Source organism: Manis javanica, chromosome 7 (assembly GCF_040802235.1).
Source record: "Manis javanica isolate MJ-LG chromosome 7, MJ_LKY, whole genome shotgun sequence".
Classification (NCBI taxonomy): domain Eukaryota; kingdom Metazoa; phylum Chordata; class Mammalia; order Pholidota; family Manidae; genus Manis; species Manis javanica.
Window position 1 is genome coordinate 46,781,904 of NC_133162.1, and position 138,432 is coordinate 46,920,335.

The following is a 138,432-nucleotide window of genomic DNA, read 5'->3' on the forward strand; positions in this document are numbered from 1 at the left end:
TCACTGTCCATCAGCATAGCAAAATGTTGTAGAATCACTACTTGTCTTCTCTGTGTTGTACAGCCCTCCCCTTTCTCCCTCCCCCCCTATGCATGCTAATCTTAATACCCCCTTTCTTCATCCCCGCCCTTATCCCTCCCTGCCCACCCATCCTCCCCAGTCCCTTTCCCTTTGGTACCTGTTAGTCCATTTTTGGGTTCTGTAATTCCGCTGCTGTTTTGTTCCTTCAGTTTTTTCTTCGTTCTTACACTCCTCAGATGAGTGAAATCATTTGGTATTTCTTTCTCTGCTTGGCTTATTTCACTGAGCATAATACCCTCCAGCTCCATCCATGTTGCTGCAAATGGTAGGATTTTCCCTCTTCTTATGGCTGAGTAGTATTCCATTGTGTATATGTACCACATCTTCTTCATCCATTCATCTACCGATGGACATTTAGGTTGCTTCCAATTCTTGGCTATTGTAAATAGTGCTGCGATAAACATAGGGGTGCATCTGTCTTTCTCAAACTTGCACAATGGTTTCTTAATAAGTGGTTAAGGAAGAAAATCATAAAAAAATAAAGATACAGATATTTTAATGTGACAAAATTTAGCACAGCAGAGCACCTCTGTTGGTTTTCTTGTTCTTTCCTTTATATTTATACATGTTTAAATAAGTTCACTCTCAATTTCCTTTCTTTCTACTGCATCTAATATGTACTGGAAGTTATTCAATCACTCACCACTTAGTTCATCAAATGAACAAAAACAAAGAATGAATTGGGACAAAAGTAGAAAGGAATGGACAGCTTCTAGACATAGAGCTGTTGATGGCGACAGTGAAACTTACCTCATTTGAAAACACCAAGCATATTTATGGTTGAAAAGTAGCTCCTTTATTTTGGGTGGGAGCACTGTGGGAAGCCTAAGTGTAGGAAGAAAAGGAATGTAAGGCAGCCCAAGAGAAAGGTTCCATGAGCATCAGGTGTTTTGGGCACTGTTCATCCATGGCACATTACTAGAAGATCCAAATTTGCTTTGTGGTAATTATTTTTCTCCTATTGTATGCTTGGGAATCAGGTCACCCTGCTCTCCCTCATGGAATCCAGGGTTGTTCCTATAGTATCCTGCTCAGTATCACTGGAGTATAGCCAAGAGCTTGCCTCATGATCCACTTTTGTAGGACTGGACACCTTCTCTCAAGGGGAATGGCAAGCGAATGGAGGAAACTACTGGAGATTATTATTTATTTCATTATATAATCAAATCAAAGTGAGTTTTTAAGAAAATATTCTTAATGTAGATACTCTCTGAAGATCCCTGATTCTTTTAAGTCCCAAGACTGATGATTCATTGAGCCCTCTTTTAAAAGCTTGTAACCATCCCTTCATCTCATATCTTCTTATTAATTTTCTTCTTAAAGTTTGTGTGATATTTACAATAAAATTACTGTAATTTGCATTTGAACATAATTTCAAATCTTTGTTTGCTATTTATATTATTTTGTGAGTTACTTCATCATAATCTTTGCTTATTTTTCTAATATCCCATTTTACCTTGTTTCAGACTAGTTCTTTACATATTCATGGCACTGAAACTTATCTTTCTAATTTGTAATAAATATATTATCTTCATTTCCTGATTTAAAAAAATTATGGTACAGTTTTACTTCAGAAATTGTAAGTTTACATTGTTTTATAAATATGTATGTACACATATTTATTACATTGTTTTACAAATATGTATATACACATATTTTATAAACATGTGCATATTATACATATTTTATAATTAATATATAATGTATAACATAATATACAATTTATAAGTAAATTTTAAATTACATATAATATTTATAAACATATATCCATATGTATGTTTTCTATCGTATTTTTTGGCTTTTCCAACTTATAAGGAAAAATAATATTTTCTAATTTTGTTTTTATACTTAGCACTTCATGTGGAATTTGTACATAATTTGAAGGCAGACATTAAACCTTTATTTAAATGGATGGCAAATTTTCTCAGTACCAGTTTTGAGTAGGTGATGCTTTCCCAGCTGACAGGGGATTCCACATTTTTATCATCTCTATTATTTATTTTTAAAATAGGACATTATCATAATCTTACTTATTTACTTATTATTTTTGTAGCCCATCTGGAATTCAAGCTTCATGAGGGCAGTGAACTCATCTGTGTTCTTTATTTATAAAGCCTAAAAATCACTGGCATGTAGTAGGTGACAAAAATATTTGTAGAATAAATTTTTTAAAGTAAATGGCTGATTAAATTATTTGAGTAAAGTGTGAGTATGTGTCTACAGACTCATACACATCCATCCAGACATATTTGTTTATGTATTTGCATCTTATTTAGGTACTTGCTAAACTGAGGTTTATTTGATCTATTGAGAAAAGCAAATTAAAAGCTCTTAGTGCTGTTTCGTTTCTCACAATGTCCTAGTTTTTTGTTATTCTTTAAGAATATTTTGTTATTAGTTGCTTAAGAAATAGTAACAGCTATTTACTTTCAATAATATCTATAGCATTAAAATTCCTTTGTCTCATCAAATACTTTTGTCTTAGGTTTATTCTTGGTGTTTTACTTTGGTTTCTGTAGTTTTTCTATTTTCTCAAGCCTTCGTTTTCAGTACTTTGGCACTTTGCTATAAGGTGGTTTTCCCGTACAGTATTGAGTCCACTGCCTGAAATAGGGCTGGTATAGAATGCTGAATAATTGAGTACACACAATATAACTATTTCTTGTGTAGATCTATTTATTTAAAATTAATTGTGATTTAGTTTTTTTAAATGAACTTCCAACAATCCTCTGACATATGATGAATGAGAAATAGCTTAAACAGGAAGAGCTATGTAATATTTGTGTGTACCACCTTGGGGACTGACCTGGGAGGAAAGGTAGGCTGCATTCAGGATGCTTTATTATTGTTAGTGGGCACACATATATTTGTTCCTTCAGCACAACATTCAATCACAAGAACTTCTAGCCTCTCATTGGCTGCTGACAAACTTGACATGAATATTTGAGAAAAGGTGCAACATAATAAAGAGCTCATGTGTTTGAACACAACATGTGATCTCCATCCTGAAATAGTCTCAATTACTGACTTAAAGATCTGATACTTTGATCATATTTGGTACTCAAGGTGATATTTTTAGACACTTGCTGTAAGTCAACTAAACGATGTGTACTGTGTTTTGCATGGGCATTCAATTTCAATTCTAAATCACTTTTTCAGTGACTTTTCCTTGAAGTATTAAATTTTGTTTACTATTCAAAGGGAAAGTGCAAAGAAAAAAGAAAAAAATTTGTCATTTGGGAATACAAAACTTGAACCTGGAGACCTGGTTTTGGGTGAACGAAATACTTTATTTTGTAATATTTTCCAAGAAAATATTCACCTTTTGTTCCTCATTTTTATAATTGAATTTTGTCAAGGAATGTTCCCTTTACTATTCTTTTTGTGAGAAGAGCCAAAAATATTTTTCTTAAGAGAGGTCATTTTCAGTTAAAAGCAGGAGCTACATTCATTGTTTTGTGGAATGAATAGTCTCATAAAATATGGTGGGGATTAGTATTTGCTTTGAGCAATTTAATTAAAAGCTCAAACAACTAAAGACCATGGGGAATTTCTACCCGAGGCTAATTTATTGCTAAATGCTATTCTGAGTAGTACAGCATGGAAAATAGAATGTTTGGTGCATGTTGCCTAATTTATGAAAGGAATTAATAAATTTAGTAGTTCTTGGAAGGTATACCTTTCTATGTTGCACATTCTCTCATATATTCATGTCAGGTTTCTCTTCAGCTAATGAGAATAGAAATTCTTGTGATTAAATGTTGTGCTTAAGGACAAGTGAGGGTGGTGGACCCATTAACAACTTTAACTGAGTCTTAGAAAGATCACTGCAGCATTCTCTCATACCAGAAGGGGAGTGGGGAAGCACATAATAAGATTAGTGAATTGCATGAGCACGGACCAATCATTATGATTCTTCTGGTGTGAAGTGAGTTCCTTGATCAGAAGTAAAGCTTTGTGGGATATCACGACAGTGGATGAGGCATTCTTTAAGTTCACAAATGGTAGTTTTGGCAGAAGCACTGCATGCAGGGAAAGTAAATCCAAATACAGGTAGGTGTTTATTCCTATAAAAACAAAATGCAGTGGTCCAGTTTAATCCATCTTCCACCAGAGAGCTGGTGATCACATAGGGAACGGCGCCAGAGTTAGTCTCCTGTGCTGAGAGATTAGCACTCAACAGAGGCCATGGACAGGTCAGACTTGGAAATTGGAAACCCATGTTGCTGAGTCTGGACATAACTTCCATCTCTGCCACTTTGTTCAGGAGCCCATTGGGTAAAGACAGAAGTAGCTGGGGAAAGAGGCTGACTCGTATCCACAGGATATTTCATCCTTTATTTAATTATTAAAATCTTCCTCAGCCAAGGTCATCTTATGTTGAACATTCACATGGAACCTAAATAGCTTCACGTTTTTGCCCATTCAGAGAAGCTATCCACTTTTGGTGGATTTATTGACAAGGATGGAGAAAAAGGCATATGTCAAATCAATGACAGCATACCAGACACCATGGGATGTATTCATTTACTCAAGCAATGAAATCACGTCTCAGACAGCAGCTGCAATTGGAGTCATCACCTGGTAAAGTTTACTATAACCTACTGTCATTTTCCAAGACCCACTCCGTTCTGAACAGTCCAGACAGGCGAGCTGAGCAGGGAAGTGGTCGGGATCACCAACTGTGCATCTTTCAAGTCCTTGATGGTGGCACTAATCTGAAATTTGTTGAAGTTCTCACTGTGTTCATCCATTTTTTTCCTGAGTTCAGTGAGCAACTTTATGTCCATTACTTTGAATTCTTTATTGAGTAGATTACTCATCTCTATATCCTCAGATTATTTTTCTGAGGTTTTGTCTTGTTCTTTCATTTAGAACACATATCTCTGTTTCCTCTTTTTGCTTGATTCTGTTTCTTTCTATATATTAGGTGAAACAACTACCTCTCTCAGTATTGAAGGAATGGCTTGGCTTTGTGTAGGTGGTAGTCCTTGTTTAATCTTTCCCTAGCTCTTGGTTGTCTCTTGAACCTCTGTGATTGTCTAAACCAGCTGATTAATTTCTTTATATCCCCCTGTCGTTGAGGGTGTGCCAAGACCTGTCAGCGATCCAAGTGGAGGAATCTCATTTAGCATCTACTCTTAGGCTAAACAGAAGCCAAATCCACAGGCTGCAGGTTTTAAAATATGTATATATACAGTCCTATGGGGCTGCAAACATAATTCTTGTTGGCCTTCAGATCAGTTGTCCTCTGGATAACATTTGCAAACATCAGAGCTCCAGACAAATGTGTAAGTTCCTTTCTGGAAAGTTTTATTGAACTGTGGTGAGGCTGAGAGGGTATTTTCCCCATTTACATTCCCTGGAAGTGCCTCTTTAGTTTCTAGATATGTGGGAGACCTAAAACCTGTCCCTTAGGCTAAAGCTCCAGGCTAGGTAAATTGGCCTTTTTCATAGGAAGATTGGGGATGTGTTTCAGTCACTGTCTGTGTGGTTTCCTGGGGGTGGTAGCCTGCCAAGAACTGTCTTTCCAATTGTTAGATTCCCATGGAGCTTTGGAAATTCAGCCTTCTTGGCCAGCAGGGCCAGGTGGTCCAGGGGTGTGCTCTGTGTGGATGGTGTGTGCCTACTGGTTTTAGTCAGGAGTGCACAGAAAATGTCTTTGCTGCTTGGGCTGGTGGGCTTCAGGAATGTAGCAGGAGAGGGTGCAGTCTGTACACAGGCAGCAGCATTAGGCTGGGAGTGGGAGAATGTCACAATCACTCATGCTCACCAGCACTTGCCAGGGAACAGGGTAATGCTGCTAACGGTCACTCTCCAGTCTCATCAGGTGCTACGACTGCTCACCATGTCCGTCTAAGCAAGATGGTGAGGGTGGGGTAGGGGGTGGGCGTGGGTGTGGTATCCAAGCTCTCCTACTTGTGCTAACAGGCTATGTGGAGAGTGCAATGCCGCAGTGACATCCACCAGCTTTTCCATCTCCAGGGAGCATCTCAACTGTCCCTCCCCTTCCAGCTGATGCCCCCAGATCAGCAAATGAGTCTTCTAATATATATTCTGGGCCCTTTCAAACAGCTATTTTTTCACTGGGTCACATGGTGAGTGAGACCACATGGCTATGCCAAGAGGGAAGTCTCAGTTTACTATGGTACTTTGGGATACCTGGACATCAGCCCTGTTGGTTTCCCAAACCAGGTGTTCTGTGGACTCATCTCTCCAGTGCAGATCCCGTGGTCTGGGGTGCCTGATGTGGGGCACCAATCCCTCATTCCTCTGAGAGAAGCACCTCTCTATGAGATCCCTTCCCATTGTGTGTGGCCAGGCCGACATGGGGTTTCTGCAAGACCATGTGTCTGTAAGAATGGGAATAAGTTAGCGTCAGAGTAGCCATCTTAAGGGGTGAGAGCCATTTTCTGAGTATGTGGCTTAGAAAGAAGAACTGGAACTGGGTAAGGCTTGAAAAACAAGTTAATCATGAACACCAGGTGGTGGGCAGCTGCGGCCTTTAGTCAGCTAACCTTGGTCAGCTAATCATACATACCAAGCTTATCGTGCGGAACCGCCCTAACAATTGAGGAGTGGTCTTATCTTGCTCTTGCTTAACCCCAGGATGTATGACTTGCAAAAATAATGTGTAGCTGTGGAAAATTACTATGAGTTAAGTGCTTTGAAAATGCTATATAAACCCTTGGCTTTGAGTGCTCGGGGTCCTTGCTGAAACCCACTGTGTCGGGTGGACACTTGGACCCCAGCTAGCTGGAACAATAAACCTCTTGCTTGTTGCATCGATCTGCCGTGGCCCTCGTCTCCTCACTGGGGGGGAAGCGCAACCCGGAATAAGGCCAGTAGGTCTTACATGCCTGCCTTTCCTACTCAACTTAGTGTGGACCTTTTATCCTTTGTTGAGGAGAGCAGTTCATCTAGTTTCCAGAAGGAGATGATCCATATGTAGCTTTTGATATGGTGTGTCTGTGGGAGGAGGTAAATGCAGGGACTTCCTATGCTCCCCATCTTGGACTTCCTTCTGGTGAGTGGTCTTAAATGATAAGTCCAGTCTAACATTCCTATTTCCCTAACCTTTGAATTCCTTCCTCTGCATTAAAACAGAGCTTAACAGGCATTTCAAATTTGCTCCTTGTGGATCAATTTTTGGACCATGTCTTAGCTAGCCAACCAATCAAATAAACTGTTAGAGCCCTTTCTAACTCCCTGAACTGCAACATTAATTCAGAATCTCTGCTTAGTTAACCCCTATCAATAAATTTGCTCAAAATAACTTACATTCCTCCCACCATTATCCCATACTCTTAGTATTCATTCTTAAACATATTCCCCAGTTTTTGTCTGAACAAATTAGAAAATTCAAGTAGTTCTTTTGCACTTTGTGCCTCACCTTTAGGAGCCTGCTGGGGCTTCAATCTAGTTACAGGTCTAGAAGCAAAGGGGGTTAGTGAGGATGGGTCTTAAGGAAAATCTGCATTTTCTTGCATAGCAACTGGAGGCCATTGCTGTTTGCTCAGTAGAGGCATTACCTTTTCCTCTGGAAATTCACTGGTAATCCTCTCAAATGGCCCTAGAGAGGCTGCTACCACTGAGGCTGGGGAAACTCCTTCTTCTACTAAGAGTGGGTGGGCCACTTCTTCTGGGGGTAAGGAGATTGCTTCCACTGGAGTGAGGTGGCCTCTTCCATGGCAGAGAAGCCTCATCAGAATTTTGGGACTCAATGTCCTCAGTTTCTTCAGGGTCTTCCCACATGTGCTCATTCAAATTTATTGGATCTGATTCTTTCCCAATCTTTACTTTAGCGGCAGACATGCTGCAAGGTTGTGAGGTCAACTAACACTGTAACTCAGTCACAGGCTGAAATTATGAGTTTGATATTCAGTAATCTCAGCCCAGTGGCTACATAAAATATAAAGATCTCCTTCAGGGCTCATATAGAAACATTCACACCATTTATTTGTTACTTGAACTGGAAATTCAAATATCCAAGATCATATTTTTCACATGTATCATGTATCATATATATATATATATATATATATATATAGATAGATAGATAGATATCATGTATTATGTCTGTGTGTATGTATATATACATATAGAGAGAGAAAGAGTAGGGAATTGATTCACACAATTATGGAGGCTGAGAAGTCCCAAGATCTGAGATCTGAAGGCCTTAAAGCAAGAGAGCTAATGGTGTAAGTTCCAGTCTGAGTCTGAAGGCATGAGAAGACCAATGTCACAGCTCGAAGACCATCAGGCAGAGAGAACAGATTCTCCTTTTGTCCCTCTTTTTGTTCTTTTCAGGCCTTCAGTAGATTTGATTGTGACCCCCACACTGGGGAAAGCAATCTGCTATACTCATTCCACTGATTTAAGGGCTAATCTCATCTAGAAATACACCCAGGAATAATCTTTAAATACCAGGACACCCTATGTATGGTACAGATTAGTTAATACATAAAATCAACAATCAAAGGACCTAAACTGTGAATTTATACTGCAGGTCCTAATGCCAAACAAAATACTCATGACTAGAGAAGGAGAACTTAATGTCAGAATTGCCTCAGTGTGAATAGTGTACAGGTTTGCCAGTTATAGACTGGTGACTACGATAAAACTATCTACACAAGTTTCCTGTCTATAAAATAATTTTGATCATATTTACATAATAATATTTAGAGGATTAAATGGGACAAAAACGTAATGTGTTCAACATGACATCTCTCATGGTATTCAATGTCTGAAGTATAGCTACATACAAGCTTAAATATAGATGTTATATTATTCTTTATACTCTCTCACGAATTATTCCAGATATTTTCATATCTCATTGAAATGCCTTCTAAATGTAATTCTAATAATTGGACAATATTTCATGATATGGATTAAATATGATTGCCTTAATTATTCCCCTGCACTGTTGAATATTTAATTTCATTCCCCAATTTTTTAGTATGTAAATGCACTATCATAAATTTTTGTCTGGGTTTTGGATTGTTTTCCCTAGAAGAAAGTTATTCAACTATAATTACTGGTCCAAAAAATAAACATTTTAGAGTCCCATGGCACACATTTGTAAATTGTTTCATGCAAAGGTTGAATAATAAACTTATATCCCAGCAAATAGTGGATGACAGTCTCACCCCCAGGTTGCCAACATTGAATGTTACCATGTTTTGTTTTTGTTAATTTTATAGTAAAGGTTTCATTTATTACTAATGAAATTGATTATATTTATGAATTATCAGATTATGTATTTTCTCTTTTGTGTCCTTTCCCAGATTTTAATTATTGGAATCTGTGTGTACTGAATGACTAAATTAGGGGCTTTCCATGCCTGGTTCAGAGTGAAGGATAACGAGAAATGTATTCTTGTCTACTTCTAAGGAATCGATTCAGAGACTTGGACACTGATGGAAAGATTTGGGAGAAAGAGGTAGGACCCAAATGTAAATATTTTCTTGAGCTTGTGGGAATGTTGAAGATCCTAGTCCCTAGAATTTTCCCTATCTGAGGGTTACCATATACTTTTCCAAGGGAAGTTTTATCAATAGCTTCTCAACAGAGTAGGGAGAAGAAACATTTTACTCTAACATTAGGAAGAATGTCCTGGAGAATGTCAAGGTTTAAAAAAAAATAAACCGAGAAACTGACCCAAAGCAGAGGAGACTGGAGACATCATTAATAAATGCAACGTGGTACCCTGAATTAGACAGTGTGAAAGAAAGACATTAATAGAAAGACCAGTGAAATCTAAATAAAGTCTGGAGTTCAGTTAATAGTCATTATCAACGTTGGTTTATTAGTTTTGACAAAACTTAATTTGTACCACAATAATATAAGGTGCAGGTAATTGCAAAAACTGAATCATGTATACATATGTACCCTGTACTGCCTTTGCAACTTTTCTGTAAATCTAAAATTTTCCCTAAAAAAAATAATTTGTAAGAATATATTAATATGATAATAATAGTGATTGGTTTCCTTTTTAAGTTTCACTTTAAACCAATCCAAGAAATGAATCAGAATATGTGTAATTTAATGAGAATGTTTTGTCAAGACTTTGTAGCTGTGACTGAAAAAGAACCCAGGATAATAAGTGACAGAAATTATTAGTACCTACAACTGAATAGATATGAGGCATCTCACTGAAGTGAAATGCACCATCAAAGTTTAAGTATCTTACTCCATTTCTTTGTCCTGTAATTAGCTATAATTAGTAATGTGTTACAGATAGTGGCTGGTAAGCTACAAAAGTTATTTCAATATGTTACAGAAATCTAATTTTAAAAAATTTTTTATTAAGGTATGATTGATATACACTCTTACGAAGGTTTCACATGAAAAAATAATGTGGTTACTATATTTACCCATATTATCAAGTCCCCACCCATACCCCAATGCAGTCACTGCCCATCAGTGCAGCAAGTTGCCAGAGATCCACTATGTCCCTTCTGTCACAGAAATCTTTCAAACAACATTCAAGTGCTGTCAATCCAACAAACTTTAAAAATGAAACACAACTACCCCAAATTTCTACCTGTGTATATGCTAGCCTAGAAAAGAATATAGTGCCTTTTAATTAATTTTTCTTATTTTACATATATTTAAAAATAGGTTAAAACAAAATTAGCACATAATGGAAAGTTTGGATGGCATAGTTTCTTGCACTTGTTTATGCTGTGTATATATATAATATATATATGTGTGTGTGTGTATATATATATATATGTTTTACATGTACACATTTTAAACACAAGGTTCCTTCTTTCTTAACTTCAAACAATCATTTAAAGGTACTATAAGTACCTTGTGAGCATTCTTCAGAGGCATCACTATCCAGATTGTTGAGACTCACAAAGGACTATCTACCAATCTTTGGCCTGCCCAACTCTACTGACACTTTCCAGTTTAGTTCACTTAATTGCTAAAATCATAACTCAGACCAGACCTCATCATCACACTGTTTTCTCTTGGACCACAGCAAATTGATGTAAATGATCCTCAAATCATGACTTTTCTTTTTTGCATAGTGTAATTTTGGCAACACATTTTTCTGTCTCTCTAAGCTCTGCTTACTCACTGGGAAAAAAAGGAGAAATGGATAAAACATGTTTTATCCTTAACATGCTTTGTGAATATTACATAAAGGTAAAAATATGTATGTGTAGAGTAGAGAGGTATAGTAGATAACTGATAAATGGTAATTTCCTCTCTTTAAATCCTCTGGTGTCACCACTAGCATGAATCTCAAGGTCAACCATGACAACCATTACTGGTGCTAACTAGAAATTATTCTTTAAGCAAGAAATTGATGAGCTCCTATGTTTCTCAACTATGCTGTGCTCTGATAATTGGCACATGAGAAAATACTTTCCCTTATTGAACCTACCATTTAATAAGGAAGCCTGTCAAAAAAATGAGTAAACACATGAGAGCAGAATTGCATTAAATATAAGGGATTTGAAGAAAACAACCCAGTGTTAGAATAATGGAATAAAATCAGTGACTCAGTAGAAGGAGGCACCTCTCTCCCTGTCTCTCTCTCTTGTCCCTCTCTATCTTCCCAGTCCAATATTTGTGTCCTCACTGCTGCTTCTGATTGGTTAATTTTGCTGAAGGAAGTAAAAATATGTGGATGATCACTGTAATTATCATGCATTCTCTTTGAACCTTACTGTTGTTTATGAGCCCTCAATTACAGGGTTGGTAAGTAAGTTACAGAGAAATTTCTTCAGCAACACCTTAAATATCCTTCCATATTCAAACAATAAAGATTGGTGACCTGGGTTACTTGGTCCAAGTTCCTTACTTCGGAGAATGTAGGGGAAGAGCAGGTACTAGCCAGAGAAGTAGATTCTGGAATCCACCAGAGTCCCAGGGGCCGTGAGATTGCCCGTGATGACCGGTTTCCCTTTTGAGCCAGCAGTTGCTTCCTGCTCTTAAGCCCAACCTGCTCTCCTTCTGCTCATTTTACCTTCATGCTTGCTTGTGGTCCTTCAGGAACAACGAACTTTTGAAAGCTTGCTCACCCATCATTTCCAGCATCATTTTCAAGGTGTCTGTCATGTTACCTTGCACAAGGTAGGTATTTAAAAAGGTTTGAAAGAATGCATTTGGTAGAATTAATATTTATCCACAGTTGTTTACTTTCTAATCATCAGAAAGGACGTAATTTCTGCAGGTGTCATTAGGATGTTTCCAATATCAAAAATCACTAAACTTTCTCTAATAAAGATGTTTGTTAAGGTTGTGGCTCCAAGATTGACTAGATAATTTTTTAGATCTCAAATATGGGTACTTTGAGGTGAGCAATATTTCTAACAAAGGTAAGACTTGAGCTGAACAAAGGATTCCTTCACTGAAATAACTAAAAATGCATGAGAATCTTTGGCTGATAGAATTAAACTATTTCTGTCTGGGAACTACTCAGGTTTTCTCTAGTTAAATGGCATCTAAAATAATTGATATGTATCTCTGTGAACAGTGGTCCTCTGGGTACTTATTATTCAAAGAAACATAAATGTATCACTACCTCCAATGTTCCTACCTCTTTCCTTTCCTCTTTTCTTCCTTTTCACCCACTTTGTTCTTCCTGAAAGGAAAGGAGCGACACATAGCAGCAAATCACCGGAGAGTTCCGCTTTATTAGGGAAAGGTGCTGGGTTATATAGGAAGGGGCATGAATTGATTGAGGTGTCACTTCTACGGGGCTGGTGGCTGTTGGCTAGGTGCTGGGATTGGGAGGGGGGCGAGAGGTGATTGGGCTTCAGGTGGCGCCGGCGGGAACTGAGGACCCCGAAGAGAAGCCGGAAGTTTGCCATCTTACTGGTGGGGACCCTTCATTCCCCCCTTTCTCCTCTATGGGTTTGTGGACGTTGCTTTCTCTCTGGCTGCTTCTTGCTGAACAGGGGCGGAGAAGGGAGTGAGGGCTTGAGGATTGGAAGGAAAGGGTTGATAGGACTCTCCGCAGTAAGGACGAGTAGATGTGGACTTCTTCAGGTTTGGAAATCAATGAAGGTTCCCTGTAACTATAGGTTGAGGACCTGTTGATTCCAATGGTGCCAAGAGGATACGGGTGTCAGGAGCCAGGCGTCTGCGGCCATTGTTTCCAGGAACAGTTTTTAGTGAAGAGAGGGGTCCATCTCACCATGTGGTGAGGAGGTCACGTGAGGGTGAGGGATCTTCTGTGGCCAGAAGCTGGTAGTTCCTGAGTAAAAGCTGGTTGAAACCTTGATTAGAGATTTTTCCGACTTGGGATTTGATGAACTTTATTATACAGGGTAAGAAGAGACAGGCGAGAAGAATGATTATTATGGGGCCTGCAATGGGCCAGAGCCAGGTGAGGAGGGGGTTTGTTAGTATTGACGAGAATGGGTTGGAATTGGAAGCAGAGTGGAGACTGGAGGCAAGGTCGGTGAGTTTGGTAATGTCAGTTTCTACAATGCCAGATTCGTTGATGTAATAGCAGCACTCTTCCTGGAGGAAGACGCAGGTGCCGCCCTTCTCGGCTGTAAGCAGATCTAGGGCCCGCCTGTTTTGAAGGGTGACTTTAGCTAGCGAAGTGACCTGTCTTTGGAGAGAGGCTAGGGAATCGGCAGTGGATGTCAGGACTCCCTCAAGTTTGGCGTTGAGATCTCTAACTGCCTATAGAGAGTGACCCAAGGCTTCTCCCGAAAACCCTGCCCCAATGGCTGAGGTGATCAAAGAGCTACTGACCATGATGGGAAGGAAAGCAGCTCTTTTTGTGCGCAAGGGCAAGGGAGGTTGGAGCTCAAGGAATTCTGCCATGCTGTAAAGTGTTAACTGTGGGATTAGGGTGACGAGAATGCAGGGTGTATCGGAGCTGAGAGGCAGTGAGTTGAAAAGACTGCTATTACACTAAAAGAAGTGTCCCGGTTGCGTAAAAGTCTTAGAGCCGGAGGTAGGGGTGTAGATAGAGAGGCAGTGAAGTGCGCTGGAAGGGGGTGGAGTTGGGCTTACACAGTGGTGGATGGTGAGATTATCTGCGTATTCTGGTTCCCATAGGGGTATGTCTGCCAGGGGGCAGAGGGGTTGTCTTTCTGCATGGAAGTAGTTGGAAATATTAAGAGGCACGGCGGCCAGCAGTGGGCGCTGTAGTGATGCGCACAAGAAACAATTGGCTGTGTTAAGGGTGTGGTTGAGAAAGATGGTGGTGTCCTGAATGAGCTGTAATGAAGAGTAGGAGAAATGGGAAGAGGGGTGGGGATAAGAAGATGAAGAGGCACTATCAAGAGTTTGGATAATGACTTTTTCGGAATGTCTGCTATCTGATGCAACTTGAGAGATCTGGGAATGAGAGGGAACATACTTTCGAGAGATATGAAGGGTACTGTGGGGGGTCGAGGACCCCCCGTAGTAAACTGAGGCTGTGACTCTGGCAGCCCATCGAGAGTCCCAGGGATCTGGGATTGATAAGGAGAATGAGCCGTTGGGATATTTCATGAAACGGTTGGAGGAGTAATACTGTGGGTACTGGAAGTGGTTAGGGGGTATTGGGCCTGACAGATATACTGAGAGGGGTCACATAATTTGATAGAGGCAGGGGGACATAGGGCCACGGAGGGGCTTGTAATGTCCCAAACTTTGGGATTTACAGGGTGTATGAGGGCAGAACCAGAGCTTTCATTGGGTAGAGGGGGGTCGTCGGCTATGAGGGCCATCAGAAAGGGAGTACTGGGGGCTGTGGGAGTGGATATAGTTATGGAAATGTGGAGGAGGGAAAGGATGTCTCGTCTTAGTAAAGGGATGGGACACTGAGGCATAACCAGGAAGGAGTGGGAAAAAGGTATGGGATTGTCTTGGATTGTGCATAAAAGGGTGGGTGGGGGGTTTAATGGGAAAATCTGTTTACCTCCTACTCTGACTATAGGAGTAATGGCTGGTGTGGTAGGGCCCCGGTATTCTCACAAGACTGAGAAGGTGGCTCCTGTATCTAGGAGGAAGGAGATGGGGTGACCGTCTACTGTTAAAGTAACCCTGGGCTCCTGTTTGGTGATGGAAATGGTCGGGCGAGAAGCCCCCGGGCCCCATCAATCTTCTTCTGCCAGCCCCACTACGGCGGGCTTAGGATGGGGGTTGTTCGTCCAGCCTCCCCTTCGGGTGGTTGGGCAATCAGACCCCCAGTGGCCCTTTTCGTGGCATTTGGGGCATGGGGTGGTAGGAGATCTGGGGGAGGGGCATGCCCTTGACCAATGTCCCTCTTTTCTGCACTTGAAACAAGCTCTTGGGGGGGCTTGTTTGTAGAGGGGCGCCCAGGTTGTGGTTTTATCAGCTGGGCCAAAATCTGGAAATTGGCCTGATCAGCCTTTTGTTTATGGCATTCTTTCTCCTCCTCCTGCTTATGGAAGACTTTAAAGGCCACTGTTAGGATCTCAGTCTGTGGGGTAGCGGGGCCCTGTTCTAACTTCTTGAGTTTAGCTTTAATGTCGGGGTAGCCTTGAGCTAGGAAGTATGTCATAAGGACATGTCTTCCTTCAGGTGTTTCTGTGTCCAGGCTGGTATACTGTAATAGGGCTTGAGTGAGTCTGTCTAAGAACTCGGAGGGGATTTCATCTCTCTTTTGAATTATGTCTTGGAGCTTTTGAAAATTGACTACTTTACAAGCTGCCTTTTTCAGACCTGCTATTAAGCAGGAGGCAAAAATATCTCGAGAGCGGAGACTCATGGCGGTGTTATAATTTCAGTGTGGGTCTTGTTCGGGAACAGCAGTGGGGCCAGGGGGATAGTTGGGGTCAGTCCTGTGGGTTTCAGTAGCCTGCATTTGGGCGAGGTACTAAACTCGTCTACGCTCTTCAGGTAGGAGAGTATTGGCCAGGAGCATGAAAATGTCATGATGCGTGAGGCTGTAAGACTGCAGGGTCTATTGAAACTCCCTGATGTATGTCATGGGATCAGTGGAAAAGGAACTTAGGCGTTTCTCTAGTTAGGCTAAATCTCTTAAGGAGAAAGGGACGTGAATGCGCACGATGCCTTTGGATTTTGCTACCTCCCGGAAGGGGGCGATAATTTTGGGAGGCTCTCGGGACTGAGTCTGAGGGGGACTGAAGGGTTCTGGCTCAGTCTGTGGGGGAGTGACGCGGTCTAGCCGTGCCTAGTCGAGCAGGTCCTGAAGTGCAGAAGAGGGGCAAAGAAAATAAAGAAAGATAGAATCGGACCCACATGTCGCCAGCTAGCAGCTCGGCTGCTTACTTCTGCCGCTCTAGTTGGGCTTGAACTCATGACTCTGAATTAAGAGTCCCATGCTCTACTAACTGAGCTGCAGCAGGGCTCTAGTTAATTGCTTATGGAATGCGTAAACAGACTGTTCTTTGTTCTCCATTCCTGCCACATCTACAAGTCGGGGAAGGGCATATTTAGAAGCAGGGGCGGTGTTTCTACACATCTTCAAGGTCTCCCTATTTTCAGAGTGAGGAGTCTTGGCAAGATATGTTTTTATGGACAGATAACTTCTAAGGACTGCACCGGTTGTTCTCTAGCTTGTGCTTTCCCATGCTGCGTTCAGACATGGGGGGAGGTGCTTTCCCATTCTCTCTACAAACATGTGAGAAGACAAAGGCGGTCCCTAACAGGGGAGAAACAGGTGATGAGGGCAAAGACGGAGGAGGCCCCTGGGACCTAGTTAAAGGGGGGCTGAAAGGCTCAGGCTTAATCTGCAGGGAATGAAAGTGGAGGAGGTGAGATGGGGGAGGAGATGGTTGGGGAGGAAGGGAAAAGGGCTGTTGTAGGAGAAGAAGGGGAAGGGAGTGAACGGGAGGCTTCTGCGGGGCGGCGGCTTGCAGGCTAGGAGAACTTGGGAGGGGGCGGGGAGAGGAGGAGGCAGAAAGCTTCGATATAGGGAATCTCCTTCCATTTTTTCAGGCGCTGGCAGTAGTAAAAAAGATCGCGAGTGATGTTAGGATCAAGAGTTCCCCCTGCAGGCCATTGGTTTTTATTGTCTAGGGGGTATGTCGGCCAATTTTGGGAGCAATATTTACGGAGAAGTTTTGGTTTTATATCAGGCATCAGGGAGAGGGTAGCCAGATGCTTAAGCAGGCATTCAAGAGGTGAACTTTCAGGGAGGGATGAGGAGGCTCCCATGGCTAAAGGACAGAGAAGGAGACAAACAGGGGAAGACGAACGGAGATCCTCAGACTGGAAGCAGACCCCAAGGAGACAAAGGGCGTCCCCGATGATCCTTGGTGGTCTGCGGAAACTCGTATACGAGTCGGAATTTCTTGGGAAGTGTGGGTCGTCGTCACCCAGACTTCCCTAAGAAGGCAGAGTGCCGGAGTCACGAGGTACCTAGCGCTAGGCGTTTTCGCCGGACAGAGCAGAAGGAGGAGGGACGGAAAAGGGAGCGTTCTCATCCACAAAGGAGTCACCTCGTTTATGGCTGTTGGAGGAGGGTGCCTGAGAGTCAGCCGCAGCCGTGAAGGCCTGAGGCGGGGATTTATGACTTTCGGAGGAGGGGCCTGAGCATCCACCGCAGCCGTTAAGGCTTGAGACGGGGATTTATGGCTGTTGGAGGAGGGGCCTGAGGGTCCGCCGCAGCCGTGAAGGCCTGAGGCGGGGAGCGTTCCCTCCTCATCCCCGAGCGTCAGGGCCTTGCCGGATGATCACGGTCAATGGCACTGCGATAGCTCGGAGAAGAGTGGCCCACTCCGGGGGGAAAACTTACCTAAAGGCCAGAGAGGAGTGGTGAGTGTGATGAGCCAGCGCCGGAAAAAGAGGACGAGGGCAAGCTGCTGCTGGTGTCGGGGGAAGATGGGGCCCAGTTGGGGTGTCCCGTCTCCCGGGTTTCGGCACCAATGAAAGGAAAGGAGCGACACATAGCAGCAATTCACCGGAGAGTTCCGCTTTATTAGGGAAAGGTGCTAGGTTATATAGGAAGGGGCATGAATTGATTGAGGTGTCACTTCTACGGGGCTGGTGGCTGTTGGCTAGGTGCTGGGATTGGGAGGGGGGCGAGAGGTGATTGGGCTTCAGGTGGCGCCGGCGGGAACTGAGGACCCCGAAGAGAAGCCGGAAGTTTGCCATCTTACTGCTGGGGACCCTTCACTTCCTGTTAGTTTTATTCCTTCATACGTCTCAAACTTGCCACTGTCATGTGTGGGGACACATTGCTATGTAGGGGTAAACTGATTATGGACCTTCAATCTAATTTGCTTTAATCTGAGAATATACTTGGCGCTATATTTCTGATTCACAAAGGAGAATGATCAATAAGTCTCATTTATTTGTTCCTATATCTCCTGAAGTGTTGAGACAGCTCTGTCAACACCCTTGCTGTCCTCAGAGCCAACACCCAATACACTTCCCCTGAACATGGATGAAGAATGTACATCATCTGTCCATCTGTCTCTTTGTTCCAAGGTAGTGTTTTCCTTGTCACGGCAGTTGAAATTTTTGGGTCAGTGACTCTAGATAAATAACTCTCTCAATTTATCCTAGTGGAAAAAATTGGCAAACAAGTCATACTCTATCTTTGTTTTTCCAGATTGGTATGAGATTGCTAGTAGAAACATTTTAAGTAAATGATACATATTACCAGCGGAACTTGAAGAATAATAGCATTTCCCACAGATAAACAAGTCTCCACTTGGCACTTCATGAGTGATAATGATCCAGAACAGGTGTTAATTCTCAACTTGCAGGTTCATTATGGATCTGTTCAAGTTTAAAAGTTAAGCATTTCTCTCATATGATTCCAAATTTTGCTATTTTCATCTATATAGTGGGTTTATGTTGTCTTACTTCCAAAGAACATATGCTCTGCAATGGTAATATGGTCCATAGCATATTCACTACTACATAAACATTCTTTTTCTTTAAACATTTACCAAGAAATGTGACATATTCTTAAATCCCTTCCTCATTTTCAAAGTTCACATAGATGACAAACTGTGGATTTCTTTTAAATGTTTTACTTTTTTTCCAAGCACCTTTATAAAGTTTATACATGTTTTTTATGTTGTATTCTCAAGAGCACTTATTCCAACAACATGGGTAAATAGATTGTTGCCTTTGGAATATTTTGTGTTGTTTTCTGTGAGGGAGGGAGTAATCTGAAAACAGAATTATTCGTAAAGGCTTTATCAAAAATGGAAGTAAATAGTATATTAATAAATGCATTGTCCCACTTTGAAATGGCCAGCAATAAACACTAACCTTATTTAAACACAATAATTTTCTAAATGTGGTAAATACAGAGACTTTATAAGAGAGGCGATTTTTCAAGATAAATAATGGGTAGCATCATAAAGTTCCCTGGTGAATTATCAAAATGGTGGAAACAAGAAATCATACTGGAGTAATGAGGGAAATATCTGACCCAATATGGGATGCCCTGAGGTGTGAGGGATAAGTACTGGAAATACAGTATTCTGGAAATTGCATAATCAACATGGACTAGAAATAAAAATGGTCTAAAATATGACAAAGACAAGAATGTTCACATTGTTGCCTGGCAGCTGCTTCTGGGAGGTCTCTCCCTGCGCACTGCGTGAAACCTCAACCTAGACGAGGGAGGGTTCTTGACTCTGAATGAGAAGTAATTCTCGAGCAGGTGGGACAAGTGCAGGTAAGGGAGGAATTTATTAAAGCAGGAGTAGAAATGAATGGCAGTGGCCTTGCAGGCAGCTGAGAGCAGGAAAATGCAGAGGTGCAGAGGGAAAGTTTGCTAAACATTTTCTTGTTATAGGGCAGATTCCCTTCCCTCTCTCAAGGCCAGGGTCACTGGGAGTCCCATCATCCCATGTTCGCTTGAATCCGCACTGCACGGAGACTTGCCCTCACCACCCCATGATCTGGGGAGCTGTGGAGCACAGGATGGAGTGAGATTACGTTCTGAGAGCTTCCTAAAAAAAAAAAGGAGACTTTCAGGCAGGCTCCTGAAGCTGCAGTTCCGTCCGGGTCAGACGGAACTGGCAGGCCCAAATCTGAGCTCTCAGCAGGCCCTCCCTACTTATCAGGAGTAAAGCGGAGACTAAGTGAAGACTTGGAAATAGAATGAAATAGCAAAGAAAGATGCTACTGGAAAAGCGCAGAGAGACAAAACCCAATTAAGTTGAGCAGTGAGAAAGCTTTATTTAAAGGTATGCACTTATAGAGAGAAAAAGTGTGCGCGTCCTCAGAGGAGGCATTAAAGTCTGGGGGTTCCCTCTTTTAAGGATTTTTCAGAGGGTCAGGGGCTATAAAATTGTAAAATGGTCTCAAAATGCTTATCTCCAGTGTGAGAAATTAAGTCTCTTCTCTTCTGTTACCAATTCTCCAGGCAACTCTACAAAATTAACAACACAAGAAATTTACTGATCTGATTCCTCCCCAGGATATCAGCTTCCCTCTGGGAACATATTAATCAGGAGGGCCTGCCCTGCCCCGAAGGTGGGCTGACTTATTGTCTGTTTGCTAAGGAATGTGGTAGAAATCTTACTTCCTAACTTTGTGGTTTGCTAAAATGGAATCTTAGTCTTAAGATGGAATCCTTCCTGTTCTTACTATACTGTTTATATCTCAGCTTTTTTGGAAAATTAATCATTATGCTTCTCTCCTGCCTCTGTCCTCCATCCACATGGATATTAAGTCTACAATGTGTATAAGTAAAAACAAAAATGAAATAATTTGAGAAGCAATTTAAATATGGTTATTTTAGTTAACAATATAGTATTTGGGTACTTGAAATAGTCTCATATATTCTGCTACTTTAAACTCATTTTAAATATTTTTAAATCAAATGAGTTTACCCATTCAATTAAAGGTACATGGGAAATTATTTCAGAAATGCAAGAGAAACAAAAAAGAAATAAAACTAACATTTGTTTAGTGTCTACGGCATGCCAGATACTCCTAGAGAAATTTTCACACATTTTTCTAGTTAATCCTCACAACTAGCCTGACAGATTAAAATATTGGTACTTCATAGTGTTAGGGTCCAGGAACTCAGGGTTTTCCCCAGAGAACAAAGCACACAGGCATGGAGATGTAAGTACAGGCAAAGTCTTTATTCAGCCAGCAAGCTGGGGTCGACAGCACCGCCCCTGACACGCAGGCCGAGTCCGAGCTGCCGACCCCCAGGCAACTTTAGGTATTGCTTATATAGGATTTTCACAGCCGTTACACCGAAGCCCGCGCATTTCTACAACCAACAATTTTAAAACACATTCTATATTGTAACCTTTTAGGGAACACTCCAGTTGCCTGACCGCTTCAATTGTTATCTCTTGCTTACACAAGCATGTCTATGTGACTTATTACGGATCATGCCCCCAGGCTGTTGCCCACTTCTAGTTATCTAACTTAAAGCAGGCGCATTTCTAAGCTTAGCCTCGGGTTGTTTATTCAAAACTGGGTGGCCCATGCTTTAGGCAGTTAGGTTAAATGTTATTAGTCCTTTTTCCTGACTCTTGATGCCCTCTGCCCTCCTTTACAATAGATAAAGCAATTGAAAAGTCTGTTTAACATATCTGAGTGCACATAAGTGCTGAGTAGTGGAACCAAGATTCAAACTGATCTCTTAGTCTACATTCTTCTCAGAGGAAGCTTAGTGACCTCCAGTTGTACAGAAATATATTTGATTGCTTGTAGGAAGGATCTGAACTTGCATTAAGGAACAATCTATAACTATTTCAGTTGGAGCAGCCACGAGGCAGAGATATTAGACTTTTCATGGTCATTAATTATAGTGGGAGGAGAGCTACTATGTTATATTTAGTTCAATAAGAGCTGTTTATGGCAGAGAGAGCAGGAATGGTGCAGTAAGAGCTGAGCCACCAAGTGTGCTTTTCTCCTGGCACATTTGACTCCCAAATGAGGGCTCTCACTGAAAATATTGTAAGGAAAGGAGCGACACACAGCAGCAATTCACCAGAGAGTTCCGCTTTATTAGGGAAAGGTGCTGGGTTATATAGGAAGGGGCATAGGGTGATTGTGGTGTTACTTCTACGGGGCTGGTGGCTGTTGGCTAGGTGCTGGGATTGGGAGGGGGGCGAGAGGTGATTGGGCTTCAGGTGGCGCCGGCGGGAACTGAGGACCCTGAAGAGAAGCCGCAAGTTTGCCATCTTACTGGTGGGGACCCTTTTTCTATCCCTCTAGACCCCTCCTCCCAAGATTTCTTCGCCTTTACCTGGATGGACCCATACACCAGACATTCTGAACAACTTATTTGGACAGTTTTGCCACAAGGCTTCCGAGATAGTCCCCATATTTTTGGACAAGTCCTAGCTCAAGGCCTCAAACAGTTTCATCATGATCACCCCGAGTCCACTTTATTACAATATGTAGATGATCTTCTACTCTGCAGTCCCTCGTGGGAACAGTCTCAACTTGACACTGCATCTCTACTTAACCTTCTAGCTTCCAGAGGTTACCGGGTATCCCCCGTCAAAGCTCAAATCTCTTCCCCTTCTGTCACTTGCCTTGGATTCCTTCTGTCTCAACAAAGAAAGTCCATTACCTTAGACAGAAAACGACTCCTCTCTGACCTGCCCGTTCCCAAAACCAAGACAGAAATCCTTTCCTTTCTAGGCCTGGCTGGGTATTTTAGAGCGTGGATCCCTAACTTCTCCCTGTTGGCAAGACCCCTATACGACCTCAGCAAGGGCCCCCCTGAAGAACCATTATCCTCCTCACCCCGACACCCCTTCATTAAGCTCCGTCAAGCCCTGGTGGAAGCTCCAGCTCTCCATCTCCCTGATTTGTCAAAACCCTTCTCATTATACATTCATGAGAGGTCCAGTCAAGCTCTAAGAGTCCTAGGCCAATATTATGGCCTGTGGGGGCCCGGCCTACGGCTGAGGCTGAGCCCCACTCTAGCTGGACAATGCCCTAAAGATGGCGCCTGCTTCCCTGTTGGGGATTGGCCCAGCAGACTTCTGTACCCATGCACAGCTCGTGCTGCCCGCTTAGAGTGGCGCGTGACACCTATCCGCTTAAAGGTCACGCATGACACTGTCCCGGATTGGTTGGGTGACTGAATATAAGGGAGCCCGCCGGGAGGGAGAGGAGCTTCCCAACAACTGCTGTAACCACCGTGAGAGATTAGACAATAAAGCCTAGAGAAGAATCAAGACCTTGGGCGTGTTGCTTCGGTCCCTGAAGGGTCGCGACAAGTGGTGCCGAAACCCGGGAATCGCTAAACCTCGTCGCGACCTGATCCGCTGACCCTGGTGCCTGCCGATGAACGTCGCTGGACGCGGTTTGGTCGGCTGGCCAGACCGGGAGAGGGAACCGAGGAGGGTGAGTGAATCGGCGAGCAAACTGAAAGTATACGTGGCAGGGCAGATGGCAGGCAGTTGCGGTGGGTGTTTATGTGTAGTGTGTGTGTCCTGTGTTTGTGACACTGTTTATTATAATATATGGAATGAGGAGGCAGCAGTGAAGGTTCGCAGAGCAGCGACGAAATCAAAAGGTTCGCAGAGTGGTGACGAAATCAAAAGGTTCGCGGAATTAGCGACGTAGTACATCTAAATCATAACTAGGATACTTCCCCCTTTAGAGAGAGGATGGGGACGGAGGACCAGGATTGGGTTTTTCTTCGGGGCCACTGAGGGAAAACAGCCTAAAAAGGCCTGTGTGGGTACCTCAGTGGCCCCTCACCAAAGAAAAGAAGGAAGCAGCCCACACTTTAGTACAAGAACAGATAGCAGCTGGTCACCTCCAGCCCTCTACCTCGCCATGGAACACACCTATTTTTGTAATTAGGAAAAAGTCTGGCAAGTGGAGATTATCAAAGACTGTTTCTTCTCCATCCCGCTTCACCCCAGAGACTGTCAAAGGTTTACTGCCACAGGGCATGGCTAATAGCCCCACCATGTGTATGTAAAGAAGGCCTTACAAACTGTCAGGAAACAATTTCCCCTGATAATCATCTATCATTATATGGATGACATCCTTTTGTGTCATGAGAGCAGCAGGGAGCTAGAGACAACCCTCAGGGTCAGGGTATGGTGGAACGCACCCACCTCACCCTCAAGAATGCCTTATATAAACAAAAAGGGGGAATAGGAGAAGATTTTAGAACACTGGACAAAAATGGCCGCAGTGCAGCAGAGTGGCACGGCCAACAATCCAATCCAAAAAAATGGCCCATCCTTTGCCCCAGTAGCTTATCTCTCCAAGCAATTAGACCCCACAGTTCGGGGATGGGCCCCCTGCCTACGGGCATTAGCCGCTGGACAGCTCTTGCAGAAAGAAGCTCATAAACCAACATTTGGAGCGCCCCTTACCATTCTGTCCCCACATCACCTAAAAGATCTCTTAACCTACAAAAGTTTACAGACTCTCCCTCCCTCCAGACTCCTGACCTTACTATCCTCTTTCCTCCAAAATCCAAACATTTCTTTCCTCCCCTGCCAGCACCTGAATCCGGCCACTCTTCTTCTTCTACCCTACTCTCCTCATACTCCCTCGCATGATTGCCTGGAAGCCCTTCACAACTTCCTTCTGTACCACTCCATGATCTCCGAAGGAGCCCTCTCACACTCCGACCTCATCTGGTTTACTGATGGGTCCTCCTTTAAACATGAGGGCACCCACTACTCAGGATACGTAGTAGTGTCCCTCGAAGATGTCATTGAGGCATGAGCCCTACCCCCTGGTACAACCAATCAACAGGCCGAACTCATTGCAGCCACCAGAGCTTGCACTTTGGCCTGGGACACGTCTCTCACATTGTACACTGACTCCAAGTACATATACCACATTCTCTTGTCTCACGCGGCAGTATGGAAAGAACGAGGCCTCCTCACCACAAAAGGGAATTCCATAACTAATTCAGCCTTAATTACTAAACTTCTAGAGGCTTCACAACTCCCACACCGACTAGGCATAGTCCACTGCAAATCACATCAAAAGGATGACTCCCCATTGCAAGAGGTAACAACAAAGCCGACAGAGTAGCCCAGTCAGTTGCCCTATCAGAAGACACATGAGACAACAATCCATCTGCCCTTGCAGTTTTAGCCGTATCACAAGACACCCTCTGCTCCCAGGACAAAGAGTCTCTCTTCCGCCTCTTATATGATCTGTTCCATCCCAGCCCCCAATCCTTGATCCATTTTTTACAATCTTTTTTTCCTCTCTCTCCTGAAGACAAAACCCTACTTAACCAAATCACCTGCAAGTGCACCATCTGCCAACGCACTAACCCTAATACCCCCCTCAAGGCCCGACCCTTCCCGGCTCATCAAGCAAGGGGTAATGTCCCCGCTGCAGATTGGCAAATAGACTTCACTAACATGCCCCCTGTACGGCGTACCAGATACCTACTCGTGTTAGTAGATACATTTTCAGGATGGGTCGAAGCTTTCCCCACCACTAACAAACGAGCGTCCATGGTTGCCTCTATCCTCCTCACCCAGATCTTTCCTAGGTTCGGGATGCCCACTTCCCTCCAATCAGATAACGGCCCTGAGTTCACTGCCCAAATTATCCAGAACCTCTCCAAGTCGCTCTCGCTCCCCTGGCATTTACATTGTCCTTATCAACCACAAGCTTCGGGAAAAGTAGAAAGAGCCAATAGGACTCTAAAAGACATCCTGACCAAACTATCTCTAGAACTACACCTTGACTGGGTTTGCTTACTTCCCTTAGCTCTACTCCGCATTCGGGCCCTCCCAGAGAAACCTTCCTTCTTGTCGCCCTTTGAGATCATGTACGGCCGCCCGATTCTACCCCCGGGGCTCCCTTCCCAAAAAGGACCAATTCCTCCCAATATGGCCCTTCCACTACTCTCTCTCCTCCGCACTGAATTGTGGAAATATCAGGATTGGCTCCTTCCTGATCCATCCGCCTCCCAAAATCCTCCTGTCTTACAGCCCGGCCAACTAGTGTTTTATAAGCCACCAGAGGATCGGCCCTCTCTCACCCCAAAATGGGAAGGTCCACACCCAGTTATTCTCTGCACCCCCTCAGCTGCCAAGCTCTCACTGCCTGATAACTCTGTCACCCCTTGGATTCATATCTCCAGGTTGAAACTAAATACCCAAGACCCACCTCCTCTGGACACCCAAGACCCATCAGTCACAATCCAGAGTCCTTCGGATACAGCCCAAGACGCTGTCTACTCTACCACGCCTCATCCCTCTGATCCCTTGAAGCTCCGCATCTCCTGTGCACCCCCTTTGCCATCCATACCCGAATCATGACTTTTTCCTCCTTTACTGCTCTCTCGCTTTTTTCCCTCATTCCTATTGTCTTCCCCATCACCCCACCCTCTTTTGTATGGCGATTCAAAGTCAGGCAGACTTACACACAGCATCAAACAAAAGTTACTGCCCTCATTGCCACATCAGACTGCCCTCTGAAAGGCTGCTCTGAGCCTTTGTACCTCCACTTTCCTCCCTCCACCGAAGTGTTCACTTACAGCTACCTTTATTCTCCCTACCTCTGCTTCCTCTATGACCAAAGACAAGCCTATTGCAAACGATGGCAAGACACCTACAGGGGATGTCCCTACTGGTCTAGCGCCATTCACTACATGGGTGACTTCTAGTACCCACAGTATTACTCCTCCAACCATTTCATGAAATATCCCAACAGCTCATTCTCCTTATCAATCCCAGATCCCTGGGACTCTCGATGGGCTGCTGGAGTCACAGCCTTAGTTTACTACGGGGGGTCCTCGACCCCCCACAGTACCCTTCATATCTCTCGAGAGTATGTTCCCTCTCACTCCCAGATCTCTCAAGTTGCATCAGATATCAGACATTCCGAGAAAGTCATTATCCAAACTCTTGATGGCACCTCTTCATCTTCTTATTCCTCCTACTCTTGGTTACAGCTCATTCAAGACACCACCATCTTTCTCAACTACACCCTCAACACCGCCAATTGTTTCTTGTGCGCATCACTACAGCGCCCACTGCTGGCCGCCGTGCCCCTCAATATTTCCAACTACTCTTTGCATGCAGAAGGACAACCCCTCCAACCCCTGGCAGACATACCCCTATGGGAACCAGAATATGCAGATATCTCACCATCCACCACTGTGTAGGCCCAACTCCACCCCCCTCCAGCGCACTTCACTGCCTCTCTATCTACACCCCTACCTCCGGCTCTAAGACTTTTACACAACCAGAACACTTCTTTTGGTGTAATGGCAGTCTTTTCAACTCACTGCCTCTCAACTCCGATACACCCTGCATTCTCGTCACCCTAATCCCACAGTTAACACTTTACAGCATGGCAGAATTCCTTGAGCTCCAACCTCCCTTGCCCTCGTGCACAAAAAGGGCTGCCTTCCTTCCCATTATGGTCGGTATCTCTTTGATCACCTCAGCCATTGGAGCGGGGTTTTCGGGAGGAGCCTTGGGTCACTCTCTATGGGCAGTTAGAGATCTCGACGCCAAACTTGAGGGAGCCCTGACATCCACTGCCGATTCCCTAGCCTCTCTCCAAAGACAGGTCACTTCGCTAGCTAAAGTCACCCTTCAAAACCGGCGCGCCCTAGATCTGCTTACAGCCAAGAAGGGCGGCACCTGCGTCTTCCTCCAGGAAGAGTGCTGCTATTTCATCAACGAATCTGGCATTGTAGAAACTGACATCACCAAACTCACCGACCTTGCCTCCAGTCTCCACTCTGTTTCCAATTCCAACCCATTCTCTTCAATACTAATAAACCCCCTCCTCACCTGGGTCTGGCCCATTGCAGGCCCCATAATAGTCATTCTTCTCGTCTGTCTCTTCTTACCCTGTATAATGAAGTTCATCAAATCCCAAGTCGGAAAAATCTCTAATCAAGGTTTCAACCAGCTTTTACTCAGGAACTACCAGCTTCTGGCCACAGAAGATCCCTCACCCTCACGTGACCTCCTCACCACATGCTGAGATGGACCCCTCTCTCTGCTGGAAACTGTTCCTGGAAACAATGGCCACAGACGCCTGGCTCCTGACACCCATATCCTCTTGGCACCATTGGAATCAACAGGTCCTTGACCTATGGTTACAGGGAACCTTCATTGATTTCCAACCTGAAGAAGTCCACATCTACTCATCCTTACTGTGGGTAGTCCTATCAACCCTTTCCTCCCAATCCTCAAACCCTCACTCCCTTCTACGCCCCTGTTCAGCAAGAAACAGTCAGAGAGAAAGCAACGTCCACAAACCCATAGAGGAGAAAGGGGGGAATGAAGGGTCCCCACCAGTAAGATGGCAAACTTCCGGCTTCTTTTTGGGGTCCTCGGTTCCCGCTGGCGCCACCTGAAGCCCAATCACCTCTCGCCCCCCTCCCAATCCCAGCACCTAGCCAACAGCCACCAGCCCCGTAGAAGTAACACCACAATCACCCTATGCCCCTTCCTATATAACCCAGCACCTTTCCCTAATAAAGCGGAACTCTCCGGTGAATTGCTGCTGTGTGTCGCTCCTTTCCTTTCAGGTTTCAAGAAAGGGGTGGGGAGGTCACATGATCAGATTTATGTTTTGAAGACAGCACTCCAGCTGCAGTAGAGAGATCAGATTAGAGGTACTGAAGAGTCAAGGAAAATAGCTGGAAGTTGGTGGGAGATACAACCTAGAATAGGATTAGGGTGGTGAGTAAACAGTAATGCAGAGATCTGAAAGATAATAGTGAATTTGAACTTTTTCAGATACATTTCTTTCCCTTGAAGTTAATTATTTTGCCAATTTTCTATGACACATTCTCTTTAATTTTCATGAACTATTTTACAGTAATGACATTAGCTGTTTTGTCATACTGCTGTATTTCTTTTTTCTAATTGGTTGTCCAATTTTTTTCCTTTGGCATATTTTTCAGTTTTTCTGTAGATGTATCTGTATTTTTTTCCCTTTGTAGTTTTTCTTTCATTTATTTTCAATTTCAACACCTTCTCTCCTCTCCACTTTTTTCTCTTCCTCCCACCCCCTTCATACTAGAACATAAAAAATTTGCTTCAGTGTAGGATGTGTATAGTTCATTCAGACATCCAGCAAACATTTACAGAGTACCTACGTTGTAGGGGAGAGACATATACACAAAACAGAGAAACAGGTACAAGTGTTTCCAAAGTAGAAAGCACTCTGGCTGCACACAGAACAGACACCTTGCCCAGACTGAGGAGAATTAGTCAAGATTCCCTGAAGGTCAAATTTTAACTGTTCTGAATGGGCCTGGAAACTAAGTGCAAGAAGAAAAAGCCTTAAATGCAGAGTGGTAAATGACTATCACTCCTACTCTCGGAGTAATTTCAGAATTGAACGGGAAGCTCACTAGCATTTTTCATGAATTCCCAGAGATATCATTCCAGGTAAGGTCTCAGACTACCTCAGAGGTAATCTAATGGTAAAAGTCCCACAAATGTTTTCTGGAACTAGCACACAAGCTTAATGTATGCTTATGAATATATACTAAATGCCCCCACAGGTTCCCCTTTCAATATATTTAAAATGAAATCTAGGCTTAAAACCTAGCAGCAAAGCAATAACATATTTCAGTTTTATTTCCTACTTCACCCCACAAGTTCCCATCAATGGACAGCTATCTCCCCCTATACCTTCCAAGAGGCTTCCTACTGCCACCTCTTCCCTGCTTATTCCAGTCCCTCTTCCTGGAAGGCCCTCTTCCCCTTCCCTAATCACCAACTTCGATTCCTTAAAAACCACGAACAAATATCACTTACCTCATTTTGCTCTGGGCATTATTATATATCATAGGTGAATGTTTCTTATTCTTTCCTATCTGAGAGTAGCTTGCATGACTACTGAAAGTGTGTCATACACAACTACTGATATTGACACGTTATGGTGGAGGTGATGAGAGCAAATGCCTAATTCAGGGCTGGATTTACGAATGAGAAAGAGAACTGGATACAGCACGCGTAAACAGTTTTCTCTTAAAATTTCGGTGTGAATGGAGAGAAGACATGCGGCAATGAACACACAGTTATAAACGATACTGTCTCATGCAAGAGCAGCCGTGTGTCAGGAATACCCACGGGTCTCAATCCCGCCCTCCCCTTCAGGCGGCCAGGAAAGGCAGGTAACTGCGGAATGGCAGTTTATTAACTGTTCCACCGCGCGCCTCACGGACTCCAGTCAACACAGCTCTCACGACCTTGGGAGGAAAGCACCACGAGCTTCGTGTACAGACAAAGGCACCAGATGCAGATACTGAATCATCTCCCCAAAGTCCCACACACAGAAACCCACGGGGCCTCGGGGCCAGACACACGTCCCTCGCTGCGGCCGCCGGCAGACCGAGGGGGGTGTTCCCGCCGCCGCCCTGCGCACCCCGGGAAACCCGCCAGCAGCCTCGCTCCCCGCCATCGCTCCGCGCCAGACCGCGCACCCGCCGGAGGGACCCAGAGGGTCCTTCCGAGGCCCGAAAAGGCCCCCGGACGGCGGCACTTACCCCGTTACTGAGGCTCGGAGTCCCCGCCAGGACACGGCGGATCAGGAGGAGTCGCCGACGCTGCCACCGCCGGCACGTGAACCGCTTTGGCCGGACTGCGGCACGGTGGCCACGCCCCCGCACGGGAGGCCCTTCAGTCCAAAACTCGTCTGCAGGCGGCTTCGGCCGATGCCTGAGGAAAAGCGAGACCGGCTCCGACGCGAAGAGCTGTCCTGAGGAGAACCACTTCCGGAGCAGAGGGCCACGCGCCGGAACTGCGCGCTCCTGTGGAACCCGGGCTCCGGCCGGCGCCCCAGAGGGCACGGTGCCCGCAGTGCCTGCGCTCTGGAGGTGTTCAGGATGCTCACTTTATTATACTCGTTTGTAGACGTGGCCCGGTTTTGGAAGAACATTGGCTTTGTGTCCCAATGTGGGTGAAGGAGCTTTGATAGAAGGATTAATTGAGTGACCAATCTTTGTGCCGAGTTTTTAATCTAGTGTTTGTGATGATTCCTGCCCTTCTAACAACTACTCCTTATCGCCAGCCTTACATTATAGCTCAGCCTCGGACATACTCTTCTGCACACTGTATAAGATTTAAATGTAGATGGTAAATGCTTAAAGCAAGACCGGGATGTACATTTACTGCTGCCTGTGGAAATGTCTGTTTTGAAGGATTAGCCTGCGGGAGGGGAGGCATAAGGAAGTCAATCTGAATTAGAAAATTTATTAATAGTTAACACCTGGTTTTAAGTGAGCGTTGAAATGCATCAAGCGCAGGGGCAATCACTTTGCATGAATTATCTCCAAAATATTCATTGATATCCGGTGAGATAGGAACTATTACTATTATTTTACAGATGTGGAAACGGACTTCGCAGGAGCCAACTATTTTATTTAGCCAGAGTTGCCCAGCTGGGGCCAATCACTGCTGCAGGACGCCAGGCTGATTACATGCTCGGCGAGGCCCACTGCAAAATGAAAATACAGGAACCCTCATTCAAAAAGTAGGAAAAATGTCTTCTTTTTTCCGTGGTATCTTGGTGTATCATGTGTTTTTATTTGGCATTTAATCTGGAGCCCCTCAAGCACAGGAATACTAATGGGGCTCGTGTAGACTCTCACCTGTGCCTGGGACCCCTGCCGCAGGACTTAGAGACGCGGGTCCTGGAACAAGAGAACGGTAGTTTCTGGGCGAAGACCGGGAGGTGGGAAGTCCGAGAACCCAACTGGGAGGATGTGGGAGGCAGGACACCACGCGACCTGAAACCAAGACCTTGACAGGTTTTCCTTTGACCCCCTACAAAACTCAGAATTGAGATAAAATTATTAAGAGTTTCAAGACTGTGGTGAAAGTACATTTAAGCCAGTCCCTCTTATGACACTCTTAAGAAGACAGCCCTGTGCGGAGCCCATGTTCTTCATTTGTGATTCTGTTTTTAAATTATACGAACTCAGACTTTTATTTGGATTCTTTTAGTTTAATGTGTGATTTGGGTACAAATAGCTTAATGGCTTCTTCCTGTTTGACTAGTGTCACATAAAGGTAGTTTTTGCCATTAATAAGTCATACACTGAATTGTAACTGTCTCCTTATTCATCTACTTCCCATCATTAAAACTGAGCTCTTGGACTGTAGGGGCTTTTAACCCAGGTGGGTCATAGGCACAACATACAAAAATACATAGGAAAAGACATTTTAAAGACAAATGTTGAGCTTTATGGAAAATGTTTCTCCTGTTTGGGAGAGAGGTGTTAAAAAAATTGATTCCATGTTGCTTTGTGTACTCTTCATGTTCTGTCTACACATGCCACAGGCTCTGTAGTGCTTTCTCTTGAGCACTCCCCTCCTTCTCCAGCACCTCATTTCCCAGCCACCAGTGTGTCCTTGAGCTCAGCACAGTTGTTTTCTACCTTTCCACAGGCCAAGCTGTCTCCTTGGCCTGGGATGCCCCCTACCACATCTGGGTTCTCAAGGGCTACTTTTTAAGACCAGGTCAGGTTCCACCCATCCTTTTTAAGAATCTTATTCATAGCCCCAAAGCAAGTTAATTTATCTCATCAGCAGTTCATTCTTATATTGTTTACAATAGTCTAATTTGAAATTTCTTTTGTACTATTTTCTTTTACATTATAAGCTCTCAACAACCTTAGATAGTAATTTTTAAAACAACAAATAGTTTTTCACTGTCTCTTGTGTGTTATTTCCAGGTCAATCTATTTCCTCCTTTTGGTGCTACAATCTCAAAAATTATTTTCATTCCTTACAGAGATTATTCTACTAATCTGCTCTCATTAAGCTATGCACATTTCCTCTACTAATAATAACGTATTAATCAGGTTAAGTTTCTCTAGAAGGCAACACATCAGAGCCCACCTCTACATTTTATTCTTGAAGGACTGATCTGGATCAGTTAAATGCTGTCAGATATATCAGATAATGAAACTATTACCATTAAAAGCATCTAGTGTGAGACTGTTTCTCCTCTTTATTACAGTGTTCCAATAAGTGGAAGTAAGGATCCACCAGTATGTTCAGTGGGGGGTCAGGTTTTTTAATTTCAGTTTTCTCAAGAGTTTCTCAAATCTTACTTTATGTGTCTGCTTGGTTGCATAACAAAATATCATAGACTGGGTAGCTTAAACAACAGAAATTAATTTTCTTTCAGTTCTGGAGGCTAGAAGTCCAAGATCAAGGTGCTGTCAGGGTTGTTTCTGGTGAGAGCTCTCTTCCTGGCTTGCAGAGGCCGCCTTCTTGATTTGTCCTCACGTGGCCTTTCCAATGTGAGGGTAGAGACTCTAAGATAGAGTCTGAGATGCAGACTCCTCTGGGGACTCCTCTCCCACTTATACGGATACCCATCCCATTGGATTAGGGCTTTATATTTGTGAATTCATCCCACTTCCCTACCTCTCTAAAGACTTTTGTCTCCAACAGCTATCACATCAAGAGTTAGAACTTCAATGTGAATTTTGGGGGGGGATGCTTCAGTCCATAGCACCCACTTTCTTTAGGAAAAGAAAATTACCCCAAAAGTAATCTTTTCCTGACAACTTTTTTTGCACTATCATTATTCACTTTCAAAAATTGTAACCATACATTTCTGGATTACAAGTAAACTCATGGGTGTTTAGCAATCAGAATGAAATTGAGAAGTAGACCCACACATACATTGACAACTGATTTTCAACAAAGTTGCAAAGACATTTCAGTGGGTGAAGGTATTTTTCTTCAAAAATTGTTCTAGAACTATTGGACATCCACATGAAAAAAATTTGACATTGACTCATATCTCACACCAATACAGAAACAATTTAAAAAGGATCATACCCCTAAATGTAAAACTTAAAGCTACAATACTTCTAGAGGATAACATAGGACAAAATCATTGTGACCTAGGGTTCAGTAAAGATTTCCTGGATATCAGAACAAAAACAGAATATATATGTAAAGATACATTAATAAATTAGACTGAATCAACATTAAACTTCTACTCTTCAAAATACACTCTTACGAGAGTAAAAAGAGAGGCCACACATGGAAAGAAAAATTTTTCAAATAATGTTTTATAAAGGACTCTTATCTACAATATATAAAGAACTCTCCAATCTCAATAAGTAAAGAAATAACTCAATAAAAAAATATGCAAAATATCTGAACAGATACATCACTAAAAAAGATATGTAGACAGTGAACAAATTCATGGAAACATATTCAACATCATCATTAGGGGAGTGCAAATTAAAATCACAGAATGGTATAATTACACACCTATAAGAATAGTTAAAAAGTCTGATCGTATCAAGTGCTGGTGAGGATGTGGAGCAACTGAAACTCTCAAGCATCATTTGTGCACATGGAAAATGGTACAATCACTTTTTTAGAAAGAGTTCAGGAGTTTCTTAAAGTATGCATTCAACACCCATGTGATCTAGGCTGTCTCCTCTGAGAGCAAGACTTGTACATAAATGTTCAGAGGAGGTTCTTTTGTAATATTTCCAAAATTTAGAAAAAACTCATTTCCATTTAATAGAAAAGGAATAATCTGTGGTTTACACACAGACATACAACAAACCAACAATCAGAAATAAGAAACCATGATATATACTACAATATGGATATATTTCAAAATAATTATACCAAGAGAACCCAGACAAAAGCAGTACATACTGTATTATTCCATTTATGTAAAAGTCTAGAAAATGCAAACTAATGTATAGTGACAACAAATAGATCAATGGTTGCCTGAGGACAAGGGAAGGATTGAATGACTGCATACTAAAGCTATTAAATATACACACTTACCATTCAACTAGCAATTTTACTTCTAGAAAAATATGTAACAGTTATATTGGTTCAAATTAATGATTCATATGTATAAGGATATTCATTGAATAAGTATGTGTAATAACAAAAGATTGGAGGCAACCTGTCCATCAACACATAACTGATTAATGGATACATTAAGAAGAATAATCAGCTATTTATTTACTGGAATGGAAGGCTCTTCATAATGAATTGTTTAATGAATAATTCAAGTGGCATTGAACTATAGTATAATGAAGTACAGTAAAAAAGAAGATTCACAGGAGTGATCTTGAAATGACATGGAGTAATGTCTTAAATTACATGTTAAGTAAGGTAAGTAGGTGACATTGGAGGCTTTGAAGTAGGGTAAAATTTAATCAGTTATTGTCTCCCTAATTAACTATTTTCCTTAACAGTCTGATTTATGAAAAAAGTTTTGGTGGTTGAAAGATCTGAGCTCAGTATCCATCTGCCACTAAATAGCCTTAACACAAGAGTTAAATTTTGTAATATAACCTTTTTTATTTTAAATGTGGGAGTAACAATTCCTATCTCTTAGATGTTTGGGATAAAATATTTAAACAGTCTGCATTCAAGTTGCTCTACTGCAACTTGCTTCACTTAAAATGTTTATGATTCAATGGATGGTACAACCACACAGCTGGTTGCACAAGTCAGAAATTACACATCTCCTTGATGCACCCATTTGTCCAACTCACCAACGTTGTGCTTCTGCATTCTTTCAAATTCATTTATTCTCTCAGTCTTTACTATCAACCAAATGGTATAGGATACTATATTCTCTTACATGGACTATTACAATGATCTCCTAAGTATTTTGCATGTATCCATACAGCCTGCTTTATCCCAATATGTACTCTATGTGATATATAACCACAGGGACATTTTTTTTAAGGCAAATCTTATCGTAGCCTCTCTTTCTTAAAATACTTCTCATGCATCAAAGGCTCAAGGCAAATGACCACCATCCTTATCATGGCTTCAAATCCTGCATGTTTTGCTCTTCTTTACCTCTCACCCTATACATTGTTTCATGTGTCCCTTTATTTTCTGTTCTTGACCTTCATATTTCCTTATTTACATGGCATGCTACTTATGAACCCTGGGCAATGAACCCTATTAACTGCTGCACTCTAAAATACTCCACAATAGACCTATTCTTTTTTTTTTTTTTTTGAGAGGGCATCTCTCATATTTATTGATCAAATGGTTGTTAACAACAATAAAATTCTGTATAGGGGGGTCAATGCTCAATGCACAATCATTAATCCATCTCAAGCCTAATTCTCGTCAGTCTCCAATCTTCTGAAGCATAACGAACAAGTTCTTACATGGTGAACGAATTCTTACATAGTGAATAAATTCTTACATGGTGAACAGTACAAGGGCATTCATCACAGAAACTTTCGGTTTTGATAACGCATTATGAACTATAAACAATCAGGTCAAATATGAATATTTGATTTTTATACTTGATTTATATGTGGATCCCACATTTCTCCCTTTATTATTATTTTTTTATTTTTAATAAAATGCTGAAGTGGTAGGTAGATGCAAGATACAGGTAGAAAACATAGTTTAGTGCTGTAAGAGGGCAAATGTAGATGATCAGGTGTGTGCCTCTGGACTAAGTATTAATCCAAGCTAGACAAGGGCAGCAAAACATCCACGGATGCAGAAGATTTCTCTTAAAACGGGGGGTGAGGTTCTGAGCCTTACCTCTGTTGATCCCCAATTTCTTACCTGATGGCCCCCCTGTGACTGTGCCTGTCTTAGGTTGTTCCTCCCTTGAGGAATCTTACACAGTGGACCTATTCTTATACTAGAAAGGTACTCCTCTGATTGTTGACTTGTCTCATAAATTGCATGACAGCTTTCCAAAGCTCCTTTATAGTTCAGGTCATCCAACCTCTTGACCCTCACTCTTTCATGCTGAAGGAGTTTGTGGTCTAAGATTCTACAAGCCTCCTGTTTTTCTACCCAATTTTTCTTTCCCCACAAGTATTTGGTCCCTAAGGACTTCTTAGGTCTGGTCTGAAAACTGGGTAAGGATTGAGCGAGTAGGAAGTGTCCAGTGGCCCCAGAGTAGGTAGAAGACATATGCAAGGATAGTAAGCAGCTGGAGACCAGCTGCTTGAACAAATGCAGTACAGCCTTTCACTGTGCCTGAGCTCAAATATTTCTTATTGAGAAGCACTTTGTGCATTTCCTAAGGAGCTTGTATTCTTTTAAGTATTTATTTTTCTTTGTTTCTCATTCTTCCTCTATGGGAAAAATGATGGCATCTTTAACTTTTCTCATTGTGTAAATGACCAGTATTCAAAATTTGGTTGGGTTGTCAGCAAACCTCTGAAATAAATCTCAACAGCATCTTCCCCAAGATTAGGTCCCTCAGTGTAGATTGACATTTGGAAAGCAACAAAACCAGAATGGACAGCAATATCAAGATCAAGATGACAAGATACAAGACAGGAAACTCTCAGACTCCACGGAAATTAAATGGGCAATGAATGACTTGATCTTGAGGAATAGCAGGCTGGCTCTTACCCTTACACGTGCTCTTTCTTCAGGTCAAAAAAACAAGACAAATATATGCTGCTTCAAGAAAAACACCATAAATACAAAGATATGGATAGATTAAAAGTAAAAAGATGTGAAAAAATACACCATAATGAAAAAAAGCTAGAGTGACTGTATCAATGTAAGGCAAAACAGGTGCCATAGGAAATCATATCGCCAGAGACGAGGTAGGTCAGTTCATCAACAGTATTTAGTGAATATAAAATGTTTGTGGACCTAATAACAGAGCTTTTCCATAAATGCAAGAACAACTGACAGATCAGTGAAGAGAAAGAGAAAAATCCACTATTTTTGTTGGACGTATCATATCCTTATCTCAAAAATTAATAGAATGGGTAGAGAGAAAATCAGTAAGGATCTAGAAGACTCAAAGAACACCATCAACCAACTTAACTGAATCTACATTTATAGAACAAATAACCTAAGGACCTAACCGAATAATCATTCCTTTCAACTACACACAGAATGTGTGCCAGGATAGGCCATATGCTGACCATTAAAAGCAAGCTGCAAAATTTCAAAGTAGATTAAGCCATTCTAAGTTTATCTCTGTACTAATTAAGTTAAATTAGGAATCACTAATAGAAGATGTCTGAGAAGTCCCCAAATATTTGAAAACTAAACAAAACACTTAGGTCAAAGAAGTACTCTAAAAGAAAATTAGAATATATGTGCTAGGACTAGTCTGTGCCAAAGGACCTACCTTTACCTAGGTTAAGACAGAGTAGGGGAGGCAGATCTCAATCAATAATTCATACAATTACAAGTTATCTACGCCATGAAAGGAAAGTATATTGTGTATTTAAAGGGTGATATTTTATACCAAGAGGACAGTGGATATGGTCAGGGAAGTCGTCTATGAGTGACGTATTCTTTAAGTGCTAAACAAAGACTAAGTAAAGCTTAAATAGATAAGGTAGGGTGTCAAATAGTGTGTTGAATTTCTGAGAGGATGAAATGTATAAAGAATGTGCTCAAAGCAATAATGGAAACTTCTAGATTTGGGGGAAAAAAGTCACCACCATGCCTGGATTATAGCTTAAAAGGAGGAGTTTAGTACAAGAAATATTTTAATACGCTCAACGACATCAGGCATAGAATGTGGAGGTTGTCCCAAATATTAGGGGCCCAAGTATTGCAAGCTAAGATAGTGGAAGTGCTTTATAAGATTTGCATTTCAAACAGATCATCCTTGCTACTCTGTGAGGAATGGATTAGAAAGATGAAAAGTAAAGGTATCCAAACCATTTAGGGACATCTTCCACCGTTCGAGGAAGAGCTAATAAATGGCACCTTGCACAAACATGCAGGTCAGGAGGCAAGTGAACAGCACCTGTGTCCCTGGTACACTCCCGCATTAATCCCTCATTGATTTATTCATTAAAACAAGCTCTACCAAGTTCCTTCTGTGTACAAAAAAAGAGTAAAATTTTCCCCCTGAAAATGTTCACTGTATATTTGAAAGATGCCATCAATATCTTTTCTTGTGATTATAATCAAATGCCTCTCTATAGTGTATCATCACAGCCTAATTGTAGTGAACAGATTCGATTGTGGCTTGAACAACAAAATACTTTACTGAGATAATTATAATGGTAAAACATACAGAAATAGCTATTTTTACTGTGTGTATGCAAAAAAAAAACCCTCTGGTTTAAATATAGAACTTCATTTTTTATCCTTAAGTATTTAAGAAAAAGTTACAAATTCTGTCTCTGCAGTGGAATCTCTGTATCTGAAGGCTGAGGTCTGTTTAGTCAAAATTGTACTGCTTGCTAATAATTTGAATGAAATTAATTTATTAAATAATAATTAAGTTCTGAGGTATTTTGCAGCATTAAATTCTTTTCTTCCTATGAACATATATTAATTTCAAAATACTTATTTACTTCCTTCTATATGAGGCATTTTGCTCAGAGCTCATTTAATTAAACTCTGTTTTAATCTTCTATTAAATCATATCATATGAAAACATGTTGGGGTACTGGGACTAGACCAACATAGAGCAAAGTTTATCTAGAGTCTGTTGATTGAATGTGGGATTGAGTTGCCAGCTGAACCTTCATCTTCTCTGAGCCAAATGTATGAGGGGATTCCACATGTGATCTCTGAGTTTCATTCATTGCTAGTTAGATGTAGGATTGAATGCCCTTCATAATGCACCTTTTTAATGACTTACATTTTCCTTCAGCTATAGCCTTCTGCATCTTTTCTTCCTCGCTTTTCTAGACCTTGGCTCTCCATAATGTTTTGGGCTGCTATTATATTTCCTTTTCCTTTGATGTAACCACTTATCCTATCTGATCCTACAGCCTCTCTTTGCACTTTATCTGGACCATGTGTTCTGTTCCATGGTCTGCTTTTCTACTACATTTGTTGTGTTGGATCCATACAGTCCAAATATAAGTTGCTGTCTGAATTCCCTACTGCTAAATAAAACTCCCTTGGATATAAAAGAACTTTCATTTGTCACTGACCTCCAGCTCTTGCTCCACCTCTCTGAAATCATTTTCATTAAACTATTCTTTTTACCTGCTCTGGTCCTGTCATCATGTTGGATCTTGTTCGCTTCTTGAGACCCATGTTGCTAACCAATATGATAATGTCCTGGTGAAATCCTTCTAATCATCTGGGTTTTACACTATGCCAGACAGTAACTACAATGGTAAAATATGTTCCCAGCCTGGGCAAATAACCTTTAAAGCCAAAATCAGTCAAAGGGAGAAATAAAGTGGGAGAAACCCATTTATTACTAAAAGCAGTTATCTACTTCTGCTTGCCCATGTCTCTTGCAACCTGGCTGCAAAAAGGGCCCCACCAATCCTCTCTGGTCCAGATCTGCCTTTGTTCCCCTTGTAATCACTTACTGATATGGAGATGAACTACATCTCTCCACCCCTTGGAAACACATTGTTTTGGAGATGCACCAAGGCCAGGCAAGAGAATGTTGAAATATTGCAGATGGAGATTCTGGAAATATTACAATTTTACCCACACAGACTTAAAATACAACTCAGATAAATACATTAAATTTCCACATTTCAGTATCTTGTACGTCAATTGTTTTTAAATCTATCTGTGCCCATATAGGGTTATATATCCATTAAGAATCTAATGAGAATTTTGGACACTCTCAAAAAAAAAGTACATGGAGAATTTATTTTGCATTTGGTTCCATGTGTTAGGAAGGAAAGGACTCATCTTGGTGTCACAGGGAAGTCAGATATAGTGAGACGAGAGACCAAGGTCAAGAAAGCAAAGTAAGTTTTAATACACTGCATAGAGTAACAGAGCAGGCCTGCCTAAGACAGACAGGCATGGATACGCATTCTGAGGCTTTTATGTGATTTTGGCAGGGCAGAGAGGTCCTTGATTGACAGCTGTCAGCTGTCTAGGCTTGTTCTGATTGGTGAAATGGGGACAGGGGCTGTGCTGTGCCTGTGCCTCATGTTTCTTATCTGGGGGCACCCTGGACATTTCCTGAGTCACTCTTGGACCCTGTGGCTTTATCTGATTAACTCTTTGTGTCATTTCTGGGTTCTATTTGATCAACTCCCTGAGTCATCTTTGGGGGGCCCTTTCTCCTTTTCATCCTGCTCATTTCTGTCTTTCTGCCTAACATATGGATCCTCTGAAGCCCATCAATACATCCTTAAAAAATCATAAATCAGTTTCATGTCAAATGTCCAGAGACCACCTTCACTAGAAACACCTGAAATGTGGTTTAAAACTGCAGTTTCTTTAACTCTATCAGAGACCAACAATTTCAGTGTTTCTAAAGTGGGAAATCATTATGTTTGACAAGCAATCCTGACACTCTTACATCTATTAGCGTTTACAAGTTGCTGTTGTAGTTCCTGAAGTAGTAACCATTTTGGCATGTTGGGCACAGGTGGATCATAGACACAAGGTTTGGAAAAATCTAGAAAATAAATCTCCCAGAAATCAGAAGCAAGTCTGGAAGTGACTTTATTAGCAGTGGAACAAACTTGAAAATAATGCAGGATCCATCATATTGACAGAACTCATACTGACCTCGATGAAACTCCCAGGGAAATCCATTGTTAAAAAGACTTGAAAATAGATTTTGAGGTTCCAAGTAATTTGGTTGTTCTAAATACTTAGCATTTCCCTTCATAGTTCAGATTCAGTTTTCCATTACTCAACCTGAAAAGAAGATTATGAGAAAAGTCAAGGGTCAAGTAATTGTATCACCACCATAGACAATGTGATTATTTAACAACCACATGAGAAAAGGCAGGCCTCAGCTCTGGCTCGTCTGGGTCACCTTGACTACTCTGAGAATTCATGCACTTTATACAGACCTTTCTTGTCCTTGCACCTTATCTATAAAATGAGAGAATGGGTGTCCTGTGTCCCTTCCAAGTCTAACTTTTAGACTATAGGAGACACTTACCTTAACATTTATTTCTGCAATAACGATTCACCAAGCACTCAGTAAATTTGGGAACTATTAAAAATGAGAAAAGTATAATTTTCACTTTCTTCCTACCTTCATAGATAAACATTCATTAATTTTGAAAGCTGAGATATCTCTTTTTTTGCCATGTGATCTAATTTTTAAAAGCCTTCTAATCATCTTATTATTTATATAGAGAGTTGTTTGAATGGCTCATCAGATCCAACCTTTAATGTTGTTATTCAAGTTTAAAATATGTTTTAGTGGTCAACACTAAGTAATCCGTGGGATTCATAATGCTCTTCATTTTCTCTGATATATTTTGATTGTTTGCTGTCTTCTGCAAAATGACAGCTCCATGGAAGCAGTAGGCAGGAGATTCGGTTTGTTTTGCTCACTACCTTACCTCTAGTGCTTAGAGCAATTCCTGGCACATAGTGTGTGTTTAATAAATACTGGCAGATGAATGACTCAATAATATATTTATTCCTACTTAAAAGCTGAATGTATCACATTTTCTCAGAAAATGAGTTTACTATTCAAGTGCTAAATATCCTGTTATGTTTCCTTTGGACAAAAACCAAAGGCACATTTGAGAGAAAACTAGAGACACAGAGAAATATGTTCTATTACTCCCTCTGGATAAGAATAGCACTTCCTGATACAATGAAACATAACATCCTCTTAACTTTTTGCTTCATTAAAGAGGCAGTGGTTGCCACAGGTCTTCCCATCAGAGCCACAGACTGGCTGGTAGGCAGATTGACAGTTTGTATTTCCAGCTGGGTTCTTGTTGCTGGTACTGCCAGTCTACATTAATGTTTAAGACCATTAGGTGAGTATAGGGAACTTAATTTAATTCTGATATTGTAATAAAATTAATTTTTGATTAAGCATTGTGCTAAATCAATCATTTTGCTGGTCCTTTGTATTTTTATTTAATCCATGCAACAATACTGAAAGGAAAGTATATTGTGCCCTATAGTATAGTCTCAGGCACACAAGGCATTTAAGTGACAAGCCCACAACAATATGAGGATTAAATACCCATGCTGGGATCCAAACCCTGAGTTATCTGACCCTGGAGCCCCTATTCTTACTACATGCCAGACTGCTTCCACTTTAATTCTTTGTAGACAAGCCATTCCCTACCTGAGGAAGCAATAATTAAGGAAAAGTCACATACATATCCAAATACAAAACACAAATGGCCATAATTTTTTGAGCCTTTCTTATTTCATATCCCGTGAAAGAAAATGAATCAGGAGGTAGAATTTTGCAGAGTTCAGTTGAGTAGTACTTGAAGCATTTTCTCAGAATCAAGTTATAGAATGACAAAAGCCTGCGAACACAAAGAAGCTTTGACTAGCTGATGAGGACAGAGACACTACTTGGAAGGGTGAGGAACTTCAACAGAGGGCTCAGCATTCTTAGAACTGAGGAAGATGAACAGGTCTCCTGGTCTTTTCCATTGGTTCTAGGTGACCATGTTTTTCATATACTAATCCATTACTTTCACTCACACATACTCTGTGAAATGGACAGGATTAGCATCCCTATTTCAGAAAAGAATATACAACTGAGAAATTTTAAGTGACAATCCAAACACTCAGAAACCTGCTGGTGGTGACATTAAGATGTGGATGATATGAATGTCCCTGGGAAATTACTGCTTCATGCCAGCCTAGACATAGACCAGGAGGGACAGGCATATTTCATTTGAAAGGGTGTTGAGGAATGATAAGTTATGAGTTATAAAACTCAGTTTCTGTTAAGATAATATGATGTAGGAAGTGTTCTGGAAAACTGTGTTGGATGTATTAAGTGTAGTGTCTAGGGTCATTGTTAAATGGATTTAGGAGTCTGGTGGTTGGGAGAAAGACTGGCTAGGGAGGCAGTGCCCAGCAGGACTGAGAAGGGAAGAGACGAGTCACGGATGTGTGCATGTTTGCAGTGATGACTTCCAAATATCACTTGTTCACTCATCTGACAAATAGCTCACGAGAATCTTTTATATACCTGCCTTGTTCTAAGATCTGGGGATATCATTGAAAAGAAATGCCACGTTCTTTAAGGAGTTCATGATACAATTGAATAAACAAATCAATTACAGAGCCATATGACACAGTCTATGTTAACAGATATCTTTAGATTTTTAAATACTAATTCATGGAAAATCAAACGATTCTGTACAATGTGGATGATGTCTGAGCGAGAGTGACATAAAATATCCAGTAATGTCCAATCATGGACATGGTTTAATCATGAAAAGTTATTCAACCTTCTCCACATCACAGAACCCTTTCCAGTATTCCTAACCTTACCCTACAGAGGATGCCATCATAAACATTCCAGACATGCTTAGGAATTTGGATTTTATCTTCTAGGTAGTGTGACACTACTGAGAAATTTTCAACAGGGGAAAATTAATTAGATTTGTGCTTACAAGTAGCATGTAAGTGGTTTGTAGATCATGGGCATGAAAGTTAAACTTGGTGGAGATATGGGCTCAGTTAATGAGGATCTGAGCTAGTTCAGTATAGGTAGAAAGGCTGGAGTGGAAAAGAGAAGGCAATGAGAGATGAAATGGAAGGGCATGCTTGCTACTCCTTAATAATCATAGGTGTATACAAAAACAATCATCTCTAAATTCTCTCTCATTTCATTGAATTAGTGTCATTAGCATTTATCATTAGTACAGTGTTTCTGTTAACTATTTCAAGGCTTGAAAATATAATGGCTGAGGTAAGTTACAGAGGGAAAAAAAGAAACTAACAATCTCCTGAATCTCCTTTATATTGTGATTCAAAAGGTTGTCTACACTTTTTCTTTCTTGTTGAGTTTAAAACGGTCTTGATCTCTGTTGTTGCCTTGACAATCCTGGTTTTCCTTGGTGGCAAAAGATCCTGGTTTTCCTTGGTGGCCAGAAGCTCCTGGCTTCTCTTCCTGGCCAAAAGATCCTGGCTTCCCTTGCTGGCCAGAAGATCCTGGTTTTCCATGGTGGCATGAAGATCCTGGTTTCCCTTGCTGGCCAGAAGATTCTGGCTGCCCTTGCTGGCCAGAAGATCCTGGTTTTCCTTGGTGGCCAGAAGATCCTGGCTTCTCTTCCTCACCCAAAGATCCTGTCTTCCCTTGCTGGCTAGAAGATCCTGGTTTTCCATGGTGGCATGAAGATCCTGTCTTCCTTTGCTGGCCAGAAGATCCTGGTTTTCCTTGCTGGCCAGAAGATCCTGGCTTCCCTTGCTCATTAGAAGCCTCTGGATTCCCTTCCTCATTAGATCCTCCTGAATTCCCTTGCAGACTCCCAGGCTGATTGGAATCCCCTGGTTCTCCTGGCTGGTTGCCATGGTCGTCCTTGCATGTTGCTACCTCCCGGCTTAGTCAATTCCTTCTGTCCCCTTTGAATTTTAGCTTTGTTCGTTCCCTCTAGAATAAGTGAAGAATCTGGACCCTCTTGTAGTTTAAAAACACTTGTTTTCAAAGGTTGGGTTGAAGATACTGGAATATACCATAAACACAAAAATAAAAATGAAGTTATTCAACTTAAAGAATTTAAATCAATAGCATTCATTCCCACAATATAGTATATATTTAATGCCTCTTTGATTTTTTTAACCAAACCTCAAGGCAGAATCTTCCCATTACATCTCATAACCTGAATATTTTAGTCCCTTCATTTTTTTTCTTGACCGTATTACACGGTTTCCAAAAATCATGGGATCAAGCAGGCTTGTCTTATTTCTAAATTGGAATCTGAATTATTTGAACTGGGCTTCATACTATCCCAAATTCCTTTTAATGATTTCCTGATGAATCAAGCATGCGCTGTTTAATGCCTATTAAAACCTTCTCCACATCACAGAACCCTTTCCAGTATTCCCAGCCTTACCCTAGAAGATGCCATCATAAACATTCCAGACATAAAAGCTGTCAGGCATGAGCTCCCCTCTGTACTCTCTTCTCCATCTCTATGCTTTGTGTAGCCAGGTTCTTCTCCCTTGCCCCCATCCTAAAGGCAGCAGTTTCTCTTCTTCAGAACATACTTTCTTTTTCATCAGCTTTAGGTCCACCATGTTCCATAAAGGCCCTAGCATCAAACAATCAACCATACTCTCTCTGGTGGTTGTTTGTTCCTTTCTTTAGTGGTCAAACTCCTCAAGGAGATGATAGTTATTATCTGACTATTTCTTAAAACCTACATTTCATAACTTTTCTACTGCTTTTCAAGTTTATTTTGGAAGTCCATCCATCACTACACACATACACACACACACACACACACACACACACACACATATATATATATTATGTATATATACAATTCATATATTCCAAAATGAGAAGCATCTAGAAAACAATGAATAAGAAAATGGAATGGCTTTGGGGCCACTGAATACAATGGTATCTACTGGGTCTTATGCTTCTTGTTCTCGTTTTGGTACAAATGTTTCTTTTTGGCCTCCTCACCTTTTCCATTTGATGATTCCTCTTTCTTCCCTCACCTTCTTAAGTTGGGGTTTCTTCAAAAGTTTTATTCGGTCAGGCTCACTTTTTTTTTCTTCACAAGGTTCCTTGGTAATTTTTTCAGTGTATACAATCTTAAATGATTTCAATATGAATGGTTCCAAATCTATACCTAGGGTTTTACTTGCATTTGCAATTGCCCTGCTTTACATTTCAGTGAGTGTACACACTTGTGCCTTCAATAAATTTAACTAAAGTTAAATCCATCCTTTGAGCATCCTATGGAAACCTACCGTGTTGGTGGTTAGGGTTCTAGCCCAGGCACAGGAGTTTAGATTAGTAGCCTGGTTTACTAAACTGTAATAGAGCATGGAGCATGGTCTGTGGATGTAATCCAAGCATTCATTCAAATTTACCAAAAAAATTACAACAAATTTAAAGTCTATTACTGTGCCAGAACTATAGTAAGATCAAGAGATACAATTATAAGGTACTTATGGTTCTGCCCTCAAGAAACTGGGAATCTAACAGTAGGTGCAAACAAACAGAAATTTATAGTAGTATGATCAATGCTACAATGATCAATGCTACAATGCTACAATAGATCCAGAGTCAAGATAACAGAGAGTGGGTATCACTTCCCCTTTCTGAAGGAGGTGACACATAAGAAGTATAGGCTATAGTCGGAAAAATGTATTTTCAGCCAAGAAATGAGTACATGGCGTGATTTCTAAGAACCAAACATTGCTCTTAACAAACACTAACTTCAAGTAGACATCAATTAAAATAGAGAAATAGATGAAATGGGAAAGAAAAACAGATTGGTGATCTTTTTAGTTGTTGTGTTTAGTTTTTTAGTAGGTTATACAAGAAAATTGAATCAAATCCTAAAGATGAAAAGGGTAAACAGTTTAAAATAGCTTTCTCTTCCCAATTCCCTCCATCTCTTTCCCTACCTAGAACCCAATTATATTTACCAGGTGTTCCTGTATTATTTCAGATATAGATAATGTACCTTTAAATATACTTGAATGTTTTTCCACAAAATTGGTAGCATACTATATACACTGTTTTATTCCTTATTTTCTCCTTTGACAATGCAATGAGGATATCTCTATGTCAGTACATACAAAGTACCTTAATTATTTTCCCTAATTGGCTGTTTACTATCTCAGTTGTTAAGTTTACCATAATTTATTTAACCAGTCTTCTAGGAATGAGCAGCTAGTTTATTTCCTCTTCTATTATTACAATGATTTCGTGAAAATCCTAATAATACATCATTTTTCATATTTATACATTTGTAAGATAAAAATTAGGGGTGGAATTTTTAGGTAAAAAAGATAACTAAGATATCAGAATGTGGTTTTGATCATCTATTTTTTAATTTAAATTTTTATAAAATAATTATCTTCAATTTTGTAGTGTAATTTTCTCTTCTGATTTTACAAACTCTAAATACATACTGGGCCTTGCTTTATTGTAATAGGCATTCTCTCTTCTTCACCCTCCAGATCAATGTAACCACTACATCTGGTATTAATATACTTTCTTCCAGCAACAAATACCTGCTGAATACATACTAAATGCCATCTAGCAAGACACTGAAGTACATAAGAGATTTGGTATCTGCCATCATGGAACACACATGTCCTAGTAAGGGATATTATCTCTATGCTATTTTTTCTCTAATATATATATATATTATATATATATAATAATATATATATATATATATATATTACTTACTATGTGTGTATATATATATATACACACATATAAAAGAAAGGAACAAATAACCACCAGAGAGAGTATGGTTTTATATACAAAACCATATATATATAATCATATATATATATTCTTTGCTCCTCCCTTTTCCATCCCATCACTTAGCTCTATATTCTTATTTCTTAACTCCGTTACTTCAACAGCTCCCTAAATGGCATCTCTGTACAACTTTTCTCATATGTAATCAATTTTCGATATCACTACAGATCGATATTTCCCAGCAGAATGGTTCTGATCACACCTATACTGAACAATCTGAAACAACTACAATGTTTTCAATGAAAAGAGAACCACTATTTCTTGTGTTCCAACTACAAGGAGCTAAAGGCTATAGGCACTTTACTTTCATTATTTCGTTTCACTAGATGGAAGAAAAAAATTGTCAAGTAAGAGGTCATAATTTGGAGATAAGTTGGATTCTGTTTCATTTATTGTAATCTGACACAGAAAAACATACTATTTGTGCCATTTATTATCTTGAGAAATCTACCTCACTAGCTGAAAATTTCTATATTGAAAACAGATAACCTAACGGTACTAAAGTAAGGAATACAGAAAAGTATATTGAGTGATAGGCACTGAAGAATTCAAGTAATAGTGGCTAGTGCTAGTGTATGCATGATTCCTATAACAATCTGTTATTTCCATTTAAAAAAATGAGAAAACACAGGCTAAAGTAAGTTATATTTTCCAAGAGCACATAAATAGAAAATTGCAAACCCAGGATTTGAACCCCTTTCTATATGACCATACATTCCTAGATGAATATAACCATATCTTTAAAGGTAGATGAACCTGAATATTCACAGACTTCATAATCCTTTTAGACGAGTTTTCTTTCCACTGTAATGCTTTGCTTTCCCTCTTCCCTTGCCCCTGCTTCTCTTAAGCCACACCAAACTATTCATTGTTATATCACCCAGTTACTGGTTTTATGCCTCTTGTCTATATTTATGTCATCTGAAATTATTTCTTCCATCTTTCTGTGTGGCAGATATTTCCCATTTAAAAAATTTCTGACAAAGTATTACTAAATCACTCAATATTTCTACTTCTTTACTTTGAGAGTTGAAAGGAAAGTCATTGAATGTGACTTTTCTTACCTGAGAATATGGCCAAGAATATGAAGGGAAGGAAAATGGAAGTCCCCCTATTAGAGTCAGTTGTTTCAGACTTGGTTGTTGGATGGTTCTAAGGATAACTCTTTAGTGGATGCTTTCTGAATAAACCATGCTGATCACCACCATGTTATATATTTGAAAAATCCTCCACCCTAATTGCTACACATTGTCACTTTGTTAAAAAATTACAGAGTAATGTTCACAAACTGGAAGGTGTTGCTTCTTGAGTGGATTGTCATTTTTAAAATTAGCTTCACCCTCTAACTCCCATAATAACCAGACTTTAATATGCTTCTATCACATATCTTCCTCACAGAAAAAAAAAGAAAAAAAGGTGAAATACATCTGGGAAAGTGGTCAATTCAATGTTTCCTTTTTTATTGTTGATAGATGACTTATCTTCAGTCAATACTGCTATTGACCCCATACATTTTTATATTCACAATAAGATTCCCATGACATTTTCCAGCAAATGAATTATGTGCCAATTATTTACCTCTAATTATATTTTAAAAGCAAGTAAAAATGCATTGAGTGTTGGTCATTAGTAAGTGATGAATGAATCTAGTATGGAATGATGATAGGTAACGTATTTTTAAGAGGTAACAAGGTACAATAGATCTCACGTTGGAAAACAACATTACACCACTGATTGGCCCTCATGCTTCAAGCTATTATGCCAAACAGAAACTGCTGTGAAAATAACGTTGGGCTCTTAGTCTGTCATTAACTCAATATTATAAAACACTGGAATATTGTATTCAAGACTGGTTGCCTTATATAAGAGAAACTTGAATTAATGGAATCTTGTCCAAAAGAAGATGACCTTGATAAGTGAGGTCTAGAGGCCATATGGCATGAGGTTGGTTTATGGCAGGCGGAAATATAAGCTTGAATAAAGGCTGACTTGAGACTGATGTTGCCACTGGGTTCATCACTGAAGGGCATTGACATGGAAAAGGAAGTTATTATTTTATCTGAGTAGATCCAGATGGAGATGCAGGATAAACATTTATGTCTTCTAAAGAAAATTTCAGTTTTGGGAAGGGAGGTGAGCTAGATGATTCTTACAATCCTTTCCAATTCTAAAATCCTCAGATTTAGTGTTTCTGGATTGTGTTTGTTTTTCACTTTAGCTTACTTAGAAGAGAAATTTTGAAAATGAAAAATAATTTCTTTTAACAAAGCCAACAATTTCATGACATCAAAAAGGACTGGTTTTAAATTTCTATAGTAAGCAGGAAACATTGTTTACTCCTACATAAACATTCTCAGTACTGACCAGGATTCATATAAATGTCAAAAGAGGCTTAGTGAGCCAGAACCTTGGATTATGCATATATATATACTTCTTTTAAAGATCAGATAATTTCTACCAAAATTTCATCATGAAGAGTTTCAAAATACAAACTGAAAGAACTGTACAGTGAAAACCCATATACATGCCACCAAGATTCTTCAGTTAGTATTTTGCTACATTTGCTCAACCATATGTTGATCAAAGGGTAAATTTGATGCAAGTTGTTTTCATATCCAGATATTTATATCAGAACTCAGTGCAGTAAATTTCCAAATATCAAATGGACCACAATAACTGTATTTGCAATTTGCCTAAACAATGCTTTTTTACATACTTAATGCCATCGTCTGTCTTACCTATGGTTTTTAGTATACTAGCACTGGCACACAGCAGACATAAATAGTATGATGTGAGTGCCTTGTACTTGAGGATACTGCAATGAGACAATAAAGTCTCATGAAGCCTATGCTCTGTGACCTCAGAGACTACCTCCACAGGTTAGTTGAAGAATTTCTTGGTTGCATTAAGGCACTGTTCTCTCTCTAGTTTCCAAACCATTCCAAAGGTCCTTTGAATAATTGCTTTTAATCCTCCAATTTCTTAAGTGAACATTTAATTTCTCCTTTAACGATGAGAATTCTCCCACCTTTAGAATTGTCTTCCATTATCTTCCTTTACATTTGGAAATATGGTCAAAATTCTGTCTTGGAGTAGGCTCAGAAAATGCTCACCATGGCCACACATTAGGGAAGGGGGAGGGTATCTCACATATCTTGGATTGGGATTCTAGGTCAAGGCTGTTCTTTCAGTAGTCATCATATTTGGGTAGAAGTAACAATAGCAACGGGGTCAGATGACCTGAGGTATCTGTTCCCCTCCTTTTTAGCTATGTGATCTTATGCATGTTATTCTCTCTCCATTTCTCTTTTTTTCTAATTTTTTCTCCCTCTTTTTTCCTCCTATCTACTTTTCCTCTTATTTCTAATATCACAATAATAATACCCCACTGAAGGAGTATTTTAGTGTGATTTTGTGGAAAAACTTCTTATGTGCAATTTAGTGACCTTGGTTTCTGATTGCTAACTTTTATAGTTTTCTGTGTCCAGTTACCTGATTTGATCCTATCAAATCACTTGTCATGCAGCCAGAGGGAAGGGAACTTTGAACTCCTTTTTAGCTTTCTTTTGTTGAATGCTAAGCCGCTATGTTTCCTTTCAGTTCTTCCTTAGAAAAGAGTAGGACATGTCGTGTTTGGTTCTTTGGGCCCCAAGAGGTGGGTAAAGATCGAGCACAGTAAAGGAAGGAAGGCATCTGCTGTATAGCATTCATCGGGATATTCAGATGTAGACATAGATAGGTTGACCTGAATCCAGCAGAAAAATTGAGTATTTGGTCAGGACTTTTAAATATAATTAATAATACATAGAAAACATAATTCCTCTTAAATTCAGTATCACCTTGCCAAAGTTGTCAGAGCCAGACTTGCCAGTTTGTTACCAAGTCTCATCAAATACTTCAAAGTATTAGGAAAGATGCCAAAGGTCAAGCAGTAGGTAACTGCTACCTAATGCAAGGCCCTTTGCCATTTCTCACCTGACTTACTTATTTGATCATTTCACCCAGTCTGCACCCTTATGGAGGTGTTAGTTTCAGAACGCCAAGTCATGAAGGGTAGCACATACTTGAGATAGAAGCTTGGGCAACTTCTCTGCTTTGGGCATCAATTTCTTCATCACAGAATTTCAATGCAAACTGAAATTCAAATGTATTCAACTTCATCATTTATTGAGATGATGCATATATCTGACACACACACTTACATGTCCCATTAATGTTAGCTATTGTTATTATACTTAGGTAAGCATCTGAGATTAGAAACATAACCTCTGCCAACTTCATTTTAGTTGAATACACACGCGGTAACTACAGAACAGTAATAAAAAACAGTCCATAATAATAATAGTCATGGACTAAATTGGCTATAATAGGCACTTACTGACTTATTCTTGAAACTTTCATAATGTGGAAATTTTTTGATGTGCAAGTTTGCAAATTTAGGGATAGAATCTGAAATATAATCTCTTTCATACCCCCAGATTACCCTATTTATCACTACCACCATAAATTATTATAGTGACTTTTCTTAAAGATCTCATCTTCATACTTAAAGAGAAAACAAGTTAAATGACTTGGTACCATGTCGCTCATCAGATTTGTTAGTTTCAGCCATTCAGGTCCAGGTTTTCTATAAGTCATTTCTCAGACCTTACTTCCAGTTACCCTCCATATCATGTCCACTCCTAATCAGTCTTACAATTATATTTCAAAGGAAGTAGCATGTTTTTCAAGTATTATTTACAGAACTTGACACCAAAAAGTTCTCCATCACTCTCGTGCATGTCACACCTCTCCTAAAGAGGTGCTCATGCCCCCTTCCTGCCCTCAACCCCGAGCCAGTCATGTCATGTGGCCATCAGAACAGTGGATGTGAGGACATACCGATTTTAGGTCTAAGCCGTAAGAGTCTGGCAGAGCTGGTTGAGAGATTATGGAAAGAGAGACAAAGGCAAAGACAGAGAGAGGAATCTCTGTAGCCACCCCACTGAAACATCAGAGCTGTAACTGAAGTCATTGTGGATCCCAGCAGAGCCACTCAGCCAGCATACAGAGCAGAAGTAGATCACACCTGCTGAGCCTGTACAAACTGCACAACTGTGGGCCAATAAATGACGGTTTTTGTTTTAAGCCATTAAATTAAAGGTGATTTGTTGTGTAGCAATAGATAATTGTTATAATATTCTTGACAAAACAATGATTATTTTTTCACATTGAATCAAGACCCCATAGTAACTATAATAGGTACCATTTATTGAGGTACTTTATATGCTTTTAATACTTAATTTAATACTTAAAACATTACTTTAGTAGTACTAACTATTTAGTGAGGAAAGTGGGAATACCTTCCTAGAAAGAGAGTCTTGGAAAATATTCGAGATTAGCCTGTGAGTTCTTCAGTTGGAGATCAACTGGTCTTTGGTACAGTTTATAGTTTCGAGTGTAAGTCAGGGCTGGAAAGAAATCTTGGTGCAGCAATATGGAAAAGATTTCTGAGTCTCCTCTAGTATACACTGGGTTATACCTCACATATTAATGCTAGTTTACATCTCTGATATCAAGGGCAAATCCTTGCTCAGTGGAGATATGGGAAAACCTCTAGCATAGTTATTTTTAATTTGGGATAAATGGTTCCATTAGTCTATGGAACAAAATTTACTGTGTATATATATTTTCATTTCCTGAAGAGCAAGCTTGTGGATGCCATTGTATTTTCAAAATATCTGTGGCCATGACAAACCACACAAACAAATCAGTTCTATAATCTATTGATTGGGCAGTTCCCAAAAAAGAAATCTACAAAAAACAAAGTCTACAATTTTTTGGCATATTACCTGTTATTTTAATACTTTTTTCTTTGAATTGATCAGCTATTTCTGCTTACAGCCATTTTAATATTACTTGTTTATTGGCTACTTATATTTTTCTAAATACATCTTTAAACAAATGTATTACTATTAATTTTTTCCAGCCAGAAGAGCATATTACATACTAGATAGCAGAAATACCAGTTAGGTACTTAAAAAAATATTATGTTACTACTTCTACTACCACATTTTCCAAGGATTTTAGGATGTTAACATTTTTATTTCCATGCTTTATACACTGATCAACACCTACTATATGCAAAGAGCTTTGGGAGATGTCTTAATTACAGAATTACACACCTATAATATACCTTAAAGAACATCCAGCCCAAATCTCAGATTTTACTTATGTGAAAGGGAAGATCAAGAAAAAAATCTCTAGTGTTCCAATGTAATGGCAGAGCTTGGGCTAAATTCCTACTCCAGTGTTCCCTCCTCCGTGCATTTGCTTACCGTACAATGGCCACAGAATATAAATAGCCACATGTACAAATATAGGTATTATGAGTGTATGTGGCCCTGTATGTGCTATGGCCAGGTCAGATACGGACAGCCTATGATGTCTGATGCCATCACATACTTGAGGCTGTTTTCCAGACTCAGAGGTCTTGGAACAGTGAGCTTGGGCCCCGCGGGACCCCACAGCCCTAAATGTGGCTGTAAAAGGGAAAACAGATTGCCCAAGGACATAAGGTTTTTTTGTTCTCATATCATCTCTGTCGTACTTGTATCCTGATTCACTGGTCTTTTCATAATATTTTGCTTTCTATTTCTATATCCTATATTAAAAATAACTAATATTTATTTAAAACTTACTAAGGACCAGACACAGTGCCAAATACTTTACATGAGTTATGTCATTCAATTCTTAAAATAACCTATTATATAGATATTATTTTTGTTTCTCTAATGAGAAACAGAGATTAATGTCATAGAATTACATTGTGAGAGAGTCCGTGTTCTAAATTTTTTCTCTTAATTACCATAAAATGCCACCTGCTTGTATCAGAACTCAAACAATACAACAGGCTCTTTATCTTTATCAGATGTCACCCACTTGGTGTAGGATGACACTCCAGGGTGTGTTGGGGGATGAATATTTCATAATTGGCCTTGCAGGTTTAATGATCACAGTTCAAATACTCAGACCTATTTATTTCCTTTGCTTTTCATTGGTACCTTGAAACACTTCAGACACTAACTTGTTAATAAGTCCATGAGAAGAAAAGAGTATTTACACAATTCTTACATTAAGGGTCAGTTTGCCTGAATTTAAATTCTGTCTCTGTCTCTTATTGACTTGGTTACTGGTCACAGATGTCTGTGCATCGGAGTGCTCTTACGTAAGGTAAATATTAAAATAATACCTATCTCATTGGGTTTTTGTGAAGATTTAATGAGTTAATATATATAAAGTGCTTAGAACGGTGTCTGGTACATAGAAAACACTGAAGCGCTCCACGAATGTTAGCTAATATTACTGCATCCAGAAATTGACATTAATGTAAGCTGACATTTAAGGTATTTTAAATGATTGCTGATACAGCTGGTGATATTCTATTGTAAGAAGGCAAGCCTAGGAAATATTTGAAGGAAAAGAATGTGAAAAGGGAAGTGGAAGGGGCGTGCACTGTGTGTCCCTCTGTGTGTGTGTGTGTGTGTGTGTGTGTTTGTTTCAAGGTTGTTTGAAGGAAAAAGAAATATTACCACTTGGTAAAAGTGATAAAGAGGCAAATACTAACTCACTATAAAGAAATCGTTCTCTATTGACGGAGTGGGCTGCTTCTTTAGATTGTGAGTTTTCCAAAATCCAAAGTACTCAATGGGATGCTCAAAACTGTTGTGGCTTAAAGAAGAAAAACAAACCTCACGTGCCATCAGGAAGCAGAACCTGTGTAAAAGTGAAGCTGATCCTGGGGCACTATGTGAATAACTCATCTAAAGGATCAGAAGTCAGCCAATTGTGGCTTAGTAAGGAATATGGGCACTGGGTAAGCAGATTTCATTTTTTAAGAGTTTCCAAAAATCCAGTTTTTTACGAGAACTTTTTCAATTTTTAACTTTGGCATCTAACTGAAAAACAGTATCACCATGTAATCTAAAACATCCCTGAGCCACATGCAGCCATTTTGCCATTTGTTGGAGACCTCTGCCTTAGAAGCAGTGTGTTAAAGCATCTAATTGAAGTGCCCTGTCTTGAATTCTGACCTTGCATTTTCCACATACTCGTCAGAGTCTTTGGAAACAGCCTTCTCAAAGACACCACTTTCTCACCATGTTCTATTGTTTTCTTCTTCTACTTAGACTCTTACTCCCTTCTTTTCAGCTGGCAAATTTCTCTTATGTCCTGGATCAGCTAAAATGCCATCCCTTCTGTGAAGTCTTCCTTTAATGCACTTCAGTTATTTCCTGTGACTCTTAGGATGAGATCTGAGTGCCTTGGCTGAGCTCCCAGGGCTCTTTATGAACTGGCTCCCATTACCCTTGATGCTGCCAATCTTATTTGCATTTCAAGGCTTTGTGGTTTTTTTTTTTATTTTGCATTTTGTTGACTTTATGTTTGTTCTCTTTGCTTAGAACACCCTTCCCACAAATCCCCACATGCCTGCATCCTTCTCAGCTGACAGGATTCAGAGTAACCAATTTCAAATAATTCCTCTTTCCAAACTGTACTGATTGTATCTCATCACATGTCTCAATTTTGTTTGCTTTCTAAATGCATGAATAACTGAAAGGTATTTTCAAAATCTATTTTTGTGCACCCACTTAAATTCAAAAGTGGAAGATTCTTTAATGTAAGGATCTTGTCTTTGCAGTAGTATCTCATCTACCATGAGCACTGAATAATTATTTGTGAAATTAATCAATGGAATGCTTCATTCCCTGGGTTTTTTAAAACTATATTTTAGTTAGTATATATATATATGCTCTCCAAATTGTGAACACTCTTGAAGATGTTGAACTTGTCTGTCCATTTTTAGGTTTCTAAGCATCCACAACATACCAATCAACATATACTTTCAACCTTTCTCACAGCCACACATTTAAAATGATAGCATGTTATGTATTGTAAATAATACTGCAGTAAACCGATAAAACCAGAGACAACTAGCCTAACAGCTTCAGGTGTCCCACAACCTGTTCAGCTGCCCCAGCAATTGACGTGACCAACATTCTGTCTCAGTTCTTTCTTATTTATTGTCTTAACATCCAAGCTGAGAAGCTCTAAGACAAATTCAGTGTGTCCCTTAGGGCAAAATGCTTCCTGAATATACCATATACCATAGAATACTAATTTATGTCAGATGGTGTATGTTTCCTTAGGTAGAGCTTTATTAACCTTGAGTTCATCTGCATAAATTCTGAGGAATTGAGACTGAAAGCACCAATTGGAGAATTCCCGACCAGAAAAGTGTGGTAATATTCTGTGCCCTGTGATCGTTTTCAGGTTGCATCATTTCATAGGAAGACAGTACAGCAATTACAAAGATGACTCTATCATTATCTAAAAACACATCAATGTAGAATGTCAGCCAAGATAGCTTTATTGAAACTGCTATCTGTTATGCATAATAACAGAAATACATTGCAAGGAAGTCTGGGTAACAGGGAGTAAACCTGTGGCAAAAGGCAAACCGAGGCCCTTGCAGCATTGCAGCATCAGAGGAAACATTTGCCATCGTGTTTGAAACCAAGCTTTCCATTTCTTTCCCTGAAAGAAAAGCAATGGTGCTCAGAATGAAATGCAATGGAAATTGGTTAAGCCCAGGCTAGATGAACTGGGAAAGGGTACTTGCACTGTCTAGGTCTGCTTGGGGATAATAATAGTGCCTTTTTAAAATAAGAATCATCTGTAAAATACTTAGCACAGTAAGGCTTAATCAGTAATTTCACTGACTCATACCCATTAGCCCAACCTAAGGTTGCTGTTCTAGTAGCTTGCTCCATATGCTTACTTAGCTGCTTTGCAGAATTCACAGCGATTATGGTTAAGTTTGTTCATCAGTACCACAAACTGGTTTATGGATCTTGGTACAGGGTTTTCCACCTGTAGCTAGTTGCTCATAGTTGCTACAAAAAGCCTGTACTTTAAATGAAGTTCTTTTTTTATTTCATGAATAATGGCATTGATATCAGTAGCTTTATCAAAGAATGAAAAATATGCTAAATTTATGCTTAGAAATTCTTTTAAAAAGCTTATATTTTATCATTACAATTAAAATACATGTTGAAAATAAAAAGAAGTAGAAGTCATATGTAGTCTTAGTGCCCAAGAATACCCTTTCTTAGCATTTGCTATTTTTATTTCTATCTCTTTTTTATGCATTATTTCCATTTATATAATATTAAAAATAGAACCACACTGTATTTATGTTCCATTTATTCTTTATCATTTACCATTTCTATACCATTATGCACATTCTGAAAAGTGTGATTTTGTGGTATAATTCACCACCATAAATATATGAAATGATTTACTTTACTAATACTTCATTGTTGTATGTTTCTTTTGTTTTTACAGCAATTGGGCTTGGAAGACCATTTTACATATAAAATGCTTGTAGATAACATAATATAGGGGGGCACAGGGAAAGCAGTAAAGCACAGAGAAGACAAGTAGTGACTCTATAGGATCTTACTATGCTGATGGATAGTGACTACAATGCGGTGTGTTGGGGGGACTTGATAATATGGGTGAATATAGTAACCACAGTGTTGCTCATGTGAAACCTGAGCATAAGATTGTATATCAATGATACCTTAATAATAAAAAATACTTGTACATTCTGTGTTTTCTTAGAGTATGTTTTTATAAGAAGAATTGTCTCAAATATTGCAATGTTTAAAGGCTTCCAATGCTGATTATCAAATTGCTTTGTCATAAGTGTGTTTTCAAGTATAAATTACTTCTCTTTCTCAGAATTTCTGGAGATATTTGTCTACACCCCTCTTTTATATCACCCCTCAACCCATCTGGCAGCATATTACCTTTTTATCCAATTCCTGGGACAGCTCCTGGTTAAAGTCAAATGTTGAAAAATATTTGTTGAATGAATGGGAAAAAAAAGAGCAGTTAGGGTGTACATTGCAGATAACAGTATTACAACTGACTTGCTTAATTGGCAATGATTCTTAGAAAATTCACACCACACCATTCAAAATCCTACGCAGTATGGCTCCTCTATACATTTCCAATTGTGTCTCTATTCTGTCCCAAATAAAAATATCTAACATTTATGGAGTGCTTACTATGTGCTATGTACAGTACTAAATACTTTCAATGTAATTATCCATTTTAATCTCCTCAGCAGGCCTATGGAGTTGATATTATCATGACCACCATTTTAGAAATAAGGAAAACAAGACCTAGAGAAGTTCAGCTTTTTCAAGCTCACATAGTTATTAAGTTGTAGAACCAGAATTCAGTGAGGAAAGTCTAACTCCAGAGCTTATGTTCTCAGCCATTACACCATTATGGCCATATAAGAACCCACTAATTTAACCATATTGGTTCATTAATAACCCTTGAAAACTCTTTGCTTTTTCACAACACTATACAACTCCTTCCTCCTGGAATAAGTTTTCCTTTTCATATCATTCTTTAAGGTACATCTCAATACTGTCTCATACTCTGAAATTTTCCTAGTAGCACTCAGGCAAAAGCGAATTGCTCCTGTTTCCAAATGCCTACAACTGACACCAACCTTCAGTAGCACAAACATGTTATCTTTTTTTTTACCTTTTTTTTTCTATTTTGAATGCAAACTCCTTAAGGAAAGGGATCATAAAATATTTATATATATAACAATAGTTCTATCATGGATTTCTTCATTAGCTGTCTCTCTCTCTACCTGTCAATTATACAAACAATGCATATTTATAATAGAACCTCTAGAAATGCAGAGTCATAGGAAAGGAATTTATTTAAATCGCCCATAATCTATCATCAGGAAATTTGCACTATTTTTGCACAAACTATTTATGAGTTTGTGTATATCCTCCCTGACATTTTCTGTTTATAGATCTCAAAAAAATGATCACCTAATTGATAGCATTTTATAAAATGTTTTTCAAACTTGAAGTATGCTTTCAATACCCTACTATGTCAAGTAATATATATTCTATATTACCATTTTGAGTAGTTACCATGTGTTGTACAAATTATTAAGCATTTGGTTTGTTTTCATGTTTTTTGCTAATGCAAACAACACTGCCAGGAATATCTGTATAATGTATTTTTGGTATATTTCCAATTCTTTCCTCAGGATAGATTTCTAGAACTCAAATCTCTGTGTTTGCATTTGTCTTTTAAAAGAAGTTTGATGAAATTATCAAGTAAAAAGTCAGGGATTATTTTTTCATATTTCTGTTTTCTTTGGGCCTTGAACATAAGAGATTCTCAGTAAAACTTTGTTGAATAGTGGATGGATAGGATAAACATTACCATAAAATTATAGAATTTAATAGATAAACTGGAATAAACTCTGAAAATTTTTCTCATAAGTGATAACAAACTTTGAGTGCCCACTTTTCTATCCTTCATTTACCCCTACTTCAACCAGAGAAAGTTTGAATTTATCTGGTATCATCTCTGTATGTTGAGATTTTGCTTCTGATTTTATTAAATCAAAGGACATTTCTTTGAAAAATAATAAGTTCAGCATTTTAATTCTGTAGATGGGGGCACAGAGGCTCACAGAATATCCTTCTGGCAGATATTCTTACAGTGTCTCACATGATGTGGTGACAGAGTTAGAAGTAGGTCTTAGATATACCATTACATTGTGCTCTTCTAGTTCGCTTCTTATCTTTATTTATTTATCATGTTGATGACTGGAAACCATTTTTCTTAGAGTCTACCTTTGAATACTAGTTCCCTCCTCTCAAGAAGTTTCTATTTATTCTTATATATCTGTTTGCAAATTATTTGGCATTAAAATATCATAGCAATAATGCAGTTTATAAAGTTGAAGTAATGATACAGTTGCAATAATCTTCAAAATGTATTTCTAAACTTAAAAGTTCAACAAGAAAATATGTGACTCCACCAACCACTTAGGAGTAATTCAAAGAAAGTGGAAGATGATTTTCAAGCTCTTTTCCACCATTAAGAAAAATGCATCTGCGCCAGGGATGATGACACTGTCTAAATGAGGGTGCCCTGCCATCATTCCCCCTTCTCACCAGATCAGCCATATGAACTCAGGAGGTTTTAACGGAACAGCCCCTATACTTCACATCTCGAGATCACCACTGTCAAGACAACCTCCTGGAATAGAAAAGGGCCCCTGGGAGAGAAGCACATATGTGGCAGCCTCCCTGGCTCACAGCCTCTGCAAGGAGAGAAAAGACACTGGCAAATCACAACAGCTCAGAGGAATTCCAGAATTTTTTGTTAAAATTATCCTTACAGATATTCCATTACAACTCTCTTGCTTTATGAATGAACAACTGAGGCCCAGAGAAGGGAAAACAACTGCTCCAGGACACACAGTGTGTTGCCTGCACACCTGAGCAAGAGGCTGGTCACGAAGTCCTTTTCACTTAATTTGCTGTTTATGATTTCTGTGGCTTTTATCCAGTCATGCTGCTCACTTCTTTAATGTTTACCTTAAAACTAGGCTATTACTGAAGAAAGGAGGGCAAACTCTAGATCTAGTCTTTGTCAAAGAGGCATGCATTTAATCAAATAGAAGTTGAAAATTCCAAAATCTAGAAGCCATGTAAATAAAGAAAACTCAAGACAAAGGGCAGACAAGGTCTTAATACAGTAACTTAATTCAAAATAATTTTGAGATCATTTGAAAAAAATCATGTGATTTGTCACCATCCCCACTAACATTACTAATAATATCTGCCATCCACTTGGAAGAATATTAAGCACTTTATTAACTCTAATATACATGAAGTAATCCATTAATCCCATTTTAAAGATAAGACTGAGCTCTGTGGTAAATAACTTCTCTAGTGTCATGCAGCTTGTAAATAGCAGAGCCAGGAATCCAACCCGGGTCTCTTAGACTCTAAAGCCAATGTACTTAAGCATGACCTTTCATTGAAAGAGATCTTGGAGCATATAAGGTTCACACTCTCTACTTTCATGTAATGAAACAAAAGCCAGAGAAAGGGAGTGAGCTGCTCAATATTAAAGAAAGAAATATTAGCAGAATGAGGCTTAGAAGCCAAAGCATAGACTCGTAGTTGTGGACTCTATTTGTGGACTCTATTTCTCTTTTTTGGTCTATCTCTTTATTTTGCTTACCTAGAGTGTAACAATGACTCAGCTTTCAGTAAAACAGAAGCATCTCAGGAAAATCCAGTTGAAGCTCCTTAGATAAGAGTTTCTTCAAGGGGACTTTAAATGAGAATTTATAATTTCAGGTTACATTGTTTCCTTAATGAATGAAGTTTCTTTGTAACCTTCCGCTGTTAACGGTGGTCTGCACAGGTGAACACAGCTGGTCCGGAACGCCTAGACTAGTCACGTGGGGCCCACCTGACTTGAAACCGGCCACCCCGTGCTACGAGATGTAACACTGTTTTTGCAGTTGGAAAGCTATCTCTTTAAAGTACTAGAGTGATAATTAAAGTAACTCATTTGTAAAAATAATTCCTTCTAAAGTCAGTATGATAGGCAGTCACTATCACTGACCCTCCTTATTACCTTCAGCATCATCATTATAAACTACAAGGTCACATCATGACTGCCTCCACTTACCAGCCAGCTCCACAATTCCAATTCATATATAGCTATCTATACATACATAGTACTCACATGCAAAGAGGGACAAATAAGCCACACTGACCAAAAGCAGAAGGCTGCTTGATGGCTTCATGATCAGTGAGTTCTGCAAGCTTTGCAGGGAGCGTGTTAATAGAGTTCATCACTGTGAATGGTGTACAGGTTGTATTTATAAGTGGATGCAGAGGCATGCACCTAAGTACGTATGCATTTGGCAGCCAGCCAGGTTCTCCACCCTAATTGTAATCTATTTCCCTAGTGAGTAGAGACAGCAGAAACCAAAGAAGCTCATTTTTATGCCCTTTTCAAACAGTCAGGAACGATACGCAAAAATGATGTTTAGGCAGAATGAAATGAATTACATGTAACACACACAGAATTTGTTCTGTCAGCACACAGTGATTAATGGCACTCATCATTTTCTTCTAATTTGTAGATTTTGAGTCTGCTCCCAGCAGAGCCTTGGGCCAGAAAGCTTCCATCAGGCATTAACCTGTAGGATGGTCTGTACAATTTGGGTACAACATTAACAATTTGGTGTCATGACTACCAGGAAGATAAAAATGTTGATGTGAGGGATTTTGAGGTCGAGGAATTCATGTTAATGCATACCTAAATGGTCATCACATTAAAAACCCTGGATATTCAAGGTAAATGTAAGCTGGGGGCCTCTTTTGTTCAGCCCTTGCCTTTAAGTAGCACACGCAGGATATTTCCTATTTAACATTTTTGTTTTAACAAGAATGACAGGTGGATTTTAGTCGTTGTGCATAAATACCTTCTGCGCTTGCCTTCTCTCTCTTCTCAAATATACTATGTGCTCTTCACCCTAGGGCTCTTGCTTTTACTGGTCTCTCTGCCTGGAAGACTCTGGGACAAGGAACATAAATGGATAGTTCCTTTTTTCTAGAAACATTAGTTCAAATATTATTTGCTCAGTGAAGATTTCTCTGACAATTCAAAAAACCTCTACTCCAAATCAGATTGATGTGCCTTTTTACCTTCATAGTGCTTTCTAATATCTACAATTATCTTTCTCATTTAATTATTTATGTATTTTTCTGCCACCAACTATATAAATAAATACACACATATGTACACACATACATGCTAGGTTATAAGCCCATGGATCATTTTCTCCACGGGTCTCCATGCACAGAACAACCCTTTGCACATACAAGCACGTAGACATCATTCTGATTTTAAAAATGACTAACAAATAAAAATTCCTTCCTTCTTTCAAAAATAATAGTTGAGCCCCAATTATTCCAAGTATTACTAGACACTGAAAATATAGTAACAACAAAGACAGATTCATCGAGCTTACATTCGCCATTCTTTTCTCAAACACTTGCTGGGCGGAACCTACTTATTTTAGGAACTTTATTATTCTGGAAATTTGAGGGTGAGTAAAAGTAGCTCACAGGCTAACAGAGACAAAAACAATTTGATTTAAGTTGTACACAGTAAGTAAGGGAGCCCTGCAGGGTGCACATGCACTTGAGTAGGTGGAGGTGTGAGAGAGAGAAGGTGGTCATGGCAAGGCTTCAGAGAGGAGCTTCACTCTCAGAGTGGTTAGAACATCAAAGGCATTCCAAGAATAAGGAATAATATGAAAAGAAAAAAATGAATAAGAACCAATGTGGATTTTAAGAAATTAGTGTTAGAATCAAATGCAGAGACAGACCTTAAGATAATAGGTTTAATAGGCTAAGCTAAGGATTGTAATATTTCTTGCACTTGGAGTCCATTAAGATCCCTGGATCTGTAAGTTTGCAGTTTTCATCAAACCTAAAAATTTTGTAACTATGATTTCTTCTAATATTTTTGTTCTCTCATCAGCCTTCTCCCAGGCTGCACAAAGTGGTCCCACGACCTACTGATGGTTCCTTTAATATTTTTTTAGGTTTATTTTTCTTTCTGTGTTTTATTTTTGTTCACTTCTAATGCTGTGTTTTCAAGTTTACCAGTCTTTTCTTCTGTGATAACAAACCTAATGTTAATACATATGTGTATTTTCCTTCTGAAGAACTTTTTTTTTTCATCTTTAGAAATGCACTTTGGTTCATTTTTTTAATATGTTCCATCTATTTACTTTCTAGATGCAAAGTCATATTTTCCTTATTCTTTGTATACCAGACATTGTGAACTTTACCTTTTAGACACTGGGTATTTTTTCTATTTCTCTAAGTATTTCTGATCTCTGTCCTTAGATTGCAGTTAAATTGGTTGGAAAAAGGAAATAATTATATATATATATACACACACACACACATTTTTTTTTTCACCTCTTGGGACTGGATTTAAAGTTTTGTTAGACGGAACCAGAATAGACTTTGGTCTAGAACCAATTTTACACCACTTCAGAAACAATGACCTCTGAACATTCTACTAAAAGCCCGTGCTTCATGAAAATTTCCAATCGGTAGTAAAATATTTTCAAGTCTGACCATAAAACATTTTCAACACTGTGTGAGTTCCCAGGATCGTTCTCTGCCTGCCTCAGTGGGGTGGTTCTCTCCTTGTCCTCGTGTAGTTTCCCAGCACACAAATGCTGGTAAACATTCAGCTGAAGACTCAAGAGGGTCCCTCTGGAGGGCTCCAGAGCTCTCCCTGCCCTGGGAACTCTAAAGGCCCTGTCCTTCTTGACGTCGGCCACTTGCGGAGACCTCAGGTCCTGCTCGGCTCTCTTCACGTGCTCGCCCCTGGCAGCTGTGCGGGAAGGAAGCTGGTGCCCTCTTAGGGCTCACCTGGCTCCACTCCTCCCTCTGGAATCAGTGCCCTGTGCCTGGATCAGATCTATGAAAACCATTGTTTCATATATTTTGCCTAGATTATTAGTCACTTCAGGTAGGAGAGTAAATCCAGTCTTCTTCTTCTTGGTCGAAGCTGGAATTCTATACTAAAGATTTTAGTTTATCTTATTCTTACTCTAAAGGTGATAAAATTTGTATACAGGCATAACATGATTAAACACATTAGGACAGATGAACTAACAAACATCTCCAGAACACTCCACTCAAAAGCAGCAAGATACACATTCTTCTCAAATGTACATGCTTTGGGCAGGATGGCCATTTTGACAGTACTGAAAATGGAGGAAAGGGAAGCTCACTGAACTGCTGCTCAGCATAAGGAAAACCCCTTGTGACTTCTTTATTTTTATTTTTATTTTCTAAACTTGAACCCCCTGCCCTTCTGCTCTTATTTTCTCCCCTATTGTACTTTCTAAGATCTCCTCATCTTATGTGGAAAGCAATAAAAATTACATTTCAGTTATATTAGCTGCAAGTTTATCATGATGTCCTTTAATTTCTCCGGTGTCTCTGTCTCTTTACTTATTTACTGTGTGGTTTATCTGTCTTTTGGTGGGTGGTGTGTTGAAGTCTCCTAAAATGAATGTGTTGCATTCTATTTTCCCCTTTAATTCTGTTAGTATTTAATTCACATATTTGCATGCTCCTATACTGGGTATATAGATATTTATAATGATTCTGTCTTCTTGTTGGACTGACTCCTTTATCATTATGTAATGTCCTTCTTTGTCTCTTGTTACTTTCTTTGTTTTGAAATCTATTTGGTTTGATATAAGTACTGCTACTCCTGCTTTGTTCTCCCTATTATTTGCATGAAATATCTTTTTCCATTCCTTCCCATTTAGTCTGTGTTTGCTTTTGGTTTGAAGTGAGTATCTTCTGGGCAGCACATAGATGAGTCTTGTTTTTTTATCCTTTCTGTAACTCTTTTAATTAATGCAGTCTTTTAATTAATGCAGTCAGTCCATTTATATTTAGGGTGATTATTGATAGATATGTACTTATTGCCATTGCAGGCTTTTGATTCATGGGTACCAAAGGTTCTAGGGCAGCTTCCTTACTCTCTAACAGTCTGACTTAACTCATTTATTAATGCTATTTCAATCACAATCAAAAGGTTTTTTTGTTTTTTTCATCCCTTCTTCCTCCTCCACTCTTTATATTTTAGGTGTCATATTCTGTACTCTTTGTGTACCCCTTGACTTACTCTGTGGGTAATTGATTTACTTTTGCATCTGCTTAGTAATTAATTATATACTTCCTTTACTATAGTTTTATTTTCTCTGGTGACAGCTAGTTAGCTTTAGGAGAACTACCATCTATAGTACTTCCTTTAAAATACACTGTAGAGACAGTTTGTGGGTGGTAAATTCCCTCAACATTTTCTCCTCTGTTAATTGTTTACTCCCTGCTTCAAATTTAAATGGTGATCTTGCTGGATAGAGTATTTTCGGTTGGAGCACCTTCTGGTTCATTGCAGTAAATATATCATGCCACTCCATTATCCTATAAGGTTTCTCCTGAAAAATCTATCTGATGGTAGCCTGATAGGCTTTCCTTTGTATGTGATCTTTTTTCTCTCTCTGGCTGCTTTTAATATTCTCTCCTTGTCTTTGATCTTTGCCATTTTAATTAATATATATCTTGGTGTTGTCTTTCTAGTGTTGAGAGATCTCTGGACTTTTATGACCTGAGAAACTATTCCTTCCCTTCCCCCAGGATCTGGGAGAGCTTCAGGGCACTGAATGGAGTGAGATTGTGTTCTGAGAACTTTCTAAAGGCAAAGAAAGGAGACTTTCAGGCAGGCTACTAAGGAGCATGACTATATAGCTGCAGTTGTGTTCAGGTCACCAGGCAATGGAAACTTTCAAGCACAAGTCAGAGCTCTCAGCAGCCCCTCCCTGCAGAGAGAGTGACACACCTGAAGAAAGACTAGTGAGGGAAACCTCAGAGAGGAAGAGGCGTGCTCAAAAGCTGGATTCTGTCTTTTAAGGAGTTTCAAGAATGGGATAAAGGTAAAGAATCGAGGGCTCCATTGGATTGGTCACACAGTTCTCTTATTATAATATCATTCTTAGAGTTTCTTTTTTCTCTGTGTGTCTCAGCTTCTTTGCTTTCCTGTCATCTAATTTCTATTACCATCTCCTATACCTCATCTAATCTGCTTCTAAATCCCTCCACTGTATGTTCCATTTCAAATACTGTATTTTTCAAAGTTTCTATCTCTTTCTTAAAGTCCTCCCTGAGATCTTAAACATTTTTCTGTAGCTCCTTGAGCATGTTTATGATTTTTATTTTGAAATCTTGTCAAGACTGGTGATTTCAGTTTCACTTAACCCTTTTTCTATTGTTTGTGATATTTTGTTCATACAAGATTCTTTTGCCATGTCATATTTCTAATGATTTCTGCTGAATAATAACTATATAAGCAGTGCCCTATAGTTCCCAGAAGCTCTACTCTCTGGAGCTTCCCAGCACCTGGAGCTATGGCAGGGGTTGTAGGCACATGGCACCAGCAACTGCCAAGTGGAAAGAGCTCTTTCCTATTTCCTGGCTGCAGTGTCTGCCTCCATTGGCAGGGCCAGTGAGCCAAACATGCAGAAAGCAGCCTCTGTGTTATACCCCTGTAGCTGCCGTAGGTGGGGCTACCCTCTGGATGGCCTGGCACAATGCTGGGTGCAGGAGGTGTGCAGACCAGTGGCTGCTGGGAGGAAGGAGCAGCAGGCCACATATCACAATGGGGGGTCTTGGCATTGCATTGCCTGCCAGAGGGTTGGAGCATCTGAAGCTCCTGAAAGTTCCCAAACTGCTACTCTGAGTATGCTGGGATGATTTTGTCCACCTGTCCTTTTTCTTGAGCAGCAAGCTCTGTGTAACCCTTCCCTCTTTAGCACCCCTCTTGCTGTTGGGAAGTCTTTCAAAATGCCCCCTGTTCTTTGGTCCCAGAGCAGCCGGTTTTGGGTATCTGTTCTCCACAAGCAGCTGGAATCTCATTCTCTCTGAGTTTTCTGCCTGTTTTTGCTTTCCACTGATTTTAATCTCAAGAACACCATGTAATGTGGGTTTGTACTCCTGGAGCAAATCTCCATGGGTAAGTATTTGTCAGTCCTGAACTTCTACCTGCCCCCCCAAATCCGTTTCTTTTCCTAACACCTGTGAGCTGGGGAGGGAAGAGGGCTTGGGTCCTGCCAAACTGTGGCTTTGCTACTTTACCATTTTCTTTGAGATCTTCTCTTTTCCCCAGATGTAGACAGTCTGTTCTGCAGTCTTCTGGTCACTCTTTCAGGATTAGTTGTATTTGCTGTATTTCCATGTTATATGTGGTTTTGGGGAAGAGGTTTCTGCTTCATTCTCATGCTGCCATCTTTCTCCCCATCTTATTTGTGTCTATAGTAACATCTATTTTGTGGGTAATTATAATCCCAAATGTTAAGTGTATATCTGAAATTTTAACTACTATTGAAATAGATTCTTTATCAATTGATATTTTACCGCCCAGACTGAAAATTAGGCTTTGAATTTATAAACTATACTAAAAATATCCTCAGGTTAGCAACCAGAAAAGAAATGTGAATATTATGAAGCTGACATGAATCAGCAATGTAATCCAGTAATGAAACTTGGCTCATGTAACTATGGAACCAAAACCAATTTTCTTTGAAGGAAGTGTGGAAGGTGCAGTAAGTTACTAAAATTTACTGTAATGTAAGATCAGAAATACTGAATGTTGATATTTAACAATTTGGAGTTGAGAAAGCCTTTACTGAGATTAACTTAATTAATATCTTTAGTATTTCATATACTCTGTTGTTCATGCTGTTCCCTACCTGAAGTTTTCTCTTACCTTTCTCTGCTTTCAAATTCTGGCCTATACTTCAAATATCCTGCAAAACCTTTTCTGAAACCATCTTTGTGTTCATAATACTACTTAATATCTTCTTTAATAGTAGTTCCTAACATTTCATGATAGGATTTATTTATTTTTACCTAATAACTCCATAGTCGTGATGATAGGCTTTTCATATTTTTTATCACCCAATGAGTGTTGGGTAATTTGAAGTGAATTATTGATTATCACACCCAGTTTGGCAGTCTGAGAATGTGGGCTGTAGACTCCCTAACCTGAAACTTTCCATGGTTCTCCTAATATATGTTTAACTATAGTAAGGCTTTGATTGTGTGCCCAAATGCAGAATTAAATTGCATCTCTAATACATACATGATCATATGATCTTAAAGGATTTCTTAAGCTCTCTTGTGTTACTTTTTGCCTTAATGTAATATGAAAGTATGACCCTAATTGGAAGAGCCTCATAGTGTGTGTTGTTATAGTATAGGATTCTGAAAGAAAAAGTTCAGACAAATTATTCACATGTTTGGAGGTACATGGGGGTGGGAACATATATATTTATAATTTGCATATGAATAGGTGATTCTTAGTTCAATTGAACCCAAAGAAGTCCTAAAAAAGTGCCCCAATTCACAAAGCACTTTCATCAAGCGACTAATGCGTTAATATGTTTTATGTCTAGTAAAAGATCAGCAGGGGAACATAGACGTGTATGCATATGTATACATTTGAAATGCTCTATATGGAAATATTTATTAAAGTAGTTTCCTTTAATCTGTTTTTTTCCATCCTACTGTGAGATAACTTAATTTTCTAAAGTCTGGCTTCATCTTTTTGCATGTAGAAAGATATTTTTCTCTTTTCTCTTTTCTCTTTTTTTTCCCTTAGTTACTATAAGAAGCAAAAAAATAGTGATTATCAATTCATTGAAGTTATATAATTGTTTTTCCTAAAAGCTTGTTTCACTGAGCTATTTAATTTTAACTAGTCAATGTTCCTTTCCTTAAATGTAATATATTATGGTTGGTTTGAAAGGAGGTAACTGAATGGGTCTGCTTTGACATTAGTTTTGGTATAACATTTGCTGGCATCTTATTTGAGGTACTTCTTTTTATAGCTCATCCTGAGAAAGCCTGTTCTCTCATTATCTATGAATTCCAGTGCCTTCATTTGCTACATTGTCCCAGTGTGAGGTGTGGATCAGTGGTCAAGCCAGCTCGATGCCCCCATCATTTGTCATTGAACTCTGTAATGTTGGTGGCTTGGAGTGAGTTTATGATTTTATGCCCAAAGCTCTGGGGATTTGGAAAGGGAGGGAGGAGAGGACAAAAGGTGATGCCTCTTTATGTTGGTTTCTATAGTAACAGTGGAATTGTTCTTGTTAACTTATGATTTGGCTCAAGCTGATTCTTGTGATTGTGTTTTTTCTTGAGAAATGTGAAGTGAGTTACATTACTTGGAACTGCACATTCCTGGCTCATTCTTAATAGAGACGTTTGCCATGTTGGTTGACAACACCTGTATTTAACTGGAGATTCATTTGTGGATAACAAGGTAAAATCCATCTAGTGAACACCATTCTATGTTCCACTCTCTTGTCTTGGAATAAATAATTGGGACACATTATTAATAATCATACAGAGACCTGGCATTAAAGGAGATTTTTTAAATTAGGCAAGTAAGTCTGTTTTGTCCTCTATTAAATGGTATTTTCTTAACACAGAATAAATTTGGAAATATAAACATATGTGTGTTCTTTCTCAAAATTATATTAATAATGTATTAACTAAATTATATTACAGTTATCTTAAGGGCAATAATTCTGTTTACTTAGGGTTAATTTCTGCTCCTGTAGCCAATGTTAGTAAAAAAGGTAGTTTTGCCTGTATGAAGAACATAGTTTAGATTTTTTAAATATACAACTTGGAGTGCCAAAGCATTCTTTTTCTTGCTAACTATATACTATATGATTATAAAATGGGCATATTCAGTTTTTTTAGACCTGTTTTAAATTCACAGCAAAATTGAGAGGAAGGCACAGAGATCCCCATATGCATGTCCCCACATGTGCATAGCCTCCTCCTTTATCAGTGTCCCCCACCAGGATGGTACATCTTCTACATTTCATTAACTCACATTGACACATCATGATCAACCAAAGTCCATAGCTTACTTTCTTTTGAAGAACTATTTCACACACTGAAAATTGGGGAAGATAGCAACAAAAATATCTAATATTTCTCCTAGAAGGTGATGAACAAGGATATGACAGGAAAAGTATAGAGATTTATAGTGTCCTTCTGAGCAAGATGGAAGAAGTGTGAGTGGGGAGTGAAGACCAAGAAAGTTGATGTTTAAATTTTTTGTGAAAAACTCTGATTCTGTGTGGAGATCCAGCTGGCACTTTGCTTGGCATCTACATTATGGGGGTGAGCATCTAAAAGAAAAAATGTCTATTACATTTTTTTCTGATTTATATTTGGTCAAGATATCAAAAGGTTCATAAGATGGCAGTAAATTCTTGTAGTGCTTAAAGGTCAGGTTCCAAAAAAGTAAATGCCTCTCCAGCTATGTGCAAAAAACATTTTGCACCTTTGAAGAGATGTGATGGGAAGAGTACTTTTGTTCCTGATGCATTCATTACCTTTATTTATCCAGATGGACTTTTCAACAAGATGGCAGCATAATCTATCTAACTAAAGTGGCTATCATAATAAATAAAGCATCTTGTGGGTAAAATAGCAAGATTCCCAGAGTCTGTCACCTGGCTTTAGTGCATCTCTATATCAATAGGTGTTTCCAAGGGGTGGACAGAAGTAGTCCATCTCGATATCAATGGGTAATTACAAGGGCCAGCAAGGGACCCGAGAGGTAGGTGGAGCTTTTTACTCTGCTGCGGCAGCTGGGTCGAGAAAGACATGGGACAACTGCTTGTGAGCAATAAATGGGTTTCTTAAACTTTATTCTCCCTTTGACTGATTTCGGTTTCAAAGGTAATTTGCCCTGGGATTTTCTCCCAGAGTTACACATCTGTATCTTAAACTTGCTTCTATGGCTCGTGGGTTGAAATTTTTTGCATGCAATTAGATTTATAGATAGTAATGCCCTTTATCTTAGAAATAAAACTCTACCAAAGAATAGTTGAATTAGCCAGAATAGTACAGGATTATACAAAAATAGCCAACCCCCTAAAAATGTCAGTGGTTCGTTCCCCCTGCAAGTTCTTCTACCCAAATTTTCTACTGCATGAAAAGTCTCTTGTAAGTTTGGTGATTGTCTGTGGTGATTGCCTTATGGTGACTTAGGAATCTAGGTTTTTTGGGGGTTTTTTTTCATCTTATTTTTCCTTCAGCTAAGCAGTTTGTGGGCCTCCTCACTCAGGGTCATTGGTGAAGAGAGTATATGGAATACTTACATTTCCTCTTTAATGCTTTGACCCAGAAGTGATATTTCTGATGATAACCTTTTCAACAGGATTAGTCATATGGCTCTGCCTAACTTCAAGAAGGCAGTTCAATGAAAGATAGCATGTGGAGTATTTGGTAAGCATTACTATTTTGTAAAGAAAAATCTAAGACAGTTTTGAGGAATTATGTAAATTCATTTGTCTCACCAAATATTGAAACTTAGAAAGCAATAGCACTGGCAATGATTAGCCACAATGCAATATAATAGGTTATAATAGATAACCTGAAAATAGACCCAAAGATACAATGTGGGAAAGAATAGACATTAAAATTCCATGTGGAAAGATGACATGGCACTGCAGTGGGAAAATATGCTTTCAACAAATGGTATTTGAATAAATTGAATATGCCTCCAGAAAAAAAGAGGCTACAGCCTCCACCTCACATAACACAACAAAGTTAATTTCAGGTACATTCAGGGTCTACATATGTAGGTAACACCTTAAGTCTTTTAAAAGAAAACACTCAAAAATCTCAAAAATTTGGAGTAGTCAAAGTTTCTCAGAAAGGACATTTTCAAACATTTAAGAAAAAAATTAATAAGTCACACCATATTAAAGTTCAAAAATTCTGTCCTTTGAAAGACATAATTCAAAGAATAAAAAGACAAACTACAATATAGGAAAAATATTTTGCAATAAACACATCTGCAAATGACACATTTCCATTATATATTTTTACCACAGAGAAGAGGAAGCCAACCCAACAGTGAAATAGAGAAAAGACTTGAATAGGCACTTTGAGAAGAAAAGTAATCAAATGGTCAGTAAATATATTAAAAGATGCTTAACTTCATTAGTTATTAAGGAAATGGAAATCAAAACCACAATGTGACACCAGGACACACACAGTTGAAAGGTTAGAATAAAGAAGATATATCAAGTTTTAGCCTGGATGCAAATATAGATTAATTAGAGTACTTATATAAATTGGTAAATGCATTATAGAAAGCTCTACCAATATCATCTGAAAGTAAGCATATCCAGAACTTCTGAAGTAGAATTCTAGTTCTTGATATAAACCCTATATAAATGTGTTCATTTATTTACCACAATATATTTTCAATAATGTTTATAGAAGGGCTACTTTTAAAAGCACCAAGCTAGAAACAAACCAAATGTCCATCATATGCAGCATAGATCAGGGGTCAGAAAACTGTTGTCATAAGAGGCCAGATAGTAAATAATTTATGACATATATAGGACATATGATGTCCTTTCACAGCTTCTCAACTCTGCCATTGTAATGTGAAAGTAGACACAGAAAATACATAAATAAATGTGTGGCTGTTTCAGTAAAACTTTAGTGGCAAAAAAATGGTGGTTAGCTAGATTTAGCCTAAGGGGCATAGTTTCTTTACCTGTAGCATATATAAATAACTTGTGGTATATTTAAACGATAGAATATTAGTGATGAATGATAATGAACAGACCACAACTACACGCAGCGACATGGATGAATCTCACATATTTTTGGGTGAAAGAAACCAGACACATAAATGCACAAATTATAGAATTCCACCTATAAACTGACCATCCATGATGTTAGAAGTCAGAAAAGTTGCCTTTGTTGGCTGTGTATGTGACTGAAGGAACTTGTAAACACAGGAGATGTGAGGGTGTTCTGGGGAGCTAGTAGTGCTCTTTGGCTTCTGGTTAAATATACCTGTTCACTTTGTGAAAAATGTATCAGGTATATATTTATGATCAATACATGCTGTTGTATGTTATATTTTTATTTTGTGAATTCCATGGGAAAGGATGGTCCTAGGAAATTTGATTTTTCACATCCCATTAATCTACCACTAATAGGCATTCATGTTTTTCATATGCTAATTTAAATCTACTTGACTATGCTAGATAAAATGATGGAATATTTAAGTTTAAAAGATCATAAAACTAATTCCTTTAAAAAATTAAAGAATAATATTCAGTCACATCGGTGCTTATAAAAGCAGAAATATAATTTTTTCTTTATATTTTAATACATACAGGATAGTATTAAATTAATGCATAAAGATCTGGGTTCTACTTGGACTCTTTTAACTGATAATTTAGGAATTTTTGATCTCTCATTATTAAAATAGGATATTTTTCTATTGAGAGTTTCCCTACTTTTTAAAAATCATATGAAATAAAGTTGTAAGTGGGAAAATTAAAAACCAGCAACATTATAGAGTTAGGAATTCTTTCCTAGTATAAAGATAAAACCTTAAAAATATATTGGTAAAAGAATAAGTGGCAAAGATAAGGATCAAAGCATCTTTTCTAATTTTGTAATATATAAAAATGCAATATATCCTAAATATCTAAGAACTGTGAATAGATTAAGTAAATGCTACTATTCCATTAGATAAATATGAGAGAATAACTAATTTAATGTTTAGGAATTGTAAAATAAAAAGTAAATATATAGGAAGGTTAGGTTTAAAAGTGTAATTCACTTTTAAAATTTAAAATAAGTTATCATAAAAAGTTCTAATTTAGAGTATTTCTAAATATAGAAAAGAATCTACATTTTAGACTTTGAATATTTTTATCCAAGTTACATTATGTAGGGGAGTTCAAACCAGTAAATGTTTTTATTAAACACCTCTGCATTTGTGCAACAAGGAATGGAAAGGCACCCGATACATTTACCCTCAGACTACTTAATAGTCCAAGTAAGGCAAAAATTAAACGGAGGGATTGAAGAAAAAGCGAAGAAAGTTATTTTAATTTCTACTAAGGATAATTTTAAATAAAGATTTAATTTTCCTTTCAAAAAAATCTCAAATCATATTTAATTAATCATAAAGCATTTTAAGAAAAATATTTTGAGAGATCAATTTTTCCATGATTATATAAACTTCCCCATATATTACCAACATTAGGTGGCACTGTTTTCTTTTTGTAAAGAAAGAAACTAACAGTTTTTGTTCTAAGTCAGCCCACAGAAGAATCTTAAAGTATTTACAAAGAGGTAATTTAATTAAAACATGGCAGATGTTTCAGAAATGCATTGCCCACCAAAAAAGTTTTACTGTGTTTTATTCACAGTAATGTTATTATAAAAGTAATGTTATAAAAGGAGGAATCTGAATAAATGTAACAGGTTCTGAATCAAATATCCAATGAGTATACTTTAAATTCTGTTTTTATATTCTCATTCTGGTTTGTTTTCACAAAGTTTTATTCAGTTCACAAAGCTTTACCTTGCAGTCATGGCATTGTTTATATTCTTACCTATGTTAGTAATTATGGTGTTTGCCTCAGCATCTAAAATCAGAATTATTTTGTTCATTTGCTTACTAATGTTCTATGAAGGTTTTTATTATGCTTTTCAGATTTACAGATTATATGTGTTATAATGCAATCTAAATAATTAACAATAACACAGATACTTTTCTGATATATTAAATGTATCTCAGAAGCAAATGATTGAGGAAACACACACATACATATACACATCATTAACCAGTTATTCGCACATTGAAAGACAAATTCAATGTTTATCATTTCTTACCAGAACCATTATAATCACGTTTTAAATAATCTTGCTTCTTTCTTTTCACATCAGTCTCTAATGCCATGTGTTCCAAATCACAAATCATCAGTTTCCCCATCACTTATAATATTTAATTACTTTTTTTGTGATTTGACCTCATCTATCACTAACTATATTTCCAAGTAAGTTCCCATGATTTTCTGTGTAACATTACATGTTTACAGTTTCTGAGCAAGTTTCTAATTCTACTTTAATCCTACCTTTGCACATACTGAACGTTGTCTACTTCAAATATCTTATCTCTCTTTTTCATTCTGGCAAATTAGTTTGTTTGTTGTACTATATACAACCACAATTGATTTTTATATATTAAGCTTGTGTTTTGCAACCTTGCTGAACTCATTTATTAGCTCCAACAATTTTTTTGTGCTCGGCCCACTGGTTGAGGTAGTGGAGACAGGAATAGCAGCCAGGAAGCAGGAAACAGCTCTTTCCTCCCCCCAGGCACCAATAGCACTCCACTGTGGCCCCCCACATTGCTTCAGGGGCTGAGCAGCTCCAGAGAGTAGAGCTTCTGGACACTAGAGGGTGCCATAAACAAATATGAAATGCCACAGGAACCTGGTCCAGAGTAAAATTAATATAACTCTGAAGAAAGATTTAAATGACATGGACCTTATGACTCTTCCTGAAAGGGAATTCAAAATAAAAATCACCACCATGCTAATAGAGGTATGGCAAGATATCCAAGAACTCAGGAATGAATTTGAGTCAGAGATCCAATCATTGAAGAGCACAATGGAGGGTATTAAAAGCAGGTTGGATATGGTGGAGGAGATGATAAATGAAATAGAAACTAGAGAAGAGGAATACAAAGAAGCTGAGGCACAGAGAGAAAAAGGAACTCTAAGAATGAAAGAATACTGAGAGAACTGTGTGACCAATCCAAGCAGAACAATATTCACATTATAGGGGCGCCAGAAGAAGAAGAGAGAGAAAGGGATAGAAAGTGTGTTTGAGGAGGTAATTTCTGAAAACTTCCCCAATATGGGGAGATAGATAGTCTCTCAGGCCATGGAGATGCACAGATCTCCCAACAGAAGGGACCCAAAGAAGACAACACTAAGACATATAGTAATTAAATTGGCAAAGATCAAGGATAAGGACAGACTATTAAAAGCAGCCAGAGAGACAAATAAGATCACATACAAAGGAAAGCCCATCAGGTTAACATCAGACTTCTCAGCAGAAATCTTACAGGCCAGAAGGTTTTTAATACAATGAAGCAGAAGGGCCTGGAACCAAGATTACTTTATCTGGCAAGATTATCATTTAAATTTGAAGGACTGTTAAACAATTTCCAGATAAGCAAAAGCTGAGAGAATTTACCTCCCACAAACCATCTCTACAGTCTATTTTGGAGGCACTGCTATAGATGGAAGTGTTCCTAAGGTTTAATAGCTGTCACCAGAGGTAATAAAACCACAGTAAGGAAAGCAGAACAGCTAATTACTAAGCAAATGCAAAATTAAATTAACTATCCCCAAAGTCAATCAAGGGATAGACAAACAGTACAGAATATGATACCTAATATATAAAAAATGGAGGAGGAAGAAAGAGGAGAAAAAGAAAAGAACCTTTAGATTGTGTTTGTAGTAGCATATTAAGTGAGTTAAGTTAGACTCTTAGATAGTAGGGAAGTTAACCCTGAACCTTTGGTAACCACGAATCTAAAGTCTGTGATGGCAATAAGTACATACCTATCTATAATCACCCTAAATGTAAATGGACTGAATGCTCCAATCAGAAGACATAGAGTCACTGAATGGATGAAAAAACAAAACCCATCTATATGCTGCCTATAACAGACTCACTTTAAACCAAAGACATACACAGACTAAAAGTGAAGAGATGGGAAAAGATATTTCATGCAACTAACAGAGAGAAAAAAAGCAGGTGTTGCAGTACTTGTATCAGTCAAAATAGACTTCAAAACAAAGAAAGTCACAAGAGACAAAGAAGGACATTGCATAATGATAAAGGGGTCAGTCCAACAAGAAGATATAACCATTATAAATATCTATGCTCCCAACACAGGAGCACCCACATATGTGAAACAAATACTAACTGAATTAAAAGGGGAAATAGAATGCAGTGCATTCATTCTGGGAGACTTCAACACTCCACTTACTCTGAAGGACAGATCCACCAGACAGAAGATAAGTAAGGAGCTGAACAACACAATAGAACAGATGGACCTAACAGACATCTACAGAACTCTATGCCCCAAAGCAACAGAATACACATTCTTCTCAAGTACACATGGAACATTTTCAAGAATAAATCATATACTAGGCCACAAAAAGAGCCTCAGTGAATTCATTTTCTTGCCTAGGGTTTTCTTCATGTTGTATATACAATACAGTGTGTTACTTCATCTCTCTCTATAGTGTCCTCTTAATCCTTTATAATTCCTTTAAGATTTCCTCAGAAGCTTTTAGTACCAGCTCAGGTTTTAGATTTGGTTATGGAAAAAGTAAAAAAAATGAGATCTATTTAAATAATTGAAATACTATTTCTATAAAAATTTGATTAATACTGTTTGAAAAAGATACTGTTTTCTAAAACCTAGAGCAATTAAAAAATTATATATAATGTATATACATTAGTACATACATGTGTAATATATGTATAGTGTTTATACATAATGCATTTAACAAATTAAATAACTTGATCTTTTAATAAAAATAAATGAAAAGTGTACAAACTTGTTAAAACATTATGAAAGTTTTCTTTTCCAAAATATATCTCCCAAATTAACAATGGGCTTGATATTTCTTCTGAGATTTGGTTTGAAGATTTCATACAGAGCTAGAAGTATAAATTTTATGATGAAAATTAAATGTGGCAGAGTATGTTAATAATGTCTGTGAACTATTCATGAATAGCTCTTTCATTGGTAAAGAGGTAGTGGTAATACTCAACTGTTATTCCCTTCAGTCACAAGCTTTTAACTACCATTGTGTAAAAAAATAACTGTAACTTACCTGTAACAGAAACCAGATCCTTAACAGAGTTTTAGTATATATGGGACTAATATAATCCTGCTGCAGACTGGCACTTTGGAGGAGGCTATTCAGCTGGAAGGCTTTAAATTAGTGATGGCCAATCTACTCCTATACAATACTTCTAGGAAGATATGGCCTCTAGTTCTGGACACAGCCAAGCTAAATGAAAACACATTTCTATGGACAGTCCTCTGGGTCTGAAGTATGCCAAGCTTGACTTAATTAATAAATCTGACTTATGGGCATTAAATATAAAGTTTAGCCACAGCTCTGTAAAGGATGTTTTGCAGAGACCATTTTTACATATGCAATTTTTCATTTTCCAGAGGGAGAAGTGTGGGTTCTTCATGGGAAGTGAAAGAAAGATGCTTAATTTTATACATGCTTTTCTGCCCTTTCATTTTTGAGTCTGAAATACTGTTTTTCTTCATTACATGTTGCTGCACTAAGTTAAAAGAAAGATGCTGAAATAAAATGGAGAGGAGTATATTTGTCAGCTCCACAGAATTTCAGTGAACTTAAGAATCATTGTACTGACACATAAATATTTGTAGATCATAATTACATAATTACTCTATATTTATATATAAGGATCATGTACACAAACATAAAAAATGAGTACTTTACACACAATGCACACACATGAACACACTGGTTTTATTTTTTCCAGCTAACATCTTCAACTTTAGTGTTTTCTGTGTTTTCTTATTAAGTATTTGATGCATACAAAATAGTATAAGTAAAATATTTACAAGATATAAAAAAACTGTAATAGTCTCCAATATACCTACTACCCAAATTAAGAAATAGAACAGTATTAAATCTTGCATGTATCTCTCCATAAAAATCTTTCCTTTCTCCACCCCAATAGGTAACTACCATCAAGAAATTTTATTATTTCTTTGTGTGTACATGTGTGTGTGATTTCAGTACATACGTACCTAGACACAGTATGTCAACAGCTTTTGTTATCTGCTTGCTTTTAAATTATTATTCATGCATACATAAGTATATACCTATATATTTAATTAAATATTTTTTATTAGTAATTTTATTATGTTTCTAAGATTCACTCATGTTATATACAGCTGTTGTCCATTTTTCAGTAGTGTATATATAGCATTCTGTTTTTTGAGTATACCACGAAAATTCATCTATTTTTCCTTAATAGCTTTTTCTCTGTACAATAATGAACACTGTCATTATTAAAATTCCTTTACATGAATCCAGCATCAGTTTCTGTGTTTTTTATTACATGCATATTAATCTTTAGATAGTGTCAAATATTTTCCAAAATATGTTTACAAATGTATGCTCTGACCAGCCCTGTATGAAAGAAACGGCTTCTTTGGTTGCCCCTCAGTCACTTGGTAGACTTTTAGATTTTTCCATTTTATTGAATGAATATATTAATATCCCTACTTTATGAGGTTGATCTTCCATGTTTCTGGACCATTTGTGCTTCCCCTTCTATGAAATTCCTGTTTATACTGGGCCCATTTTCTACCTGTAAGTTTGTCTTTTTCTCATTGATTTCTGAGAATGGTTATTTATTCTTTATACTTATACACTGTCTATTTTACATGTGGCAAATACCTTCTCCCAGGTTATGGCCCATGTTTAATTTATGATGTTTTTCCACCCTCCTTAGATACAGTTTTCACAGGGATCCTGGCAAGACTGGAGGTTGAAAGGGCTTATTGATGCTACCAAACTGTAAAGTAGAAACAGGGACTGAGCAGGAAAAGAAATAGTCTAACATCTGTAGGCCCTCCAATTTCCTCTTGACTCCTTTGATTGGTTGCAACCAATGGGATAACAGAGGGTAAGAAAACTGGGCAATGACAGTCATAGGGCTTAGACCCTGACAACGGACAACAGAAAATGAGTGTGGGGTGAAGTATATGAGATTAACAGTATAGCTTCTTAAATTTTATTTTGCCAAGTAAGTTATAATAGTTTTAGTTTTAATTTCCTCCTTATTTTGTGAAATCAATTTTATTTCTGGAGAAATAAAATTATGAAAACAGACATGATATATTTATTGATCAAATTATCTACTGTGAATGGTTAAAAAAAATAGAGAAAATAGTAGATTAGGAACTAATGGATAGAAATATAAAACACCTCATTCATAGTATGTGATTTTTGTGCTTTATTATTTTAAAAATCCTTCTATAAAAATAACGCAAAAAATTCAAAATGAAAGACAGACATATAATGAAATAGTAAAGTGGATATATATGTATATATAACAATAAAGTGGATACATTTATATTATATAAAATACATAAAAATCACCACAGCCTATGAATATTAGTTTTGTTCTTATATCTCCACTTTATTCTCTACCACTTCAAAAGTTCCACCAAACTTCCTAGATTACTTACTATAACTTCATGATTGTTGCTAGTTTCTGGTAACATCTCTTTTAATTCTTTCTTCATCTCAAATCGGAATAATCTCCCTTAATCAAATATTGTCTCCTTTATGTTTAAATCCCTTTTTTACTATAAATGTAATTTTTGAAATCCCAAGCACTTTAAAATGTCTTAACTCTTCCATTGTGGTATAGCTTCTGCTTATATAACTTTAACTTTATTCTCTCATAAATTTTGTTTATTTCCCAATCTATTTTCAGTTTTGGGTTTAATATAGTTTTATTGAAAAACCTACTCCAATCCTTTAAATCTGAGTGATCTCAGGATATTGTATTTTTTTCTAATATAATATTTATAACTTAGCATTATCATTGCTTATCTTTCTATTCTAATACTGTATTCCATGAAAATAGAGTGGATTTCTCTCATTCATCACTTTATGTCCAGCATTTTACACATGTGCAAGTTATATGGTTATAGCATATGTAGTTTTTGTGTAGGACATAAGATACATAGTATACCTAGTATTTATTGACTTTATATATGTGTAAGATATATGGTATAGAGTATAAGTAGTATATCAAGTATATGCAGATGCCAACTAGCAAGAAAGACCATGTACCTGCACTTCTACTGGCATAAATGCATAGTTGGTTGTCCACAGAGTCACCTATAAGAGCCAAATCAGCCGCACTTAGTTCCAGGGAAGTTGACACCTATGAGAAGCATTTGGATTTGACCAATATAGAAGGCCAGCAGATAGTTTGACTTCCACTCACAGCGGGTCATGCCAAGACATACCTCTTTCATATGCCTTCTCTGAAGGTGACCCCCAAGACTGAGCAAACTGCCGTGCTGGTTTTAGAGATTGACTAACTCAGTAATGCTCCCCTTTTTCTTGGCTGCCTATCTATCCCTTCTCATCACATCTCCCATCCTTGTAAAGTGTTAACATGTAACTTTTTCTTAAGGCTCTACTGTTTTTCTAGGAAAGATGCAGACCAGGACTCTAGAATGGTCCAAAAATGGTGCTAAAAAGATCTTAGGACTTGATTTTGGAATTGGTTTGCTCACCTGTCTGAAGATGAGAACCCAAAGTACCCAAAGGTGAAAATTTCCATGTAACAACTCTAGGCATTTGGTGACATCTCAATTACTAAAGCTCTCATCTGTGTTTAATTAGGATAAGGTGAAGGTAAAAAGTCAGGTGCTAGGATATCAACTAGCTTCTGAATTTTACCAGTATGTGCCCAATGATGATTATAAAGATTGTGAAGCTTTGATAGATTGAAAGCTTTGCAAAAGGAAAAAGAAAGACTGGAAGTTAGCTCTTAAGACCTGGTATGGAAAGCAGAAGTCTTTTCAGTAATTTAAAGAGAGTCCTCCCATCTTTGAACTCTAAAAACACTGTGTTGAAAATCAGTCCTGGTATATGATCATAAAAGTAACAGGGCTTGAAAGAGAAACCACACATGAAGTCTCAAAAGGTCTCCCACTTCAAATCCCTAGGAGTGAAGGAGCAGAATCCCTAAGCCAACAATGGAAATTTTGAGTTAACAAACCTGAGATTGTTTAACTCCATAGTATCCCTTCTAGCTAGTGGAAGCAATGACTGGCATCTTGTCAAAATAGAACTACCTTGCTATCCCCTGGAACCTTATACTAACTTGACTAGAAAGCTCACAAGAAGACCATTTTCCTCATGACTTACCCTCACACTCATGGCTTTCAGACAAAAACAGTCAAGTCTTAGAATAGCTGTACTAGAAAAGCTGTGCTCCAAGAATAGCCTACAGGTCAAGCAGTTGCAGGACTAGACAAGAAGTAGCAGAACATAAATGTGTGTGGGTTTGTAGGGTATTAGGCTAGAGGAAACAAAGTATAAGACTTGTTTATAGGAGAAGCCAATAATATAGGAAAAGCTACTTGTAACAAACGACTTAATATTATGTCACAGGCACTTGGAGTTGGTCCTATTAGTTTGTTGGGATGTCTCTCTGAAACTTGGGTATGAATATGACATACAGATAATTGAATGATGTGTTGAAATTTAATTGAATTAATATACAGGAAAGGTATCAGGATATTCAGAGAGATGTCTTTGTTAGTATGAATTTACTGTGTAAGAGGTGGTATTTTCAACAAGTTCCCTGAGAATGAAAATATTACTTCAAAAAGATACACACAGGGATCTTGATCATCTTGACAATGGGAAGAATATAATGCTGATCCTTTAGATTAGTGATATGCAAATTGAACTTGCTGAGCAGAAACTCTCAAGTCACTCAGATGTGCAAATTAGATAATTGTGTGCTACAAGGTAAAAAATAAACCTCAGAGAAATTTAGAGTCCTTGCCAACCGAAGCATTTGGGCTTCCGTGGGTTCCAGGTGTATTTTTATCTTCTCTAAAGCAAAGGATAAAAGCAGTATTGCAACATAGCATCTGACAGATCCACAGTTCATGGTTCTCTGGATTTTAGACGTGCATACAGTGATCTCAGAAACACTACTCTTACTCATTTATCAGGTGACTTGGAAGACTGCTACCTGCAAATGGGGGCTAGAACAAGAAAGGGCTTTGCAACAATTCCAGTCTCCAGGGCAAACTATCCTATAACCTCGGCCGCATCACCTACCGTGGTTCTGGAGGTGTTTTACGTAGATAAAAATGCTTTGTAGGAATCTCTGCTTTATCTCATTAGGAGAGTCTCAGCAGAGACTCAGGTTTTTGGAGCAAAATCTGTGGTAGAGAGCTACTTTTCTTTTGAAAAACAGTTCTTTCTCTGGTATTAGAATCAGCCCACCCCACAAAATAAACGAACACACAAAGCAAATGAGAAACTGACTATGGACACTAATTGTCTCCGTGACCTGACCTGCGCATTTTGAACAGTGTTTAATAAAATACACTGAATCGAAAAGGCACATGGCACAGCAGCAGTCCACATTCAGGATTAGGCTCGAGCATGTAAAGTCTAAAAGACACAAGAAAATTATATGAACAAGTCAGTCACCAACTTCTATAACCTTGGTGCTTCTCCTTCACCATACTCCTAGAGGCCCAGCAAAATTCCCTTTGGGAACAGCATAATAAAGGCCTCAAACCGTGCTCATGGATGAGCCTGAGCAATACGTCAATGCCATTGTGGAGTGGACGGCTGTAGCATTAAAGACCTACCTGTAGATAACCCTGAAGGACAGTGGTGAAAAAAATCTCATTGTTATGAGCAGTAAAGTTGTTCTACATTGTATGGAGGGAGAAATATGCTGAAAAGTAGATTTACTCTCACTTCTTTCAGGGGCCTGCAGGAAACAAGAGTGGAATTTTAAGTGCAAAGAGGTCCCAGGATGAGGTATGTGGTTTTATTCATGGCAGTGAGTAAAAGTATGTCCATTAGAAAACATGGGCTAAGAAGATTATTACTTAGGAAGAGGCACTCAGTAATTACATAGACAGGTTGATTTCACACATGGACTTCAACCAACCTCTCTTTCTCAACTACCGCCAGTATGGGAGCAATGAGCACTCGAGCAGGTTGCCAGGATGATGAACTGCAGCACATGGCTAACTCTTATCAAGGCTATCTAGTATGGCCATCATGGACCCTATCTGCCGGGAGAAAAATCTGATGCTAATCCCTAGATAGGCAACAGTTTTTTGATTGACCCATTAACTACTTTGACCCCTTTGATCCTATGGGGATCCAATACATCTTAAAAGGAATCCATATACATTCATGCATGGTATCATCTTCTCTGCCTTCAGTACCTCACCCAGCCTCACCACTTAAGACAGCTTACAAAATGCCCAATCTGTTGAAATGATATCATATAACATTGCTTTGGCCTAAAGGGTGACAGGTCCCTTGGCAAGGGAGTTACAGCAATGAGCTCATGACCACAGAATTCATTCTTTTTCTTTAGTTGATTGGTTGGCTTGCTTTAACTTTCAATGATTTGCTCTATCAAATGTGAGACAGCCATTGTAGTGTAAAAGCAGGATAACCCACTGATTCCTCAGCTAAGATTCCAGCTCACTGCACACAATCTGAAAGTTGGTGTACTATACTCCAAATTTAAAAATGCATATGGGTGTAACTATGCCTGATATGTTAGCCGTGCACCCAAAGCTGAAATAAACTTGTCTGGCAAACTGTGTATTCAAGCTGAATTCATGCCTTTCTTAAACACTCCTAGTAACCAACATGTAGGATTTGTTTCCCTAATATCTTAGATCTACAGTGTTAGAGGTCTTGGTTCTTACTAGTTGTTAATTTGTTGGCCTTTGCTATGCTTTTGGTGACTTCAAGAAGTTGTATATAAATTTAACTCTTTAAACTAGCAATTTGAATGTTTTGATCATTTTTTCTTTATTTTCTTGATTGCATTAAAATGACAATTTGATGTGTTATTCATAGATTTATAGAAACTAGAGGCCATGTTTTTATTATGTTATTTATTAAATAAATGTACTCTAGGACATGTAACCTATACTAAAAAAATATCAAGATACATATTAATTGTGAATGATTGATACCAGAAAGAGAAATAAGGGCTTAGTTGAGGGTAATTCAGTTGAAGTGACATTAGGGCTATGCTAAAAAGTGCGAGAACAAAAGGAACAGTTGAGAAGGTGGGAAAAATGAAGGATATTTCAGATAGATAAAGAAGAAAGAACGTACTTTCTCTATTGCTTACATGCAAACCTTGTTATATGTATAGATGATGGATTTTATAAACAGAATTTCCATTTCTATGTGTTAATTAAGTATTTTGTACAAACCCCTTTCAATATTCCACCTTGATATGAAATTAATACCAAATAGAATATCTTTTAAGGAGCAACAATGGGTCCAATGCATTTTCTCTCCTTGAAACAGCTCTGTTGTAATGTAAAGAAGACTACTATAGTAATTTTGGATGGGTATTTTAAAAAGCAGTTATTGACTGTCAGTAGTATTTATGGTATCCCCAAATGCTTTAGTGGCTCTCTTAAGATGCAAAAATGTGAGGGCAAATAAGCAGCTTTCAGAATAGATACTAATGAAGGCAAGTGAAATACTGTTAGTAGTAGCTTCCTTTGTATAAGTTCTTTAGCTCTCTTAGAAATTCTTCAGGTACCAGAAAAGTAGTAAATATTTACCAATGTTATTTTCAAAAATCCTTCCGTCATTTTCTTTGATCGGTCACATTTGGGGAAGAGGATTATTAAATCTATCTTAAGGTGGCATTTTGAGTAGGAAATAGAAAACCTTTTAGTAGTTACCACTGATGGTATTTTTTAAAATTTTTTATTAAGGTATTATTGATATACACTCTTATGAAGGTTTCACATGAAAAAACAATGTGGTTACTATATTTGCCCATATTATCAAGTCCCCACCCATATCCCAATGCAGTCACTGACCATCAGTGTAGTAAGATGCCACAGATTCACTGTTTGCCTTCTCTGTGCTACACTCTTTTCCCCGTGAACCTCCACACCATGTGTACTAAACATAATACCCCTCAATCCCCATCTCCCTCGCACCCGATCTGCCCTCCCACACCCCTCCCCTTTGGTAACGACTAGTCCCTTCTTGGAGTCAGTGAGTCTGCTAAAGTTTTGTTCCTTCAGTTTTTTCTTTGTTCTTATACTCCACAAATGAGGGAAATCATTTGGCACTTGTCTTTCTCTGCCTGGCTTATTGCACTGAGCATAATATCCTCCAGCTCCATCCATGTTGTTGCAAATGGTAGGATTTGTTTCTTCTCTGGCTGAATAGTATTCCATTGTGTATATGTATCACCTCTTCTTTATTCATTCATCTACTGATAGACACTTAGGTTGCTTCCATTTCTTGGCTATTGTAAATAGTGCTGTGATAAATAGAGGGGTGCATATGCTTTTTTGAGTCTGAGAAGTTGTATTCTTTGGGTAAATTCCAAGGAGTGGGATTCCCAGGTCAAATGGTATTTCTATTTTTAGTTTTTTGAGGAACCTTCATATTGCTTTCCACAGTGGTTGAACTAGCTTGCATTCCCACCAGCAGTGTAGGAGGGTTCCCCTTTCTCCACATCCTCACCAGCATTTGTTGTTCTTAGTCTTTTCGATACTAGCCATCCTTACTGGTATGAGGTGATATCTCATTGTGATTTTAATTTGCATTTCCCAGATGATTAGTGATGTGGAGCATCTTTTCATGTGTCTGTTGGCCATCTGAATTTCTTCTTTGGAGAACTGTCTCTTCATATCCTCCACCCATTTTTTGATTGGGTTATTTGCTTTTTGGGTGTTGTGACATGTGAGTTCTTTATATATTTTGGATGCTAAGCCCTTGTCAGATATGTCATTCACAAATATATTCTTGCATACTGTAGGATGCCTTTTTGTTCTATTGATGGTATCATTTGCTGTACAGAAACATTTTAGTTTGATGTACTCCCATGAGTTCATTTTTGCTTTCATTTCCCTTGCTCAAGGAGATGCGTTCAGGAAGAAGTTACTCATGCTAATATTAAAGAGATTTTTGCCTATGTTGTCTTCTAAGAGTTTTATGGTTTCATGACTTATATCCAGGTCTTTGATCCATTTCAAGTTTACTTTTGGGTATGGGGTTAAACAACAATCCAGTTTCATTCTCCTGTATGTAGCAGTCCAGTTTTGCCAACTCCAGCTGTTGAAGAGGCTGTCATTTCCCCGTTGTATCTCCATGGCTCCTTTATCATATATTAATTGACCATATATGTTTGGGTTAATGTCTGGAGACTGTATTCTGTTCCACTGGTCTGTGGCTCTATTCTCATGTCAGTACCAAATTGTCTTGATTACTGTGGCTTTGTAGTAGAGATTGAAGTCAGGGAGCATAATCCCCCCAGCTTTATTTTTCCTTCTAGGGATTGCTTTGGCCATTTGTGGTCTTTTGTGATTCCATATGAATTTTAGAACATTTTTCTCTAGGTTGTTGAAGAATGCTGTCAGTATTTTGATAGGAATTGCATTGAGTCTGTAGATTGCTTTAGGGAGGATGGCCATTTTGACAATATTAATTCTTCCTATGCATGAGCACAGGATGTGTTTCCATTTATTGGTATCTATTTTAATTTTTCTCATGAGTGTCTTGTAGTTTTCAGAGTATAGGTCTTTCACTTCCTTGGTTAGGTTTATTTATAGGTATTTTATTCTTTTTGATGCAACTGTGAATGGAATTGTTTTCCTGATTTCTCTCTCTGCTAGTTCATTGTTAGTGTATAGGAATGCCACAGACTTCTGCATATTAATTTTGTATCCTGCAACTTTGCTGAATTCAAATATTATATCTAGTAGTTTTGGAGTGCATTCTTTAGGGTTTTTTAAGTACAATATCATGTCATCTGCAAACAGGGACAGTTTAACTTCTTCCTTGTCAATCTGGATGCCTTTTATTTCTTTGTGTTGTCTGATTGACATGGCAAGGACCTCTAGACTATGGTGAACAGAAGTGGGGAGAGTGAGCATCCTTGTCTTGTTCCCAATCTTAAAGGAGAAGCTTTCAGCTTCTCACTGTTAAGCATAATGTTGGCTCTGGGTTTGTCAAATATGGCCTTTATTTTGTTGAGGTACTTGCCTTCTATTCCCATTTTGTTGAGAGTTTTTATCATGAATGGATGTTGAATTTTGTCAAATGCTTTTTCAGCATCTATGGAGATAATCATGTGTATTTTTTCCTTCTTTTTGTTGATGTGGTCGATGATGTTGATGGATTTTCAAATGTGGTACCATCTTTGCATCCCTTGAATAAATCCTATTTGATCATGATGGATGATCCTTTTTTATGTATTTTTGAATTTGGTTTGCTACTATTTTGTTGAGTATTTTTGCATCTATGTTCATCAGGGCTATTGGTCTGTAATTGTCTTTGTTTGTGGTGACTTTGCCTGGTTTTGGTATTATAGTGATGTTGGCCTCATAGAATGAGTTTGGAAGTCTTCCCTCTTCTTCTACACTTTGGAAAACGTTAAGGAGGATGGGTATTAGGTCTTCACTAAATGTTTGATAAAATTCAGTGTTGAAGCCATCTGGTTCAGGAGTTTTGTTCTTAGGTAGTTTTTTCATTACCAGTTCAATTTCATTGCCAGTAATTGGTCTGTTCAGATTTTCTGTTTCTTTCTGGGTAAGACTTGGGGAGGCTGTATTTTTCTAGAATGTTGTCCATTTCTTCTAAGTTATCAATTTTGTTGGCATAAAATTTTTCATAGTATTCTCTAAAAATTCTTTTGTATATCTGTTGTGTCCATAGTGGTTTTTCCTTTCTTATTTCTTATTCTGTTTATGTGTGTAGACTCTCTTTTTTTCTTGATAAGTCTGGCTAGGGGTTTATCTCTTTTGTTTATTTTCTTGAAGAACCAACTCCTACTTTCTATTGTTTTATTCTTCTCAATTTTATTTCTGCTCTAATTTTTATTATGTCCCTCCTTCTACTGACTTGGGCCTCATTTGGTCTTCTGTATCTAGTTTCATTAATTGTGAGTTTATACTGCTTATATGGGATTGTTCTTCTTTCCTGTTGTAGGCCTGTATGGCAATATACTTTCCTTTTAGCATAGCCTTTGCTGCATCCCACAGATTTTGCAGTGTTGAATTATTGTTGTCATTTGTCTCCATATATTGCTTGATCTCTGTTTTTATTTGGTCATTGATCCATTAGTTATTTAGGTTATTTAGGAGCATGTTGTGAAGCCTCCATGTGCTTGTGGAGTTTTTCATTTTCTTTGCATAATTAATTTCTGGTTTCATAACTTTGTGGTCTTGGAAAGTGGTTGGTACAATTTCAATCTTTTTGAAATTACTGAGGCTCTTTTTGTGTCCTAATATATGATCTATATTTGAAAATCTTCCATGTGCACTTGAGAAGAATGTGTACTCTGCTGCTTTTCAGTGTAGAGTTCTGTAGATGTCCATTCCATCCATCTTTTCTAATGTGTTTTTTAGTGCCTCTATCTCCTTACTTATTTTTTGTGTGGTTGATCTGTCCTTCAGAGTGAGTGGAGTGTTGAAGTATCCTAGAATGAATGCATTGCATTCTATTTCCCCCTTTTAATTCTGTTAGTATTTGTTTCACATATGTATGTCCTCCTGTGTTGGGTGCATAGATATTTATAATTGTCATGTCTTCTTGTTAGATTGACCCCTTTATCATTAATTGTCCTTTGTCTCTTGTGACTTTTTTGTTTTGAAGTCTATTTTGTCTGATACAATTACTGCAACTCTGGCATTTTCTCCCTATTAGTTGCATGAAGTATGTTTTTCCATCCCTTCACTTTTAGTTTGTGTATGTCTTTGGGTTTAAAGTGAGTCTCTTCTAGGCAGCATATAGATGGGTTTTGTTTTTTTGTGTGTTTATTTTTTGAGTTATATTTAACTTTTTTTTTGTATCATTAATTTACAATTACTTGAACAATGCTATGGTTACTAGACTCCCCCTATCATCAAGTCCCCCCAACAAACCCCATTACAATCACCACACATCAGTTTAGTAAGATGTTACAGAATCATTACTTGTCTTCTCTGTATATACTGTCTTTCCTGTGTCCCCCCCACTGCTACATTTTGTGTGCTAATTGTAATGCCCCTATTTCCCCCTTATCCCTCCCTTCCCACCCATCCTCCCTAGTCCCTTTCCCTTTGGTAATGTTTAGTCCATTCTTGGGTTCTGTTAGTCTGCAGTCGTTTTGTTCCTTCAGTTTGCTTTATTTTCGTACTACACAGGTGAGTGAAGTCATTTGATACTTGTCTTTCTCTGCCTGGCTTATTTCACTGAGCATAACACCCTCTAGCTCCATCCATGTTGTTGCAAATGGCAGGATTTGTTTTCTTCTTATGGCTGAATAATATTCCTTTGTGTATATGTACCACATCTTCTTTATCCATTCATCTACTGATGGACACTTAGGTTGTTTCCATTTCTTGGCTATTGTAAATAGGGCTATGATAAACATAGGGGTGCATGTGTCTTTTTTAAACTGGACTCCTACATTCTTAGGTTAAATTCCTAGATCAAATGGTACTTCTATTTTTTAGTGTTTTGAGGAACCTCCATACTGCCTTCCACAATGGTTGAACTAGTTTACATTCCCACCAGAAATGTAGGAGGGTTCCCCTTTCCCCACATTCTCCCCAATGTTTGTTATTGTTTGTCATTTGGATGGTGGCCATCCTAACTGGTGTGAGGTGATATCTCATTATGGCTTTAATTTACATTTCTCTGATGATTAGCGATGTGGAGCATCTTTTCATGTGCCTGTTGGACATCTGAATTTCTTTGGAGAAGTGTCTGCTCAACTCCTCTGCCCATTTTTTAATTGGCTTATTTGCTTTCTATTTGTTGAGGTGCATGAGCTCTTTATATAATTTGGATGTCAACACCTTATCAAATATGTCATTTCTGAATATGTTATCCCATACTGTAGGATGTCTTTTTGTTCTACTGATGGTGTCCTTTGCTATACAGAAGCTTTTTAGTTTGGTATAGTCCCACTTGTTCATTTTTGCTTTTGTTTCCCTTGCCAGGGAGATATGTTCATGAAGAAGTTGCTCATGTTTATGTCCAAGAGTTGCCTATGTTTCTTTCTAAGAGTTTTATGGTTTCATGACTTATATTCAGTTCTTTGATCCATTTTGAGTTTACTTTTGTGTATGGAGTTAGACAATAATCCAGTTTCATTCTCTTACATTTAGCTGTCCAGTTTTGCCTATACCAGCTGTTGAAGAGGCTGTCATCTTCCCACTGTATATCCATGGCTCTGTTATCATATATTAGTTGGCCACATATGCTTGAGTTTATATCTGGTCTCTCTATCCTTTTCCACTGGTCTATGGGTCTGTTCTTGTGCCAGTACCAAATTATCTTGATTACTGTGTCTTTGTAGTAGAGCTTGAAGTCAGGGAGCATAATTCCCCCAGCTTTATTCTTCCTTCTCAGAATTGCTTTGGCTATTCACAGTCTTTTGTAGTTCCATATGAATATTACAGCTATTTGCTCTAGTTCATTGAAGAATGCTGTAGGTGTTTTGATAGGGATTTCATTGAATCTGTAGATTGCTTTAGGCAGTATGGCTGTTTTGACAATATTAATTCTTCCTAACCAACAGAATGGCATGGATTTCCAGTTATTAGTGTGCTCTTGAATTTCTCTTAGGAGTGTCTTGTAGTTTTCAGGGTATAGGTCTTTCACTTCCTTGGTTAGGTTTATTCCTAGGTATTTTATTCTTTTTGGTTCACTTGTGAATGGAATTGTTTTCCTGATTTCTCTTTCTGCTAGCTCATCGTTAGTGTATAGGAAAGCAACAGATTTCTGTGTATTAATTTTGTATCCTGCAACTTTGCTGAATTCAGATATTATTTCTAGTAGTTTTGGACTGGATTCTTTAGGGTTTGTTAGGTACAATATCATGTCATCTGCAAACAGTGACAGTTTGACTTCTTCCTAACCAATATGGATGCCTTTTATTTCTTTGTTTTGTTTGACTGCTGTGGCTAGGACCTCCAGTACTATGTTGAATAAAAGTGGGGAGAGTGGGCATCCTTGTCTTGTTCCCAATCTTAAAGGAAAAGCTTTCAGCTTCTCGCTGTTAGGCATAATGTTGGCTGTAGGTTTGTCATAAATGGCCTTTATTATGTTGAGTTACTTGCCTTCTAGACCCATTTTGTTGAGAATTTTTATCATGAATGGATGTTGAGTCTTGCCAAATGCTTTTTCAGTATGTATGGAGATGATTGTGTGGTTTTTGTCCTTCTTTTTGTTGATGTAGTGGATGATGTTGATGGATTTTTTATTGTTGTACCACCCTTGCATTCCTGGGATGAATCCCACTCGATCATGATGGATGATCTTTTTCATATATTTTTAAATTCAGTTTGGTAATATTTTGTTGAGTATTTTTGCATCTATGTTCATCAGGGATATTGGTCTGTAATTTTCTTTTCTTGTTGTGTCTTTGCCTGGTTTTGGTATTAGAGTAATGCTGGTCTCATAGAATGAGTTTGGGATTATTCCCTCCTCTTCTACTTTTTGGAAAACTTTAAGGAGGATGGGTATTAGGTCTTCACTAAATGTTTGATAAAATTCAGCAGTGAAACCATCTGGTTGAGAGGTTTTGTTCTTAGGTAGGTTTTTGATTACCAGTTCCATTTTGTTACTGGTAATTGGTCTTTTCAGATTTCTGTTTCTTCCTTTGTCAGACTTGGGAAGTTCTATTCTTCTAGAAACTTGTCTATTTCTTCTAGGTTATCCCTTTTCTTAGCATATAATTTTTCTTAGTATTCTGTCATAGTTCTTTGTATTTCTGTGGTGTCTGTAGTGATTTTTCCTTCCTCATTTCTGACTCTGTTTATGGGTGTAGACTCTCTTGAGAAGTCTGGCTAGGGGTTTATCTATTTTGTTGATTTTCTAGAAGAACTAGCTCCTGCTTTCATTGATTCTTTCTATTATTTTATTCTCCTCAATTCTATTTATTTCTGCTCTAGTCTTTATTATGTCTGTCCTTCTACTGATTTTGGGCCTCATTTATTCTTCTTTGTCTACTTTTGTTAATTGTGAATTTAGAATCTTCATTTGGGATTGTTCTTCTCTCCTGAGGTAGGTCTGTTTTATAATATACTTTCCTCTTAGCATGACCTTCATTGCATCCCACAGATTTTGTGTTGTTGAATTATTGTTGTCATTTGTCTCCGCATATTGCTTGATCTCTGTTTTTATTTGGTCATTGATCCATTGATTATTTAGGAGCATGTTATTAAGCCTCCATGTGTTTGTGGGCTTTTTCATTTTCTTTGTGTAATTTATTTCTAGCTTCATACCTTTGTGATCTGAGAAACTGGTTGGTACAATTTCAATCTTTTTGAATTTACCAAGGCTCTTTTTGTGTCCTAGTGTATGATCTATTCTTGAAAATGTTTTATGTGCACTTGAGAAGAATGTATATCCTGTTGCTTTTGGATAGAGTGTTCTGTAGATGTCCATTATGTCCATCTGTTCTCATATTTTGTTCAGTGCCTCTGTGTCTTTACTTAATTTCTGTCTCTTTGGTCTGTCCTTTGGAGTGAGTGGTGTGTTGAAGTCTCCTAAAATAAATGTATTGCATTCTATTCCCCCCTTTAATTCTGTTAGTATATGTTTCACGTATGTAGGTATTTCTGTGTTGGGTGCCTAGATATTTATAATAGTTATATCCTCTTGTTGGACTAACTCTTTTATCATTATGTAATGTCCTCTTTTGTCTCTTGTTACTTTCTTTGTTTTGAAGTCTATTTTGTCTGATACAAGTACTGCACCTCCTGCTTTTTTCTCCCTATTAGTTGCATGAAATATCTTTTTCCATCCCTTTACTTTCAGTCTGTGTATGTTTTTGGTTTGAAGTGAGTCTCTTGTAGGCAGCATATAGATGGGTCTTGTTTTTTCATCCATTCAGTAACTCTATGTCTTTTGATTGTTGCATTCACACCATTTACATTTAGGGTGAATATCGATATGTATGTACTTATTGCCATTGCAGACTTTAGATTTGTGTTACGAAAGGTTCCAGGGTAATTCCTTACTATCTAACAGTCTAATATAACTCAATTTGTATGCTATTACAAATACTATGTAAAGGTTTTGGTTTTTTCCCCTCCTTTTTCTTCCTCCTCCATGCTTTGTATGTTATGAATCATATTCTGTCACCCTTGGGTGACATCTATTTAGCCTTAGGAATACTTCCATATATAGGAGTTCCTCCAAAATGCACTGTAGAGGTGGTTTGTGGGAGGTAAATTCTTTCAGCTCTTGCTGATCTGGAAATTGTTTAATCCCTCCTTCAATTTTCTATGATAACCTTGCCAGATAAAGTATTCTTGGTTCAATGCCTTTGTGCTTCATTGCATTAAATATATAATGGCACTCCCTCTGGCCTGTGAAGTTTCTGCTGAGAAGTCTAATGTTAGCCTGATGGTCTTTCCTTTGTATATGATCTTATTTCTCTCTCTGGCTGCTTTTAATAGTCTGTCCTTATCCTTGATCTTTGCCATTTTAATTACTGTATGTCTTAGTGTTGTCTTCCTTGGGTCCCTTGTGTTGGGAGATCTGTGCATCTCCGTGGCCTGAGAGACTATCTCCTACCCCAGACTGGGGAAATTTTCAGCAATTACCTCCTCAAAGATACTTTGTATCCCTTTTTCTCTCTTCTTCTTCTTCTGGTACTCCTATAATGCAAATATTGTTCCATTTGGATTGGTCATACAATTCTCTCAATATTCTTTCATTCTTAGAGATCCTTTTTTCTCTCTGTGCCTCAGCTTCTTTGTATTCTTCTTCTCTAGTTTCTATTTCATTTATTCTCTCCTCCACCATATCTAATCTGCTTTTAATGCCTTCCGTTGCTCTCTTCAATGATTGCTTCTCTGACCAGAGTTCATTCCTGAGTTCTTGAATATTTTTCTGTACCCCCTGAGCATGTTAATGATTTTTATTTTGAAATCCATTTCAGGAAGATTCATGAGGTTAATGTTATTTAAATCTTTCTTGGGAGTTTTTTTCAAAATTTTTCTTTGAACCAGGTTCATTCGGTGGTTCATATTTGTATGTGGCACCCTCTAGTGCCCAGAAGCTCTACTCTCTGGAGTTGCTCAGTCCCTAAAATAATGTCAGGTTTCCCAGGGGAGTGGTATTGGTGCCTGAGGGGAGAAAAGAGCTGTTTCCTGCTCCCTGGATGCTATGCCTATCTTTACTGCCTGAACCAGTGGGCCAAGCACATGGGTGTTAGCTTCTGTGTTTTGCATTTGTTGTTGCTGTAGACAGATCTTCCCTCTGGCTGGCCTAACACCAGGGTAGGGTTTGCCGGTTTGCAAGCCAGGTGGAGCTGGCTGGGAGAAAAGCACAATAGGCTGCATATCATGGAGGGGGTTCTTGGAGCTGTGTAGCCAGCCAGGGAGCTCAGGCACCTGAAAATCGTGAAAGCTCCCAACCTGCTGGGCAGAGTGTACCCAGACAATTTTGTCTACCTGTTGTTTCTCCTGAGTAATAAGCCTTGCTCCTTTAGCAGCCCTCTTGCTGTTAGGAAGTCTCTCAGACTCTCTGCCTTTCTTTTGTCCCAGAGCAGCCAGATATGGATTCCTGCTTTCCACAATTGGCTGGAATCTCAGTCTCTCCAGGAATTCTGCCTGTCTTAGCTTTCCAACTCCCTAATTAGGAGAGTACCATGCAAGCACCATGAAGTGTAGGTTTGTACTCCCAGAGTAGATCTCCAGAGTTAGGTATTCTGCAGTCCTAGGCTTCCACTCCCTCCCTGCTCTGTATCTCTTCCTCCTGCCAGTGATCTGGGGTGGGGGAAGGGCTTGGGTCCCACTGGGCCAAGTCTTTGGTATATTACCCTGTTCCGTGAGGTTTATTCTTTTCTCCAGGTGTATGCAGTTTGGCCCAGTCCTCCTTCCTTGTGCTCTTTCAGGATTAGTTGTATTAATTATATTTTTTTATTATATGCAGTTTTAGGAGGAAGCTTCTGTCTCACTTCTCATGCTACCATCTTTAATTCTCTTGAAATCTACATCCCCATTGGTGGTATTGCTTGATAGTATTATTACCATTACAGTTGACAAAATACACGTGATAAATTTGCATAGTTTATGTGGGTTCCCAAAATAGTTGAAAGAAATTAAAATATGTGAAATTTAGTGTGTATTGGCAGTTCAAATGAACTATATAAAACTTTAATGATTAAGTTAGCTTTAATAGAGGCACAAAAGATGCTTAATTTCTTATAAAAAAGTTATGAAATGTTCATTGTAACATGTTTTCATTTGAGATCAGACTGAAAAAAAAAAGCAGCCTGTGTACATTAATAAACTGTTCTGGAATGTGTTATTCAGCCCAACAGACAAATAATAGAGGAAGTAAAACAATTGTAATTATTTACATGTATAGTGTACTATGTATTTGAAAAGATTTGATGTACTGAATATAACTTTACTATATAGTAAGTAATAAGCCTATGAATTTTTTTCAATTAACATGAGGAAAATATTTTAATATTATTATTTAAATCACTATTTATTTTCTTAGTGTATGTGTTATCTATTTCTGGCAAGATATTTTATCCTTTTTGTTTTAAAACATTTCTCAATATGGCTTTTTATTTGTGCATTTTCCATATTGGACTTTCAAATTTATGCATTAATATAAACTACCTAGGATTTGGTTTTTTATGGATTAAATTTTTACTAATTATCGTAAATAAAGACATTAAACCAATATTCAGTAGTCATGCATAAAAATAAACAGATTTTAAAATAATTGCATTATAAATTCTAACATTAAAAAAGAAAAATATTACTGGTCAAACAGCAATATCTAACTAACTAGTATTTATAAGATACATACCTAAAATAAAGATGTGGCAAATGTATATCAAAACTGAAAACAAGAATCATGGCATTAAACTTTATTTTCGCAAAAAATATTTGGCAGAAAAAATTAAATTTTTTCTGATGACAAAAGATAAAATTTATACTTACAACTTCAAACATTTATTTCAATAATTGCCTTTGCATTAAAATGAATATGGTGAGAGTTCTAACTACACAAAACTGGGGAAAATGCTTTGTTTTAATTAGTCTTATTAATTGTATTTCTAATAGCCCAATGGAGTAAAATATGAAGTTATTAAAATATAAATTTAAAATTAGTCTAGATCTTAGTATCAATCAAATTTATTAGCTTATCATAAATATGTATTTTAAACTAATATATATTTATAAAAATAATTTCATAAATTCACAAAGAAAAAATCTGTATGTTCTAAAAAAGGCAATTATACATAATCTATAGCAACAATAAGAAATGAGAAGTAGATGTAAAAAATAATTAAAATTAAAAATAAATATAAAAACTGAAAGCTAAAGAGTCAAAAATCTACAAAGGATTAACATGTATCTGTATCTTATTTTTCTTGCAGCAGGAGGGATCAAACTAGATATCTGCTTCCAGCACTGGGAAGAATTATGTAAAGGGAGGGAACTTGACTAGAACAAGTAAATATCATAGAAGACTCTTGTTAAGATACTGTTATAATTATACCACACAGAAATAAGGTGGACACAGAGAGGGATAGCATGGCATTATGGGCAGATGGCAATTATAGCACGGGAACTAAGATATCTTACCCTGGTCCAGCCTAGCAATGTATACCTGAGAGTCAAAGATAAGGACAGACCTTTAGCTGAGACTTACGTGATTCCAGTTTAGTGACTATTTCTGTATTCCAGCAAGAAGAGTACGAAATGTTCCATTTCTGAGAGTTCCTTCAACTGGGAACTGTACAGATTAAGAAGAAATAACTAGTCTATGTCAGAGACTACCACACAAAATTGGTGATAAGCTACCTCATAGTTAAAGGTTAGTAAAAATGAAAAACTACGTATTTAGATCCCCAAATACTATAGCTGTTTGAACTGCCAGATACAGATTATAAATCAGCCATGTTAAAATGCTTAAAGAACTTTTTTTATAATCTCATGGATGGGCTAAAAAGGATGCACTCTTATTAATAAAGAGAAACATTAAATAGAAAAGTACTTGAAACTTCTAAAAATGAGAAATGTTGAAATTAAATAAAAAAGAATATATTAACTAGTACATTAGAATCAGCCAGAGAGAGTTAATAAACTGAAGGATTGATCACAGCAATTTTCCCAGAAAACATTACAGAAAAGACAAGAAAATTAATTAACTAGTTTGTTTATGTGCAAAACTATAGTTACAAATTGGACCTACAATTAGTATTAACACTCAATGGGGCAAAACTCTTTTTGCTATCTTTCTTCAGTCTTGGATTCTTTTCAATCTTTTATTTCATATTCAATTTAGCATATACTTTTCAGGTTTTATTTTAAAATGCTGTTATTATGTTGCTTGGAATTATGAAAAATTGGTAGATTAATCTGAAGGAAATTGGCATCTTCACAATATGAAATTACCTATTCCCATAACACATTATGTAGTTCCATTTTTGTTGTTCACTTGGTGTCTGACAAATTTCTGTAGTACTCTCATGTAGGTCTTAACAGATATTTTAGTAATATTACATATTTTATTTTAAATAGAGTAAATTTTAAAAAATTAGATTCTATAACTGCTTACTGCTAAAACGGATAAAATAGACTTCCTTTTTTTCTCATTTATCATATATCTGGCCACCCACTTAACGAGTTCTTTTTCCTTTTAAATAAGCAGAGCTGATATATATATACACACACATATATATTCTGATGTATAAATCTGTATTTAGCTATCTATATGTAACTTCTTATTTATGCAAGTGTGTCCACATATGTACAGATTTCTTTTTTCTTCTTTCTATATACAAACAAACTCAAAACCCTTTAGGAGTCTCTAATGAGAGTAAAAAGATAAAAACGTAAGTAATAGTTGTGAAACACTAACAATATCAAATAATTTTCAGAACAAACTGCTTTAAGTTTCAAAAAAAATTTTTTAATGGTGAAATTAGGAGCAGATCAAAACCAGAGTAACCGTCAAGCTAGGGACTTTACTTTGTTTCCTAATGCCATTCTTCCCACCATTCTGTTCTACCTCCTTAGGAAAAAGCAAAAAAAATGGTTAGGCACCAGTTACGCCATTCAGCATCACTGACTTAGGAGAATTCTCAAAGGAAATCTACCCTGTGGTAAAACTAGACAGAGACAGAGCACTGGCACGAGAGTCTTAGCTGTTTCCTCACCCGGTGGCTTATTGCCCTGTGGTATTGCATGAGCAGAACTTGTATTTACTTTTAAATGTAAATTTCTCCTTTTGCTTGTAGCCATGGGAGATGTACTAAGGATGTTCTTATATTATTAGAATATCATTGGTTCTTTCAGTCAGGGGTAGAATTTCAAAGTAGGAAAATTTTCTTTTCTATGCATAACCTTCTCCGTAACATTTGTCCTCTACCTCCCTTTCTGCTCTCAATATTTCTATGATCTCAATAGAAAAACCAATTTACTGGATTGTAAATGATAATATGAGTCAGGAAAAAATCTTATTTTCACATTATATGAATTTTATATAGGTGTGTCTGTGTGCAAAGATCTGGTAAAGCATAGAAATGGTTTTACATTGCACTCTTAATTGTTTAAATGCACAATACTGTTGTCTACCATGCCTCGATCATATGTATGGTTCCTGGCCACCTTTCCAACTGCTTCATGTCATTCAATTTTCACCCCTACTCTTGGCATATATCTTTTCTATATACTCTCTATTAGCTTCCAGTAAATATGAGGTCCTTTTCCTTCCCTGGTTTTGATTGATGACTCTTTGTTACCTGTCAGATCTTAATCTAAATATCCTCTTGGTAAGGCCAATCTCAATCATCCAATCCAAAGTTCTTTCTGCTTAGTTTTAATGTAGTATCCTGCTTTTATTGCTTTGTTTTCCCTAAGATAATTCTGTATAACCTATACTATCTTTGTCTATTTGCTTTTACTTGTCATCCTTTACTTTAAGGCAAGCACCATAGGATCACACAGATATTGTCCATCCTGGATAAAATTGTAAGCTTAGCACACAATACTATGCCTAATGCTAAGTGACCCCTAATTAAGATTTGTTGAATTATTAAATTAAACCTTAAAATAATGGAATTTTCAGGCACTGTGGTAAAAACACTTGTTGCACCTCACTTTTTCTAATTCCCTTCAAATTATACTACAAAAGTAATTGTTTATTCCAAAAGTCAGCTCTTTAAAATTAAAATTGTTTTAGTATAGGGAAAAGAAAGGAAATAAAGTGGAAATTAGTGAAATAAGTCCCTCTTACTCTCAACACCTAAAAGATGGAAATGCTGTAGGCTTCATTAAAGCAATTGCAAAATTTTATATATAATTCTTTAATAAAATGATCTTTTAAGAGTCCTCAACAAAGTTATTGAGGCAAAATCTGAATAGAGATGAGCATTAGTAAAAGTATTACATTTATTCTAAAAATAATAAAACAGGTTGAAAATGTTTAATGTAGTTATGTTAATGCCCCAGTTTTTAATTACAGAATTATACTTCCCAAATTTGTGCCTGCACTTCTTAGCTATTTATCTAGAAACAAGTAATTGATAACTCCAGAATAATATATTCTGCAACAGAATAATGTCCTACCTTAGTACACTTTTGTCAAGTAGGCATAAGAAATGATTAAACTCATAGAATAGGATGGATTTTTAGTTGATTTTTGGAGAATTTAAGTTACAATTATTCAGTTTTCCTTCCTTCCAAAAATATAAAAGAAAGAGAAATCAACATTCCCATAAGGGGAGAGTACTTCAGTTGATGTGGTACGATATTGTGACTAACTGAAGGTTTTGGAGAAAATAAAAACCCAACAATTTAGAATATAACTGAAGATGCAAGTCACCTCATACATACCTGAAAATATATTCAAGGTCATGCTACTAGTTCTGACAATATAGGTCATATGAACGTAGACATTTGTCATTTAGCATAGACAACATTATCTAACTGAACCGATGAGGCTGCAAATAAAGATAATTGAAGTTTTAATTGCAGTGCTGCGGTACTTAAGCAGAATTAACTGTAACCTAGGAAACCACTGACATTTAGATAAGAGAAATAGTAAACTCTATACTGAAAGAAATAATGGGAGTAAAATTTATTTTAAGATGAAAAGCAGGAGCCAGGAAGATACAGATGTAAATTACAAATTGAACACAAACATAAGCAGCCTTTGGTTTGTTGTGCATGGGAGAGAGGTTTTAAAAATTAAATCTCCAAAGAAATCTACATTTACAAAGGATTTTTAAGCTTACTTTATATTTTGCCTAATCTCTTCTTTCTTGGTTAGGAAAGAAAGAAGCTATGGTGCATGTGTAACACAGACTGGTGATTGGGTTTGATTCTCAACTCAGGTTCTGTTACTAGTTGTGCTGCCTTAAGGATGTGGTTAACTATTGTAAACATCAGTTTTCTTCTGTATAAATTATGGATAATGACTTCTGGTGAAAAAGATGGTGGAGTAAAAAGGCAAAGCACAAACCCTCTCCCACGTACACACCAAGGAATCAACTACAGCAAGGACAATTAACTCTGAATGTGACCTGAAGACTGCAGAACCGACCACTACACCTGGTGAAGAGTGTCTTGTAGTTACCCACACAGAGAAGGGTAAAGTGAAAGAGCCAAGAATGAGTGGGACCCAAGCCCTTCCCCGATCCCAGCCTACAAAAGGGGGGAAGATGAAAGGAGCAGGGAGGGGATAAGTGCTCAGGAACTCTGCACACCTGGCCCTGGAGATCTGCTCTGCAACCACAAGTCCGCATTGTACAGGGCTTTTCTATTAATGGAGCTAGACACCAGGGAGAGTCGGAGCACTCTGGGAGGCTGAGACTCCTGCCACTTGAGTGGGACAGACATGCTCCATTGATCCCACAATGACCCAACACAGAAGTGGCAGTTTGAAAGATTTAACCAGCAATGGAAAGGGTGGCAGAGGGGTGGGAGTTGGATGGAACTCTCTCTTAAGAAGAAAGGGCACGTGGATGGCATCCCTCAGCCCAGCTGGTTGGGTTTGTGCTGGGAGCTAGCTCCAAATACTACATCCACCTTGGAGGCATCTCAGCCTGGAGGGACTTCGCTGAACATTCGCCCATCAACCAGGCCCACTCTGCCCAGCAGCAGTCAGATTTTGCTGCCTGGCAACTGGAGGGAGGCTTTGCAGGATCGCCATTTTTACAATATTAATTCTTCCTAGCCAAGAGCTGGGATGAGTTTCCATTTGTTAGTGTCCTCTTTAATTTCTCTTAAGAGTGTCTTGTAGTTTTCAGGGTATAGGTCTTTCACTTCCTTGGTAAGGTTTATTCCTAGGTATTTTATTATTTTTGATGTAATTGTGAATGGAACTTTTTTTCCTGATTTCTCTTTCTGTTAGTTCATTGTTAGTGTATAGGAAAGCAACAGATTTCTGTATATTAATTTTGTATCCTGCAACTTTGCTGAATTCAGATATTGGTTCTAGTAGTCTTGGAGTGGAGTCTTTAGGGTTTTTTATGTACAGTATCATGACATCTACAAATAGTGACAGTTTGACTTCTTTACCAATCTGGATACCTTGTATTTCTTTGTTTTATCTGATTGCCGTGGCTAGGACCTCCAGTACTATTTTGAATAACAGTGGGGAGAGTGGGCATCCCTGTCTAGTTCCCGATCTTAGAGGAAAGGCTTTCAGCTTCTCGCTGTTAAGTATGATGCTGGCTGTGGGTTTGTCATATATGGCCTTTACTATGTTGAGGTACTTGCCCTCTATACCCATTTTGGTCAGAGTTTTTATCATGAATGGATGTTGACTTTTGTCCAATGCTTTTTTAGCATCTGTGGAGATGATCATGTGATTTTTGTTCTTTTTGTTGATGTGGTGGATGATGTTGATGGATTTTCAAATGTTGTACCATCCTTGCATCCCTGAGATGAATTGCACTTGACCATGGTGTATGATCTTCTTGATGTATTTTTGAATTCGGTTTGCTAATATTTTGTTGAGTGTTTTTGCATCTATGTTCATCAGGGATATTGGTCTGTAATTTTCTATTTTGGTGGGGTCTTTGCCTGGTTTTGGTATTAAGGTGATGCTGGCTTCATAGAATGAGTTTGGAATTATTCCCTCCTCTTCTATTTATTGGAAAATTTTAAGGAGAATCAGTATTATATCTTCTCTATATGTCTGATCAAATTTAGCGATGAATCCTTCTGGCATGGGGGTTTTGTTCTTGGGTAGTTTTTTGATTACTGCTTCAATTTCGTTGCTGGTAATTAGTCTGTTTAGATTTTCTGTTTCTTCCTTGGTCAGTCTTGGAAGGTTGTATTTTTCTAGGAAGTTGTCCATTTCTTCTAGGTTTTCCAGCTTGTTAGCATATAGATTTTCATAGTATTCTCTAATAATTCTTTGTATTTCTGTGGGGTCCGTCATGATTTTTCCTTTCTCATTTCTGATTCTCTTGATGTGTGTTGATTCTCTTTTTCTCTTAATAAGTCTGGCTAGGGACTTATCTATTTTGTTTATTTTCTCAAAGAACCAGCTCTTGGTTTTGTTGATTTTTTCTATTGTTTTATTCTTCTCAATTTTATTTATTTCTTCTCTGATTTTTATTATGTCCTTCCTTCTGCTGACTTTGGGCCTCATTTGTTCTTCTTTTTCCAATCTCAATAATTGTGACTTTAGACTATTAATTTGGGATTGTTCTTCCTTCTTTAAATAGGCCTGGATTGCTATATACTCTCCTGTTAGAACTGCCTTCGCTGTGTCCCACAGAAGTTGGGGTTTTGTGTTGTTGCTGTCATTTGTCTCCATAAATTGCTTGATCTCTATTTTAATTTGGTCATTGATTCATTGATTATTTAGGAGCATGTTGTTAAGCCTCCATGTGTTTGTGAGCCTTTTTGTTTTCTTTGTACAATTTATTTCTAGTTTTATACCTTTGTGATCTGACAAATTGGATGGTAGAATTTCAATCTTTTTGACTATACTGAGGCTCCTTTTGTGGCCTAGTATGTAGTCTATTCTGGAAAATATTCCATGTGCACTTGAGAAGAATGTGTACCCTGCTGCTTTTGGGTGTAGAGTTCTGCAGATGTCTGTTAGGTCTATCTGTTCTAGTGTGTTGTTCAGTGCCTCTGTGTCCTTACTTATTTTCTGTCTGGTGGATCTGTCCTTTGGAGTGAGTGGTGTGTTGAAGTCTCCTAGAACAAATGCATTGCATTCTATTTCCTCCTCTAATTCTGTTAGTATTTCTTTCACATATGTTGATGCCCCTGTATTGGGTGCATATATATTTATAATGGTTATATCCTCTTGTTGGACTGACCCCTTTAACATTATGTAATGTCCTTCTTTATCTCTTGGTACTTTCTTTGTTTTGAAGTCTATTTTGTCTGATACAAGTACTGCAACACCTGCTTTTTTCTCCCTATTGTTTGCATGAAGTATCTTCTTCCATCCCTTGACTTTTAGTCTGTGTGTGTCTTTGGGTTTGAGGTGTGTCTCTTCTAAGCAGCATATAGATGGGTCTTGCTTTTTTATCCATTCTATTACTCTGTGTCTGTTGATTGGTACATTCAGTCCATTTATATTTAGGATGATTACTGAAAGATATGTACTTATTGCCATTGCAGGCTTTAGTTTTGTGGTTACCAAAGGTTCAAGGGTAGCTTCTTTACTATCTAATCATCTAATTTAACTCATTTATTAAGCTATTATAAACACAGTCTGATGATTCTTTATTTCTCTCCCTTCTTATTCCTCCTCCTCCATTCTTTATATGTTAGGTGTTTTAATCTGTACTCTTTTGTGTTTTCTTTGACTGCTTTTGTGCATAGTTGATTTTATTTTTTTGCCTTTAGTTAGTATTTTGTTGGTCTGCTTTCTTTGCTGTGATTTAATTTTTTCTGGTAACATCTATTTAGCCTTAGGAGTGCTTCCATCTAGAGCAGTCTCTTTGAAATATCCTGTAGAGGTGGTTTGTGGGAGGCAAATTCCTTCAACTTTTGCTTGTCTGGGAATTGTTTAATCCCTCCTTCATATTTAAATGATAACCATGCTGGATACAGTATTCTTGGTTCAAGGCCCTTCTGTTTCATTGCATTAAATATATCATGCCATTCTCTTCTGGCCTGTAAGGTTTCTGTTGAGAAGTCTGATGATAGCCTGATGGGTTTTCTTTTGTAGGTGACCTTTTTTCTCTCTCCGGCTGCCTTTAATACTCTGTCTTTGTCTTTGATCTTTGCCATTTTAATTATTATATGTCTTGGTGTTGTCCTCCTTGGGTCCCTTCTGTTGGGAGATCTGTGGGCTTCCATTGTCTGAGAGATTATTTCCTCCCCCAGTTTAGGGAAGTTTTCAGCAATTATTTCTTCAAAGACACTTTCTATCCCTTTTTCTCTCCCTTCTTCTGCTGATATCCCTATAATTCAAATATTGTTGCATTTGGATTAGTCACACAGTTCTCTTAATATTTTTTCATTCCTGGAGATTCTTTTATCTCTCTCTGCCTCAGCTTCTCTGTATTCCTGTTCTCTAATTTCTATTCCATTAATGGTCTCTTGCACCTCATCCAGTCTGCTCTTAAGTCCTTCCAGAGATTGTTTTATTTCTGTATTCTCCTTCCCAACTTGATCCTTTAGCTCTTGCATATTTCTCTGCAGGTTCAGCATCATGGTTATGACCTTTATTTTGAATTCTTTTTCAGGAAGATTGGTTACGTCTGTCTCCCTCCCCAAGTCCTCTTTCAGGGGTTGTCTGGGTGATTCTGGACTGGATCAAATTCTTCTGCCTTTTCATAGCAATAGAGGTAGTTGTAGGCAGGTAGCATGTGTGTTAGCTGGGAGAACAAAGTCCCTTCCTACTTGCTGGTTGCCTTGTCCTTCTCCGCTGCCTGTGCCGGTTACCCACACACTAGGAGCAGCCCTCGGGGCAGCCCAGAGCCCTGCGGGGAGAGGCAGGTGCACTGTGTGTGCTCTCCTGCGAGAACGGTGCCCCTTCGCACCTTTGCCTGTGCAGGGCAGCTGCTCACCAGTGGCGACCCCAGGTCTGGCCCGGGTAGCTGCTCGCTGGGAAGAGGCTCTGGGTGGCCACTGTGGGCATGACCGCTGCCAGGCTGCTCTGCTGGGGCTGTGCGGGAGGGGGAATGAACTGCAGGCTGTTTATTGCAGTGAGGGGCTTCAGAGCAGTGCTGCCACCCAGGGGGTTAGGGTACCTGATGTTCCCTGGGATTCCCAGCTGCTGGGCTGAGAGTGCCAGGATGATTCTGTCCAGCTGTGAAGCCCCTGTCCCTTTAAGACATTCAAAAAGCACTCGCTTTTCTTTTGTTCTGGAGGAGCCGGCTACTGGGATTTTACTTTTCCGTTTCCCTAATATCCAGCACACCGTGCAATGTATGTCTGGGCTCCCAGTGTGGATTACTAGGGCTGGGTATTTAGCAGTCCTGGGCTCCCACTCCCTTCCCGCTCTGACTCCTCTTCTCCCACCAGTGAGCTGGGATGGGGGAAGTGCTCATGTCCCACCGGGCTGTGGCTTGTTCTTACCCCCTTTGTGAGGTGCTGAGTTCTTACAAGTGTAGATGTAGCCTGGCTGTTGTACTGTATCCTCTGGTCTCTCTGTTAGGCTTAGTTTTATTTGTTGTATTTTAAAAAATATATATGGTTTTGGGAGGAGATTTCTGCTGCCCTACTCACGCCATCTTCCCCCTCCTCCTCATTGTCTCTTTTAAAAGCATTAATTGCCTCTGGCAATAGCCATCCAATACCATTGTCTTTATAATTACTACTTCCCCATATTTCTCAAATGTCTAATTCATTGCACCCTGGTGCACTTCCTTTCACTGGTACATATCCCAGTTCATCAGTGAAAGTTTTAACAATTGCAATGTTATCTTGTGTCTGTGCTGCATCTTTGGCCAGGGTTGGGTTCCTCCTTGCCAGCCAGGCAGCAGGTGATCTAGCTCCAAAATCCCATTTTAGCATCTGCTTCCTACCTGTTCTCATATCCGCTGTTGCAGATTGGATCGAGCAAAGTCAGAGATGGAAACTAGCATGCAGAAAGTTTCTAAGGGAGCATTCTCAGGATACACACCAGTGAGAGGAACGGTAGGAAGCAATACTAAGTGAAGGAAGAAACTGAGTGCAAAGCAATCTCAACAAAGCCCCAACTGACTTCTCAGGGAGTTCTGAATCTGTGGTGGTCCTTCTGAGTTGCCCCAAATTCAGGGGAAGGGCCTGACATTCATATGCCCACATCAACCAGTCATTGAGTGCAGGCCGACCTGAGAAGAGGTGTGGCCTTGGACAAGGTGGCTCTCTTCAGCAGAGATTGATTTGAGTAAGTCCTCAGTTCTGAAGAGGAGATCTGGATAGTGAGGAACAGGATCCATGACAATGGTGTTAACAGGCTTTTCAGAACTAAGAGGAATGGGGTTGGGACTAGTCTTCAAGAGGAAGTGCTTGGACAAGAATAACCCTCTTGTAGAATGATTGTTTTCTTTATCTGCTAGTTAATAGGATTTGATTCTAGCCACAAAATTTGCTCTTGCTATAAAATAATTTTACATATATGTTGTTCTGGAAACATCTAAGCAAAAATAATTATTTCCTGAGTTTAGAACAAGAGATCCCAGACAGTTTAATTCTTTGATTATACTTCTGCTTTAATAGAGTAACACCTGAAAATACATAGATATCCAAGAAAAAAGATAGAGCAGCATGAGGCACTGTGCTTTAGTTTGGGTGTTAAATTTCTTATTTTAATAGCAATCATACTTGTAAACAAACGAGCTCTCCACTAGCTCTGCAAACACATCCAATGGTAATATTAGAGCAGTACACTTCACACTGAAAAACATGTCAAATATCCAGTCTATAAATTCCCTGTGTTTCATCTGGGATTTTTATAAGAAAAAGGGCATATCTATAATTCACAGGGTCAGGTTCCTGAAGACTTAGGTAGGAAAGACAGCCTATCAATTTGCTTCTCAAATGGAATTTTAAAAAAATAGTGTAATTTATTCTTTAAAGCAATTCTATAAACATGGGGAGTATAGTTAATTTCATAGTGATATTGGTTTAATATGATACAAAGAAAATGCAGGTATTTTTCAGGGCAATAAAATAAAGGAAGTTTTAAAAATTCATGAGAAAAAAAAGGTGATAAAACTTTAACTTTCTTTTCAGATGTTTTAACATTTCCGTAAAACTTTTTGTCCCAAAATGAATCATTGAACCATTGTACACAAACATATAATGAATGCATCTTGCAGTGTCAACATGGGAAGCCCCCTCTTCTATATAATAAAATCCTCTTCTGGTGCATCTTGACCCAAGTTGTCTGACGGCAGATTTCTCTTAAAAGATCTAAAGTTGTAAACAAAAGCATTGTTTTCATCTATTGGTTGGTATTCCTGTTCAATTTCAGATAGGAAGTCGCTTCCAGATCCTGATTCAGAGCCAGAGCCTGATCCGGAGTAGTCCTCGGAAAGAGGGAAGAAATCGTTCAAGTTCTGGGATCTTGTCATTCTGAAGTAAGATAGAAAAATGCAAAAAATCACAGTAAAGTCTGAGACATAAGGAAGATAATCATGATAAATTTTTAACAGAAGAAAATAAATGCAGCCACCCAGTTGCTCATATTAAAAGTTAAAAATTTCCCAGTTATTAATGCTTTAGAACAAAGAACAAGTAGGACTTTTCCACTTGTTTGCCTATACTTATTATATCTAACTTATCACATTTATTAATTTACATCTACCCATTGTAGGCTCATATAAAAATGCTAGTTTTCTTATCACTAAATAGCAATCTTACATTTTGAATTTACTTAAGGGGTCTGGCTTCCTTTTTATAAGTCATAGCCACTTATTCTTCCTTTCCCTAATTTCTTCTTCTTTTTAATCACCACTAATTTCAGAACATTTTAATCACCCCTCAAAAATCACAAAACTATTAATAGTTACTCTTTATTCCTCCCTCCCCCCAAACCCCTGGCAACCATTAATTTATTTTATGCCTCTCTGGATTTGCCTATTCTGGGTATTCATATAAATGGGATCATACACTCTGTGGCTTTTTGTGTCTGGTTTCTTTCACTTTGCAAACATTTTTATAATACATCCATGTTGTAGCATGTAAAAGTACTGCATTCTTTCTTATGGCCAGATAGCATTCCACTTGACAGATATACCACATTTTGCTTGTCCATTCAGCTGATGGACTCCTATTAGAGTTGAATACATAATGTGCTCTTATTACATAAATACAATAGTATTCAATCATTTTCAATTCCTGTTGGTGAAAAGTACTCAATTTTTGTCTCTGCCACACAAAAAGACCTTGCATAGATGAATAATCTATTCTTGCATATCTCATATACATGCCAGTAACTACAATAGTTTTACCCTGTACTATGCAGTGAAACCAAACCACCAAACCAAGAGCCTGAAGAAAAAACACTCTGGACAAACTCCCACCTCCATGCCAAGATCTTAACCGAGATTTGTGAAAGTAAAATCAGAGAAAGTCTACGTACGAAAAAGGGTCAGTTCTTGGAGCAAGGATTCTGTTGGATTCGCCTGGAAGTATGTTGAACACTGGTCCCTTTTCATCAATGCAGTTCGCAGAATTACTATCTGGATTGCAGCGTACCCACTGGTACCTGGCTCTCCGCACAGGAGAACCTGCCCAAACAAGGAACATACATGATTAGTTGGAATCTTTTAACTCTATTCCCTCTAAGAAATGTTTAATTGAATTCTAAATTTGGTAAAAGGTAAGTTATGGATAGGTTTTGACCATGAATACCTAGGAGCAGCCGCGTGCCTTTTGTGTGTATTTCTCCTTCTCACAATGCCCCAATGAAGTAGCCCAGAGTTTAAGGTTAGAGTGGGCTTTGGCACTGAGGCCTGGAGTGAAGTCCCAGCTCTACCCCTGGAGAGCTATGACACCTTCACTTCCCTGAGCCCCCACTGTGAAACGATGGTACTAATAGTGTATCTTTTTCATAAGCTTATCACAGAAATTAAATGCGAAAATACATGTAAAGACCTTAACATAGTACCAGGCACACAGTAAACACTTGATAATATAAGACATCCCTTACTAATTCATGAAATAAATTCTTCATTCCTTAATTTAGCAAGGATGGAGGCCTGGTGGTAAGAAATACTTTTCCATCCTTCAAAAGGTTCACTTTCTCCCCACTCCAAGCACATACTTTGTTCACACAAGGGCAACTAATAATCACTTAGCAAGAGGTGGCATGTCAAGAATTTTGAAAAGGAGGAAAGTGGTTTTAAAGCCCACTGTTGTCCTATACAGATTGAAATGTAAATAGTAACTATTTAAGAAAAGAAAAAACAGTGTTATGGGCAATCATTGCAGCATTTTTTGCAGTAGCAAAAGATTGGAAAATTGAATGTTAGATAACTTAAGGTACAGTCTACAATACTATTCAGCTATTAAAAGAAGAGTCAGTTCTTTGGGTACTGATACAGAACAATCTCCAAGATACACTATTAAGTAAAAAAGAGTAAAGAACACTATGCATTGTGTATTACCATTTGTGTGTTCGTGTTTTTACGACTATATTTACATATATTCTTACATGTATAGAACACTACTAAAAAGATATACAACAAATGGACTGCCTTTGTGAGGGAATTGGTGACTGGGAGACAGTGAAAGGAAGGACACTGAATTTTCACTGCATAATCTTTATATTTTTTCAGCCATATGCATGTATTTTCATCCAAAATTAATCATTTTTATTTTTTAACAGCTTCATTAAGGTGGAGTTAACATACAATAAGCTGTACATATTTAAAATGTACAATTTAATGTTTTGACATATATATATATATATATATATATATATATATATATACACATATACACACCCATGGAACCATCACCACAATCAAGAGAATTTCCATATCCATCACCCCCAAAGTTTCCTTTTGCCCCTTTGTAATCCTGCCCTTCTCCCTCCCTCCTTCTGACTATCCCCAAATCCTCTCAAAACCATTAATCTGCATTCTGTCAGTATAAATTAGTTTGTATTTTTCTAGAATTTTATATAAATGGACTTACATAGCAACTTGTCAAAGGGTTTCCTGACTTTGTTTTAACTCAGGGACTAAATGAGAGGGGTCTCTTCCTTTTATAATATTCTCTGCTAGAAATGTAGTCTATTTAGATACTTCTTACATCTAGACTGCCTTTGTTGCAATTTTTAAAAATAATATTTTTGTTAGAAAAGGAATATGTGTTCATTACAGAAAATTTTGGAAGATGTAGCCAACAAAAGAAAAATTACACCCAATATTATTACCTAAGCCCTGCAAAAATCACGAATTTTTGAGTTTAGATTTTTTTTCCCCAAGTATCTCTGTTTCTAGGAGAATGTGTGCAAGTTATATCCTGTTCTCCTCTGACATCAACTATAAGAGGCTGAAAAAAGGAGCTTCTACTGAGGTCAAGTTCACTTTATATCTCAATGGGACAGCCAAGGACTTTGTTCTTCAAAGACTGCAGAACCACAGAATTTTTCAAAATGTCCTCTTTCCTCATGACTCTCTATTATGTCTATATATACTCAACTGTGTCCTAGCTAATATCTGATTAATTCTATAAATTCAGTATTGCCAAGTTATTACATCAAGATATACATTACAAAGAGAAAGACAAATAAAATATATAAGATACATGAAGCTGTTCAACACTATTATTTAAAATAGGGAAACAGGAAATAACTAGATAACAGAAAGTACTCACATAAATAATGAGGCATTCATTATGACAGAATATTAATCAAGTGGTAAAAAAGGTAATGATTATGGAAAAGACTGCAACTTCATAGGAAAATCTGTATTTAAAAATGAGTAAAAAAAGCAGAATGCCACTCCACATAATAGTTGTTTGTATGCATAATAGTTGTTAATGCAACTACATAAACAGATTTGGGGGGAATGGGAGGAAATACACAAAAATAACTATAGTGGTAGACTCTGGTGATATTTTTCTCGTTTTGTTTTCTAAATTGCTGTAATAATATTCCTTTAAAAATATAAACAAAAGAAAGGCTGTAATGTAGAAAATAAATAAATATTCTCCCATTGCTTTCTTTCATTCTTTTTTTCCCTCTCTCTTTCCTCTTTTTTCTTTCCTTCTTCCTTTGGAACTACTATTCTATTACAATCCTCCCCATAGTTCCTCAATACAGCTTACAGTATCTGGTCTGGAACACCTAGTTTGCCAAAATGGGTTAGCCCTGTCACTGCCTGGAGGCTGGAAGTGAGGTAGTAAGGTGAAATCACAATGTCTGCCCCTTACTATCTGTGTGACCTTGAACAGCTTACTCAATCACTCTGTATCTCAATTTGGGAACAGAAATAGGTCTAATACTGAGATATAAATGACAGGTTCTTAGAATAGTATCTAGCACCATGGTGAGAGCTCTTAAACACCAGTTTCTCTGATGAGGAAGAGAACAACCTTTCTCTGACAGTGGACAGCTTGTAGAGAGAACAATTTAAATTCCCATTCTACCATTTAGTGCATCTCTGATTCTCAGTTTCTCATCTTTCAAAGGTATCAAATAGTATCCCAAAGAGTTCCTGTTTAAATGAGATAAAATTATGTGAGACATCTACCATAAGCCTTTGCACGTATATTTAATATGTTTTAGCTCTTTCTCCTTTTCTGATGTATTCCTAAGGCAGCATGAGTTTGACATCCAACGGCTACTTTAGAAGCCTTGTCTTGTAGGTGGGATGAAAAATTTAACATCTCTTCCAGCAGAGGGCGATGTCTTCACACTATGCTGTTAAGACCAGCCCTGCCCAACAGAAACGTAAGATGAACCAGGTATGGCATTTTCAGTATTTTAGCAGGCAGCCATATTTTAAAAAGTAAACAGAAACAAGTGAAATTAATTTTAATACATTTTATTTAAATCAATATATTCAAATATTGCCATTTAATATATAGCCAATATAAAAGTTATTAATCAGATATTTTACATTCTTTCCTTCATACTAAACTTCAAATTCGCTGCATGTTTTGCATTTACAGCAGTTACTTGCATATCTCAATTTAGGCTCGCCATATTTCCCACATTTCAGGTGGCTACCATTTTGGACAGGGCAGTCTTGGCATTCTCCTCTACTTGTGGCTGATGTGCTGAACATCAAGCTGAGGAAATGTTTGCATACATAAGAAATTACACAGAAAAGTAAAATTAATACCTTATGAGGAAGCACCCAGGTGAAATAGCACATCTTTTCACTGGTATAACAAAGACAACTTTGGTAAATGGGTAAAAAACATATATATAAAATACAAAATTCACCCCAGAGTTCAAAACCTCAGCTTTTAAAATTTAGAAAGAAGTTTCTTCTTTGGGGTGATGAAAATGTTCTAAAACTGACTATAGTGATTGTTGCATGTATCTGTGAATACGCTAAAAAAAAAAACCCATTGAACTGTACACTTTAAGTGGTAGCATTGTATGGTATGTAAACTCCATCTCAATAAAGTTGGTTAAAAATTTGTAAAGAAATCAAAGGTAGAAATCTGCCCCCTCCAAAAGTTTGTCTAATTTGGGACTAATGATTTTTAAATCTACTTTAAGTTAAGGAACATGGTTACAGACACGAAGTTTCTAACCAGTCTACTCAAGGGTGTTGGCAGGATGTTTAAATTCAACAGTTCCAGTCTCTGATGTAGGAGTATCTTGACTTTATTTGGTGTGGAAGAACTGTCGAGATTAGATTACAGTAATTTAAAAAATAAAAGGGAGATGGTTATCTTCCTAAAAGGCCCTAGTTACCAGGTCTGCTGGTTAATTTTGTAATGGATTCCAGAGAAAATTATTTACTTAGAATTCTTCCCCCACTGCTTTCCCTCCCCTCCCCTCCACACAGTCACTAGTCCTGTTTTACCAAAATACCTTCTATGAATAAACATTATCAGAACAAATAATTTTTCCCAGTAATCTCTCCTTATCTTTTTATATTCTACTACCAGTTTTTCCCCAACATCATCACAAGTTACTAATTTCCTGTTCTTAACAGAGATGCCGCAGGTATGTAGATAAACTTAAGCAGAGGCTGCCCTGCTTGGAGTGGGGGGCACCATTTTGACTCCCTGGCCGCTTTTAAACCGATGTCACTAAACTGTAGTTGCTGCCTACTGGCCATCAATTCCACAAGACGGATAAGGTCCCCCACCCTTGCATGGTTTGACAAGCTATAAAAAGTTATAAGTTTACTTTCAATTTCTCTTCCTCTGTCCCTCCATCAGTGGTAAACTTTAAAGGAAGGACTAGAGTTAAAGCAAGGTTTTTTTTGTTTTAAAGAAAATCTCTAATCTACCTAGAACACAGCAAAGTTGACATAGAAAGTTAACTTCAACCTTGAAATTAAATGACCAGTTCTGCTGTTAATTAGTCGTAATGGGCATTGAGCAAGTCTCATAATTTTTTTGCAAGAGGTTATGTAAAGAGCAAATGATAGGACCAACGTAGATTGAGTTTTCTTTGTGAACTACTGTTAATTTCTCCTCACAAGAAACGTGATGATCATTCACCAGAGAACGGATGTGAAATCACTTAATAATGAGACAGCAGCACACACAGTGGAATCAATATCAATACTTTAAACAGATCTAGGAGACAGTATATAGTGGGTGTATGGGCTGGTTCTGACCCCCTTGGCCACACTTGCTCGTGGATTTTCCTTTTTCTCTCTTTATGCGTAACTTTGAAAAGAGTTTAGGATTCACAGAACCATCAGTAATGCCCTGTGTTCTACAACAAATCGATTCGCCATGTAAGCAGGGTCTCCCGGGTCTCCCACCCATTGCCAAACTTCCATTTCTTTGCACTCAGTAGACACTGTTTTACATTATGTCTTTTACTTTTGTTTGACATATAGCAACTAACATGGGCTGAATTGTGTCCCCCAAATTCACATGTTTAAGTCCTAACTCCCAGTACCTCAGAATGAGACTACATTGAAAAATAGGGGGCTTAGAAGAGATAATCAAAGTAAAATGAGGCCATTGGATGAGCTTTAATGCAACATGGCTGCTGTCCTTACAAGAGATGATTGGGATACAGACACAGAGGAAGAACCATATGAAGACACAGAGAGAAGACAGCCTTCTACAAGCCAAGGAGAGAGGCTTCAGAATGAAACCGCCCCTGCTCACACCTTAATCTTGGACTTCCACCCTCCAGCATGTGAGGACGTAAGTTTCTGTTGTTCAAGCCCCGCCCACCCACACCGCCTTGTACTTTGCTGTAGCCATCCAAGCAAACTAATGCGGTAACTTAAGGTGTTTTGAATATGTTTAGTCAAAGCAAGCTGAAAGCCTCGTATTTAACTGGATCAGTCAGTCAAATGAATGGGTTAAGTAAAAAAATTTTTTAAGGTGGTGAAGAATGCTACTGAATATCAGCAAACTGTGGATGTACAGTGAAACCGTGGTATAGTGCTTTGCACTACAGCCCTGAGCTATTCACACACATACCTCTGTGGGTGAGCATCTCTTTCCTTTCTTATTCAGATGAGGGCACAAACCCATAATTCCAACACCACATGCAGTTCTCCTTTGGAAACACCCTAGTTTTTCAGTTCATTTATTTATTTATTTATTTATTGGTTCCTTTTCCAACAAAGAGCTAAACTACTAGGTTAATGACAGAAATATTAGTACTTAACACAATTTCACACTGGTTTCTTTCTTCACTTTGTTCTGATGAATAGCTACTACATACATAAAGTTTTCATTTTTATTCTAGTTTTACCTACTGAATCTTAGTGGGGAAGGTGGACCTTCCTGGGAAATTTGGAAGATGTAAAGACTTACATAGCTCTGGGTGGGGTAGACCCAGCACCAACTGGTCACTCAGGTCCGGGCTACAAACCAGACCTCACGACTCTGCATCTTGTCAGAACACATTAGGGAATTATTTCATCAAGTTGAAGATTTTCCCTAAAAAATCCAAGTAAAGCCTGTTCCCTACAATCAACACTGTTTTATACTTTAAAAAAATAAATAGATGAGTGGTTAAGTTTCAGTAACATTACTTGCTGTTTTTTTCTTCAGTAATTGCATAAGAAGAAAATGATTTTATAAATTTCCAATACTTAATGAGTACGTCTGAGATCATCTGTAGGATTTCCTTTCCACCAGTAGTAAAAACAAGACAACTAGAAGTCACTTCAAAGAAACAAATTCAGGATGACTGTGTCCCTATGACTCAGTATTTCCTTTACAATTTGAGGGAACTTAATGTTTTTCTATTATACATTCTCCCATCTATTTATCAGGTCATGGCCTTCTGCCTTATTTAGACATGATCCCTTATTCACCAAAGGAGAAGAAATTGTATTTTTCTTACAAACTGATCATTTAAATTTCCTTAGTCATTAAAGGTTTTAAGTTGTTTCAGTTCAACTAAACAACCCTAAATCATAGAGAAACCTAACAAGAAATTTCCAAATGTGATGTCTCTCTGAGCCTCTCTTTAAAACCTGGTTTGCATTAATTATGTGTAACCATAACTGTATTTTCACTAAGAAGAAAAAAATACGAATTTGCTCTGATTTTTAAAAATATCATTTCTGAGTGTTACAATATACACCACCGTAACATACTCAAACTTGGGACTGATGTAGACACGTAGGGTAGGTAGACACTCCAGACACTCAGAGGTGCCATTGCCTTTGCAGCGGACACATGGGTCACTTTCTATATTCCTTTTTTGAGTTTTCAGAATTTTATAAACCGTACATTTTCATCCAAAAATAAAAGAGCACATGTCAATCATTTTAAGAGTCTACAAAGCCACATCTGCCTCAGACTTTAATTTTTCCTGGTACCAAACTTAACCAAACACATACTAAGTTCAGCCACCCCAAATCCTTTTTCTTTGCCTACTTTCCCACATTCTGTACCTTGAAATGAGTACGATCATTTGCGTGGACCCTGGGGCTTTCAGAGAAGATTCCAGGGGGACAGGATTCCCGGGTCTTACCTTGAACTGAAGAATCCAAAACCAGAATGGAGGCGAGAGCCAGAAGCAGCCCGCCGCGCCGGAGGAGCACCTGCATCGTGACCGCCTCGCTTCAGCCCCTCCCGCGCGCCGACCTCGCGACTAGGAAATGCGGCAGGGTGCTGTATTTAAAAAAGGTTTTGAAACCTCAAACCCTGCCCAGAACACACGTCACAATTTCCTGAACAAACAGAAAGAGATCCTCATCAAAACCCAGAAAGATTAAAACAAAAAAGGCAGCAAAATAGCTATTTCCACCCATTGTGAAACTGCATCGACTCTCCCCAGGTCTGCGTTTTCAGAAGATTCGTGGTTTGCCACTTGACTGTTAGCGCTTTTTTTCCCATTATAACAGTAGAATCAGCATTCAGTGCAAATTGTGTTTCCTTTCTTCAGATAACAATCTCAACACGAGACTGCTCCCCTCAGGGGTCCTCTGCGCTGTTGAGAGGAAGTAATGAGTGCCTTTTCATCACTGAGGACCTTCAACATAAAATATTCTTAATTTCCTTTTTCATCAGGAGTAGCGTAACTCACTGAGCCAAGCTCAAGAAGGGAAACTTCAAAGCTGGGTTCTAACAGACAAGAAAGTGTTGTCACATTTCAGATAGCCGGGTTCTTCTTACTGGACTCGGTTTCTCCCACTGGGTCGCTGGCTTTCCCTCTACCTCGAGTGTAGTGAGGATTTTCAGTTGCAAGGAACTGAGTAAAACAGAAACGCGATGTTGCATTCCTCTGCTCCTTCACACTATTATGATTTGATTCCATTTGTACCTTCATCTTTTCTCCTGGTAAAAATTTTCAACTTGATTTGTAGGTCCCCAGGCCCTTAATAAGCTGGAAATCGGAAACGATGGGGAGGTTGTCCTCTGTGTGCTGCTGGACCTCAGAAAACACAAACCACTGCCTCCTGTAAGTAAAGGAGCAGCGTTTCGTGGGTACTGGAGGTCGTGCACAGACTTCTGGAGGACTGAAGAGCTCCAGGCACAGGCTCCACATTAAGTCACACAATAAACAGTTCATTGCATGGCCTCGTCCTTGGGACACGTACTTGTTCCTTACTTCCATTCAAGATTAACCACTCTCCATCTCAACGCCTCTATCCCTAGCGCTCCGACTTCCCATTTTCATCCTCACTTGGCGGTCCTTTGACGGGAGGGAGGAGTTTCCCTTCCCGTGTTTCTGGGTTCCTGCTGATTCCTTAACCACTTCCTGCTAAGGACAGCCCTTGGCGTCTAACCGCTGAGCGGCTGTGCCGTAAGTCCTCCAAGGGTTACAAAGAACGCACATTCTGACCCTCAGATCCAGCTGCAAGTGTGTCTAAGGACTCCTCTGATGCAGTAGCCAACCCCAAAATTCAAACCCAGTGAGGTCCCCACTATGGAATGCCGGTTTTGGCTTGGACTAACAGCCCTTTGTTCCCTTTTAACTTTATCCTGCAATTTAAACCCCCGGCATTGAAACAATAATCCCTGTCAATAGTTACAATAAATTCCCTGCAAAACCTCAGAGCTGATTAGAGCTTGTGCTTTAAAAGATGGTAATTTTGGAAGCTTTTTCCATTTGAGTACTTTGGTTTTTTCCTTTGGGTAGTGGTGAATTTTTTTTTTTTTTTTGTAGCCCTCATAAGCGTTTAGCCTTCTCCATTTGCTCTCCTAACCAACAGTTTCTTTTTCTAAATAGCCTTCCTCAGTTTAATTTTCCTAGTCCTCTTCTGTAGACAAGCAGAGCAAATGCAAGTGGCAGCCAGGGTCCTGGGTCTGAGCTGGGTCCCCTCACTTACCAGATCAGAGATGCTGGGCCACCTACTCTTCATGCTCCTATCATTCTAGTTCTAACGACAGTGCGGGAGACCGGTGAGAGGATGCCCACAGAAGCTCGTGGCCCACACTGTGAGGGGGGCATTAGTGGCGCTCTTCTGGGCTGGGTACCATCTTCTTGCCCAAAGTTTCCTCCTTTAAACAAAGAGGTCCCCTGTCTTTCCTTAACCCACAACCTCTACAATAAGCATGTTTTCCATAATTTTGAAAGACAGGTTCTATTTGGGGTTTGATTCTTCATTGACCAAGAAACCTTAAACATACCTGCTCTAGTTCATATTCAGTTGATGTGCCTGTAAAATGGGTTTCCTTATTCCTTGACAATCACCCTGAAACAGGACACCATCATTTCCTTGTCTGAGAGAAATATAACCTAATGCTCCCCTCAAAGCAATGTAAACAACACTTTTTACTAGCTATTGGTTTCAGGGTGATCTGTTTAAAAGGGAACCTGCTTGGAGCACTGAACCGTCCCAGCTTCCCAACTTAGCAGAACACATGTTAAGATGAATTGAGAGATACTGAGGGCAGCACAGAACCACTCCAAGAGACAGCCCCAAAGCTCGTTTCTTTTTTAGAGCTCCAAGTTAAAGATTCTGCCCCTCAGCAGCCTCTGGGACTTGCTTGGCTCTTCTTGGAAAAGGTCTTGACTCTGAACCAGACAGTGCACCTGATGTAGGGAATAGACATGGGACAAGCATCATGATTGATTTCCAAAAAGCCAACATATAAACAGTACAGTAAGAACAGGAAGGACTCCATCTTAAGGCTAAGATTCCATTTTAAAAACCAGGAAGTTAGGAAGTAAGATTCCTAACATGTTCCTTACTAAACAGACAATAACTCAACCCACTGTGGGGGCAGGGTGGGCGGTCTTGATTGATAACGTTCCCAGAAGGAAGTTGCTGTGCTGGAGAGGAACTGACCAATTTCTTGTGTTAATTTTGCAGAATTACCTGGAGGACTGATAACAGAAGAGAAGAGACATAACATCTCTCACTGGAGATAAGCATTTTGAGACAGCTTTACAAGTCTATACCCCCTGGCCTTTTGTCATATTCCTGAAAAATCCTTAAAAGAGGGAACCCCCAGCCTTTAATGCCTCCTCTGAGGACGCGCACACTTTTTCTCTCTATAAGTGCACACCTTTAAATAAAGCTTTCTCACTGCTCAACTTAATTGCGTTTTGTCCCTCTGCACTTTTCCAGTGGTAAGCGTCTTTGTTTCTTTGCTATTTCATTCTATTTTCAAGTATTCACTTAGTCTCCCCTCTACTCCTGATAAGTAGGGAGGGACTGCTGAGAGGTCAGATTTGGGTCTGCAAGTTCCCATTGCCTGGATGACCCAGATGCAACTGCAGCTGTGCGATCTGCTTTTTAGTAAGTAGCCTGCCTGAAAATCTCCTTTCTTTGGGAAGTTCTCAGAACATAATCTCATTCAATCCCATGCTCTGCAGCTTCCCCAAATCCTGGGAAGGAAGGGGCCAGTCCCCACACTGTGCAGATCCAAGCAGACATGGGACGCTAGGTGACCCTGACTTTAGGAGTTGGCAAGGGAATCTGCCCTAGGCTGAGAAGGAGTTCAGTCAACTTTTCTTCTGCGTTTTGCTGTTCTCAGCCACCTGTGGGGCAGCTGCCATTCATTTCTACTCTTGGTTAAATAATTCTTTCCTTACCTACACCCATTGGACCTGCTCTAGAATTCTTTCTCATTCAGAGTCAAGAACCTTCCCCTGTCCAGGTTGAGGTTTCACTTGGTGTGCAGGGAAAGACCTCCCCAGACACAGCTGCCTGGCAACACACCCAAAAAGCAAAGAGCAAATAGACCCCATAACAAATCTGTATATCTCTGGAGACTTAAAGGATGACTCTTGAAAGAGTTTTTAATTTCTAGAACTGGAAGAGACTTTAGAAATCATCTACTTCACCCACTCAGATGGGAAAAATGCAAGTCCAGAAATGTATGTGCTTTCCACTGGTCAAGCAGCAAAACCAGGTCTAGAACTCAGGTTTCCTAATTCAAAGTCCAGTGACAGATGAAAATGACAGGGGAATAAGACTAAGATTTGAAAATCATCAGAAGTCTTCCATTTAAACTCTTTCTTTTTTAAAGGTACAAATGCAAGTAATTCTGTTTGAAATGCTAAAGGGACTGGGATTTGCTTCTAAATAATCTAGTTGAGGAGAGAGGATTAGAGATTTACAGCAGTAAATTGGTAATTGCTGAAGGTGAGCAATGGGAAAATGGAGGTTCATTATACTAGGCTCCCTACCTTAATATACTTTCTGGAATTCCCATAATAAAACACTTTTAAAAAAAATCAACCTTTTAAAAAGATATCTTTATCTTATTTGGAGTCCATATAAACAAGAAAATATCATATTTTCTTGGACATTGCAAGAAAAAACTTTTTTTTCTTCAAAAAGCAACTCTTTTTTTCATGGATTTTGGGTGTGCCTTTGAGTTTCCCATTTTCCCAGTTCTGCTCTCAGTGCCACCACCTCCCTTAGTGGATGGAGAGATCATGGCTAAGAAAGAAAAGTATCCCATGCTTCTGGTCCCTAGGCAGGGCTCCACTGTGTTCTTAGTCCCCTCACAGAGTACCAAGGCATGGGTGCCCCCAGGGAGGGCACATGCTTCCAGGCATCCCCGGCTGGGCCAGTGGATCCTTCACTGGCTCCTCCTCATCACTGTAGCCACACATCCAGTTCAACAGAACAGGTCTCCCCTCACTGAAGGTCTACAGTCTTAGTCCAGAAGCCTCCCCATATGTTGTTGAGTACGTTAATTTGGGAACTTCAGTGTTTTCATCTTGGACTGGAAAACAGAAAGAGGAAGAGCTCCCCCACTGCAGTTTGGGTCTATGATTTTACAAAGAAAAATAAGGGGCATGGTGTGTCCATAGGAAATCTCTGTGCCTTCCACTCAGTGCTGCTGTGAGCATAAAACTGCTCCAAAAAATTAACTGTATTTAGAAAAATGCATAGAAGAACTTCTCAAGTGCTACCTTGAGTCTTGAAGACTATGACATTCTAATTCCAAATTTATAGGGATTTGAAGAACCAGAAGGTGCAGTGGAAGAGCCACATGCAGAATATTATTGATATAAATAATTAGGAAAAGGGACATGTGTTACTTCTCTGGGCAATATTTTCATAAGGATTAAAAATATTAGAAACAAATCTCTTAGGGAAAATTTCACACATAGGACAAGCATATACAGGGGGTTACTGGGGAACCAGACCCTTTGAAAATGGATCAAGAAAGGAGGTTCTTACTTGAAGTCTTAAGTCTTACCCTTTTGCCAAGACATACTATTTATCAATGCTATTCTAACTTATTTTTGTATATCCTTTGTAAATTATAGTTTCTAATTAGAAATTTAATTAATACTTATTATGGAAAAGGGAGCAGTTAAGAAGTAGCAAGGGTAGACTTAAAAGAAAGCACAAATCCCTTGTCACCTTCCATCAAGGGATTGCCACTGCCATGTCCTGCCTTTGGTAATTCAACATGACACACGCATTCACCAGCACACTGGGTTCCCTCTCATCTCCCCTTGTTGCCTGTATTTTATACCCTACCCTGTGGCACTACCTAGCCCCACAGGCATCCTTAGAACTAATTTTGTTGTTGATTCCAGCCAATCCTATAACCTATCTATCAATTCACCACCTTAAGGCTCTGAGCTCCCTCTACAAGGAACTACTCAAATTCCTAACTCAGTGACACTATTTCCTAGGCTTCCCAATCCAACCTCACTCCGACTCCCCAAAACACACATACTGAAATCCTACTCACACATCTGCAATTATAGTTAAGGTTGTTGGTCACTAAGGAAGAGCGAAGTTCTTATTTCTTAATTTGTAACCACAAAACATCAACCAGATCTTCACTGGCCTTTTGGTGTAAATCTTCCAAGGCTGACCACATGGGCCAATTAAGTGACAGCAATTTAATAGGTTCTAGTTTTTTGCCAGACTCTAGGCTCTTCTTCTTTGTCTTTTATTTTTTTAATGGTCTTAGTCACAAACATGAAAAATGAACAGAATTACTTTGTGAAATGCTATTTAGAAGTTTCACAGTTTGGTCACAGTTATTACATTGAGATGGTTAGTAAAGATTTTTCTCATAGCCAATCTTTTTTTTATTAAGGTATCATTGATATACACTCTTATGAAGGTTTCACAAGAAAAACAATGTCGTTATTACATTCACCCTTATTATCGAGTCCCCCCCCATACCCCATTGCAGTCACTGTCCATCAGTGCAATGAGATGCCACAGAGACACTATTTGTCTTCTCTGAGCTACACTGTCTTCCCCATGACCCCACACACACCATGTGCACTAATCACGATACCCCACAATCCCCTTCTCCCTCCCTCCCCACCCACCCTCCCCCACCCCACCCTTTTGGTAACTGCTAGTCACTTCTTGGAGTCTGAGTCTGCTGCTGTTTTGTTCCTTCAGTTTTGCTTCATTGTTATACTCCACAAATGAGGGAAATCATTTGGTATTTGTCTTTCTCTGCCTGACTAATTTCACTGAGCATAATACCCTCTAGCTCCATCCATGTTGCTGCAAATGGTAGGATTTGTTTCTTTCTTATGGCTGAATAGTATTTCACTGTGTACATGTACCACCCCTTCTTTATCCATTCATCTACTGATAGACACTTAGGTTGCTTCCATATCTTGGCTATTGTAAATAGTGCTGCGATAAACATAGGGGTGCATACGTCTTTTTGAATCTGAGAAGCTATTTTCTTTGGGTAAATTCCTAGGAGTGGAATTCCTGGGTCAAATGGTATTTCTATTTTTAGTGTTTTGAGGAACCTCCATATTGCTTTCCACAATGGTTGAACTAGTTTACATTTCCACCAGCAGTGTAGGAGGGTTCCACTTTCTCCGCATCCTTGCCAGCATTTGTTGTTCCTAGTCTTTTCGATGTTGGCCATCCTAAATGGTGTGAAGTGATATCTCATTGTGGTTTTAATTTTTTCAATTCCCTGATAACTAGCTATGTGGAGCATCTTTTCATGTGCTCATAGCCAGTCTTAACTTTTAACCCCTCCTAAAGCATCAAAGGATACTTATTGCTCATTCTCTATCCAAAAAGATAGTATCTACTGCTGGAATCAGTTGCTCTTCCTCTGACTTCAGTGATATGCTCTACATCTGATGATCTTTACTTGATGATATCCCCCAAATGGACTTAACTTTCAATTAGTTTAGCATATTTATGTACATCTCCCCAAGGCACCAAATCAATAAATGAACATCTTCATTTAATACTTGCAGTTTTTTGTGTGTACTGGTCTTGTTTTCATATCTAGATTATTCCAGATATGTATTTTTGACTGGTATAGAATATAATGAGATTTAAATAATTATTGATTACCAGAAAGTTAGAAGTGGTGCTATTTAGATGGTAGGGAGACAAACATTTCTGCCTCCTTTCCAGGCTATGCCAAATTTTGTAGAGCAAAATCACAAATCATATCCACAGTCAAGTGAAAAAGTACTCAATAAAAATATTTTGATTGTTGACAAAAATTTAACTTAAAAAACATATTAATGGAGCACACTCTTTAGATAACCTCCATTGAGTCACAATGAGACTAAAGAAGCTGGGTCAGGCATCAGCACTCAGGAGCTGCCTAATGGAAGTAATTTGCCCCAAAGCAACATAGCTGGGAACACATAGATTGGAAAAAAGTAGTAGTAAGGAAGGCTGAAAGGAAAGAACATCCGGGGGTTAAGTTTATAGAGTAATCTTATCACAAATAAAGCAAGAATAGCTCATGGGGGTGAAAGTGAGGGTCCTTCCACTATTCCAAAGAACTTGGAAATAGGGACATGAGACCTCTTTCAAATAAATTTATGTAATAAATTAGAGAAAACATGTGCAAACTCACCCTAAAACAACAGCATGGGGAAAGGGATAGATGGAGAGAAGAGTTCCTATCCTCAAAACAAGCCAAACATCCCCAGGGCATATCCTACTTTAAAGCCCAAACTGAAATCTCCTTGAACAGAATCAAAGGGCATTTCCCCAAGGGGAGAACAGGTACTCCCTCCTTCTTGGCTGGTGGGAATGGGTTGGCAGGACAAAACTGTGAAATTCCATCATCTTCAAGGGATTCCTGATATAATAGTTTTCAGATTCAGATTCATCCACCTAGAAAAACGCAGACCCAAGGGGCCCAGAATGCTGGTGTCTGCTCTCGTGCTCAGAACTGCCGCCTCTGGTTAGTGAGGTTCCCATTAGAGCTAGTTGACTTGTGCTGAAAGGGCTTAGTAGAAGCTGGGACCCTGCAGAATCAGCTTTGCAGGGCCCTTGGATCTCTGCTAGCTTTTAAACAATGCCACTTCTCAGAGCTTCCAAACAAAACCCAAAAAGGTATTCTACTTCCCATCCTAAACTCTAGCTCAACTGCCTTAGCCTCAGTTGCTACTCAATGAAGCTATTATCCCAATGTTTGCATCTTAATAGAGGGTGATAATCATTAATCAACTGATTTGGCATTTAATCCTCAAAACAGGTTGAAGTGGAGGATGGGGTTGGTGGGGAGAGAGGAAAAGACCGTTAGGGGCAACCAAGAGCTTGCTCAACAGATCGCAGTTCAAAACCACACTCTTGGGCATGCAGGGCTTGCATCAAGATCCTCTTTGTTCTGTATGACCAGAAGACCCCCCATCCCAGAATCCTACCTGAATGCCATAGTGGTGACTGGGAGAGAGTCAGGGCCCAGCCTGACTAGCGCACCCAAGCTCACTGTCAAGAACCATCCTCTGGTCGCGTAGAACTGACAATATGGTAGCCATGAGTGGCTATTAAGCGCAATAAATACAACTAGTCTGAATTGCGATGTGCTGTATTTGTAAAATATACATTGGATTTCAAAGATATAGTAAGGAAAAAATAATGTAAAGTCTCAATAATTTTTATATTGATTATATATTGAAATGATATTTTGGATATATTGGGTTAAAAAATATATTATTGAAATGAATTTCACCTGCTTCATTTTACTTTCTTAAATGTGGCTACTAGAAAACTTTGAATCACATATGGTTTCCTTTGTAGTTTGTATTGTATTTGTACTGAACAGTGTTGGCTTAGAAAACAGTGGCACTTTAAAGATTAAAGAAAATCTTGGTTAGAAAAAAGAGAGGTATATGACCTGAAAATGTCCTTACACCGTAAATGTTCCCTAAATAGGTAGCCCTCATGAAAAACACTCAAACATTGCTTAGGAAGAACTCATAAAACCCAAAACATCATTGGCTATTTCATTAGGACACAGGCACCATTCTAAGGACTTCATATGTAATTCACATGATCATCATAACAGCCCTGTGAAGTAGGCATCATTTTTGTACCTGATATCAGATGAGGAAACTGAGGCACAGAAGGGTTTAAATGCAGTTGGAACTTGACTTGCGGCAATGGGACCCTTACCTGTTCTGTGACCCCTCCTCACCTGTGCTCTCCTTACTGGATGTACTTTCTGAGGTGGGGAGGGGGCAGTTTCTTTCTTAGTCCTGTTTCCCCAGCAAGCCCATTCCACTTCTGCCCTGGCATTAAAAAAAGCAAACACTCCTGTCCAGTGTAGACAGGGAAAGCTCTTTCTAGAATCACAGGGACCTGAGTCCTGGGTTTGAGCAAAACCAAGTGTCTGACATGGTTCTCTCAAACCCTTCTTTCAGCAGCTCAGCAGATTGTGAGGACACAACTCTGCATTTCTGGCCGGGTAGCCTGAAGGCTACGAAGCTTTGCCAGGTTTTATTTATTTTTTTTAATTTGTCAAAGACCGTTTTTTAACCTTTTGCATAATACTTCCCAAACCTTCTCAAACTGTCAGTTGGCTGTTTGCGGGTGTTCTGAACCTCAACTAAGGAAATACTCTCAGGAGCAGCCAAGAAGGGCCCTCGGAGTACCGTCCCCACAAAGGGAAGGCAGTGAAGTGCTGGTGCAAGGAAGCCTTTTGCCTCTTTCACCTCATTTTCTTTTCCTGATCAAAGGCCATGCTCTTTCCCATCTTTTCCTCAGAAACCACAGAAGTTAGGTGGTTTCTTTTTTTATTTTTTGAAGTTTCAATAACAAGAATAATTAACTTATTCAGCCCAAGAAGATGCTGCAATTGCCATCTTATTTGTAACACTATTATTATTGCTATTATTATACTAGGACTACAAAGTGCACTCAGGGAGCTAGCAGACAGGACACTAGGAAAGGCCAGATGTTAGCTATCTTCTTCTACAGACTTGGCCACTGAGGCCTGGGGAGTATGAGGCTTGCTCAAGGCCATGTACTCATTGTGAAAGAGCCTGGATCAGAGCTGATTTCCGTTGACCCAGAGGTTTGGGCACAGCCTGGTCCCCAGGGTCTGGTAAATCACCCCACCCAGCAGAGCAGCCACAATGCAATTAGCATAGGCATGCAAGCCCTCCTTCCTCCCTCCCCTTGGCCCTTTCTCAGACTCCTTATCTTTCTTTTGGGTGGCCCCTTCCTGATGTTTGTGTTGGATTTTGTTTCTTTGAGGCCATAGCTATTCCAACTGCCTCAAACACCATTCCCACCCTATTTCAGTCTTCACAGCTAAATTCCTGACCCCCATTTAATACTGCAGCCTCCACATACACACTCTGGACCCCAGCCCCTCCCTTTTCTTTTTTCTATAGCATTTATTAACTCATTACCTGCCTTCTCCAGTAGAATGGAAGCTTTGTGAGGACAGGGATCTTTTGTTCGCTGATGTACCCCAAGAATCCCTGGTCACAGTAGATGCTCAGTAAATACTAGTTGGAATGGAAATTGCTCAAAGCTCTTCTAAATGCTCACCCCCTCAGATTGTTAGAAGTTCAGGACAAGGATTGTGTCCCTGCCACAGGCACTCACAGTGCCCAGCACCATAGGCACAGGGTTCAAAGTTAACCCTAATCTGTATAAAAATGTCATGAGAGGAGGTCTTAGGGATAGTTTTTTTTCTCTACTTCTTTACACCTTTATTTCATTTCTAAATGTTCTGGAATATGAAAAATAATAAATTAAGTGAAAATAAAATTCTGAGGAGGGGCAGAGAACCCCAGTGTGGCTTGCTTTGAACCCTGCTATACCCTAGGTGTTACCCTCATTGACCAGCATATAACCAGTGGAAAAAGAGAGATTGGAAAACTCTGAACACTTTTTCAGGGACAGGGACAGGAAACCAACCCAGTGGAAAGGTGCCAGTTCCCTCCTACTTGAGAAAAACAGGCTCAGAGAGATTTTGAGACATTGTAAGCATGTGAAAGAACATGCAGATCAGCAATTTTCCATCTCTACAGGTGACAGAGAAAGAGAAAATATGACTATTTCTGAATAAAAGAGAGTTCAGTGAGATTTAGGAAGAATGCCTTCCTTAGAAGGAGATGAAACACCAGCATAATATAACCAGGGAATCATGAGACATCAAACTCTAAGAGTAAAACATCTTTTGATTAAAAAACAAAAACAAATGAAGCTCTGACATTCCTAGGACAAAGATGATGGTCTTTTTCTCAGTTCCTGTGGGTTCTAAACATTAGGGTCATACAGTGGCAAGAAAACGGGGTGCCTGGGAGCCAGAGCTCAGACTGTGACTGCTCGGGTTCAGACCTGCCACTTCCTAGCAATAATGTTGGGCAAGTTGTTTAACCACTTGTATCTCAGTTTTTCTATCTTTTAAGTGGGGTAATAATCCCATCAACCTCCTAGGAACCCTGAAGATCAAACAAGTGCATCTTTGGAAAAACCTGGCACATGACAGGAAAGAACAAAGCCAGACACCCGTCAGTGCCCAGTAAGCATGTGTACTTGCCATTTGGGTGTGGTAAAGCTGGGAGTCCTTGATGGTCTATGTCATTTCCCAAAGGTGAGGGCTGAGATAGGGACAGGGAACAATGGGTAATCTTAGCTGGGACAGAAGCTACAAGGAGACACACTAAATCTGGGAACTGAGGGATTGGGTGCATCGGGATAGGTGGCAGTAGTGGATAATTAGGAAAGTAAGAGGGAAAAAGAGCAAGAGCAAAACCTTTGTGAGAAATATTAAACCGATTTTCTTTGATTTTGGGTGAGAAGGAGCCTACTATGTGCCAGGCAGGTGTGGGTATGAGGTCTGATCCCTGCCCCACAGGGGAGGCTCAGGACTGGCTGGTAAAGGGGAGGGAGCCAGGACAGACCCAGGCTTCTGCCCATCTCTGTTATGAGGCCAGCTGTAATTACAATAATAACCACTCACATGTAAAATATGAGCAGGCCCTACTCTAAGCACTTTTCACATTGAATTTTCTCATAGTCCACTGAGGACTGTATTGAGGAAACAGGACAGAATTTAACTGCAGCCAAGATCCAGGCATACAGAACAGAGGAAAGCTCTCCACTCCAGGGCAGGCTTTCAGAGCTCAGCTGAGGTGTGCTCCTGCAGGGCTGAACCTGTAGGGGGTAGAATCTAGACTCAGGCTTGGCCACAGTCGGCTTGTTACAACACAAATCAGATCACATCACGTCCCTCCGGATATTCCAAAGGCAGAGCCACTGGTCAAGCACAATTTCTTCCTAGCAGGAATTTCTATTTAAGGTCTCTTAAATTCGATGTAAAGCCTCCTAGCCTCAAAATCTCCTTGGGAGGAGCTTCTCTGATAGGATCCATATGACAGCATCTCCTATTCTGCGGTGCGTATGTGAAGCAGAGATAGGGGAAACCCCACAGTGCGCAAGTGAGGCAAGATCCCGCAGAGGCCCGAGTCCCAGAGATAAGTAGGCCCTCGAGACACGACCTCTTGCTTTAGTCCCCTAAAGGCGACAATCCTTTCCTCAGGGAAGCCACAGACAGTGAGGTGAGGATCACCCCTGACTGACCTCCCCAGGCAGAGGGAGTAAGGAGGGTTGCTCCCTCCCAGACCAGCTGTCCTCTGGATGTTCCCCTCCCGGCTCTTCCAGTGTTTTCCCCACTCTGGGCCAGTCTCCACACTGTCCTGGTGCAGTGACACCAGCACAGAAGCTCCATAAGGAAAGGGAATGGGTCTGACCACCGCAGTAGCCATATATGCCTGGCACATAGCACATTCTCAGTACATCTCTCTGGACCAGGCCCAGCTGGATCCAACATTTAAGGTATATAGCAGGAGGCTGAGGGCATGGCTGGGCCTAGCTGCCTGTGTTCACACCCCTGCTCTGACGTCTGCTAGCAGAGAGCCTTGGGGCTCCTCCGACCTTCCTGTACTCCAGTTTCCACATTTGTTAAAATGGGGTAATACTGCCTCCTTCACAAGAATGTTGTGAAGATTAGGTGAGTTCAATCAGGAAGCTCCCTAGTAGTCCTCCGTGGTGTTGCTATTAGTTAGCATCACTATATTTAGCTGCATGATACAGGGAAAATTACATGTTTGAGCCTTGGTTTTTGTTCCTGTTAAGTAGTGGTTATTATCTACCTCACAGAGCTGTTGGGAAGATTGAAAGAGAACATGGTGTGTAGAGGGCTTAGTGTGCTGCTTGGAAAACAATGAGTAAGAAGCCAACTATTCATTGTGCTGTATTCCATTTGTTCAGGGGCTTGCTAGGTGGGTAAGCAACTGGCTGGGTACACTAATAAATATTAGTAGTCCAGGTAGACTCTCTAGGAAAGATGGGTTTGCTCTAGGCTGCTCTAGCTAGGAGCACATCACTAATTAGCTCCCAGATACAATATTCCCCAACTTGAGGCAGTGGTTAATTTCCTCCAGAGATGAGTCACCTTGTGGTCTTTCCATTGGAGAAATGGCTCAGAGCCTCCCTCTCCAGGTCTGTGCCTGAGCAAGGGCCTTCAAAACCCTATCCTCAAGGAGGAGCAAACGGTGGTAGGTCAGACAGACGGTGTTGCATGAGAGCATATTTGCAGACAGGACTTTTACCAGTTAGCAAATGCCAAATCAAACCCCAAACACCCATTCGTTCCTTGTCCACAGGCCAAGTCCTCCCTCATGCTGACATAAAGGTGCTGCAAGGCTGGCAGAGTCTCAGACCTGTGAGCAGGGCTCCAGGAAGGGAAAGATGACAGCAAATGCCCTGCCCCCAGCTTCACGCACCCACACTTGGAATAAGAGGAAGGTCAACCTGCAGTTATCAGTTCACAGGGCCAAAGGGGGCAGTCAGCTAGGCAGCCACTCCACCCTGAGGCCATGCCTTTGTCACCCTCCTGGACTCTGAACCCAAAATGCCACCCATGGGCACAAAGGGTTTTCCCCTCCTTTTTGTCATTTTATTCACATGTGAAAAACCTTCAAGTGAAAATAAGTAAATGAATTGCCTCACATTTATTAGGCCACTTTAATAAAAAGAACCAACTTATATGCAATTAAGACAGGAAGTCCCAGAACTTACTTTTCCTTTGTTTGGTGTTGTGTGCATCCCATGTGATTCTTTCCCAAGTATTTTTCTCCTCCAATCAAAATGCTTCTGGGTACCTTCAAAAAACACCTAAACTTTTGGTATTAACTGCCCACTGAGCCACCAATTCAGTATTTATCGAGCACCTACGATGGTCAGGTGTGGACTTACGAGGGTGAGGCATGAACGAAATGGACCCTGCCCTGGAGGAGCTCCAGCTAGCCAGGACAAGCAAAGGGTGTCGGCCACCCAAGGCCTGGCTATGCCTATCATGGAACACTGCCGCCGAGGTTTGGTTTTTATGCTATGATGATGGTGCAACAGTTAAAATTTAAGAAAACCCTGAAGAGTCACTGCCCACAGTCTCACACTCAGAGCACAACTATTTCCATTTGTTTTTCCTTCCAGATCCTAATGTATGCATCCTTTTTTCTAGCAGAAGCCATCACAACATATTGAATAGCATTTTCCCATCATTTGTATTTTTATATATTCCTACCTACTATTCATACATAAGTAGCCTGTTCAAAAGGTTGCATTCTATCCTATCCTGGTTCCTGTGCCAGAATTACAAACTATTCTGCTATTGTTGGACTTTCACTTTTTTTTGAGTCGTGGAAAACAGTGCAGTGTTAATCCTCTAGGTAGTGCCTGTGGAGCACCTCCTCCATCCCCATCCTCTGTGGAGAGCATCAGGTGCCCAGGGGGCCACTGGCCAGCCATGGTCCTCACAGGGCTCAATTTCCCATTGGCCCTTTCAGCCACCAGGAATGCCAGAAAACCATTTCAGTAAAATGCAAAGACTCTTAAAAAGCCCCAGCAAAAGGGACTCAAGTCTGGGGCACCCAAAAAATTCAATGTTTTCAAAATGACTGAAGTAAAGTGTTTGAGGAAATCCCAGCTCCCAAGTTTTAGTCACCACAGAGCTGAAACTACCTCCCCACAAAGTTGTACTTCTAAATAGCAACTCTTCTGATTTCACTGGCAACTGAGGGAAAGCTCACCCTTATTTCAGAATGAACTTCCCTATCCTACTGACCAACCTGGAAGCCCAGACTCCCCTCCTGCCCATGGGAGAGTGAGCCCGGGCCTGTGTCCAGCATGGTGGACTCAGTGCCTGGGCCCTGGGCCGTTTCCCCTCTCCACTTCTACTCCTGACAGAAGATGGGAAAGGAGCCCTAGAAAGAGAACCACTGCTTGGATTGCCTCATAGACTGACTTCCACTGTTTCCTTAGATATAAAAGAACACATTCACTTACTTTACCCCACCAAGCCTGTCAGTTCCATAAAAATCCCATTCTCTGGTCTCTAACCTACCCCAGCTGCCAGAAACTTATGTAGAGGAAAATCCAAAGATTCATAGCCCAGCCGGAAATCCCAGACCTCAGGCAGCCTAGGGCAAGTTTATGTGCTGGTGAGGTCTCCTTCTTCCTCTAGACTCTGTGGCCCCGTGGGACCAGCTGTGCACCCAGGAGTGTGGGAGGAGAGATGGTTACTGCTCAGATTTGCCTTCTAGAAGCTCTGCACAGCAGAACTCTTTATTATTTCCCCCTACAGGACTGGCCACAAAGGCTATCTCCAGTGCTTGGTAAACATTGGGGATTTGAAGGATTTGACAGAATACTTATCACATAGGCTCATAGCTATAGGATGAAGGACAGTTTTCTTGCCCTTAAAAAGCCCTGAGGGTAGGCTCATTTCTCACAATAACAGCTTGGTCAGTACCTGGAATCAGTGAATAAAGAACCCTCTCTGGAAGCTTCATCCACTCCTGGTCTTTATTAGATAGGAGGTCCAGGACAAGTCACATCCTGATCATCAGGACCTGGTAATGGGACACAGCAGGACCCTCCACACCAGTAGAGGGCCACACATTAAGTACACTAGGCTCCTTTGTCTGAATTTCTCTGGCTTTAAGACATTTCAGAAAATGAACTCTCCCACTAGACTCAACTCAAGGGAAAGGGGTCCTCCATGGTACTCAGAAGTTGCTGCATGAATGCATGTCTTTTTTCTTAGAAAACTAGTGGAGGGGGAGAGAGGTGTCATCTGCACAGATTCTGTGGACTTTAGCCAGAAAGAGCCCTAAGGAGCCCAGAAAGACCACAACAGGTTCTCAAACTCTGCTGCACCTTGGGGAACCAGTGCTTTAAAGAACCCTAATATTCAGGGAATGAGTGGATGGATAGATGTTTCATAAAGGAGAGTCAAATAACCATGGTAGAATCTAGATGGTATGTATATGGCTGTTTACTATTTAATTCTTTCAATTTTGCTATATATACAGTTGACCCTTGAACAACATGGGTTTGAACTATATGGGTCCACTTATAAATGGATTTTTTTCAATAAATACACTGGAAATTTTTTTTGAGATTTCTAACTTGAAAACATTTTTCTTTCTCAAGTTTATTTAATGCAAGAATACAGCATATAATACATGCAACACACAAAATATGTGTTAATCAACTGTTTATACTATTGGTAAGGCTTGGTCGACAGCAGGCCCTTAGTAGTTAAGTCTTTGGGGAGTCACACACTTGGATTTTTGACTGCACCAGAGATGGGGAGGTGGGGGCTGGGACGGCTGTTGGCACCCCTAGCCCCTCAGTTGTTCAAGGATTAGCTGTATTTGAACATTTTCATAATGCAGTATTGGAAAGAAAGTCCTGATGCTTTGTCCCATCCCACAGATGGATTTGATTGGCGCAGCCTATGTATTAAGAGTCGCAAGAGCTCTAAGGTGACTAAGGTGACCCTGCTGTCCAGCCAAGGTTGAATCCCCTTGTTCTGACATGGGTCAAGTATGAACTAGACCAGCAAGATCGGCATTTCCTGGGAACTTGTTAGATATGTGAATTCCAGGGCCCCAACCCAGGTCCACAGAATCAGAAACTCTGGGAGTAGACCCAATAATTGGTATTTAACAAATACTTTACAGTGTTTTAGGTGCACTCTAGCTGACTTTAGTGGTTTCCAAACTTGGCTGCACATTGGAATCACCTGAGGAATTTTGGGGGAAAAAATAAACATAATTCCATAACCAGCCTCAGACCTCCAGAATTAGGCCCTAGAAGTCTTTATTCTTTTTCATAAACTCTCCAGTGATTCTGACAGCAACCAAGGTTTGGGCCCAGGCTGCTCCTCATGCCAGTCATGAGCTGAGCCCCTCGAGGGCTATGCCTCCACCACAGCTGCACAGTGTCCCAGAGAAGGAAAGGGACTAGAACCGGGTCTCTTGGCTCCTTGCTCCACAGCCGTACCCGTATGTTACTTGCTATTTATGTTAATCAGGTGATCTTGTGGAGCCCAGGTGTATGAGCTCCTGTACTCTAGCCTCCTAGTTGTCAAGCTTTGCTGCACATGGGGATAACCAGAAAGTTTTCTCTGAAATAAGTATGGTACAGGCAACATCCTCTGGTATCATTCCATCTCTACTGCAATCACCTCTCTCACCTGACCTGTACCCAGCATCTGACGGGTGGGTGAGAAGGGAGTGTGGCTGCCTGAGAATGACTGATTTTGCCCAATCCACTCTGTGAACCAGCTGCATTTATGGAATCCAAGCACGAGAAGCAGGTAGAGCTAGTTTCCTGCTCTGCCACCACCCTGCCCTGTAACCCTGAATTGTTACCTTGGTTCCCTGGAGCCAACAAGGAGCCTGGAGAAGTGATCATAATGAGCGAATGGCACGGAACTATTTCTTACCTTCCCTGTCTAAAAAGAATCCATAAATAGAGTCTTCAAAAAAGTGCTGTGTGGGGCATGAGGGAAAGAAAAGAAAAGGAGTCAGAAGGACCAGCGACTCCGGAAAGGGGAGGTTCTCAGAGTCAGAGGTCACTTTCCTAGGCCCCAGCCACTGCAAGAGGCCTCATTATTAAAAAAGCAAAAAGTACCCTCCCAGATCCATAAGCCACGAGAGGACAATCCAGTGGAGCATGGGACCGCCCCTCCTTCTGAGCATGTCACCAATTACCAGGGGGAAGAAGCTACCATGGTGGTGGGGTTCAGAATGGATCAGGGTCCCCCTCTTACAGAGGAGGCAACTGAGGCTCAGAAAATGAAGCCACTTGCCCCATCTCATAGGCCAGGCAAAGAGAGAGGCAGGGTTTGAACACAGCTCTGTCTCCAAAGACTGGGCCCTTTCAGCTTCTAAGTGGCCATACTAAGACTCAGAGCCAAGCTTCCAGACTACAAGCCTTGTGCATTTTCCCAATGGTTGCTCTCTGAGAATGCAGGAAGGTCTCAGAGCTCGTACCTCTGCTCAGAATAGGGTCAGTGACAGTGAAATCCCCAAGTCCGCAGCCCCCTGTGTCGTCTCCATCTCTCAGCCTTCCTAATCTTGGGTCCAGCTCTTGCCTCCTCCATTGTTCACAGAAACCTTGGTCTAGGCCTTTCTGGGCCAAAGCAACTGAGGTCTAAAACATAAGGATGTGACTGATGACTCCTGATTAAAGAAATGGACCTTACTGTGTCCCACACCAAACCACCCACCAGGAGAATCAGGAAAGTTCAAACTTCTGGCCACTCACCTCTCTCTGACTTCTGTCTCTGTCTCTGTCCCAGCCATAGCAGTGCTGCTAAGGACCAGAGCTGAGAAAGAGGCTGGGTTTCTTGACACCTGGCAGTCAGACAAAGAAAACTTAAGTCTTTTACTTACAATAGGACGATCTTCAGGTAAGCTGACAGGTTGTTCCAAAGGGAGGGCTCAGAGATTGCGGCTTAAGGTCTGCCTAACCCAGAAAGCACAGAAGTGCAGCCAGCTCACTGGGAGGGACAGGGCAGTCAGGCGCGGGATGCAAGGTCGTTCGTCCTTTTTGGCCTAGGGTTAGCTTCTTGCATTTGTGACTTGGTAAAAAGAGCACTGGAATTAAACTGAGGAGACGTTTCACTTACCAATCCATGAGTCTGTTCATTCTTTATCTGTTCATTCATTCATTCACTCATTTAATAGATAGTTAGGAGGCATCTGCTCTGCACCTGGAGCTGCTATTTACTAGGAGAATGGTAACCTGACACGCTAAGGGGTAAAGTTAGGTTTTCTCAAAGGAGTCCATGCCCCTCAAACTTTTAACCACCTAAGGCCATTGATGAACCTTCTCAGAAAAATGATTACAACCATAAAATTATTCACACAATTTTAGGGGTTTTAATGCACTCCCAGAGTTAGACCTCCTAGTATGATGACTTCTACCTGAAATCTTCCTCTAATTCTCTTGGACAGATTCTTTCCCTTCTGTGGGCCTCAGTTTCCCCATCTGCAGCATGAATGCTCTAGATCCCTTGGCCAAATGGTCCCTGAGGCTCTCTTGGATCTCAAGATCAGTGCTTTCAGAAGTTTCCCCTAACTTCCCAGTTTGTAGAATGCTGGCCAGGTGAAATGAGATTAGGAGGAATATATGTATGATCTTGGAAGTACTTGAGGGTAAATAAAAGGTGGAGGGTACAAAGCATTGTCCTTAAGAGAGACAAAGGGAAAGAATGCTCAGTCCCAGCCCAAGGCACAGTCAGTGTTTCCCTAGGACAAAGGTTGTCTGGATAGGGCAGTAGTAAACCCACGTGGAAAGCTTAGGTGCTATGGGGACACCCAGAAACCATCCCTTTAATCAGAGGAGTTCCCAGGAGGATGAGGCCATCAAATCCCTCATCCATTCAACAAATAACTACTGAGGAAGGCTCCAGGGATGCCAAGGTGAACAAACTAGAGGAGGCCCCTGACCTCATGAGGCTTCTTCATTTCTGGAGAAGCAGACAGACCTCTCACATATAAATCTAGTGAGATCATTTTAGGTAGTCATAAAGCAAGAAGAGCATAAAACCGGTGATGCTATAATCAAGGAGTGAGGACTAATTTACGTAGGATCAAGAAAAAAATCGTTTGAGAGCAGACTTGAATGATAAGAACAAGCCAGC

The 138,432-nt window shown here is 39.1% G+C and overlaps 2 protein-coding genes and 1 pseudogene across 2 annotated transcripts; 1 reads left to right on the forward strand and 2 right to left on the reverse strand.

The window, feature by feature from the left end:
• Window positions 1–29,845: 29,845 nt before the first annotated feature.
• LOC118969226 (uncharacterized) lies at window positions 29,846–121,316 on the forward strand. Its single transcript, XM_073240039.1, has 5 exons — window positions 29,846–29,900; window positions 30,118–30,763; window positions 31,273–31,419; window positions 119,121–119,215; window positions 121,074–121,316. The coding sequence occupies exons 1-4, from the start codon at window positions 29,846–29,848 to the stop codon at window positions 119,134–119,136; spliced, it is 864 nt and encodes a 287-aa protein (XP_073096140.1). The 3' UTR covers window positions 119,137–119,215; window positions 121,074–121,316.
• On the reverse strand, window positions 44,560–45,822 carry LOC140850523 (uncharacterized; annotated as a pseudogene).
• Window positions 108,874–118,523, reverse strand: SRGN (serglycin). Its single transcript, XM_017645741.3, has 3 exons — window positions 118,286–118,523; window positions 110,774–110,921; window positions 108,874–109,764 (listed from the first exon to the last, which is right to left on the reverse strand). Exons 1-3 carry the CDS (start codon window positions 118,359–118,361, stop codon window positions 109,533–109,535), a joined length of 456 nt encoding a protein of 151 aa, XP_017501230.1. The 5' UTR covers window positions 118,362–118,523; the 3' UTR covers window positions 108,874–109,532.
• Window positions 121,317–138,432: the final 17,116 nt, after the last annotated feature.

Bases quoted from the DNA above. Each gene is read 5' to 3' on its own strand.
- LOC118969226 (XM_073240039.1), top strand. From the start codon at position 29,846: ATGCCTAATTCAGGGCTGGATTTACGAATGAGAAAGAGAACTGGATAC. The intron at 29,901-30,117 runs GTAAACAGTTTT...CACGGACTCCAG, and splicing joins GAGAACTGGATACAGCACGC to TCAACACAGCTCTCACGACC. The intron at 30,764-31,272 runs GTGTTCAGGATG...ATTATTTTACAG, and splicing joins GCAGTGCCTGCGCTCTGGAG to ATGTGGAAACGGACTTCGCA.
- SRGN (XM_017645741.3), bottom strand. From the start codon at position 118,361: ATGCAGGTGCTCCTCCGGCGCGGCGGGCTGCTTCTGGCTCTCGCCTCC. The intron at 110,922-118,285 runs GTAAGACCCGGG...TTGTTTGGGCAG, and splicing joins TTTGGATTCTTCAGTTCAAG to GTTCTCCTGTGCGGAGAGCC. The intron at 109,765-110,773 runs GTACGTAGACTT...ATCTTACTTCAG, and splicing joins CCAAGAACTGACCCTTTTTC to AATGACAAGATCCCAGAACT.